We start from the raw sequence: 116230 nt of genomic DNA, 5'->3' as shown, positions 1-116230 counted from the left end.
ACCGGCTATCGATGTACGGAACTGAATGTTGGGCAGTGAAAAAGAAAGAGAAACAACGAATGCAGGTGGCGGAAATGAGAATGCCTAGATGGATGAGTGGAGTGACAAAAAAGGATAAAATTAAAAATGAGTATATTAGGGAAAGTCTAGGTGTGGCACCAATTGATGCCAAATAAGAGAGCATAAGTTAAGATGGTTTCGTCATGTTCAACGTCGAGACGTTAATCACCCAATACGAAGAATTGCTGAAGTGCAGATTCCTGGAAGGAGTAGGAGAGGAAGACCAAAGAAGACGTGGGGGGAGACGATTAGGCAGGACATGTTGGTAAAGGGGATTAATATTGATATGACCCAAGATAGAATTGTGTGGAGCAATGCAATGAGGGAAGCCGACCCCGCATAGGGATAAGGCAAAGAGAATGATGATGCTTATTGATCAAGTTCCATACGGTATGCGGTAGCGGATACCCCTTTTGATGCTGCTGCATCATAAAGAGTATTTTTTGTTGCGTTATTAAATGCGCCTTCGATATCTAAAAAGGTGGTTAATACATTAGGAAGGCCTGGTTTGCCTGACCAGATCGGCCCGAAATATTTCGACGACATAGCACGAAAAATATGTTACCGTTTCCATTAAAATCCAATATATGAGAAATAAATAAGAACGGTTTGTATAAAAGATCGGAACGAAATTTCGGAAAGGTATACGATTGTTCGTGAACAATAGTTCGTTGAAATCAAACACGTTTTGATTTCAACGATTTAAGAACGGCTCATATTTACAGAATATTTGTATTTCTTTAAAATATTTGCATTTTTTTGTTAGTACAGACTACCTTAAATATCTTAAAGATGTCTGTTGGTAAAAAATATCATAAATTAAAATTTTCTACACTAGTAAATCGATTTCACCAATTGCGAATTTCTAGTACCGGTCACATATGTCTGTTTTGGGTAGATCAACGGTTATTTTATTGAATATCATTTTGGTCTTTAATTTTTAAGCATTTTTGACACTATATTATTTAATTACGAGGTATTTCTAGTACTAAAAGTTACTCTTGCTTTAAGTCGGCAAAATACATCGTTTTTTTTAATTATTTTCAAATTCAATAGACGAAAAATTTTTAACTCGATTTTTCTAGAAAACGGTATATTCTACCGACTTATAGCAAGAGTACCTTTAAGTACCAGAATGCCTAACAATTTAATAATTCAGTGTCAAAAATGCTTAAAAATTAAAGATAAAAAAATTATGGAATAAAATTAACCGTTGCCCTATCCAAAACGTATGCCTGACGAGTAGGTAGTAGAAATTCGCAATTGATATGGAATCGATTTATCTATGGAAGATTAATAAGCCTGGCGTACCAGTTTTTGTTTTTCTAAATAAAGGCGTTCTGGATCCAGAATTGGTAGGTACCTCGATCGAGGTATTAAAAAAAAACCTAATTACAAGACGCCATCTTCAAAGAGCTCTACAGTCCTGTCGCCAGCGGGGGTACAACGGCCTCCTTAATTCAGATGGACTTACCCAAGTTTTCTTTATGTATTTTGACCCGTAGAACACGAATTTTTTGGGTAACAGTTGATCCGGATGTCGATAAGATTGTTATAAACAAAGAAGCTGAGGAATTACATAACAGCGATTTCTCGCAAAACAAAACATTTTTTTGTATTTTTTGGGTGATTCTCAGCAAGAAATGATCTTAAAAGTTTTTTCGCAGGATGCATAGTTTTCGAGATAAACGCGGTTGAACTTTCAAAAAATCGAAAAATTGCAATTTTTGAGCCCGAATAACTTTTGATTAAAAAATATAATAGCAATTCTGCTTACTGCATTTGAAAGTTCAAGTCAAATTCTATCGGTTTTGATTATTTGTATTACTAAAAATTAAATTTTTATTTGTTAAACAAAGCCATGAACACATAGTGTTTCCCGTGCCCAATGCATGCGTTTTAATGTACGTAATCTACGTAGAAATTCTGTATGCGAGCCTACTCGTTCGATTTCAAATGAGAAATGCATTGAAAACATCATTCAATCACTATGTGTTTATAGCTTTGTTAAACAATAAAAAAATTAATTTTTAGCAATGAAATTAATCAAAGCCGATATAATTTGACTTGAACTTTCAAATGCGGTAAGCAGAATTGATATTTTATTTTTCAATCAAAAGTTATTCGGGTTCAAAAATTGCAATTTTTCGATTTTTTGAAAGTTCAACCGCGTTTATGTCGAAAACTATGCATCTTACGAAAAAACTTGTAAAAACATTTTTTGCTTAGAATGACCCAAAAAATACAACAAAATGTTTTGTTTTGCGAAAAATCGCTGTTATGTGATTCCTCAAGTTCTTTGTTTATAACAATCTTATCGACATCCGGAATCCGGATCGACTGTTACCCAAAAAATTCGTGTTCTACGGGTCAAAATACATAAAAAACTTGGGTGTGTCCATCTGAATTAAGGAGGCCGTTGTACCCCCACTGGCGACAGGACTACTAGCTCCCTTAGAAAGCATTTTAGGACTAGGCAAATTGGGTTAAATTGTTTTAAAATTATCGAAGATATCTCCGGTCTTTGTTTATCAGGAGAGTTTCTGGACACCCTGTATATTCTGATTTTGACATTTATTACTTTTAACAACTTGCTTGCTAATTGGTAGGGACGAAATTTTTCACTGTAAATATATGGGACCAGATTTCTAAAAATGAGTAATGTGTCATTTGGTTTGAATTTTAAATAATATAAATTTGAAGAAACACAGCATTGCAAGGAAGGAATATAAGTTGCATACATTTGGCGCAACCAATTCAGTTTATAACAACCAGTTCCTTTAATTAAAAATATTTTTAAAGAATATGTTATTTCTTTTATCTCAATAATAGTTTACTCTAAAGTTGCAGAAAAACAACTTAAAACAATTCATAATAACAGACAAAATATCAGGATTTTCCGGTAACTTTCTTTAATCTTTAACTAATCTTTAACATATCCACGGACACTTTATGCAATTTACTCTTTCTGAATCTTGATAAGTGAATCTGATCAAAACTATAATTGACTGTAGATAGATCACCTGGAATGAAATGATAGACTTAAATATTTCAAATTTATTAATTGCTGGATAATTATTTATTTCTAAAATAAATTTCGACCACGAGTCAGGATTCTGTTAACCGAGATACTATAGTATCAAGCGGCGCCGCTAGGAGGAGCTTCTCCAACAATGCGTCTCAGAATACTTTAAGAACACTTGGTCATTTGTACTCTAAACCGAGTAAAGCATGAAAAAGAAAAAGAAAATAATCGTTTTCGTTTTGATTCAATTCGAGTCTCTTGCCATCCTCTGACACGGTGTTTCTGGATCTTTATCCTTTTTCAAAGAGGCTATTGCAAGTAGACTGAATTGAATCAACTCGAGACGAAGAAGAACTGCATCTATTAAAATATCTGCAGTATATTGTGGTTAGACTGTCCTCTAACGGGGAATGACAAAATAAATAAAATAAATTTCGACCACGAGTCAGGATTCTGTTAACCGAGATACTATAGTATCAAGCGGCGCCGCTAGGAGGAGCTTCTCCTCTTCTTCGTCTCGAGTTGATTCAATTCAGTCTACTTGCAATAGCCTCTTTGAAAAAGGATAAAGATCCAGAAACACCGTGTCAGAGGATGGCAAGAGACTCGAATTGAATCAAAACGAAAACGATTATTTTCTTTTTCTTTTTCATGCTTTACTCGGTTTAGAGTACAAATGACCAAGTGTTCTTAAAGTATTCTGAGACGCATTGTTGGAGAAGCTCCTCCTAGCGGCGCCGCTTGATACTATAGTATCTCGGTTAACAGAATCCTGACTCGTGGTCGAAATTTATTTTATTTATTTTGTCATTCCCCGTTAGAGGACAGTCTAACCACAATATACTGCAGATATTTTAATAGATGCAGTTCTTCTTCGTCTCGAGTTGATTCAATTCAGTCTACTTGCAATAGCCTCTTTGAAAAAGGATAAAGATCCAGAAACACCGTGTCAGAGGATGGCAAGAGACTCGAATTGAATCAAAACGAAAACGATTATTTTCTTTTTATTTATTTCTCTCAACTACTTTAAATTATATTTAATTTGTGCTAATTTTTCAAATATAACAACGAAAATCATCTTGTTCTTGCATAAAATAGTCAATTTGAGTTTCTTTAAAAAATATTTATTATCTTTTAAATTTTACAGCGTCTCTGCCATCTCTGTATAGGGCTTTTCATTCACAGTCATTTGTTTCGAGCTTCTGTCATGTGTCACATAATATTAATATATCTCATAGATATATCTACGTCGTACGTTATTGGTATTACCAATGATACAAACCGAAGACGTATGACATAGATATATTAATATTATGTGACACATGACAGAGGCTCGAAACAAATGACAATCGATGAAAAGCCCTAATGCGATAATTAACGGCATTAGACGCTAGTGTGGCCCCAGCATTAGAAATTGAAAATCAAAAACATAATGGGACTAGTACACGTTGGGCCAATCAGTTGGGCCAAGGAGTTGGGCCAATCAGTTGGGCCAAGGAGTTGGGCCAACGTGTACAGGACCACTTGGCATGAGTTTGCGATTGGCGGTCAGCGTTGGTCTACAAACCGAATCTTGTCGGTATTTGGTGCACAAATCAAAGGATTTTTGGGACTTGCGCGATCTGCCAAACAGCTGTTTGGTTATGAACACTGAACACGTTGTTGTCGTTGAGTTTAAAATATTTGTTTTCTCTTCTCACAATACTGATACTGTTTATAAGTATTAATTTTAAGGTTTTGTTTAAATATGAATACTTTTTTCGGTGTAAAAGCACCGTCGTTTGCGCCATTGTTTTTTAATCACTCTTGTTTGGTACACTTTTCTATAAGCATTGTACAAATTAATTGCGGCAGCTGCTACAGTCTCCACATCCATATCCATAATCAGAGTTTGTTTTTTGTTTATTCACTAAGAAAGGTTAATGCAGACTGATAACTCCCAACGTGTAATCACCATGTATTCACTGTTCTTACTTGGCCCAACTTATTGGCCCAACTAGTTGGCCCAACGTGTACTGGAGCCATAACACCGAAGATATTTCAAATGTCAAAATTGTCAAACGTCAATGCTTCTTTTCATAACCTCAGATTTTTGACATATATAAGCATAGATATATTATACTCTAGATTGCGCCTTACGATCTTAAAATGGGTGACGGTTGCGACAGAGATAAATGAGCCTATTTGGTCGGTAGTCTCTTTCTAATTCAAGGGGAGTATCGACGACGTCACTATCCTACTCTATCGACGAGTATTTTAGATGATTTGACAGTTCGAGCGGATGGCAACGAGAACTGGTCGTTTGTCTTCGGACGTGGATAATCCTGGTTCGAATCCCATACCAATCTTTACTTTTTTTATTTAATCAATATTGCGTTTATTAGATATTATTACATCTCTAAAATAAATCTATGCAAAGAAATATATAACAAATAAGAAAAACTGTGTAGGTACCTATAGATTTTTAAAAATATAAAAGCCAGTTATTTTTTTAATAAGTTATAATGGTACAATAGTATAAAGTAATTGTTAAAAATATTCGTACAAATTACCAATAATTAATATCAACATAATGTACCATGATCGATTTATTAATTGAATCGGTCATTTCAAAAACAACACGAGACACGAGTCACATATTCCTAATTTTACAGAAGAGCAAAGAAAACTACCTATATAGTCGAAAGATGGATGAAATGGATGACATCAAAATTCAGAGTTATATTGTAGTTTTGTTCCTAATGTTTTTACTGGACTGGTGTCGTTTTTGCACACAACGTTTATCTTAAAGGAGTCTGTTCCTCTCAAAAAGCTAGTTTCTGAAAATTGTGGACTTTGCTGTTTTTGAAATGACCGATTCAATTATAAGTAATTAGATATTATTTTTATTTATGAAACTATTATTACAATTTTTTAAAAAGGTAGAAGCAATACAAACCTTATTCACGTCATTCGAATAAGGCCGAATTTATATTAATAACGAATGACTTATTTTACAAATAATTATGTATTCCAATATTAACTTACTATACATACATTTATTATCTGCTAGATTTACTTAGGTCCATTTTTCAGATGTAAAAATATCTAATAAACGCAATATTGATTAAATTAAAAATAAAAAAGGTAAAGTTGGTATGGGATTCGAACCACGATTATCCATGTCCGAAGTCCAAAGACCATTTCTCGTCACCACCCGCTCGAACTGTCAATACATAATACTCGATAAAGTGGGATAGTCACGTCGTCGATATTCCCCTTAAATTAAAAAGAGACTACCGACCAAATAGGCTCATTTATCTCTGTCGCAACCGTCACCCATTTTAAGATCGTAAGGCGCAATCTAGAGTATTATAAATCTATGTATATAAGCGTCCGAAAAACAGTTTCTAGAATTTAGGAGTTTGTTATCTTCGAAAGTTAAAAACAATTTTTAAAAAGTAACTGTTCATTCAAAAATGTATTAATTCTACATTCGATTGGAATAGGAGCCGACAAGTTAGTTGATTAAGTTCAAACTGTAATCCCTTTCGGAAAAAATGTTGTGTAGGTTATGTTTGACTGACGATAATAATTATGAGAAGCTCCAAGGTGCTATTTGTGATATGTTAACTGCTGTCCTACGAAAAAGGGTGAGTATTAAAGTTTTTCATGATCTGACAGTAACATTAACACTACTTTCTAGTTTGTTTTATTGAGACACTATTGACCTATTATCCCTATTTCAGTGGGTTATAATTGAAAAGTTGTGATGTTCAGTTAGTTATACATATTATCTTATAGTACTTTATAAACGAATTCAAATTTACTTTTGATTATTGTCACAGTCACAACTAACTTTTCTTAAATTCAGGAGGTAATTTCCAAAGAACTTTTGCAGTCTTTTTTAACAATTTGAATGACCTTTTTGTGGTACTCAAAGTTATAAAAGTTATTTATTTGCTATATTGTAGTGTCATTATCAGTGGACTAGCTAGGCCCACAGGGACCCCTATTAAAGTTTGTCGCAGGGCCCTTTTACATGACTGATATGGCATAGTGCTAAAAAAATGTTCAACAAAGGAAGCAAAAACACTAGTATTGAACAAAATATTTATTAAATATAGTTATAAAGTATACAAATATAATTATAAATACAAATGCTCCTGCAGCAAATAATATATTACCCAAACAAACAAAAATGAACTTTTCTCGCCTTTTGTTCAGCAAATTTATTTATTAAAGCGTCCACACCTGAAGAACATTTAAATTTCTCTAGATTTTCGGTTTCTGTAGACAGTAACAATGTCTGATAGTTGTTCCTTTCTCATAGAAGTGCTAAGGTAGGTTTTAGTCAACTTAAAATTTTGAAAAACTTCTTTCAGCTATGGAAGTATGCTTAAGTTACGAATATGGGGAAAGTGACATCATCCTTTAAAGGTGGGGAAGCGCGGAAAGACGCATGAAGATCCAGTGGCGTACACTCACTTTTATTTCAACGTTAATTATATATTTTTAAATATTATTTGTTAAAATTGGTCACAATATATTTTTATTTACAGGATTTTACTGGCGTTTCGATCTCCATACCCAAAAACCGTTTTCAAAGATATAAATAATAGTTATATTTATATTATTTGTTTATTATATATTTATATAATCTTATGTTATTTATTTTCTATTTTTTTTTTCTAACTTTGAAAGCAATCTCTGAGGTCCGTGAACTTAGCCCGAAAAAGTCAGGAAAAAAAATGTGATCGACGCCATTCGATTGTCCATTGATTGTCCACCATTTTATTTCGTTAGTCCACCCATCAATTCTTTTTTATAAACAAAATTTTTTTTTCGGGCTAACTTCACAAATCCACAAATTTTCGAAAATTTAAAAAAACTCTTGCTATATTGTTTGTCCATGTTTGTCCACCACATAATTTTTTTTTGTCCACAATCTGATATTTTTAAAATCATTTTTTTTTATATATATAATCTATTGCTTACGGATAATAGGACAGTACCGCCAAAAAAGTACTTCAGACATTAGAATGAATGTTTATGCGGGAGCAGAATCTCAACTACCCATTTGTCTACACCCTCGCAGCGTTTGTCCAACCCCTTAATGTGCAAAACAACCCCTTGAAGACTTTAATTTATTTTTTTTAATTCGCAACCCGGGCCAAGTTCACGTCCGCTTAAAAACACATTTAAACGTTACTTCAGGTTCAGAATCACAACTACCCGTTTGTCCACTCCTTTTCAGCGTTTGTCCAACCCCTTAAAGTGCGAAACCAACCCCCTGTTGTTTGCAATTATTTTTAATTATTTTTTTAATTTTTTAATTCGGGCTAACTTCACGTCCGCTTAAATGCGTGTTTAAACGTTAATTCGGGAACAGAATCCCAACTACCCGTTTGTCCACCCCCTCGCAACGTTTGTCCAACCCCTTAAAGTGCGAAACCAACCCCCTGTTATTTGTAATTATTTTTTTTATTTTTTAATTCGGGCTAACTTCACGTCCGCTTAAATGAACCAGAAGCAGAATATGACTAAAAATTCACTTTAAAATAAGTACATAAACTTCTACCACACAAATTAAATCTAATCACAAAATACAACGATCCAATTCCTGCTAGAAACGCCAGTGTAAATGAACGCATATATGAAATGTATTGCAAGTTTGTTGCCGAGAACAAACTGGTTTTTTGTGGATTTCTTGTTTTATATCTTGTGGCCGGCTGTGAGGGAACCCTGCAATATTTTGTAAGTTGCCAAATCATGTTTTTTGGTATTTTTATGACAGTAATAATCGTTGCATGAGCTGCGTCTAGAATTCAGGTTCTGTATGGCATGACCATAAATGCTTCTTGTGAACAACAATCGGCTACACTGTATGACAGCCGGTGGGTAAGTTTTCTATTCGCGGTGTGCAAGTACTTGGAAAGGGAAACGAGAAACGACCGTGCGCGAGTCGCGGAGAAATATTGCAACTATCTTAAATAATTCATATTGTCAATTGAAATTGTCAAATTGACGTATATTTCATACCTTCTGTCATTGACTTAGAAAAATTATATATTGCTCCACAATATTGATATGATATGCAATTATTATATAAAGGTAAATTTAATTAATTGTATTTTGCTTGCAATACTGCATTTTAATAACGGATTTTATTTACTACATACAATTGTTTACGTTTGCTAAACATAACCTGCATCTTATTTTTTTCTTCTTATTATTTTTTTGGACTATGGTCTTGACAATTATCCAGCAACCAGGACTAATATAATTGGCCAATATAATTAAAAGTGCGAATAAAAGTACAGAGCGTAGAAATAGAGGTCGCTTTGCCGAACTTGCACGGTCCCAATAGAGAAGCACAAATAAATGTAGTAATTATACATTCTCTGCTTTCTTATGAGGAAACGCAAATTGAACAGGTAGTTTTCGTGGGCCGCTGTGTAAATTTAAATTTGAGGATATTCCACATTTAAACGATGAATCACTCTCCCGATATTCGTAACTTAAGCATAGTTACTGGAAGGGTTAAAACAGAAAAATGCTGTTTAGCCCAAAAAACCTGGATGCAGGATTATTATATATTATTATTAATAATTGATTAGGGGAAGTCTAGGTGTGGCACCAATTGATGCCAAAATGAAAGAGCATAGGTTAAGATGGTTTGGTCATGTTGAACGTCAAGACGTTAATCACCCAATACGAAGAATAGCTGAAGTGCAGATTCCTGGAAGGAGTAGGAGAGGAAGACCAAAGAAGACCTGGGGGGACACGATAAGGCAGGACATGTTGGTAAAGGGGATTAAAATTGATATGACCCAAGGTAGAATTGTGTGGAGAAATGCAATTAGGGAAGCCGACCCCGCATGATAAGGCAAAGAGAATGATGAATTGAAGAGTGACCAAGCTAAGTGATCTACATCAGCGTTTCCCAAATGGTGGGTCGCGACCCGGTACCGGTACCGGTATGAACTTACAGATCATATAAACAGAAATAAGTAAAATAATTTGTGGAGCCGTATCGATTAATTTCATTTAAGTTGCTAATTAGGGGGTGGTCTTCCCGATTTTTTTTTGCAAAAACAAAAGGAACCAACTTTATTTTGAGCGTAACTTGCTTAAATTTAATGCTAGAAACTTTTTGTAAAAACAAAAATACAGCTTTTTTTAAACACTTTTTTTTAATACTTACTTTTTGAGTTATTTGCGAAAAACCGTCTAAAAATGTGGTTATTTTGTTGAAAAATGAACATATTCACTCGCAAATAACTCGAAAAGTGTTGACTTGGCGACAAAGCTCTATAGAACAAAAGTTACTTAAAATTAGTCAGTTTACCCATTTCCGGAATTATTTTGGACATATATTTTTTCACCCCCACGAGGGGGTGAAAGTCGCCCCCAGGGCAAAAGCACACATCGGCACAATATCACTTTTTTTCTTTGACATGTAAGCTATACGTATGCCTAATTTCATGTCAATCCAAGCGGTTCTTTAAAATTTAGAGCAAAAACCGTGAAAGACTGGACTAATAGGAGTACTGTGTAAAAATTATAAATTATTATATTTTGAAAATATTTTATACAGTTATACAAGGTACTAAAATAAACAAACGCTTAAAATAATAATAATAATTCATATCGTTATGCAAAAATACACATTAATATCACTGCTAAAGTCCTTTTCATGAGCATTTTTCATTGTGTCACAGTTTTTCAATTTCTTTCTAACGCATTAAATTGTATGTGACAGAAAAAAGGCACGTCTGTGATTACAGACATTTATAACATTTATTCTAGTTGTCGATAGATGGCGCTATAATCGAAGAAAAAATTATTTACGAATTATATAATATCTATACGAAAATATAATCTGTACAATTTATAAGACTATGCAAATCAAAGAAAATACTATTTTATAAATGCAATAAACACAATTGATTTGTTTTTATGCCAAATTGCAAATAAAATGTGACAACTGTCAGATTTAACTAAAATGTCATGTTAGAATAAATGTCATAAATGTGTATTATCACGGACTTACCTTTTTTCTATCATTTGTGACTCACTGAAAAATGCTCATGAAAAGGACCCTACAACTAATTTTTTTCCTATTTCAGTTTATTGATACTATTGATCCAGTGATATGTGTAAATTGTTTGCAAAAAGTCCAAGAAGCAGTTAAGTTTAAAAACGAAATTCTTCGCACTGATAAGATACTCTCCCTTTATGGTGGTTCTGAAACAAAAGCTGTGTACGTTAGAGACAACAAACTGTGTGTCACCAACAAGACCATCAATGTCAAGTTGTGCAGGACTTGTTTGCAGCTGATTGAACATAACTTTTGTTTGAATCTGTATGGAAGATACGATATTATTAATACGCTGACACTTTATATTCCAGAAGTGGTGAGTATTGTTTATGTATTAAATATTTGAATTACAAAAAAAAATTATTGACGTTGTTTTTATTTTAATTAATTTCCACCTATTTTTAATTTATACTAACACTATTTTTTTTTACACTAAAATATAATTTATACAGTATGGTGTAAATGAAAGGAATAAATTCGTTATTTCGTTAACTAGCGACATTAAGGAAAAATCTCGAAACAAGGTCGTTTTATGATATTTTAGCATATATATCACATGCGTGACGTCATCTATTGGCCGTGATGACGTAATCGATAATTTTTTTTAAATGAGAATAGGGGTCGTGTGCTAGCTCATTTGAAAGGTTATTCAATTCTTTATTTAGTAATGTAAACATTAACATAATTATTTATACAGGGTGTCCAAAAACAATTTTTTTAATTAAATTAATTGACAAAAAAGAAGAATGTATGTAATTTATTTAATACAAAATACTTTTTACTGTTATCAGAAAACAGAAAAAAATGTTTATTTGAAAAATAAACACTGTTTTTCGCTTAAATTCAATGTTCAAGTCAGCTCCCGCTAGGCACCTGCTTTTTGAAAGTTTGAACAATTAATTTAAGCGAAAAGCAATGTTAATTTTTCGAATAAACATTTTTTCCTGTTTTCTGACAGTAGTAAGTATTTTGAATTAAATAAATTACATACATTCTTCTTTTTTTGTCAAATAATTTCATATAAGAAAATTGTTTTTGGGCACCCTGTATAAATAACGATGTTAATGTTTATATTACTGAATAGAGAATTGAATAACCTTTCAAATGAGCTAGCACACGACCCCTATTCTCGTTTTAAAAAATCATCGTTTAAAAAAAATCACGCCCAGATGGATGACGTCACTTGTGTGATATATACGCCAAAATATCACAATTTAAAAATAAAAATCGACGTGTTTCGGGATTTTTCCGTAAAGACGCTGGTTTACGAAATATCGAATTTATTCTTTCATTTGCACCATACTGTATAATACATAATATTTAAAATTTGTCTATTTAAATACACTGGTCCTGTTCCCTCGTCTTCACCAGAAAATTAGAAGATCTTGTTTGGAATAAATAGAGGTATTCCGGAGACATTGAGGCGGCTATAGAAACTCTGTTCCTAAATGTAGGTAGTCACACACCTCCACAAACAGTGGTTTACCTGGGAGTCCGATTAATATTTAGTGAGGCATTGACAGATAGCTAATGTAACAGCGTACATCTATGTAGGTCATGTTATAGGTCACATAATTTTCTTCTTGTCCTTCCATGGTCCATTTTTAGACATAAGTATGCTTCTCCTAACTCCTTCCATCGATGTCTAGCGATGTGGCCTGCTAAGCTCCATTTGAGTTTTTGTTGTGATATAATTGACCTTTTTATATGAAGATATATAACTACGAACATTGCCCTTTTCCTTACCTTTCTGTGGTGGCTAGTTTGTTCATATTTGCCTTAGTTAGAGTCGAAGTTTGACATCCAGATCTCATGATAGGAAGCATACATTGGTTGAAAACTTTGCTCCTTAAGTATTGAGGTATTTTGCGATTCTAAGTATTCAACTCCAAGTTTTCCAAATCCTGCCAATGCCAGCCTAGTCCAGAGATATAAGATTTTTCTCGTGACACATCCCCCTCCAGGCCGAAACCAAATTTTTTGAGTAGTATGAACATCTATATTAATAACCTTTATGTTTCCTGCAGCCGATTTTGATGAAATACATAGTTATAAATAAATGAAGATCAAAAACGGCAAATTTTCGCTTTTTTCGTCTATTACTAAAAAGTGAAGCATTCTAAACAAATTTGAGAAAAAGATACTCATAAATCATATAAAAAACTTCAATATGACGTTCGCTGAATATGTCTATCCTTATTTGTTGCTTAGAAAATTGCAAAATAAGTAATAAATTTTGAGATTTTATAAATGTTCATAACTTATGTAAAAATTAAGTTAGAACCTTCTTATTACACGGAATGCTGAGACTTCTTGTGCTTAAATTATATTTTAAATTTCAAAGCAATTGGTCAAATAGTTTAAAATTTATTTAATTTGTTTATCGCAAATTCATTTTTTTGCAACACTATAAGTCAGAAAATTATGAGGTTACAGTAATACTTCGGACAGTTTATGAAAGAAGATTATTTATACTATTAAGGCCCGGTTTTTCAGTGAGCGGTTAAAATTTTGGTTAGCTAACCTAGTTTAAATTTTAACCAATATTTTAACCCTTATATCGTTTTTCAGTGCTTTATACCAAGATGTGCAATTCTATAGATTTTTGACAGAAAAATAAACAAAATAGAATTTCATAACCTATTTTATAAATAACAAATAACATAACATTACAAAAATGATTAATGCATTCAAGTTCCGATTCTTCATCTGATGATGAAGATATAATCAAGAATATAATAATACATAATACAATATTTCCCCGCGATAACACAAAATGTCATAATTTAACTAACCTCTTCTGTCAGCAAATATAGATAAACGTCTGTCGGAAAATTCGGAGTTAAACCACCTGTGATAGCGAGTATCGGTTAAAATCTTGGTCAACTTAAACGGGTTTAAGCGATAACTTAGTACTGAAAAACTGATTAACCATAAAAATTTCGGTGACCGAAAAATCTGGGTTAACCCAGCACTGAAAAACCGGCCCTAACTTAATTAAAAAAAAAAAAATGACAAAAAGTAATACATGTCGATTTTTTGCTTACTTATAAACAATTAGAATAACTTTTTAACCGTTACCCGTAGAAAAATTATTTTTTCATATTTAGAAAGACTAAATTTTTATACATATTATTTGTAGAAAGAAAAACAATTGTTCTACGACAATTAGGGACGAAGTTAGCCCCCCCTCCCATTTTTTTAATTCACATGTTCTTGCAAAATAATTTTGCAATATTTAGAATTATTTGTTGTCAATTTTTTTTAATTAAATTAATAGTGTAAATCTTCTTTTTTCATAAACTATCCAAAGTATTACTGTGACTTCATCATTTTCTGACTTAGGTGTTGCAAAAAAATTAATTTGGGATAAACAAATTAAATAACTTTTAAACTATTTGACCAATTGCTTTGAAATTTGAAATATAATTTAAGCACAAGAAGTCTCAGTATTCCGTGTAATACGAAGGTTCTAACTTAATTTTTACATAAGTTATGAATATTTATAAAAACTCAAAATTTATGATTTATTTTGCAATTTTCTACGCAACCAATAAGGATAGACATATTCAGCGAACGCCATATTGAAGTTTTTTATACGATTTATGAGTTTCTTACTCTCAAATTTGTTTAAAATGCTTATAGGTTTGGATCCCGCGTATGAAAAAAAGTTGATTAATAGCAAGCTGAAAATTTGTTAATAGCTAAAGGGTGTCTAGTCGGATAACCTTTGATATATGGGAACACTGGAACAGGGGCAGTTTTAATTGTGTAACAGGTTAAAAATTTGGAACGGTCAGACCACGAAAACGACACATTTATTTTGTCCGACAGAACAGACTTAAACTCTCCGAACAGAGATTAAACTCTCATGCAAAAATCAGACTGCTATTTATCACCTGTCATAATTCGTGTCATTTGGCATATTCTACATGTTCCGCTCATTAAAACGCCCATTTTTTGATAAATAGCAGTCTGATTTTTCTATGAGAGTTTATTCTCTGTTCGGTGAGTTTAAGTCTGTTCTGTCGGACAAAATGCATGTGCCGTTTTCGTGGTCTGACCATTCCAAATTTTTAACCTGTTCCACAATTAAAACTTCCCCTGTTCCAGTGCTCTCATATATCAAAGTTTTTCCGTCTAGACACCCTTAAGCTATTAACAAATTTTCAGCTTGCTATTAATCAACTCTTTTTTTCATACGCGGGATCCAGACCTATTAACTTTTTGGTAATAGACGAAAAAAGCGAAAATTTACCGTTTTTTGATCTTTATTTGTTTATAACTATGTATATCATCAAAATCGGCTGCAGGAAACATAGGTTATTAATATAGATGTCCATACTACTCAAAAAATTTGGTTTCGGCCTGGAGGGGGTTGACGTCACCAACAGGATATTTTTTTCCTTATTTCTCTGAACTAGTCTTGCTATTTTAGTGATTCTCTGCACTTTGGTTCCCTTTGTTAAGTTTAAAAATTTTGCATAGGTAGATGTGTTCTTGTTCTCATTGACATTTACAGTTATGCATCTGGGGTCCTCTTTGTTTGTCATTGTTTTGTCATATTCATTAGTAGGCAGATAGATTAGGAGCTATTCGCGAGTCCTTCCACCATAGTTTGTAATCATGATGCTGTCGGCGAATCTGAGGTGGTTTAACTTCTTGCCTTAACGTTAATGCTATATTTTGACCAATTTGTAGTTTTGAAGACGTCTTCTAGGGCTAGATTAAACAGCTTTGATGATTATTATGTTGTCTTGTCCAACTCCTCTCTTAATGGTGATGGGATATGCATTTTCTTCTAGTTGTACTATCATAGTTGCGTTTTCATATATATTATACAGTGATGAGCGCGCTAATAACCGGTAAAATAGCTCAAAAGATGGAAAACATAACATATTGTGAAACAAAAAGAGATGAAACTAGTGGAGCTGGAAATTATCGTTATAAACATATTAGGTAACATTACATTACATAGTTTCCAATCTTTTGACGTCTGTGACAGGAGTATTTTATAAAATTCTACTGTCACAGTGGCAGTTGTCATACTCCTCTGATACGTCTAAAGGTGGGAAACTATGTAATGTAATGTTACTTAATACGTTTATAACGATAATTTCCACCTCCACTAGCTTCATCCCTTTTTGTTTCGCAATGTATTATGTTTTCCATCTTTTGAGCTATTTTGCCGGTTATTAGCGCGCAACCCTGTATATTAATTGCCTATACAGTCAAACCCGCTTATTGGAATAGCCTTCGTGCCAAGCAAAAATATTCCTAAAACCGGGATATTCTAATAACCGATCATTCGTGGCTACTAGAAACCTTTCGGGTCCTCAAATTTATATTCCTTAAACCGGGATATTCCTTTAACAGGTATTCTAATAAGCGGGTTCGACTGTATCTCAAATATATTCTAAAATTTTTCAAAGCTTGTTCCATGGTCCACACCATGGTACAATCAAATGCCTTTTCATAGTCTCAAAAGCAAAAAGTATGGGTAGTTGGTACTACTGAGCTACTCAATCCGTCCAGCACTTGCCAGAGGTGTAGTATATAATCCATTATAGTCTAAAATAAATTGAAAGACTTTTTACCTTTTTAAGAATTGACCTTTTAATTCATGAAAACATAGTATTGTTAATTATGTAAAAATCATCAAAATGACAAATATTGTGATTTGATTGCTTTCAGGTTATAAGCGAAAAAGAACCGTCTTTGATATGTTACAAATGTGCAGAAAGTTTCAAAATGTTCTCAGAAGTAATTAGTATGGTAAATAACACTGAGAAATTGATAAATTCCTGTTGTACTGATAAACATATCACCAATACAGAGGAAGCTTCCTTGGACTATATACTTTATGGACACAGTGGTGAGTATTCGATATTTTTGTCTATTGATTTTTAATTTTTACCTCAAGATTAATTTTAAAGTCATTCAGTTCATATCGAATTTGGCTACTTAAAGCTTTCGACTCATTCTCTGGAGTGTTCATTACTACATACTAAGTCTCCTAGAGACAGGTAACGTACATTGCATTACTTCTGTTTATGTAAGATTTTTTAAGTTATAGCTGGATTAACAAAAAAACTCAGGAGTTCTATATGGAGTATATGGTTTTAAAGAATCATTTTAATTTAGAGTTTATGTATATAATAAGGTAAATTGTCTTTAAAAGCCTCCATTTAAGAAACCTTTTTAAGTTTGCTATAAAACTTTTAATATATAGGTTTAGTATATATAGGCTATAGTCTTTTAATATGGTTTTAGATCACAATATTTAGAGCTAGCCATGCTCTGGGATACATTCCCAAAGCTTGGAGAAGGGCAAGGGTGGCGTTTATTCCCAAACCAGGAAAAACAGATTACACCTTAGCAAAATCCTACAGGCCTATAAGTCTGACCTCATTCATGTTAAAAACCATGGAAAAAATCTTGAATGAACACATCAAGAAAAACAATTTAAATGGAAATCCACTGCATCAACGGCAATGGGCGTATCAAGCAGGGAAATCAAGTGAAGCAGCCCTACACAATCTAGTTTCGGAACTCGAAAGGAGTCTGCATCAGAAAGAAGTCGCCCTTGTTGCATTTTTAAATATAGAAGGTGCATTTGATAATACCTCAATCGGGTCTATACAAAGCGCACTGGTGAGGAAGAAAATCAACAACACAACATGCAAGTGGATTATTCAGATGCTTCAGAGCAGAATAATATCCACAGATACGCATGAAGATACCATAAATCGGAGGGCAACTAAGGGATGCCCTCAAGGCGGTGTATTGTCACCGTCATTATGGAACATAGTTGTCGATGATCTGATTCATGGGCTAAGCGCCCAAGGAATCTGGGTCCAAGGTTTCGCAGATGATATCGTAATAGTAACTAGGGTAAAATTTCCCAGCACTGTTGCGTATCAGATGCGATATGCCCTTCACTACACAGAGAACTGGTGTCTGAAAGAGAACCTCTCCGTGAACCCTTCTAAAACTAAACTGGTAGCCTTTACAAATAAGAGGAAGCTTACTGGATTGAGTGAGCTGAAATTATTTGGAGAGGTACAGTATTTCTCATGATCATCTTTCAGTGCGTCACAGTTTTTCGATTTCTTTCTAACGCATTAAATTGTTGTGACAGAAAAAAAGGCACGTCGGTGATCACATTTCGTCGGTGACATTTTTATAACATTTATTCTAGTTATTCTAGTTGTCGATAGATGGCGCCATAATAAAAAAATAATTTTTTTTAATTAGGTAATAATATTACAAATATAATCTGTATAATTTATAAGACTATACAAATCAACGAAAATACCATTTTATAAATGCAAGAAACACATTTGATTTGTTTTTATTCCAAATTGAAAATAAAATGTGACAACTGTCAGATTGAACTAAAATGTCATGTTAGAATAAATGTCATAAATGTGTATTATCACGGACTTACCCTTTTTCCTATCATTTGTTACGCACTGAAAAATGATCATGAAAAGGACAATACTGGAAAGAACCAATGAGGTTAAGTATCTAGGGGTAACCCTGGATTCGAAACTCAATTGGAATACTCATAATATTACCAATATAACCAATAGGACTAAGCGACTCTTCTGGAACTGCAGACGAGTTGTAGGTAAAACCTGGGGATTGAAACCAAAGGTGAGATGTTGGTTGTACACATCAGTGATACGACCGACAGTCACTTATGGGTCAGTACTCTGGTGGAGAAAGACGGCTTTGCAATCTTGTGTGACCACTCTCACCACCCTACAAAGACAAGCGCTTCTAAATATAACAGGAGCCTTGAATAGTACAGGAACGGCTTCATTAGAGGCTATCACAGGTCTCCCTCCGCTGGAATTATATATTTCGGCGGTAGCCTTTATGACCATCCTGAGACTCAAAGCAAACAATACTTGGAGGCCAAATTATGTATTGAATAGCCACACAAACATTTCTGGGACTATACTTGAGGAATCCATCTTTATGATGAACTCAGATATGATGACACCAGAACTAATTTTCACTGAGAAGATTAACACAAATATACCATCTAGAGAACAAAAAGTCCCAAATATTAATGGGGACTTAATATGGTTCACTGATGGATCTAAAACTGCCCATGGTACTGGATCAGGAGTCTTTGGGCAAACATGTAACTATAATAAATCTTACAGTCTAGGTCAACATACAACGGTGTTCCAGGCTGAAGTTTTTGCTTTGGTGGCCTACATTGATGAAATCATTGATGAAGACCCTAAAGCTAACAGAATCAACATTTACACAGATAGGCAATCGGCTATTCTGGCTGTAAAGAACCCTCTCACCAAATCAAAACTGGTGAGAAACTGCAAAGATCTCCTCAATAACCTGGCAAAAGACAATAAAGTGTCTTTAATATGGGTGCCGGGTCATGAAGGGGTGCATGGGAACGAACGAGCAGATATGTTAGCGAAACAAGGCTCGAGAGAAACTTTTGAAGGCCCTGAACCTTTCTGTGGCATCACTAAAGATGCTATGAAAAACGAGGTTCAGAAATGGCTGATAAAGAATCATCAAAATAAATGGAGAACCACTCAAGGGCAAATCCAGACTAAAAAAATAATCAAGAATATTGATAAAAAACTCTCGAACAGTTTGTTGAACCTCAATAAACGAGAGATCAAAACGGTCACTGAAATGGTGACTGGACATTGCCATTTAAGAAATCACCTATACAAACTAGGTAAGGTGAATGAACCATGGTGCAGAAAGTGCGAAATGGAAGAAGAAACTGCCATACACATACTATGCCATTGCAGTGTGCTAGGTGATGTAAGGCAGGACTTCACTGGTCAAATGAGGTTTGAACCAGAAGATATCCTAAAACTACCAATAAGAAAACTGTTGGCCTTCGTTGAGGCCACAGGACTTATTAAAGTTTAAGGAGAAGAACAGGGTTTGGTACAAAGGTCTTATGACCAAGTGCCAGAGACTAACGAGTTTCGCCTGAGTTAAGAAGAAGAAGAGAAGAAGAACATGGTTTTAAAAGTACCTCCACGGCAGCTTTAAAATCAGTTGCTTAAGAAAACAAAAGTTTTAAGAAGGTTTTTATTTTTGGTTTTATTGACCTCTTTCAGTGTGGACCATTTTATGCTGAAAGCGGTTTTATTGCAACATTAAAGTTTACAAAGACCAAATGGTTTTAATTTTAGTTTTATTCTACAGTTTTAAAGCATACTTAAAATACTTATAAACCCATTCGGTGCTACTTGGGCTGGTATAAAAATTTTAGCCATTCTTTTTTATTTCTTGCCATTCGTCTTGCTTCATTCCAAGTGGTTCCTCTTCTTACCAGCAGTTGCCCAACTGTTTTGTCCCAGGTCATTTTAGGTCTCCCTCTCCTTGCTTCCTTCCATGTTTTGGCTTCCCATACTCTTCTAACCTGTCGTTGGTCTTCCATACGTTGGAGATTAATACCGGTTTAATATTATATAAATATTTTAATTTTTTTTTATTTACGACATATTCGAGTGAGGGGAAAGTCAATTATTATTATGGAAGTTATCATTGTTGTCAAAACTTTTTCTGCAAAGTAGTAAGCCATATTTCTGGTCGATTTTATTTGACATTTATGTGCAGATGAATGGTAGTAATTCATAAATTTATCTTTTAAAAATAATTCTCAATCATTTTTAACAAAAGTTAAACCTATCAATGTAAATAAATATCACAACATGAATTATCATATTTATTACTGTGATAAACATTTTTAATATGAATGTAGGTCACGCATCTCTCAAAACATTTGTATTTTTCTGTTTATTGTCGCTGATATGCATTTTTAGTTTGTATAAGTTTGTAATGGAATATAACACAGTGCATTTTACTACCGAAAATCACATTTTACAGTCGTTTGGTAATGTTGAACGTCTGTTTAAAAAAGGTTTATAGCTGTACGAGGAGTGGCTATTAAATAACAAAAATGATGTTTTTTCAAGCGGTTCTTTAAAATTTATACATTTTGCAATATTTTACCGTCAGGGAACGGACTATAGCGAGAAATTGAAAATTTAATGTTTGTTGTTTAAACAATAGCATGGGAAAACGTGCAAAAAATGGAGTTCCTCCTTTAAATTTTTTCGACCCCTTCACATATCTTATTATCTGACAGTCTTCATGTCCCACCTAGAAAAACTTGACGTTAGACATTTCTGTCAGTGTTGAAAGTCTTCTTGTATCAGCTCCTTCAGGATGGGTGCTGTTTTCTCTTTAACAGCTTCAGCGGACTCATCTTATTGCTTTTAATGTAGATTTCACTTTAGGATACATATACAGGGTGTTTCATTAACAATTGTCCATATTGTAACTGGAGAAACCTTAGCACAAAATACGAAGATTTAACCCAAAACACTTAAATAAAATATTCTTCCTTACCGAGATACATAGTGTTTTATTACAAATGCTCTAAAATGATTTTAGCCCATTGTTAAGGGGTTACATAGGTCTCGCGGGTAAAAAAATGACTTTTAAAAAAAAATATATCTCGAAAACTAAAAATTATTTTTATTTATAATTGGAACATGTAAAAGTATAGTACTTAAGGTACTCTCAAAAAAATTTTCAGCCAAAAATATTCATTTTTGTAGAGTTGACTGCAATTTTTCGATAACAGCCCTTTTTTTGCGGTGGGCAGCATAACTAAGTCCAGTCTCATCTGAAATCAAAAAATCAAAAAGTTTCTTGTAGTTTATACCTCTGGCTAGTGAATGAACGAAGGAATTTTTATTGGGTGAAGTTGTTTTTGTTTTATAAAAAAAAACTACTTTAAAATTGGTCATTTTTGAAAAAATGACAAAAATTGGGGTCGAAAATGTGTTTAAACTTATGTAAAATCTTCAAATTTCGTTTTTTTTTTAATTCCTTCGTTCATTCACTAGCCAGAGGTATAAACTACAAGAAACTTTTTGATTTTTTGATTTCAGATGAGACTGAACTTATGTAGTTATGCTGCCCACCGCAAAAAAGGGCTGTTGTCGAAAAACTGCAGTCAACTCTACAAAAATGAATATTTTTGGCTGAAAATTTTTTCGAGAGTACCTTAAGTACTATACGTTTACATGTTCCAATTACAAATAAAAATCATTTTTAGTTTTCGAGATAGAATTTTTTTAAAAAGTCACTTTCTTTTACCCGCAAGACCTATGTAACCCCTTAAAGCACCTTTTAATATTTTTTGTTCAAACTTGACACACAGTTTACACATGCTAGGGTACTTTAACTAGTCTTAAAAGATAGTTTTCGCTGTTACCAGAGGCGTGCTGTAGGGATATATACTTCCTTTTCACCCCTTCCCCCTTACAATCTACGCCACTGTCGTAATAATCATTTCAGCATGTTTTTTTTATTCTTCGTTACTTTTTACGTAAATATAATCCTTTGTCTCAATGCGATAGAGTGAGTAGTTTTCAAGTTATTTGCGTTTTAATGTAATGGATTCAATAAAATTATGTATTTTAAACACCATAATCTTTTGAATGTAGTTTAAAGTACATAATCTTATGGAATCCATTATCTTTAAACGCAAATAACTTGAAAACTACTTACTTTATCGCAATGAGACAAAAGAATGATATTTATATAAAAAGTAACAAGGAATCAAAAAACATGCTGAAATGATTATTACGACAGTGGCGTAGATTGTGAGGGGGGAAAGGGGCGAAAATGAAGTATATATCCCTACAGCCCGCCTCTGGTAACAGCGGAAAACTATCTTTTAAGACTAGTTAAAGTACCCTAGCATGTGTAAACTGGTTTAATCGGTAACCATAGGCTAAAATAATTTTAGAACATTATTTGTAATAAAACACTCTGTATCTCGGTAAGAAAGAATATTTTATCTAAGTATTTTGGGTTAAATCTTCGTATTTTGTGCTAAGGTTTCTCCAGTTACGATATGGACAATTATTAATGAAACGCCCTGTATAAGTCACTCCCCAGATAACAATATAAACTTGTTTCAAACTTGCAACAAGTTTGATACATCAAACATGAAGCTTGCTGCAGGTTTGCCATGGCAACTTTGCAAACTTGCTAGTTACAGTGTGACAAACTTGCACGAAGTTTGTTTTTTCAAACTTGATACAAACTTGATATAACAAACTTGTTGAAGGTTTGTTTTTGTTTTGTTGCATGAAGTTTGTTTTTTCAAACTTGATACAAACTTGCTTAAGGCTTGTTTTGACATACTAGCCACAATTTGAATAAAACAAGGTGAATAAAAAATACAATACCATTTTATAAAACTATTTATTAATCACTCAACTAAAATACAATATATTGTCTAAAATTATTTATTGGAACTTACATTAAACCCGTTAGCTTCTTAGATTCCGATTGTGTTCCGATGCTCAATTTTGTCTATCAGCTCTGAAACAAATAAAAGAAATTGCTATAAGCTCTTGATGTGTGAACAGAATTAATATTTGCTATTAAAAGAGATAAAAAGATGTTAAAGTAACAATTTTACAATAAAACCTAAAACTTATTTATATATAATATATTATAAATATAATTTATTTTAGATAGTATGTAAATACAGCTAGAAGCTATGAAAAACATAAAAAAACGTTTCCTCGATTTCACCAAAGCAAAAAGAATACCAATCTGTAAACTTAGTAAACTTCAAAATGAAGCTTCAGCTTAGTAATAATAATTAAAGTAATAGTCTCGGAGAATTGTACGGTAAATTTATGTTAAAAACTCAAAGAAAAATATAACATACGATAGGACATAACCACAAATTATCACCGCTTTGCACTTGGCAGGTTACTTTCCCGTGTTGCCAGCTGTCGAGTAAGCTTTTTACCTCAAGTACCTCAACGTACCTTAAAAATTCCCACTTTTATGATAAAATTCCCTCCTATCATCATCATCTTGGTGCTACAGCCCTTAGAGGGCCTCGACCTTCTCAAGCTTTCTACGCCATTCTGTTCTGTCCCTTGCTTGCATTTTCCAGTTGCCGACTCCGATCTTCTCGGCATCCTGTGTTACCCCGTCCATCCACCTCAGCTTTGGTCTACCCCGTCTTCTCATTCCCACGGGTTGCGCTGTTAGAATCTTTTTTATCATGTTCGATTCAGGGGCCCGGGCTACATGTCCTGCCCACTGCAGGCGGTTTCGCTTAATTATAGTGATAATATCTTTTCCACCAAACGTATGCTTGTAGATATTCTGCAGTTCAAAGTTATATCTACGCCTCCATATTCCGTTCTCACAGACCGCTCCGAATATCTTACGTAGCACCTTTCTTTCAAAAATCGACAGAGCGGATTCATCTGTTTTAGTTAGCGTCCATGCCTGTGATCCATATGTGAGAACGGGGACTATCAATGTTCTATACAGCCTTATACGAGTTTTTTGAGACAGACGTTTGTTAGCTAAGTACTTTGATAGACTATGTGTTATTATTGGGACTGATGTGTTATTATTGGGGTTAACCGATGTCCCTAGATATATGAACTCTTTGACCGCTTCGAAGTTTTGGTCATTAATTATTTATATGGGAAATAAGCCACAATTAAAATGAAAAAAATAATTTTATTAACGTTTCGACGCCCAAATCGGGTGCCGTTGTCAAAATACAAAATACTACTACTTTTAATACTTGTCAAAATACAAAAATGCCACAAGGAAATAGCTTCAGAAGTTTTGGTCATTGATGATTAGATCTGCGTCAACATTTCCAGCTCTTGTGTTTGTATTAGTCGCCATGAATTTTGTTTTATTTCGATTTATATGTAACCCCAGTTGTTCTGCTGCTGCTACTAGCTCGGTTAGGATTTCTGCAGTTCTCGCTCTGGTTCTTGTTATAATGTCCACGTCGTCTGCATATGCTAGAATTTGGACAGATCTGTTGAATATTGTTCCCCTGCTATCTATATTAGCGTCTCGTACGACTTTTTCTAATGCTACATTAAAAAGTTGACACGCCACCGCGTCTCCCTGCCTTAACCACTATGTATTTCAAATGGGGTTGACGAGTCGTTTTGAATTTTTACTGCTGATATCATCTTCGCCATTGTCACTTTTATCATTCATATGAGTTTTTTGGAATTCCTAACTCATTCATAGCGTTGTAGAGATTTGGTCTTAATACACTGTCATAAGCAGCTTTAAAATCGACAAAAATATGGTACATATCTATGTTAAACTCTTGCGCTTTTTACAGGATCTGTCGTAGTGTAAAGATCTGGTTAATGGTTGAACGTCCACGCCTGAATCCTACCTGATATTCTCCTAGAAACGTTTCGGTATAAGGCTTCAATCTCTCGTGCAAAATGTTTGCAAAAAATGTGTGCAAAATTCTATCCTATGCTCCTATTTAAAAAATCTGTGAGAATATATTGAATTATTTTCAAATATTTTGATTTTTTAAAAATATTTTACAATTTGGACTAGAGCAAAGATTCCCTTATAAGTTAACTTTTTCCCTTTTATGTTGAAAATTCTCGCAAAAAGGGAAATTTTCCTCCGGTGGCAACACTTTCGTTAGCGTGGGCGTGACATCAGTCAGGGTACCGAACAAAACCGAACCGACCGTAACGTGTAAGTCAACCAAATAGATGGCACGCGTGACGTGGCTTTGCAACTGTAAGTTTGCAGCAAAGTTGCTACAAACATTCATCATTTTTGTCATAACAAGATTGCAGCAAACTTGACTCAAACTTGCCTCGTCATATTTGACGCAGCAATTTAAAATCAAAGAAGAATCAAACTTGCCACAAGTTTACATGCTATCTGGGTTGGCGTAAAATCCGATAGATAATGAGGAATGTGACAATTGGTTAGACGCCTCTAAAAAGACATCACCACTTTTGCTTGTTTAAATTGTTATGTAAAGCTTTCTCTAGGTATTTTTTGTTAATTTCTACTGATCCACCAATCACGTGAATACTTAAATGCCTAAAACGAGTCTCCGAGTTTTGATTATTGTCTGATTGTTATTATTTTTAGACGATTTAACCAAAGACTCGAATATAATGTTGTTATTGGGTGATGATATGCTGTTCCTGGACAGCGAAAGCGAGTCCAATAACCCAGCCAACACGTCGGAAGACCCTACAAAGAAGATAATGCAGAAGATTATCGAAGAGGACGTCGACCAGTTCTATAAGGAGAAACCCGATTTTGATCTTCAAGAGAATCTTCTAGCTGACAATGAAACGGACAGGTAATTTTCGATTTTTTATAAATATTTTACTAACGAGATCCACAATTACACTGACCGGCACAAAAAAACGGCCACTCCACAAAATGGGCCATTTTTGATGTCTCGAATTTCCTAAACCTGTTGTCCGATTTAAGTGATTTTTTTTATATGTTACACTTCCGGTTTCTCGATAAACGCTACAACGCGACGAATAGTTCTGCAAAAGACGTCATAATGAACCGCAACTTTACGAAATTCTTCAACAAAATCTTCAAAAGCATCTCGGTTGGAGTAAACCCATTCTCCTTTAATTCTTTGGCCATTTCTAAAATATATTTCGAGCATAGATCGCTTTTGTTTTTTCCTGAAAACGAAAACCATTTTCAATAATACTTTTGTTCTACTAAAACTTGAAAAGTCAAAGTTGACGTAAACTGACAAGTATATCTGAATTAATGATAGACATGCGCTGTATAGCTATGTCTGTCCTTGAGAGTTCACTATTCGCTGTGTGCAAGTACTTGGAGGGGATACGAGAAACGATCGTGCGCAAGTAGTGGAGAAATCTTGCACTTTCTTAACATATGTCTTAAATAATTCATTTTGTTAATTGAAATTGTCAAATTGACGTTTATTTCATACCTACTGTCATTGAAAAAAATGGGAGTTCGCAAATGATGTGTTATAAATTGTAAAAATTATATGTTGCTCCATAATATTGATATGATATGCAATTATTAAAGTGAATTTAATTAATGGTATTTTGCTTGTAATACAACGTTTACGTTTTAATAACATAACCTCAATCTTACTTTTTCTTCTTATTCTTTTTTGAGCTATGGCCTTGACAATTATCCAGTAACCAGGACTAATATAATTGGCCAATATAATTAAAAGTGCTAAAAATGTTACTGAGCTATGAAACCAGATGTCGCTCTTTCGAACTTGCACGGTCCCAATTATGACAATAATTTTGGATCAGTTGATATATTTGTTGATTTTGTTTAATCTTATGTGTTTTGTTGTTGAAAACTGGTCACAGTTTATGAAATTATTATTTTTGTTCAATGTTTTCAAAATTCCATTACGTATCATATCTATTTGATTCAATAGTAACGTATCTTAATACTTTAGCGAACAAGGGAACATATTCTTCGGCGTACCAACTCACCAACTGCTGATTGCGGACATGGAGGGTGCTTTCCAAAACAAAACGCGCTACAGGAACGTGGAACCACCTTCGTTGCGAAATTCATTTGAAACCGAAGAGTCTTCTCTGTCTCCTGGAGCGTTGAGCGATGCACAGTACTATGAAGAAGAAGAGGAGGATGCCCAAGAAGAAGACGAGGACGAAAAGAAGAGCGAGAGGTATGTTTTTGTTACATTATAGTTTAATATAATATTGTTGAGTTTGTTGTAGGAATAACTTTTAACTGTTCGCTTTTCGTTGGTAAATAATTTTTGATAAAGTAATGATACATTTCTTGCGGAGATTTTTTACTGGATAATAAGTATTTTAACAACTAGCCTTGTTTTTCATAAATACAGGGTATTTTTAATAAGAATGGCAAACTTTAAGGGGTAATTCTGCATGAAAAAATAATGGCAGGTTGTTATACAGGGTGTCCAGAAACTCTACCGACAAACGAAGACTGGAGATTCCTCAGATAATTTTAAGACAATTTAACAAAATTCACCTAGTCCGAAAATGCTTCCTAAGGGAGCTAGAGCTTTTTGAAGATGGCGTCTTGTAATTAGTTTTTCTTAAATACCTCCAGAACGCTTCTAGTTAGAAGAACGAAAATTGGTGCACATAATTCATCTTCCAGAGATAAATCGATTTCATCCATTGTGAATTTCTAGTACCAGTCATAGGCGTCCGTTTTGGGTGGGGCAACGGTTATTTTATCGCATAACTATTTTGTCTTTATCTTTTAAGCGTTTTTGATACTGGATTATCAAATTGTGAGGTATTCTAGTACTAAAAGGTACTCTTACTTTCAGTCGGTTGGACACACCGTTTTCTAGAAAAATCGATTTAAAAATTTTTCGTTTCTTGAATTTGAAATTTTTTTTTTTTAAATATCAAAGAAAAACAACTGTGTATTTTACCAACTGAAAGCAAGAGTAACTTTTAATACTAGAATACCTCATAATTTAATAATCTAGTGTCAGAAGTCTTAAAAATTCAAGACAAAAAAGGTATGCGATAAAATAACCGTTGATCTACCCAAAACGGACGCAAATGACCGGTAATAGAAATTCGTAATTAATGAAATCGATTCATTTCCGGAATATGAATGAAGGTACCAGTTTTCGTTTAAAAAAAAAAATTTTTTTTTGAATTTTTTTTTGATATTCAAAAAACGAAAATTTTTAAAATCGGTTTTTCTAGAAAACGGTGTATCCTATCGACTTAAAGTAAGAGTACCTTTTAGTATTATAATACCTTATATTTTAATAATCCAGACTCAAAAATGCTTAAAAACAAAAAACAGAAAAGTTATGCGATAATATAACTGTTTCCCCACCCAAAACGGGTGCCTATGACCGGTACTAGAAATTTGCAATAGATGGAATCGATTTATCTTTGGAAGATAAATATGGGTATTAATTTTCGTTTTTCTAAATAGAAGTGTTCTGGAGATATTTAAGAAAAACTAATTACCAGACGCCATCTTCAAATAGCTCTAGCTTCTTTAGGAAACATTTTCGGACTAGGTGAATTGGGTTAAATTGTCTTAAAATTATCTGAGGAATCTCCTGTATTCGTTTGTCGGTAGAGTTTCTGGACACCCTGTATAAACTTATGTCCGCAAATGCTTCGTTTCCTAGATAGGGGGTGTAAAATTTTTCTGACAAACTAACGATTTATTTATTGCTCTAAAGCCGGAAAATATATGCAAATGAAATATGGTGGGTTTTAAGAGGTAGTTATTGCGCATCTTTTGATGTACAATTAGGAATTTAGTATTCACCATCGGCGCGCATACGGGTAATATGACCCTTATGTGAGCCACTGATGAACATAAAATTGTTAATGTTATGTCAAAAAATGTACAATAACTACGTCTTAAAGTCCACCAAATTTCATTTGAATATCTCAATCGGTTTTAAAGCAATAAATAACTCGTCAGTTTGTAAGAAAAATTTCAACACCCTCTATCTCAGAAACGAAGCATTTGCGGACATAGGTTTATAAGCTAACTGCCATTATTTTTTCATGCAGAATACCACTTAAAGTTAGCCATACTTATTAAATAAGTTTAAATTAAAAAAAAACACCCTGTATTTATGAAAAACAAGGCCAGTTGTTACAGTATCTAACTTTTTTATTTTAGAAATTAAAAATAACCAGCTTTTAAGGTGGTGTGTTAATTTCTTGGAGAAGAGTATTTGTTAACCATGCGGAAATATTCAGCTCAGTAGTTATCTGCTGAAGCTGGATAAAAAACCAATCAAAAACTTACTGTGAATTTATTTTGTTTCACTATACTTGGTCCGACTGTATACTTTGTTTTTCAACAATTAAAATCACAAAAAAATTATTCACTCCCATCTCCCACAAGCGAACGAAGACAGAAATCTTTACTTGACTTATAATGGAATAAACTGAAAATTGATGATACTGGGAACAAAACCCAGTGCATGGCGAAACGCCAGACGCCCGATCTGTTTAAAATCTCCAGCGGGAATCCATGTTATGAGTGATGAAATTTCAGATCCAACCTTGTAGCGTTTTACATGTCTGCTCTGATGGGATCAGGGATAAGATTAACTACATAGATACTTTGGGTCGAAATGGGGCTAGTAGAAGGAACAGACACATAAAGCTTCTTTGCCAACGGCAGCTCATTTGTTGTGCGGTGGCAGGTCGTGGAATCGTTAAGGGGAGGTAAGAGGGTTTAAAGAAGATTAACTACCATAACCAAATAAGCAAAGGATACTTACACAGATTTGAGGACTTTCCTACTATTTAAAGAAATTTGGACGCCGTTTGAAAAATCCCCAAATTCACATATCGAGTACTTACTGGACATATTATGGGAACCAATTTAGGGACATTCATCTTAGATTCCTCGTTTGGGTCAAACTGGGCTATTATTTACCATCCTATGGCTTCTATGCCATTTCTTTTTCTCTACTCTAAAACTTATTTCGTTTGTATTAGACATCTGGTTAATAACTTTCCAAAAAAAGGTTACAGAAATAAAAATAGGTACATTTTATAATGTTTATTTAAACCTTTAGACTTTATTTTTACTCTGAGAATAAACATGTTCTCAAACAGGAAATGAATAATAAAAATAACTATAAATTTTTAATAAGACTTTACCATGGACAATAAAGATTTTACAATCTTTTCTATTTCCAAAAATACACAAAATTTATTATTACACATTATTTTTACATACATAATAACTTTTTAGAGCAGTGTATCAAAACAAAGTTTGACTTATGCTGTCAAGTCAAACGTCATTGCTATTTTATCTAATTTACATAAAACTTTCCGAGAGTCCATGTTGAAAACAAACTATTAAAATATTTAAAACCTTTACCAAATTAATATCCACTTGTGAATTTAATTAAAACAAATATTATTTCATACCTTTTTTAAAACAAAATCCATCGTCACACGTCAGACTTGGCACTTAACCAAAATTTTCCATCCAAGATTGGGGAAGCATTCAATTCTAACCAAACAGGAAACAGGACCAAAGTTGAGACCAAATCAGAAATCTCATCCGGGAATCAGGAATTGAATACAGGAATATTACCATAACATCATAAAAACAGCAACAGCTACACAAAAGACAGGAACCGCGCACTTCTTTACCGGCATACCAAACTGCATCACAATAATATTGTATACTCGATTTTAACATGAATATATCCAACGTAATGCTGTGAAATTTTGTACCAATATTCCTTAATATTTACTGGACAAATTGCAAGTGCTTCACTTCGTTTACCATAACGAAAAAAGCCAATTTAAGCCGGTAAGTGCGATTTTCTGCGAGTCTGTGAGTTCTACGGGAAAAAGATGTTTAACCTTCAAACATGCTTTTAGAACTACTTATTTTTCTTCGTCACATCTCTCGCGCCACTCACGCGTCCAGCCGATGGCTCTTTCGGCTGAAAACATTGACCAATCCTCCGAGACAACTCAACGATCTTTCAAAATTCTGGCCAATAATAACAAAAATGCTTCCCGCTCAAAAGAAAGGGAAAAATACCAGAACTTTTTAAGGATTCATTCTAGAATAATGAATGTTTCCACAAATAAACAGGAAATTTCCTAACGTTTTTCAATGTTGCGAAATATTGAAATATTTCCAACAGGAGCGGCTTAGGAAATTTTAATGATATATTAACTCACACAATAAATTAGAAAAATAGATATTTTTCTTGGGATAGGATATAAAATTAATGAATGCAATTAACAAAACATTGTAGCGGAAATTTGTAATGCTACAACCTCGCCAAAGGCTAGATCTCGACTGATCTTAATTTTACTAGCGACGCGTCGCTACGGCTCCCAATACAAATAAAAGATTGGTTCCTGTTTATTCTAATCGATTGAATCATTTATTTATTTATATCTTTCCCTTCCAGGCCAAACTCCGACAGTTACATCTTCTTCAGTAACCAAGAAAAATGCACCTGCCAAAACCAATCCGACGGTTTGCTGGAGCAGACGACGGCGCAGCGACAGATGTGCGGAAAGTGCAAATGGAAAAGGATTTTCGGAATCGGGAGTTCCAGCGAGAGTCGCGACATGGACGCCGATGACGAAGCGAACGTGAAGAAACCGAAGAAGGACGGAGGGAAGAAGAAGTGTAGGAAGGCCTACGGTATTGAGTTCAAGGATATGTGGTGTACGCAGTGCAGGTGAGAGTTTTTTTCATTTTAATCAGAGCCTCTAGAGCAGGGGTGTCCAACTTGCAATGCCTCAAGGGCCAAAACTAAAACCTTTGATGTTGTCGCGGGCCATATAATAATTTTGTTACAAGTAATAACAAAATAAAGTGAGGTATAAAAATAATTAAAACAAAAAAGGGTATTATTTCTTTTATTGCTCAACAACTACATTTTTTTATAAACGGAAAATTTATTGATAACACTTTTCAATAATCAAGACAAACATTGCAAAAGCAACGAAAAAGATGTATCCAATTAGTGTGAGGACTGTGGTCGATCGGCTTCATCCACCAATGAAGAAATGTCCACCTCCAGTTCAGTTGTAGACAGTCTCATAAGATGACGTAAGGAAGAATCGGTAAGGTTGCTTCTGTTTTTGTTTTTTAATGTATTTCATGGAGGAAAAGGCACTTTCACATGTATATGTGCTTCCGAACATTGACGTCATTTTCAGTCCAAAATCTCGCAGGTTTGGGAATTTCTCCTTTGACAGTAATTTGAAAAATTCAGGTCCCTTTTCTTGTCTGGTGATTAGGAACATGTCTGCTTGAAGATCACATAACTCAAGCTGTAAGTTGGGTGGTTGATCATCAATGGTTGCTCCAAGAGTGTTATTATAAAGTAGACTGCTTTTGAGACTTTCAATTTCTTCAAATCTTGTATTGAATTCATCAATAACTTGTTCAATTTGTGAAATGCAGGATGAAAACTCAATATTTTCCTCACCGTTGAATTCTTCTGTTATTTGCAGACAGCTAGGGAAGTGTGTCAGGTTGTTCTTTTCCAAAGCACGTTTAAACACGTTCAGCTTATTCCGGAATCCGTTTATCATTCCGATCAAATCTGAAACCGTCTGGTTTCTTCCTTGAAGACTCAAGTTTAACATGTTAAGATGATTAGTCAGACCTGTTATAAAAGCTAACTGTCTTAAGAATTCTGGATCCTTAAACTTCTCTTCCAGTTTAGTTGTGTCAGATGAAACGTATTTGTTGAGGAATGCAGGGATTTCCTTTCTTATGGCAAAAAATCGTTCCATACACTTTCCTGCACTCAGCCACCTTACATGGTTGTACATTAGCAAGTCTCCATACTCAGCCTCTGTTTCCACTAAAAACTGCTTAAGTTGCCTGTGTAAAAGAGATCGATTTCCACCTCTAATCATATTTATAATCTTAATCACGGTTTGGAAAACTTGATCTTCCTTGACTGATTTTCCACATAAAGCTCCCTTATGTATAATACAATGAATTATTGGGCAAGTGACACCATTCTCTCGAAGCAGACCCACTAATCCAATTTTTTTACCTGTCATTGATGGGGCCCCGTCTGTTGCTATGGCTGAACATTTATCAAAGCCTCCAATTCTGTCAACTGTTTTCTTCACAGCCTCATAGATGTCTTTTCCTTTTGTTGTTCCATAAAGAGGACAAATATCAAATAACTCCTCTTTACTGGTAAAATCATCAAAAGTAGTGCGCACAAATATTAACAGCTGACTAACATCGGTTTGATCAGTGCTTTCATCCAAACAAAATGAGAAATATGAACTTTTCTTAACCAGGCTAAGCATAGATTTTTCTACTTGCTCACCCATAGCAACAATCCTTCTTTGTATGGTTTGATGTGAAAGTGGCACTGATTCAAATTTCTCCGCCATTTTAGAATCACCGAAAGCTTTGACCATTTCAACAGCACATTTTTTTATCAAATTGCCATCAGTGAAAGGTTTTTTTGCCTTTGCCAGCTCAAGCGACACGGCATAAGATGCATGCAAAGAATGCGATTGAGAATGTAATATTTTACTGAACATACCAGTTTGCTGTTTAAGCTTTTTCTTCAAATCTGCAACTAGGGCACGCCGACTTTCATTTGTGTACGTAGCATACTTATTTTCATGCACTGTTGTGTAATGTCTTCTTACATTATATTCTTTAGGCACTGAAACGACATTCATGCACACTAAGCATTGCAACTTTCCATTATTGTTAGCAATCAAGTAATCACTCTCCCAAATTTCTTTGTAAATTCTGTTCTCACTGTCAATTTTCCGTTTTACTAGTTTTACACTCATTATTGTATAAGAGGAATCAAGACAAAGAATTAATCAAGTTCACTGTTCATTAGCAACGTAATAGATTAGCCGACTAGCCTACGTGTCAGTAGCACACTGGCACGATGGCGGCTGGTGACGGATGGTAAGCAGTGGGAGGTGTGGCCTGCGTGAACTGTGATGCGCAGTAATCATTGCAGTTCTCATTGTGGTGGAGGACGATTGTGTTCGTTACACGTCTGCGAAGCGGCACGCGGTACAGTACTTGTGATGTAAAAACACTGCTAAACCATAAAATATAAATTAAAAAATCTTTTTTCACAGTGGCAGCATTTAAAGAAAATATATGCTTTTCGAAAATCTTACGTGGGCCACAACAAATAGCCTCGCGGGCCGGATGCGGCCCGCGGGCCGCCAGTTGGACAACCCTGCTCTAGAGAATGTCTCATTACTCTGGGCTAATTAGCAAAATACAAGGAAAGTTATTTACCAGCAATTTTATTGCTGGAATCGAATCTTATGATTGTATATATTAATAATATAGGAATGCAAAGTCCGCAGATAGTATGCTACTTTTTTTATAAACAAAATGGCGCCCGAAAATCGTGTATTTTTTTTCAATTGTTGCTCTATAACTCCAAAGATTTTAACTTTACACCAAAAACACCCAAATAAAAATTCACCGTAATTAAATTCTGCATAAAGACGTGTTTTTCCCGATTTACTTCGACAAAAATTTTCCCCGGAAATTGCGGGTTTTTCCAACAAAATCTTTAATTTTCAACTAAAATTTTAGATAAGTAATTGTTTATCAATAATAAAATGACTTGGTAATACAAAAGCTCTTTTCGTATAGATAATAATTCCAGAAGCCGATGAAAATTGAATGAACAGTTTAGCAACAATTGAATTGTTAATTAAAAATTTACGGTCGCTATAATACCCACAATAATTATGATACATAAGAATAACTATGATTTTTGTATAAAAAGACACTGTACCTATCTAATGTACTTTACAGAATTGAAATTGAACTATTTTAGCGGCCTCAGGAATATTCTAAAATTATAAACAATTTTTTTGCTTATAAACAATTAGAATATCTCGGGAAATATTCAATTGAATTAAATCATGAAAACGGTATCGGAAAAAAAGCGGCAGGACGCTTCTTTTAAAAGAAAAAACGTTTAGTTGTGATGAGTGGTTCCTGAGCTACAACCGGTCAAAGTTGACCGGCATTTACGGCAAAGATATAAACAATAGGATCATAATTTTCGTACCATCACCATTTTAGGTTTGTCCTCTTTGTCCTTTAGTTTTGTCTTATAATGTAATCTCAACGTTCAAAATCGGTATACGTTAAAAAAATGCATTTTCTCGACTTCCCATGGAGCAATTTTCTTCATTATTTTTTTGTTCCCAAGTAACTCGAGTAGAGCCATCTAACTAACGCATTATTAAATGTGAAATTTGCTTTTGTTTTGTTATAATGGATTAATTTATTTATAAGAAAAGAAAACTACATATTTTTTCCAGTTGTAAACTTTTTTTAGGTAAACGTACTACAAGTGTACGTTTTACCGTTAAAAACACAAATATTCTCATTTGAAAGCTGTATAATTACCTATTTAAACAATCTTTATTTAAACAAATTAAAAATTTTTGTTATAATCAATAAATTAATTTATTATAACAAAACAAAAGCAAGTTTGTCATTTAATAATGCGTTGGTTAGATGGCTCTACTTGAGTTACTTGGGAACAAAAAAAGAATGAAGAAAATTGCTCCATGGGAAGCCCAGAAAATGCATTTTTTTAACGTATACGGATTTTGAACTTTGAGATTACATTTTCTCCAACCTAATTTTTGATTGGAATTTTGCTATTTTTGGCAATTTTTACTAGTAATATCGATAGTTTTTATTATATCAATATATGTTATGAGTATTTTAAAGATTTGAAAATTGGTGCGGAGAAAGAGGACAAAAATAAAAAGGTGATGGTTTGAAAATTATGATCCTATTGTTTATATCTTTGCCGTAAATGCCGGTCAACTTTGACCGGTTGTATCTCAGGAACCACTCATCACAATTAAACGTTTTTTCTTTTCAAAGAAGCGTCCTGTCGCTTTTTTTCCAATACCGTTTTCACGATTTAATTTAATTTAATATTTTCCGAGATATTCTGTTTGTTTATAAGCCAAACAATTAGTTATAATTTTAAAATATTCCTGAGGTCACTTAAATAGTTCAATTTCAATTCTGTAAAGTACATTAGATAGGTACAGTGTCTTTTTATACAAAAATCATAGTTATTCTTATGTATCATTATTGTGGGTATTATAGCGACCGTAAATTTTTAATTAACAATTCAATTGTTGTCAAACTGTTCATTCAGTTTCCATCTGCTTCTGGAATTATAATCTATACGAAAAGAGCTTTTATACTGCCAAGATATTTAATTTTATTGATAAACAATCACTTATCTAGAATTTTAGTTGAAAATTAAAGATTTTGTTGGAAAAACCCGAATTTTCCGTCGAAAATTTTCGTCAAAGTAAATCGGGAAAAACACGTCTCTATGCAGAATTTAATTACGGTGAATTTTTATTTGGGTGTTTTTGGTGTAAAGTGAAAATCTTTGGAGTTATATAGCAAAAATTGAAAAAAACACGATTTTCGGGGGCCATTTTGTTTATAAAAAAAGGAGTACACTATCTGCGGACTCTGCATACCTATATTATTAATATATACAATCATAAGATTCGATTTCAGCAATAAAATTGCTGGCAAATAACGTTTCCTAAAAATAGCCTATTCTCCGATAATCTGCCCAGACTATATTTTTATTAATACTTAATTACTTAATCAATAATTAGCTTAGTAAATGAATGTGAAATAGGTCGATACCCTGTAATTTTCCGTGTCACCGCAGAATTGCGTGAAAATTTGGATTTCGGTTCCTCTTACCTTCCACTTCACCCTTTAGACACGGCGAAAACGGCGGATTCGTTGGAAAAATATTCCTATTAGTTTTTTTTTTGCATAATCACATTCGTGACACATCCCAAAATAATGTTCAAGAAGTCGCCCACGCGAAAAGTGATCCAAATTTTTTGAAACAATTTTTTTAATCAAATTGCAAAAGTCCGGACAATTTTTTTAGGTTTTTTGGGACCATTCTGGACAAAAAAGGTCTCTTTTAATTTTTCTCTAAAGTTGATCGTTTTCGAGTTACAAGCAATTTAAAATTGAAAAAAAAAACGAAAGATGGCGATTTTCAAGGCTTAATAACTTGGTTAAAAGTTATTATTATTAAAGTCAGAAAGTGACTAAATCAATGTTTAAAGTCCTCCCCTACAAGATCCTGAAAATTTTTTTGTCATTCTTTGATTACTAAGCTGTTATTTTTAAGTAATAATAATGAGCGCCATGCACGCATTTGGCGGCCGTCAATGGTGAGTGCGCAGAGATGCCATTCCGGCAGTCCAATGCTGCATCTTACTCACACTCACATTTTACAGCCGCATCAATACGATCTTACCGCTCATTGGTAATTGTTCCATGGTGGTGGTTGCGTGTGTGATCTTATTGTCCACAGAAACGATTAAATGAAATTAAAATAAATGTAAAAACTATATTTATTTTAATCGGTAAAAAGAACGTGAAAATGTCTCGAAAGAGGGTTTGTTATTCTAGCGAGGGTGCGACCGCACAGGGTGTCTGCTGTGACTCTACTGAACTACAAGCGTTAGTTTGTCATTATGTGGTTTTAAGAACCGTCTTCGAATGCATTTAAAAAGTGATTTTTTGATAAGGTCTGTTTATTAAATGTGGAATTTTTGTTTTCCATACGTAAACTGAACAGGCGATTAACATATGGTTTCGTATAGATATTATGAGCCGGAAGAATGTGAATTTTAAATGGGACATATTATTTCATTTTGAAAAAGTTATTAAAAATTAAAAATTAAAATTAGCAAAATAGTAATTGAAGCGTGTCGCCACAACACCCCCTTTCGAGAATATAAGACGATAGATAATACATATACCTATACATATAATGAAAATTGAAAATAACAGAAAAATCAACGCAATGTTTATACGAGGAAAGGAAAAATCACTGAATTCACTGAAAAATGTTTTAACCGACACTTGCTTGACAACTTCCAGTAAATCTTGTTTTTCTCTTCGGTCTGCCGTTCTCATTGTCTGTGTTAGTTTTGCTGGACACTGTCATTTTCTCTGGCTCGTGATGTATACTTTCGTAAAGCTCGTACGCAGGTTTTAATCTGTCTATGGGAATTGTTACTTCTTTTCCATTTACACGGACGACAAAAGTCTTGTCACCTCGCTTAATAACTGGAAAAGGACCGTGATATGGGTTTTCTAAGCTGCTTTTGATTGTATCACGGCGGGCGAAAACGTGAGAGATGGTCTTCATGTCTTTGAATATAAAGGTGCTTTTGGGACGGTTGCTTAGGACGTAGATTTTCGAAATGGTTTCGAAGTGTTTTTAAATAAATATGAGCACTGTCGTCGGTGTTTCTTTGCGACGAAAACAATAGTTCACCTGGCAAACACAATGGTTCTCCATAAACGAGTTCGGCGGCTGAAGTACCTAAATCTTCTCTCCACGTTGCTCGTATGCCCAGTAACACTGAAGGTCGAACACTGTCGATGAAACCTTTCTACCATACCATTTGCTTGAGGATGATAAGCGGTTGTCCTTAAATGGGTAGCCCACCCACCCCCCTCCTGGTTAGGCTATGATATTATATAAAACAGGTTTTTTATACCCAAAAATATAAAATTGTGTAAACTCATTAAGACAATCTGTTAATCTTTAGCATATGTTACCAAATGATGTATAAAATTCACTCGATATATTATATATTCTTTATTTAAAGCTATACTTTGTTTAACGTTAATAACGGAACATTGCGCTCATGGAGATCAGTGTTGCCAAACCTCTCGGGCATGGGTGGCTACTTGACTGCCGATATACGATTAATTCTATCTAATCAGTACGGCGTGGCATCAGCGCGCTTCTATCGTCCATAAGAAATACATTGGCCTATCTAACCAATGTTGCGTTCTTAACGTGAAACGCAACATAGTGCTCTTATATAGACACAATGTTGAGTATAATATAATATGTTCTTCTATTTTAGGTGGAAAAAGGCGTGCACACGATTCGGTAATAACAAGGCTGTGAATAGACGATAGGACCGATATGTGAATCCTTGTCAAGAGATTTAATACCTGTGATTTTTGTGAGGAAGTTTCGTGACAGTTCGAAATACAAAAAAATATTTTATAGGTTTCTATTTTCTTTGGAATGCAGGGTTTGGAGGGAGTGAGGTATAGGTAGTATTGATGTAAGAGAATAAGACACGATGTTTTCATCAAAAGTTCACATAGGTACTTGTCACATAGTAAAGATGTGTCATTCAAAACGACAGTACAAAAATATATTCTAGAAAGGGCTTATGTATTGTTTGATAAACTCTACCAACCTGTGCAGAAAAAACATAAAAAATTTCCAAATCTTTGGTTATACTATCAGCTCTTCAATCATTTAGAATAAAACAGATTCATGTTTTTGAATTTCGTATGAATTTAAAGTTCTATGATGACATAGTGTTAACATGAACCGAATGTTAGGGAATAGGCGATTAATTGCTGTTCTTTTTGTTTCGAACGCTTGACGCATGACGTATAATATATCTATGTCATATCATTGGTATATCCCAATTATATTTACCAATGCGTATGACGTATATATACTATATGTATATGTCATACGTCAAGTGTTCGAAATAAGAAAAAAGCGATATTAAAATAGCCCTATTAAAATATAATAAATATCATTATAGTCCATGTGGTGAGACCGCTTCTGTCTGAAAAATTTCTGATTCGGTTTCTTTGTGGATTCCTATTCAAAAATATCTCCTTTAAACAAATATGAAGGGTGCCGGGCGAAATTTTTGGGCAGAAATTGTTTAAACAATTTTTTTAAACAAATACAAAAGATCACCTTTTTTGGCCCCTAAGAATATTTTTTATGTTTTTTGGGTCATTCTAAACAAGAAAGGTATCTTGTGATTTTTCTCAAAAATTGATAGTTTTCGAGTTATAGGAGATTTAAAATCTGAAAAATGCGAAAATACCCATTTTCAAGGCTTAAAAACTCATATTTAAATTAGTATTTTTGAGGTTGCCAAGTACTTGAATTTTAGTTTAAACATTCATTTTCAAGATTCTTTAGACTGATCGGGTCTAACTTCAATTTACACCGTTGTTATTTAATTGTTAATTATGCGTGTCCATCCGATTTTTTTGCCGGTGCGGCGCGCACTTTTTCCAAAAATCTCCTATTTTCCCCCGAAAAATATATTTTTTAGATTTTTCGGGACATTCTAAATAAAATAGGTTTCTTGTCATTTTTCTCAAAAGTTAATAGTTTTAAAGTTATAAGCGATTTAAAGCGCATTTTCGGATTTTAAATCGCTTATAACTTTAAAACCATTAACTTTTGAGAAAAATGACAAGAAACCTATTTTATTTAGAATGTTCCGAAAAATCTAAAAATATATTTTTCGGAGGAAAATAGGAGATTTTTGGAAAAAGTGCGCACCGCACCGGCAAAAAATCGGATGGACACGCATAATTAACAATTAAATAACAACGGTGTAAAATGAAGTTAAACCCGATCAGTCTAAAGAATCTTGAAAATGAATGTTTAAACTACAATTCAAGTACTTGGCAACCTCAAAAATACTAATTTAAATATGAGTTTTTAAGCCTTGAAAATGCGTATTTTCGCATTTTTCAGATTTTAAATCTCCTATAACTCGAAAACTATCAATTTTTGCGAAAAATCACAAGATACCTTTCTTGTTTAGAATAACCCAAAAAACCTAAAAAAATTTCTTCGGGACAAAAAGGGTGATCTTTTGTATTGGTTTAAAACAATTGTTTAAACAATTTCTGTTCAAAAATTTCGCCCGGCACCCTTCATATTTGTTTAAAGGAGATATTTTTGAATAGGAATCCACAAAGAAACCGAATCAGAAATTTTTTCAGACGGGAGCGGTCTTAACACATGGACTATTATTATTTCAAAAAAATTGTTGTTTAAAAAAATCGTTGGTGAACGAAATGAAAATATGTTTTTATTCTCTACAGGTTTGTGTTACTAATTACAAACGAATTTGAGGAGGGCATTAGGGCTTATTCTTTTAAAAAATCAACCATACCAAGTCGGATATAAGTACAGTAAAACCTCCGTTAACCGAAACCTTTTTAACCGAAATATCTTTTAACCGAAACGGCAGACACTTTCTGTAATTTCGTCAATAAAAGTAAATTTTTATCAAAAAGCGGAAACAGTTCGATGTTAATTTTTCAACATTGTCAACTTTGCTTTCATACAACTAAAGAACGCAATTAAATATACAACACATTACGAAATCCCCTCATAGTATTGTTTAATACTATCTTTGACCAAGAATACTATGCAATTTGATACAAGAAAGATACAAAAACCCATGTTATTGTTAACCGAAATTCTTGTTATCCGAAACGGCTTCCCCCCAATCATTTCGGTTAAAGGAGGTTTTACTGTATTTACTACATTGTAGTCAACAGACTATGTTGTCTCTGGTGAACTGCATAGACTTTTGACTGTTTTATAGTATACAGTCAGGTGTGAAGTTGTAAATTATGTATATGGGGCTGTTCTGTAAATTCTGTGGAAAAAAACTGCAACACAATGATGTTTAAGTAAACCGACAAGTTTTTTAGGTATGTTTCCAAAATAAGACAACATTTTCCAACAATTGAGAAAAACAAAATCCATTGCAATAGTTTGCAATGAGTCTGTCGATATCCAACTACAGGTACGGACATTGACATATTTTAATAAAGCAAAAATCATTATTTTGTTTTTCTCTTTGACTGCGCCAGTTTTGTTCGTTTACTTTGAGTATATTAGGCTTGTCACGCACAGGGAGCTATACTATAATAGTTATTTGTGTATCAAGGGCATGAAATAGATGCTTATAAACTCGGGTGGTATATAAACTCTGGATCAGAGGCCCTCGAGTAATCGAGGCCCAAATAAGTGCCCCGATTTAAGGGTAATTTGAGCTTCTCCTCTTCGTCTGATTTCACTGAGGCCGATGATGTCCCATTTAATTGTTTTCAGTTCTTCCTCCAGTTCCATCATCTTCTGGTCCGATATAAGAGTTCTAACATTATATGAGGTGATATGCATTTGTCGTTCTTTGTGGTAGCCTGATATTTTCCGGGGATTCTTAGCACCCTCTGCTCCAACCCTTTTCCACCCGCTACCTTGGCTGGGGGTGTTGGAGCCGCCGGAGACTGAGATTCTTCAATACTCTCTATGTAAATAACATACTCTTCACTCTTAACGATAAAGTCATTAGTTTTCGAGATATTTGAAGCTAAACATGTAACGGCACAGCTATTTTGATTAATGTATTGTGCCGCTTAATTTTTAATTTCAAATATCTCGAAAACTAATGGTTTTATCGTTAAGAATGAATAATATACTCTTCAGTCTTAGAGTCGTGTACGTGCGTGACAAGCTTTCTAATCTCTATCAAAGATCCAAATTTATTTTATATCTGAGAATTATCCATGTGAGTGTTAGAAAAGGAAGGAATCGATTGACAGTTCAATTTTTTTTGTTTTTATAGAAACGTCTCGCTAGAAGCATAGATATTTACTATATATTGTTAGAAGGTTGGCAACTAAGTTCGCATCAAAAACGTTCACAAACTGTCAGACGACTGACAATTAATTTTGATTGAACATTTGTCGCATTCAGACGACGAAAAAGTGACGAAGCGGTTCCGCAACTGTTGGGAATTCGTTCTTTGAATGTGGCTCTACTTGCGGAACGTGTTACGGAACGGTCGCCATGACAGTGAGCTCATTTTAATTCCGCTACCTCCGTCCAACGTATGCTACTTTTGTGAATTTGTCAATAGACTTGTTGAAAGATGGCGTCAAGTACTAATTATCAATTGGAAAATAACGCATACGGTAAACAATCCATGGTCTTCGACCATGATTATGAAGTAAAAACAATTTGTTGTGCAGAGGCAAGTATATAACCTCACATATAACAGAAAGTGATAGGCTGTCACGAGTTTATAGAGGGGAGCTTTCACAAGATGAAACACAATGTTACCGTTACATCCTACTATTAAAAATTGTGACTTTGACAGCTGATTTTGCTGTTTTTTCTGTGACAATACAGAGTTTCCATTAAAGATTTCGACGAACTGGCCAAATATTGGCAATTAATTTCGTCTTTTACTTGTCAATTGCTTTGTTGTTATTTCCATGGCACCTCATATAGTACTATTCAAAAATTTCCAGAACAGCCTTCGTATATAATACAAAAATTGGTTTTTTGTTTGTAAAATAGAAGCATCAATTGAGTTTGATTTAAATTTACGGATAGAAATATAAATAAGTGTATAGTCACTAATATATAAGTGTTACTACATGCGTATTCAGAAAACTAATGATTTTATAGTCCACAGTACATCGGGCTTTTTTTAAAAATGATTACAATAGTCTTAAAAATGGTATTAACTGCTTCGTTTGAGCGAGTCTGCCATCTTCTGAAAAATTTCATAGTGCAGGTTGGACGCGTTTCCGCACGCACAACGCCTAAACCTGTAGCTCTACCGCGGTTAGGTTTTGGATTGCAAAACTATAATTTTTAATTTTAATCAAAAGATTATGCGTTAGAATATAATACAATATTTTTGTCGGACAAAAAAGATGGCGTGATCGTCGAGTCACGACATCCACAAGATGTCACTCTAGCACGGTACATTTTTTTTATTACAAAACTCTTAATTTTTAGTTGAAAGTATTGATAATTAATTACTAAAGATTGTCGATTTCTTCTCCGACAAATTTACAGCCTCGTTTCTTTAGTCGGACAACGTAGATATCGTCCCTATCATTTCCAACTATCGAATGTGAAAAATCGGGTTTTTAGATTCGATACCTTGCCCTCGCATTATACGTGATACATCTTGTGGCAAATTCTCGTTATTGTAGCTTGATTAGAAGCGCGGGAAATATGCTGTTTAAACCATCGAATATGAACATTGTTTTATTTGGTTGACTGCAAACCGACGAAAACGGTTATATTCGATACTTTTGTTTTGTATAAATATAACTAAAGGTATATTTGTACAACGCTAAATGTCGAATGTGTCACATTCGTTAGTTTGTGTTGTAATTTATTCAACAGTTATTCAATTATAATCTGTAAACTGTCGAAAATGCTAAACTGCTGAGAAGAATAAAATGCAAGTGTTTACAATTTGTGCGAACTTTGTTTCAGTATCGCTTTCAAGAAATTCTTGTGAGGCAGTTTATGATTTCATTTTAACGGATTTTCATTATTTGATTATACAGTTATTCCCTATTATACATTCGCTACTTTGAATCATCGGACCGAAATAAATCTTTGATTAATACATAAGCAATGTAACGAATGTGATTTTTTGGAAAGAAAAAAATGATTTTTTTGGAAAGAAAAAAATGATAAGCAGTTGAAATTTGTTATCAATCTAACAAGGATTAAACATTACATACAAAAAATATAAACATTTTCCCATTTTTCAATGCGTTGATTTATGAGTCTCTAAAAAAGAGTTATTTTGCTCTCCTGAAAAGTACCACTTTTCACATTCGATAGTTGGAAAGTGCAGGGACGATATGTTAATTATGGCAGGTTATGTTTTGCGATTACAAAATTTCGGACACGAATAACAAGTGATATATTGGAGGGTTCTTTATCCAAGTATAGCACTGTCCGACAAAAATTAGGTATCAGATAGCCAGTCTGACAAATTAATTTTAAAACTTTTTATACCGTAACCGTATTAGCCACACGGGTACTTTGGAGACACGGTTATACTATCAGATTCTTTATCTGCTCTTGAGGCAATATCACAACCAATAACCAAAAAACACAACAATGAGTTGTTATGCCATATTAGAAAGACAATCGCTCGATTTAAAAATAAGAGTAGTGACTTGGTCTTTATCTGGGTAAAAGGACATGCTGGAATCAAAGAAAATGAGATAGTGGATGAAATGGCAAAGAATTCGGCAACTTTAAATGAAATAGTAGATTTAACAATCTCCAGCGATTACATTCCAGAATTGCATAAAAAATTAAGAAAGAAATGGGAAACTATTTGGCTTAAGTTTGTACAAACTTCGAGGAATCCATACACTTACATATACCCACAACTTCCGCAAAATATCCCACACATATTTGATTATCACGTTACTCGGTTTTATTCCACATCCCTAAGTCGCTTAAGATTAAACCATGGCAATTTTCCTGCACATTTAGCTAAAATAGGAATGCGTATCAACTCTCTCTGTTCATGTGATAACTACTCTACTGCAGATTTAAATCATATAATCTTTAATTGTGAACTTAATAAAAACCATACGAAAGCACTAATTGCTAGACTTCAGGAGCGGAATGTAAGTTTACCGCTGAATATTTCACATCTACTAAGCTTCAATACCAAAACTATTAATGATATTATCATACAATTTCTTAAAGATTCTAAAATAAAAATTTAATATGACATCTTCAATCTTCAACTTTCAAATATCTGTGGCAAAAAGTTTATCTAATGCCATCCCCTCTTTGTGAACACACACACACACACGGGTACATTGAGCTAATACAGTCCTGGACCCTTCACACTTGTTGCACTGTTTACTTTTATGGCTAGTGACGTCTAGAACGTCAGAAAATGTATAGAAACCAACGAACTGTCAACACTGACGGAATGGCCCCGTCCCATTCAACACTGAAGCGAGATTGGCGCCAACATACAAGAGAGAGGTCCTAGAGAGACAGAGAATTTGTCAGGTAAAATTTGCTACAACTACAACCAGAGTTGCCAGATGTGATTTTATAAATCCCCCATTTAAAAACTGAAATTCCCTCAAATCATCCAAATTTAAATTTTTGCCACATTTTAATAAATTAGTAGTCAAATGTAGAGAACAGTAAGCAAAAATTATACTACTTATCAACAGAGGGCCCTGGAAATAATTCATAGGTCCTATCGATTATATGAGAGTATAATATACATTTCTATGTGTACATTCACAAATTTTATTTCCCATGACCCCTTAAAATCATCCATAATTTTTACCCCAAAAAATCTCCTAACCATTTCTGCTTAGAGAAGTTCCCCTATACGCTTTCAAATTACCCCAAAATTGTGGGAAAATACCCCAATCTGGCAACCCTGACGTACCTGACTAGCACTGTCAATTTGTTTGTTTACGAAAGATAGCCATTATCTTCCCTCCTTTACTTGATTATCTTCAATCTCATCCTGGCGCCATTAAATTCACTTCATGGCGATTCAATCAGTGTTGACAGTTCGTTGATAGAATTCGAATGTAAACATAACCTATTTACTAAATAGACGTTTCATATCCAAACAAAGCGTTGTCATAAAGCATCTAGACTAGAGGTAGGTGATTTGTACGATACCGACAAAGTCCAAGTAGACTACACTGTTTAAAAAGAATTTCGTTTTTTATAAGTTTGCATCATTGTTTTGTCGGACAATTACGTTTTTAACCCGCGAGTAGTCGCGCCATTAGATAGAATCTCACATTTTATCATTTTTCGCGATAATTTGATGAAAAATTTTGCAATCTTGAAAACATTTCGTTAGTGCCTCGTGAAAGGGTGTAGTAATGCGTAGATATTTTTCTTCTTCTTTTTGTGGAATTTATGGCTTTGGGGAGAGCCAATTAGCTTTAATAATTTATAAAATAAAAATAGCTTTAATAAAAATACTATAAAATAAAAATTTGTTGTAAATTCGTATTGTGAGATGAAATCTAACACGCGACTATTCACGTTACAGAAGTGAGCGCGACTACTCCCGGGTTAATAAAGATATATAGGGTTTTTCATTCCCAGTCATTTGTTTCGAGCTTGTGTCAAATGTCGTATAATCCGTGTATATTAATATTATACACAGATTATACAACATATGACAGAAGCTCGAAACAAATGACAATCGATGAAAAGCCCTATTATTTGACCGTTAAAAAAATTAAAATTATGACTTCTGAAATCTCAAAACATAACCTGACATAATTAACATATTTTATTTACGCTGTCCGACTAAAAAAACGAGGCGGTAATTGTCGGACAAGAGAACGACAATCTTTAGTACTTAATTATCAATACTTTTAATAAAAATTAAGAGTTTTGTAATAACAAAACTGTACCGCGCTAGAGTGACATTTTGCGGGTGTCGGACTCGACGATCGCGCCCTCTTTTTTGTCCGACAAAAATAATTTATTTTATTCTATCGCATAATCTTTTGATTAAAATTAAAAATTATAGTTTTGCAATAACAAAACCTAACCGCGCTAGAGCTGCAGGTTTAGGCGTGGGACGCGCGGAAACGCGTCCAACCTGCACTATGAAATTTTTCAGAAAGTGGTAGACTCGCTCAAACGAAGCAATAGGGCTTTTCATCGATTGTCATTTGTTTCGAGCTTCAGTCATATGTTGTATTATCTGTGTATAATATTAATATACACGGATTATACGACATTTGACACAAGCTCGAAACAAATGACTGGGAATGAAAACCCCTATTAAAACCATTTTTAAGACTTTTGTCATCACTTTTGAAAAAGGACGATGTACTGTGGACTATTAATGAACAAAGATCATATACCTTACGATTTTTAATTATAATGTCTCCAAATGAGTGGTGCGTACTCAAGAAGTAGGTATAATAAGGCATTTTTGATTTTAGTAATAGATATAAGTTTGGGGTAGTTTTTGGAAATTATATTATAAAATTTTATACATTTTTCTTTTTAGCGTTTAATTAAGTGCTTAGAATATCCAGTATTAGATGTATCAATGTTTTTAGAAGGGAAATGTGGATCATTTGACATTAGTTATTGAAATAATTTAATTTTTTACTTAGACATCATCATGGTTACTATTCTGTCACAGCTTGATAGGTTTTTAAATAGTAGTTTTTTTTGTAAATTTGCTTATTTTTTAAGTCTGTTTTATCAAATCGTCTTTTGGTAAGCTGACGTTGTGAGCTTAACAACAGAAAAACAAATTTTCATGAGAACTACGCAAGTTTTTCAGTTTGTTTGTCCACTCTGACTGACAATTGATTTTGAATTTGTTTTAGAAGCTGTATCTTATTCTTTTGGGCATCACAACCCTGGATGGGTCTTTACCTGTCTGGCTATTCCACTATCCATTCACACCTCTCTTGTTTTCTTCTTCTCCATCATCGCTATTTTAATTTTATTGGCCGCACTTCTGAATAATTCGAATGAGCTGCAACCGAACCACTCTCTCAAATTTCTTAGCCAGGATATTTTGCGTCGTCCTGGGTTTTCTTCCCTTGTATCTTTCCTTGCATAATTAACCTAAGTAATACGTACTTCTCGCCCCTCATTATATGACCCAGATATTGAATCTTTCTAATTTTAATAGTTTTTATGACTTCACATTCTTTCTTCATTCTTTGTAACACCTCTATATTAGTTACTTTTTCAGTCCACGATATTCTGTGGATTCTCCTGTAGCACCACATCTTAAAGGATTTTAATTTTTTGATTTCAGACTGTTTTATTGTCCACGCTTCCATGCCGTATAGTAAAGTAGAAAAAACGTAACAACGTAGCATTCTTCTTCTCTATTGTCTTACATTCATAGTTTTCAGGTCTTCCTTTTTTCGTCTTCCTATGAGCTTCCATAATAATATTTTCTTTGTTGGTTTTTTATCTTGTCTTTTATCTTGTCTTTGGTACTTATCCCGTTTCCATGTCCCTCTTCATTTTAATTCATTAATCTCGTCGTTTCTCCTCATTCTGCATGTGTCATCTTCTTCTTGCACCGGGCCGTATACTTTTCTCAGTATCTTTTTCTCGAATATCTTGAGTTGAGCTTCATCTTTTTTTGTCATTACCAAGGTCTCACAACCGTTAGCCAGATCAAAGAACAATCTGACCCCAAAAAAAAATAAAGGAAGGATGAAAATTTGGGAAAATGTAGTTGAAATTGTCTATTATTATATAAGAAGAAGTTTACAATTCTACATCCCCCCATTTAAAAAAATGGAGAAGAATACCCCCCTCTCGGAGATGAAAAAAATACATTCAAAATAAGACCTGAATTGGATAAAATGACTAATTCTAAACAACTTTTCTTCTATAGAGTTTTTCACTAAGTCAATACTTTTCGAGTTATTTGCGAGTGAATATGTTCATGATTAACAAAATAAAACATGTTTTTGGACGGTTTTTCGGAGATAACTCCAAAAGTAAGTATTTTAGCGAAAAAAATATTCCTAGCAAAAATATAGCCCATAAAAAATTAAAAAAAAATGGTGTATACATGAGGTCTGTAGACCCAGTAGAAGCAGAGTTGCAGCTAATGAAAAGTAGGTTTCTTCATCAAATTCCAAATCGAATAATTCAATGTGTGAAATAACCCAAAAACGGAGCACTTTTAGGGAAAAATTCATTTTAACTTTTTTAAAGTTAATTATTTATATGGGAAATAAGCCACAATTAAAACGAAAAAAATTTTTATTAACGTTTCGACGCCCAAATCGGGTGCCGTTGTCAAAATACAAAATATTACTAAAATAAATAAAAGTGTTGTTGCTAAGCAAAAAAATTCTTCTAATAATTTATTTAATCTCACTCATTTATATTGGCAATTCAGACATATATTATACATTTTAAAGTAGAAGACTTTAAAATGATATTGCCAATGTTGTTCTGAAGCTATTTCCTTGTGGCATTTTTATGATTAATTATTTATATGGGAAATAAGCCACAATTAAAATGAAAAAATAATTTTATTAACGTTTCGACGCCCAAATCGGGTGCCGTTGTCAAAATACAAAATATTACTAAAATAAACTAAAGTGTTGTTGCTAATATTGCCAATATTTATGAGTTGCGTTCCTGGGACGACTTACTGAAAGATAGTTCATTCGATTACATGAAATCAACCCCAACTCAAGAATATCTGTCATAAAAAATTATAGCCTGTGATCTGTCTTTAAAAAGACAACCAAATGCAACGACAGTAAAATTCTCGCGTTAGAGACTTCATAGTAAATCACAAGGGAAAACCAGGAAAAACCTTGTGATACTATCCCGACATCGTAAGTATTTGGTCTTACATTAATTTACTCTCAAAAAATAATACCAAATTCTGACTTGTAACATGTTTAAATTATAAATAATATTAATAATACTAGATATATAAGTAATACTAAAATATAAAATATGTACTAGCTCGATATTATTGACTTACTAATCTTGGTATTTTCTTTTTATTGACTTCCTCTTTCAGTATGGGTAACCACATCCTACTGCATTCTACCGAGGAATTTGCGACACAATTGGTTTCATTTAGCATAATTAGAGCCGCTTCTTTGATTTTTCTCTTTTTACTATCTGATTCTTTCAGGACTATACTTGAATCTCTCCACTGAACTCTATGTTCATTATCCCATGCGTGTTGACATATTTGAGATTTCTCAAATTCTCTATTTTTAATATAAGATTGATGTTCACTTATTCTAACGTCTAATGGTCTTGATGTCTCACCTAAATAAAATTGTTCGCATTCACAAGGTATTTTATAAATGCAATTCTTTGTTCTTTCTTGATCATTGTTAGGTTTAGTTTTAGATAGAATAGATCTCAATGTGTTTGTTGTTTTGAATGTTGTTGAAATGTTGAATTTATTTCCTATTGTTTTAAGTTTCTCGGATAGTCCTTTTATATATGGTATTGATATTTTCCTCGTATTATTTCTGGTGAATGTTGTAGGATCCCGTTCTAAGTTGTTCTGTTCCATTCGATCCAATCTTGACAATTCCTTATTTATAAACGATAAAGGATAATCATTTTTTAATAAAACAGATGTTAACAATTGTTTTTCTGCTAAAAAGGAATTTTCGTTAGAACAAGTAATTTTGGCTCTATCATATAAGGATTTAATGATTCCCTTTTTAACGTTGATGTTGTGATTTGACTTGTAATTGAGATATCTGTTGGTGTGTGTTGGTTTTCTATACACTTGAGTCTCATATCCAATATCCTTCTTTGAGATCAAAACATCGAGGAAAGGTAGGCTGTTATTGTATTCCTTTTCCATTGTAAATTTTATTGTCTCTTCTTGATCGTTTATAATATTCAGGAACGTATCCAACAATTCTGATCTATGAGGCCATATTGAAAACACATCATCTACATATCTCCACCATACTGTGGGTTTTAAATTTTGTTTAGAAATAATATTAGTTTCGAAATCCTCCATAAATATATTAGCCAATAATGGAGATAAAGAAGAGCCCATTGCTAGACCAAAATTTTGTTTATAGAATTCATTGTTTAGTTGAAAATAGAATTTTACTGTCGTTGCATTTGGTTGTCTTTTTAAAGACAGATCACATGCTATAATTTTTTATGACAGATATTCTTGAGTTGGGGTTGATTTCATGTAATCGAATGAACTATCTTTCAGTAAGTCGTCCCAGGAACGCAACTCATAAATATTGGCAATATCATTTTAAAGTCTTCTACTTTAAAATGTAGAATATATGTCTGAATTGCCAATATAAATGAGTGAGATTAAATAAATTATTAGAAGAATTTTTTTGCTTAGCAACAACACTTTTATTTATTTTAGTAATATTTTGTATTTTGACAACGGCACCCGATTTGGGCGTCGAAACGTTAATAAAATTATTTTTTCGTTTTAATTGTGGCTTATTTCCCATATAAATAATTAATCATAAAAATGCCACAAGGAAATAGCTTCAGAACAACATTTTTTAAAGTGTTTAAAAAAAGGTCTACTTTTGTTTAAAATAAAAAACTTGTAAAATTGTAAAAAAAAAATAATAAAAGTAAGCGAATTACGCTCAAAATATTGTTGGTCCCTTTTATTTTTTTGGTAAAAAAATCGCGAAAATCACCGCCTAATTAGCATCACATATAAATTTTAACATTACCACTTCACAAGTTACTTTGTCTATGTATTATTTATATGATCTGTAAATTTCATCGGTTCAAAGTGCTTCGTTTTGAAGAACTGTAGTTAAAATGGCTTGAACGAGTAACTAATCACGAGTTTAGGCAAATTTTGAACTGCCATAGCATAACCAATTTTTGTCTAACAAGAAAACAAAAAATCAAAAATGTTAGAAAAGCAAAACGTACATTTTATTACTCTTTGAGATTTTTGATTTTCCTAATTGTTTTTAAGTTAATTCCATAAACAATTACGATTTTTTTCAAAATTAAAAAAAAAATGTTTTATTTTAAACCCAATTTTTTTCAAAACTGAGCACTTTGAACCAATGAAACTTATAGATAATATAAACAATATATAAGTAAAGTAACTTGTAAAGCGGTAACGATTAATTTTATTTGAGAAGCTAATTAAGGGGTAATATTCGCCACGTTTTTACCAAAAAATAAAAGGGACCAACAATATTTTGAGCGTACCTCACTTACTTTTAATGTTAGAAGTTTTTAAAAAAAACAAAAATAAACCTTGTTTTACGCACTTTAAAAAAGTTGTAATTAATTTTTCCCGAAAAGTGCTCCGTTTTTTGGTTATTTCACATTGAAATATTCGATTTGGAATTTGACGAAGAAGAGCCTACTTTTCATTAGCTGCAACTCTGCTTCTACTGGGTCGACAGACCTTATGTTTACACCATTTTTGCAATTTTTTATGGGTTATATTTTTGCTAAGAATATTTTTTTCGCTAAAATACTTATTTTTTGAGTTATCTCCGAAAAACCGTCCAAAAACATTTTTTTTTTGGTTAAAAATGAACACATTCACTCGCAAATAACTCGAAAAGTATTGACTTCGTAAAAAAACTCTATAGAACAAAAGTTACTTAGAATTAGTCATTTTATCCAATTCCGGACTTATTTTGAACGTGTATTTTTTCACTTTTTCACCCCGTATTTTCCAATTTTTGTAAAATGGAGGGGATGTAGAATTGTAAACTTTTTCTTATACAGGGTGTTTCATTGGGAAAGTAACATACGTTAACTGCAGAAAGAGGACACTTAGGCGGTCTCAAAAATACCATACTTAATGGGTCTAACTCCATTAATAACAAAAATACTGAATGTTTTATCTATTTTGCCATTTTCTTAATTGGTCCTTAACTTTTTAACCACACTGTATATTTATTTTATATTTGGCACGCAAATATCGTTTAAGGTGTACAATAAATTAAATTATTTACAATTGTAAAAAATCCAGGTCCGGATTAAAAAAAATTGGAAAAATATTCCAACCCAAAAACAATACCCTGTACATTAAATTTTTTTAAAATGGATTTTTCAGTTGAAAAGAGGATGAAAAATTAAATTTAGTGATACACTTTGAATTTTTGGCAAAATGATTTTTCTGGTCAAATTTTGAATTTAAATTCTGAAATTATGTGAATTTCGAGAGCTCTAAGTAGAAAAAAATTGAAATACAGCTTACAACTTGTCAACCGCACTGTATATTCATTTTATATTTAACACGCGAATATTCTTTTAGGTGTCCAATCAATTAATTTATTTACAAATAAAAAAAAATCCAGGCCCGGATTAAAAAATATTGTATAAATGTTCCGACCCAAAAAACACCCTGTATATTAATTTTTTTAAAATGGATTTTGCATTTGAAAAGAGGCTGAAAAACTAAATTTAATGGTACACTTTGAATTTTCGACAAAATAATTTTTCTGGTAAAATTTTGAATTTGAATTCTGAAATTATGTGAATTGCGAAGCTCAAAGTAAAAAAAATAAAATATGATTTAATTTTAATTAATACCATTATTTAATCTAAATTGGTAAAATATTAACATTTTGACACATAACAATAATTTTTGATGGTGGTAATTTTGAATAAGTACTTTAGTTTTGAATAGTTATTCTACACATTTTCTCTGTTTTGTTATAATTTTTAGATACTTTGTTGATTAAAGTGATGTATTATTTATTGACTCTTTATGATTTATTCATTAAAATAAGATGAATATTTGCCATAAACTATTTGTCACTGATAATAAAAAAACATTGCAATGTTTTAACATTTTACCAATTTAGATTAAATAATGGTAGTAATTAAAATTAAGTCGCATTTTAATTTTTTCTACTTAGAGCTCTCGCAATTGACATAATTTCAGAATTCAAATTCAAAATTTTATCAGAAAAATCATTTTGCCGAAAATTCAAAGTATACCACTAAATTTAGTTTTTCATCCTCTTTTTAAATACAAAATCCATTTTAAATAAAATTAATATACAGGGTGTTTTTTTGGGTCGGAACATTTTTACAATATTTTTTAATCCGGACCTGGATTTTTGATAATTGTAAATAAAATAATTGATTGGACACCTAAAAGAATATTCGCGTGTTAAATATAAAATCAATATACAGTGCGGTTAACAAGTTGTAAGTTGTATTTAATTTTTTTTCTACTTAGAGCTCTCGCAATTCACATACATAATTTCATAATTAAAATTCAAAATTTGACCAGAAAAATCATTTTGCCGAAAATTCAACGTATACCACTAAATTTAGTTTTTCATCCTCTTTTCAACTAAAAAATTCATTTTAAAAAAATTTAATATACAGGGTGTTTTTTGGGGTCGGAACATTCTTACAATATTTTTTAATCCAGACCTGGATTTTTTATAATTGTAAATAAAGTAATTGATTGGACACCTAAAAGAATATTCGCGTGTTAAATAAAAAATAATATACAGTGCGGTTAACACGTTGTAAGTTGTATTTTATTTTTTTTTCTACTTAAAGCTCTCGCAATTCACATAATTTCAGAATTCAAATTCAAAATTTGACCAGAAAAATCATTTTGCCGAAAATTCAAAGTACACCACTAAATTTCGTTTTTCATCCTCTTTTCAACTAAAAAATCCAGTTTAAAAAAATTTAATGTACAGGGTGTTGTTTTTGGGTCAGAATATTTTTCTAATATTTTTTAATCCGGGCCTGGATTTTTTACATTTGTAAATAAATTAATTTATTGTACACCTTAAAGGATATTTGCGAGCCAAATATAAAATAAATATACGGTGTGGTTAAAAAGTTATGAACCAAATAAGAAAATGGCAAAATAGGTAAAACACCCAGTATTTTTGTTATTAATGGAGTAAGACCCATTAAGTATGGTATTTTTGAGACCGCCTAAGTGTCCTCTTAATACAGTTAACGTATGTTACTTTCCCAATGAAACACCCTGTATAATAATAGACAATATTGAAAGATAGTGAATTCTTTCTCAGGTTTATTTTTCTCCGAATTATTTGTTGTTACTCCTCTGCCGTATATTGCACCCCGATATACATGTTCAGTAGTCTTCACTCTCAAAGCTGTACCCATGATAGAAGTACAAGAGATATCCATAGGGATCTAATACTTAGTGATCTATATTAAAGCTAGTAATAGTTTACAAAATTTATTTTAACATAATATAACCCTTATTGTACCTATTTCTTTGCAACAAAAAGTATTAAAGTTATAAAATAAAATACACCTAATGTAAAATTAGCAATTGGCTATTTAATGAGTATTTTTAATGAATTATGGAATATTAGCCAAAGACTTGTGTACTATTCATTAACCAAGTCTGCAGAGCCAGTTAGAGGTGATTCGATAGACTTAAAGATGTTACTTAAATTTGAAAATGGTCGACAAAAATTGTATCAGAGTTAAAATGAGTGTTAAAATTTTTTGGTACGGAAGCAGATAGGGAATTTTTGTTGGATTTTTGGTAATCTACAGATAAACTATAACTGTTTGTCATCTCCGGTTGCCCAGAAAGTGAGGGAATCTTACAATCGACGTGTAAAAGTTTATCTTTTTACGCTTTTCTTTGTTTATAATTAATTATTTTCTTTATTGACGGGTACATTTGACCAGGATTCCTGTTCAAGGTTCTTGTCTTCTTGCATTAGTATCATGCTTGTGATTGCTTCAGACGATGTGATTACCTTGTAAAGATAAAATAAAAGTCAATTTGTCTTCACTGTATTTCGTGAGGGTATGGTTAACATCAACTATAGGAGAAGGTTGAAGAAAGATAAGGACCAGAACGTAGACAATGCTTCTGGCGTAAGAACATACAAGATTGGAAAGGCTTTCAAATGATGTGTTGGATTTGCTGAGAAGGACTCAAGACAGAGAAAAAAGCCAAAATGATTACCGATCTTTTTCCGAACAGGCTCTCAAAGAAGAAGAACGGTTTCTATTATAATTTTCTCGAAATGCTGTGTAAATAGCTTGGTTTCTTACTCTTTGTCTCCAGTTTCATGTTTATAATTGCGATGTACACTATCGGAACCGCAAACAGTGAACATTCCATTTCAAATCACTCAATTTTGAAGCAAAAAAAAATTTGGACCTCCGATTTGTCTGAAAATTGGTATATAGCTTCTGCGGGACGTAAACATAAGATATTTAAGGTCAAAAAATCTTCTTCTTTTTTTCTCAAAATGTTATTTTATGCGATTTTACAGTGATTTGGTGTTTATTTATACAAATTTGCATTTTCTATCGTAAAGTATCAATGGAAAACATAATATTTTAATAGAAGGGACTCAAAAATGTCATTATATGACATTATAACAAGTTACTTTGATTCAAAACAATTCTTTTGATCAAATTTTATAGTGTAGAAAACGTTAAAATACCGTTTTTTACATTTTTCTCCATTCCCAAAATACATCATAATCGATTTGGCTGAAAATTTGCCCACAGATAGACAAAACATAGGACTTTAAGTGGTGAGAAGGATTTGAATTATATTACAATACCAAAAAAGTTACATGCAATATTATAGTCAAAAATATACGCGTCTACTGTAAGTACAATTAACTCGAAAATATCGACCTTACGACAAAAATTGTTAAAAAGAAATTGTAATAATTGTAAATACGATTTATTTGGAACAATTTCAGTTCCTACCATTTTTGTCGAAAAGTTAAAAATGGCGGAGATATTGAGCAAAACAGGTTCTCCTTTAAAATCAAGATGGCGGCTAACGTAACGGAGGAATTCATTCGTGATTTTAAATTTAGGCTACTATTGACTCCCCTAAAGATCAGAAAAATAAAATTTTGGGCATCTCGGCCTTCAAGGTCAAATGCTCTCCCGACTTTACTAATATATACTTTTGAGTCTGATATTACTGCATGTAACTTTTTTGGTATTGTAATATAATTCAAATACTTCTAACCTCCTAAAGTCCTATCTTTTGGCTATCTGTGGGCAAATTTTCAGCCAAATCGATGATGATGTATTTTGGGAATGGAGGAAAATGTAAAAAATGTATTTTAACGTTTTTTACACTATAAAATTTGATCAAAAACTTGTTTTAGTTCAAAATAACTTGTTATAATGCCATATAATGACATTTTTGAGTCCTTTCTATTAAAATATTATGTTTTTCATTGATACTTTACGACAGAAAATGCAAATTTGTTTAAATAAACACCAAATCACTGTAAAATCGCAAAAAATAACATTTTGAGAAAAAAAGAAGAAGATTTTTTGACCTTAAATATCTTATTTTTACGTCCCGCAGAAGCTATATACCAATTTTAAGACAAATCGGAGATCCAAAATTTTTTGCCCGAGTGATTTGACATGGAATGTACCGAACATATTGCTTATCTTTCAAATAGAAACTGAGAACTGATTTCAACCGAGAACCTAGTTTATATCGGCAACACCGCTAGGGAAGTTGGTACCTTATCGAAATGAGGTTCTCTTAAGACGCATTTATTTATTAACACATTCGCTGCCTATCGAAGATGATGAACTCGGCTAGGAGCCATTTTGTTGAACGGCACCTGACTGAAGTCAAACCATATCACTCGCTAGCGCGTAAACCGCACCTAACTGAAGTAACCATGACGTCACAATGACGACCTCTCCTGGATTTCTGCGGAACTTAAATTGAGTCTTTTTTCTTTTTATTTCCCTGCTATAATGGGGATTTTTAATGTCAAATCGTTGTTAAAATCGTCAGTATTTTCGAAAATCAATAAAGTGAAAAATTTATTAGTCCCATCGATTAATCTATCAGCATCAGTAGAATTAAATAGAACGTGTTCTTCCTAAATTTACTCCAAATATTCTGCAACACAACATACAAATAAGAACACTTTTGATAAAAAGTTTGTAATAGTACATTCTTTAACGGTAAAATATTGCAAAACCTCTAAAGTTTAAAGAACCGTTTGGATTGACATGAAATTTGGCATACACATAGCTAACAAGTCAAAGAAAAAAAGTGATATTGTGCCGATGTGTGCTTTTGCCCCGGGGGTGCTTTTCACCCCCTCGTGGGGGTGAAAAAAATATTCGTCCAAAGTAAGTCCTGAAATGGATAAACTAACAAATTTTAAGTAACTTTTGCTCTATAGAGTTTTTTCACTAAGTCGATACTTTTCGAGTTATTTGCGAGTGAATATGTTCATTTTTTCAACAAAATATCCAGGCTTTTAGACGGTTTTTCGCAAATAACTCAAATAGTAGGTATTTTGTCGAAAAAACATTCGTAGCAAAAATATAGCCTGTAAAAATTAAAAAAAAAATGGTGTATATATCACGTCTCTGTACTTAGTAGAAGCAGAGTTATAGCTAATTAAAAATAGGTTCATATTCGTCAAATTCCAATTGGAATACTTTAACGTGAAATAACCAAAAATGAAGCACATTTCAGGGAAAACTCATTACAACTTATTTAAAGTGTTTAAAAAAAGCTTTATTTTTGTTTTATAAAAAAAATTTCTACCATCAAAAGTAAACAAGTTACGCTCAAAATAAAGTTAGTCCCTTTTTTTTTTGGTTAAAAAATCGGGAAAATCACCCCCTAATTAGTATCTCAAATGAACTTAATCGCTACGACTTCACAAGTTTCTTGACTCGTGTATGTATTGTATATATGATCTGTAAGTTTCATCGGTTCAAAGTTTTTATTTTTGAAAGGGCTGTACTTAAAAGGGGTTGAACGAGTCACTGATCACGAAGGTATGCAAATTTAGAAACCCCAAATCTTAATCAATGTTTGTCTTACAGAAAAACAAACAAATACATTATATTCAGAAAATCAATGCTGACTTTTTTTGTTTTTCGAGATTTTTGGTATCTCTAACAATTTTTAAGTTATTTTGCAAAAAAGCATATTTTTCAAAATAAATTTTTTTAAAAATTTTACTTTAAAATCAAATGTTTTCAAAAATAAGCACTTTGAATCGATGAAACTTACAGATCATATAAACACAACATAATAAAAATAATTTGTGGAGCGGTAACGATTAATATCATTTAAGTTGCTAATTAGGGGCGGTCTTCCCGATTTTTTTTGCCAAAACAAAAGAGACCAACTTTATTTTGAGCGTAACTTGCTTAAATTTATTGCTAGAAACTTTTTATAAAAACAGAAATACAGCTTTTTTAAACACTTTAAAAAAGTTTAAATGGGTTTTCTCCAAAAAGTGCTTAATTTTTTGGATATTTCACTTTGAAATATTCTATTTGAAATTTGGTGAATATGAATCTTTTTTTCATTGGCTATAACTCTGGTTCTACCAGGTCCAGAGACCTAACGCGTACATCATTTTTTTTTACTTTTTTACAGGCTATATTTTTGCAAAGAACGTTTTTTCCGACAAAATACTTACTATGTGAGATATTTGCGAAAAACCGTCTAGAAATGTAGTTATTTTGTTGAAAAATGAACATATTCACTCGCAAATAACCCGAAGTGTTGACTTGGCGAAAAAGCTCTATAGAACAAAAGTTACTTACAATTAGTCAGTTTATCCATTTCCGGACTTATTTTGGACATATATTTCTTCACCCCCAAGGGGGGTGAAACTCATCCCCAGGGCAAAAGCACACATCGGCACACTATAATCTTTTTTCTTTGGCATGTAAGCTATGCGTATGCCAAATTTCATGTCAATCCAAGCTATTCTTTAAAATTTAGAGCAAAAACTGTGAAAGAATGTACTATATAATAAGCTTTTAATTAAATCTTTTGTGATAAAATTTATTAATTATATTGATTTTCGAAAATACTGACAACGATTTGACATTAAAAACTCCCATTATAGCAGGGCAATAAAAAGAAAAATGGCTTCAATTTTAGTTCCGCCGAAATCCACAAGAGGTCGTCATTGTGACTAACATCGCCAATAATTATTATAATAATATAGTTTTATAGTTAAATTATGTTTCTCTTTCTGTGACAATGTTTGTTGATCATTTTCTAAAAAAAATATGTATATATGTTTCAAAGAGTTTGTAAAGTAGATGGAAACTAAACAATTTGATGAAATAATTTTGTTCAAAAGTTGGTAGCTACGTGTATCTTCTTTTCAAGAGGGTCAGCATCAAAATCTAAATGAGAATGTGAAATTATACTGTATGGTCGTTATTTAAATGTATAAATGTGATCAGTGTTTATTGGTACGTTTAGAAACAGCGGCAAATGCGCTAATGGCGTGGTTTTGTATTTAGTTTGAAGTTACAAAAACGGCTATGACTGGATATCGAATAGTCTACGTTTTAAGGCAAAGATAAAGAAGCTTGGCTTGAAACGATGTGAAGAAAATTATATATGGGCTAGTATTGTTTTAAAGTCAAGACAAGTCTACTATTTATATTCCAGCAATAACAGGGACTAGAGATGGGCTAATACTCGTTTTCAGTTACAAAAATGTCAACTAGGGCAACTCTGTAGATTGGTTAGATCATTATGAAAGAAAGAAGAATTGGATATGGAGTAATCTGCCGTATAAGATAAAGCGATGTGGGGATTATTAATTAAGGGCTTCTTTGCGATTTATGCTACATTAATATCAGGTACTGCTGTTGTTTTACGATAAGAGTGAAATGACGTCACAAAGTGGTCAGGTGCGTCGTTGTCAAACTATTTTCCATTGGAGTTACCAGGGACAAGAGATCGGCTGGTTTACAGTTCTAGTCAAAATCATAGACGGGATAGTTGTAAATGATATCAAGGAAGTAAGATGGGTTAATTAGTCTGCTGTTCAAGTTACAACTTTGCGGATGACTAGGGAAGTTTTAAGTTACGATATCAGTATCTATCAATTTAAGTGCTCTAGGTGACTAAGTTTGGGTTTTAAGTTACCTTAATACTCGGAACTAGAAATGGGCTAGCTTGTCGTTCAAGTTAAAACTACTTATATGCTTATGGATGGACTAGTACTTGTTCGGACTTAAAAAAAGTCATCAACAAAATTTGTAACTTTAAACTAAAATATAAGACAACACACAAACCAAAAATGAATGAAATACGTGTATTGCTGTTTCTTGTCCATTAAAACTTGTACTATTACCAGTTTACATTATCCAGTGATAACCTAACCTAACATAACCTCTAATAACCGACCATATGTTTTATACCCGTTTAAAAATCCAACAAAAAACCATAAATTTATATTTATATCATTATTTTTTTTTTCGGGGGTTACTAATGAAACAACGTATTAGCTTGGGACAATAGTATGACCTTTCTGATTATTAATATGTAAGTTCTAACTATCTACGATTGAAAATGACACTGAAACTGATTTTTTTTCGAAAATCCTTGATTTGTAGTATAATTACGAACAAATTACCAGCAAAGAAAGAACTTACGTACTAAATTAAAGATACTTTCTTTCTTGTTTAGTTTTTTATAGTGTGCATATGTAGATTACTCAAACAAAGAGAGAAATTTGTTACTTTATTTGCTTTTAATTTGTGTAAATCGCAAAACTTATTTTTAATTTTTTTACGGAAGATACTTAGGGACATATTAGATTTGAATTTGTAGACATGTTCCCCATTTTTGTACTTTTCAATAAAATATTTTTGAAAGCTAAGTTTTTTATTACCTTGTCCTTATCCATACCTTATCCAAAGATGCAACACGTAAGGTAGGTCTGAATATTAATTCATCATCGTTGGCTCTACAACCTGGTTCTTGGCCTGTTTTTTAATCAGCTACCATTCCTTCCTATCCTTTGCCTTGGTTTTCCAATTTCGTACTCTTAATACTAGTAAGTCGTCTTCTACCTGATCCTTAAATTGTGCTCTGGGCCTGCCTCTTCTCCTTACTCTATCCGGCCTTTGGTTATAAATGTGTTTTGAGGGCTCCATCTCATTTATTCTCTCTAAGTGGCCTAGCCACCGTAGCTTGTTTATTTTGATAGACTGTAACCGTTCGATACGTTACGAAAATATTTTTGAACTCTTTAATTATTTTTATAATTATTTTCTTTGATCTCTTCATTAAATTTCTCTAATTTGCTCGTAATTCCCATTTATAATTATTATATTCTCTTAAATTTTAAAATATTTATTTTCAAAACGTCCCCACTAAACCAACTTGAAACTATAGTTTGGATTTGTTGGATTGGTAGCGGCCCTCTGGTGGTGAATATTCTTTCGTGTTCTGTGAGTTCGTCGTCGTACTCTTGGAAGGAAGGAGAAGACACTTATTTAATGCTGGCTGTCGAATCGGTTAGACAAATGGCGGGTTGATTTCCATCTAAATTATTTTATTCAACATCAAGTTTAATATTAAAGTGAAAAGTTACCACCACTTATTTCCTGGAGTACCTAAGGGTTGAAGTACCATCAATGGAACCTGAATAAAAATCACCCGCCATTTGGAAGAAATATGGAACCATTTTGTGAAGTCGTAGTCCCTTTGACCATCTGGGGAAGCCCTATTACAGCCACAGTTAAGTCATCTGGGAACGAGCTATTGAGCTTTCCAGCTCCTGATTTTCTATTCTACACCTGTACCTACAGGAAACATGGTTCAGCACCCCCTCTGGTGCTAATTTTCTGGGAAGCAGCAGCGAACCATTTGGGAGTAATTCAAGGAATGTGTTTGTTTGGGAACAGTTAGTTGTGACATTGAGTAACTATGGCTTGTCATATCACAGACATTTGGTTGATGTACTATGATTTTTAATTACCTTTTTTTAAATTTAGCTTACCTTTTTATATAACATATTGATATATTAGCGCATTAAGTTCCCAAACTATTGTATCTACGGTAAGTTACTTGTGCACAAGGAATAAGCCCAGAAAATTAGGTTTTTATACTTTATTATTGATTTAATGGGTTTGTAAATTTAGGTTGTAATATTAATTGCTTGTTTCCCAGATATTTTGTCGTTAATTTGCTTCATTTCATTTGTTCGGTTAATTCAAGACGTTTGTGTAGGTATTTATCTTAGCTTCAATTTATTTAACGTTTATTCCTTAACTTTGCTCAATTCATTCTATTATATTCCGTTAGTCAGGCTTGTGCCTGCTTATTTATATTATTATTTATATTTGTCAGTATTTAATTTAGTTGTACGTAGCAAGCGTACTATAACCATTTGGTACAGGTAGTCTCATGGGAGTTGTACCCTATATATGTAAGTAAGAGGTATTAAGTTTTGTAATATATAACATGACTGTTGTTATATGGTAAACTGTTGTAAACTGTCATCTTGTGTCATTTTAGAGTTACTTACTATTCAATTTTTAACTCAGAGATTGTACAAATCTAGGTAGTTATTTAATAAATATTTACTTATTTTGTATATCATTTATTCTTATTATTCCTTTATGTCCACATTTACTGATTTAATATATTTAATATTTGACAGCAGTGTGGGAGAGTGATCGAAGATCATTTCCTGGCGCCCATGATTTGTTTGTGTTTATTTAATTTGTTCTTCTTTAGCAATTATTCATATTTACTCATGTTCAGTGCCTTATTCTTATCTTAATATTTCCATTCTTAGTCATCATCACTATCTACTTTGAGCTACCGTCTTTGACAGGCATGCAAATTGGCCGTATCCATCCTTGAGTGTCAAGTAGTCGTTCTCTTGCATATTTCGCTAGCCTAACTCCTTTCAGTTTGCCTCTGTCTATTCATACTTTTGTTATTAGTTCATCCATCCCACTTTCTTCTTCTTTGCATCTTCCTCTACTAATACTACTGCAAAAAGTAGTTTTTTGTTACATTGGCTAGAATCTTTTTCTTTGTCTACTTCTGTTGGAGTTTATCTTTCTCTTTACTTTCACTCCAACAGAAGCTCTCTTTTTTGTTACAAGACCTACCAATACTAGGCTCACTATAAAGGCCGTAAAGCTAAAATTATTTTACTCCTTCGAAACTATATGTTCCAACCGTTAGATCTTCGGGTTTTTCTACTTGAATATTATTTATGATCATATATAATTAAACAATTTGAGAGCTTGGTTTAACTGCACTTCGGCTGATCCCTTTAGAGCAGCCGTACCGAAAGTGCATGCCATGATGGTTGCCAACCTTTGTAGAGGCGACAGCACATGAAGAAGAAAACATGGAATATAATCTAGGAAAGAAAAGGAAACAATTTTAAATTTTATTGAAAAAATATTTACAAAAATCAAAATTGATTTACAAATAGATTTAACAGCACCAGCAAAAACACTAATAGATAACAACGATAGTATTCACAGTACTTTACATTGAACTTTTTAAAACCAACTCTTTTTATATATTTTATATAAATATCGATTTTTAAAAATACACATTTTAGAAAACTGTAAAAGAAAAGATGAGATACACTGCCTCTATTTAACTTTTTTGGTAAATGGGGTTTAGTTATTTTTGTTTTAATATCGTTGAAATTTTTTTATGATTGAAGCAGTCACCTTCATCTCCCAAGCTACCAATGAGCGTCACAGATACGCAGTCGGCATATTTCTTGACGTCCAAAAAGCCTTCGATAAGGTCTGGCACTCAGGACTGATCGAAAAACCGCTTTGGACTGCCTATAACGTTCATCAAAATCATACATTCCTATCTCTCAAATCGGACAATATACCCGTCGAAGACGTCAAACAATTATCCACACTCCACCAGCTGGATTCTCACAAGGTTCAATATTATTATTTTTCTCATGAGCATCTTTCAGTGCGTCACAGTTTTTCGATTTCTTTCTAACGCAATTAATTGTATGTGACAGAAAAAAAGGCACGTCGGTGATTACAGACATTTATAACATTTATTCTACTTGTCGATAGATGGCGCTATAATCGAAAAAAATTATTTAGGAATTATATAATATATCTACGAATATAACCTGTACAATTTATAAGATTATACAAATCAAAGAAAATACCATTTTATAAATGCAATAAACACAACTGATTTGTTTTTATGCCAAATTGCAAATAAAATGTGACAACTGTCAGATTTAACTAAATTGTCATGTTAGAATAAATGTTATAAATGTGTATGTATTATCACATCACGGACTTACCTCTTTTTCTATCATTTGTGACACACTGAAAAATGCTCATGAAAAGGACCATAGCGCCAATACTATACACAGTTTACAACAGTGACCTCCCCCACCAAATTAATCGGACTGAGTCTATCATACTCTATGCCGATGATACTGCCCTTACTGCGGGCACCGCATATGGTACGCTGAGACATCATTTTGTCTTCGATAGGGCTCAAACCCAATTAAATAAAATTTTCAGGTGGTGTAACAAAAGGAGAGTTATTCTTAATACAGCAAAAACGCAAGTGATCATGATTCAGACATCTTAATAGCACCAGAAACGAAACGGCTAGGATAACCTTTCAGGGAGAAGCATTCGAATTCCGTTCATCGGTGGTGTATTTGGGAATTCATTTTAGCACAATTCTCAACTAGAACATTGATATCGAAAACGCCTTAAACAAGGTAAGGAGAAGAGCTAGACTCCTGGGAGCGTTATCTGGAAAGTTTGGAGGCACATCAAACCGGACTCTCTTACTTCTTCTTCTTTGGCTTTTTCTTTACAACTCTTCGTTAGTCTTTGCCACGTTCACTATCGTCTTCCATTGATTCCGATCCTTTACTACTATTTCCCGTGGTCTCACTTCCATCTTTTACAGATCTTCTCTGACTGCATCTTTCCATCTTTTTCTAGGCCGCTGCCGGACTTCTACCGTCTGGACTCTAAGAGAGTCTCTATATTTATTGTTGTGGAAGACGACTCTCTTACACACCTACAAAATCTACATAAGTCCAATAATCGACTAAAGAACATGTCTTTATTCACTTAATACCAAACACAACAACACTATCGTTGTCATAGAACGTAGAATACTCAGAAAGTGCCTGAGAAAGCCGCGGTGGTATCCATCCACTCACAAAAATCCCTCCCCTCCCATACAGGGGAGAATTCGTTCTCTCAGTAGCAAGTATGTACAACGTACGATAGATAGCTCGAATAACAGGGCTACAGATGTCCATAAAACATCTTGCAATCGATACGGCAACATACCAGGAGACCCAGAAATAAAGTTCAATTCCCTCCAGCCAATCTTCTACAATTGGCCAGAAACGAATTTTCTGATGCTATTATGGAACAATCCCCCCTAATATATGACAAATAACTTAAGCTGCGTCCCCAATTGCTGACCCAAGAGCCGTTTCCAAGTATACTGGTGACCAAGTATCTTGATGCCTTTCGCTGTTAAAATGTTGTTTTACAACGATTCTCCTTTACTTCTTCAGGTTCTGTGCTACAATACAACCACCTTTCAAGGCTCCGCTCTACTAGCAGTTTTGCTTCTCCACCTGCATTACCCTATGCTTCCGAAAGGGAGATTCCGTACCCTGAAGAGGCCTATATTGGGGATTAAATAACATGTCTTCATTCATTCAGTCCAGACAGTTCAGTCTGCTCATGGTCCTCTCTAGAATCGTAGTACTCTAGAAGCCCTCGTAGTTCAGAGAAATAAGGAAAAAAATATCCTGTTGGTGACACAACCCCCCCTCCAGGCCGAAACGAAATTTTTTGAGTAGTATGGACGTCTATAATAATAACCTAAATGTTTCCTGCAGCCGATTTTGATGATATACATAGTTATAAAAAAATGAAAATCAAAAAACGGTAAATAAGGAAATAGCTTCAGAACAACATTAAAAAACGGTAAATTTTCGCTTTTTTCGTCTATTACCAAGAAGTTAAGCATTTTAAACAAATTTGAGAGTAAAAAACTCATAAATCGTATAAAAAACTTCAATATGGCGTTCGCTGAATATGTTTATCCTTATTGGTTGCTTAGAAAATTGCAAAATAAATCATAAATTTTGAGTTTTTATAAATAGTCATAAAACTTTTGTAAAAATTAATAAAATAAAAAATTCATTTAAAAATTAACAAAGAACCTTCTCATTACACGAAATGCTGAGACTTCTGGTGCTTAAATCATACCCTACATTTCAAAGAAATTATAGTCAAATAGTTTAAAAGTTATTTAATTTGTTCATCCCAAATTAATTTTTTTGCAACACTATAAGTCAAAAAATGATGGTTACAGTAATACTTTTGATAGTTTATGAAAGAAGAATATCTACACTATTAATTTAATTAAAAAAAAATGGCAAAAAATAATTCAAACAAAATTATTTTGCAAGAACATGTGAATGAAAAAAACGGGGGGCTAACTTCGTCCCTAATATTGTTCTAGGACAATTGTTTTTCTTTCTGAATGTGTATAAAAATTCAGTCTTTCTAAATATGAAAAAATAATTTTTCTAAGGATAACGGTTAAAAAGTTATTCTATTTTATAAGTAAGCAAAAATTCGACATGTTTTGCAAAATAATTTTACACTGTTTAAAATTACTTTTTGTCATTTTTTTAAATAAAGTTAATAGTATGAATGATCTATCATAAAATGTCCGAAGTATTATAGTGTTGCAAAAAAATAAATTTGGGATAAACAAATTAAATAACTTTTAGACTATTTGACCAATAATTGCTTTAAAACTTGAAATATAATTTAAGCACAAGAAGTCTCAGCATTCCGTGTAATAAGAAGATTCTAACTTAATTTTTACATAAGATGAACATTTGTAAAGTCTCAAAGGTTATAACTTATTTTGCAATTTTCTAAGCAACAAATAAGGATATACATATTCAGCGAAGCCATATTGAAGCTTTTTATATGATTTATGTGTTTATTATTCTGAAATTTGTTTAGAATACGTCACTTTTTAGTGATAGACGAAAAAAATCGAAAATTTACCGTTTTTTGATCTTTATTTGTTTATAACTATGTATTATCATCAAAATCGGCTGCAGGAAACATATAGGTTATTATTATAGATGTCCATACTACTCAAAAAAATTGGTTTCGGCCTGGAGAGGGATGTGTCACGAGAAAAATCTTATTTCTCTGGACTACTCGAGCTAAGGCTCTGCTTCAGTTCTGTGAACGTTTCTCTAGACTCTAAGCCTATGCTTTCGCTTGAAATATGTCTTATAATTCATTCACCTGCAAACTCTTCCCTAAACGGCCATCTGTATTTTTTACCGCAGATCTGGGCCTCATTGGAGCTAATGGTGGCTGTTTCCATCGGTGATGGTGATAGTGTAAAATAAAATGGCTTCTAAACAAAAATTATGAGTAAAATTTTTCTTCTTTAAGTGCCGTCTTCTAATCGGAGGTTGGATATCATCATCACTATCTTTATTCTATCTACCGGTGCTCTGCCGCCTAAGCGTTCTATAGAACTGTATTTGAACCAGTCCCTTAAATTCTTCAACCATGACACTCTCCTTCTTCCTATACTTCTTCCGCCTCTTATCTTAAGTGAAATACATCGATTTAATAAAGACATATGACATCGTTCCCAGGACAAAACTTTAGAATGCTCTTGTGACAAATAACAAATAACAACTTTGTATATAATATTTTTTCTTAAATATTATTATAGATAATGAACTATTTTAAATGGGAAATAAGCCACAATTTTATCAAAAAAATGTTTACCAAAAAAAATTCTCCTTGTAGTGAACTTTCAAAATTTTTATTAAATATTATAAAACCATTTGCAAATAATAATGACCCATTTATAAAAAATACACAACATTTTTTAAACAAATTATCAAATATTGAATTTAATCCAAATAATGTTTTAGTAAGTTTTGACATAAACAGTTTATTTACAAATGTGCCATTAAATAAAACTTTAAACATAATCAAAACGAAATTAGAAAATGATAATACATTGACAACTAGGACAAGACTAAATGTATCAGCTATAATGGAGTTATTGACATTATGTACCAATAATACCTATTTTCAACTAAATAATGAATTATATAAACAAAATTTTGGTCTAGCAATGGGCTTTTCTTTATCTCCATTATTGGCTAATATATTTATGGAGGATTTCGAAACTAATATCATTTCTAAACAAAATTTAAAATCCACAGTATGGTGGAGATATGTAGATGATGTGTTTTCAATATGGCCTCATAGATCAGAATTGTTGGATACATTCCTAAATATTATAAACGATCAAGAAGAGACAATAAAATTTACAATGGAAAAGGGATGTAGTAACACTCTATCTTTCCTCGATGTTTTAGTCTCAAAGAACGATACTGGATATGAGACTCAAGTGTATAGGAAACCAACACACACTAACAAATATCTCAATTACAAATCAAATCACATCAACGTTAAAAAGGGAATCATTAAATCCTTATATATGATAGAGCCAAAATTACTTGTTCTAACGAAAATTCATTTTTAGAAGAAAAACATTTGTTAATATCTGTTTTATTAAAAAATGATTATCCTTTATCGTTTATTAATAAGGAATTGTCAAGATTGGATCGAATGGAACAGAACAACGTAGAACGGGATCCTATAACATCCACAAGAAATAATACGAGGAAAATATCAATACCATATATAAAAGGACTATCCGAGAAACTTAAAACAATAGGAAATAAATTCAACATTTCAACAACATACAAAACAACAAACACATTGAGATCTATTCTATCTAAAACTAAACCTAACAATGAACAAGAAAGAAGAAAGAATTGTGTTTATAAAATACCTTGTGAATGCCAACAATTTTATTTAGGTGAAACATCAAGACCATTAGACGTTAGAATAAGTGAACATCAGTCTTATATTAAAAATAGAGATTTTGATAGATCTCAAATATGTCAACAAGCATGAGATAATGAACATAGAGTTCAGTGGAAAAATTCAAGTATAGTCCTGAAAGAAACAGATAGTAAAAAGAGAAAAATCAAAGAAGCGGCTCTAATTATGCCAAATGAAAACAATTGTGTCGCAAATTCCTCGGTAGAATGCAGTAGGATGTGGTTACCCATACTAAAAGAGGAAGTCAATAGAAAGAAAATACCACGATTAGTACGTCATTAACATATCGAGTTAGTACATATTTTATATTTTAGTTTTATTTATATAATATCTATGTATTATTAATATTATTTATAATTTAAAATAGCTTACATACATTAAAGTCAGAATTTGGTATTAGTTTTGAGAGTAAACTAAATATAAGCCCAAATACTTACGATGTCGGGATAGTATCACGAGGTTTTTTCCTGGTTTTCCCTCGTGATTTACTATTGAATCTCTAGCGCGAGAATTTCACTGCCATCGTTGCATTTGTTGTCTTTTTAAAGACAGATTACATGCTATGATTTTTTGTGGCGGATATTCTTGAGTTGGGGTTGATTTCATGTAATCGAATGAACTATCTTTTAGTAAAGTCGTCCCACGAACGCAACTCATCAATATTGGCAATATCATTTTAAAGTCTTCTACTTTAAAATGTATAATATTTATATGTCTGAATTGCGGATATAAATGAGTCAGATTAAATAAATTATTAGAAGAATTTTTTACTAAGCAACAACATTTTTGTTTATTTAGTATTATTTTGTATTTTGACAACGACACCCGACTTGGGCGTCGAAACGTTAATAAATTCATTTTTTTGGTAAAATTGTGGCTTATTTCCCATTTAAAATAGTTCATTATAAAAATGCCACAAGGAAATAGCTTCAGAACAACATTATTATAGATGTAACAAAATATAGCACAGTGTACCTCCTACTTAATTTTTATCAGTGTTGGACCCAGCAGGTTCCAGCATCGTCAAGAGGGTGGGGCGATTGGCTAAATTTCTATGAAAAATAAATGAATAATTGAATGTTTTTATAATATTTATATATACCTTGGTTTGAGTGGGGGCCGATCGCCCCCATCACCCTCCCCTGGATCCGCCACTGATTTTTATAATACTTTCTTAGATTGTTTCCAGCATTTCACTAATTACTGGATATTGAAAAGCTTATATACAATATCGAGGCCAAATCTTTTGAAAATTACAAACGTGTTTTTAAAAATGTTATTATAACAGTCTTTAGAAAAATATATTGTACATGGACTTATTTATATATGATTTCTAAAAGCCGTTTCAGCTAGGAAGGTACAGTAGACAGGGGTTATTATATTTTAGTATTATTCGTAAAAGTTGTTTATGAAAAAATATTCTTTAAAATAAAAACGCTAATAAAATGATTTTTTAAACGCTTTTCTTTACTTCAATAGTTTGCATCAAATCTTTAGACGTTAATTTGACTGACTTTTCTTCAATGCAAATGAATGAAAACTTGCAGATATATGCATTCGCAGGAACAATACACGAATAGTCAATAAAAAAATTTATGTTTATTAATTGTTTAAATAAAAAAAATGATTTTAATGGAAATTGCTTAAATTCTCATGTTTTTTACAATGTAGAAACTTGAAACTTTTACGGATTGTTGCTAATGATATGAGCTATACATAATTTCACTTTTTACGTTAATTGTTTACGTTATGCTTCATAAATAAATAATAAAGTTTCAAATTTTGAACGCTCATATATTTGTTTATATATAAATCGGCGTTTATTCGTGTCAAATTTCAATACGATACGAAACAAAACTTTAACCAAAACTCGAATTAAAAAAATTCGTGTTTTTATCGTAGTCTTAGACAAACCACCGGTAGAGACGTTTTGTGCTACAATTAACATTAGAATTCGTTTTGTCGTATTAATTAATTAAACGCTTTTCTTTGGTTCAATAGTTTGGGTCAAATCTTTGGACGTTAATTTGACTGCCTTTTCTTCAATGCAAATGACTAAAAATTTGCAGACATATGCATTCGCGGGAACAATACACGAATAGTCAACAGAAAAAAAATTTTTGCTTATTAATTGTTTAATTAAAAAAACGATTTTAACGGAAAATGCTTATAAATTCTCTTGTTTTTTACAATGAAGAAACTTCAAACTTTTACAGGTTGTAGCTAATTATATGAACTACACATAATTTCACTTTTTACGTTAATTGTTTACGTTATGCTTCATAAATAAACAATAAGGTTTCAAATTTTTTGCCGATTCCGACTACTTTTCATGTTTGTACATCATTTTCATGTTTTATACATATTTTAATAAACATGAGGATATATTTTAATGTTTGAAAAATGTAAGACTAAAAAGTAAAAAATAAAAAAATATGAAAAAAATATTTGTAAGAAACGCTTTACTTTAGTTACGAGTGATTAAAATTAAACATATTATAAAAAAATCAACTGAAAATTAAAAAATAAAAAAATTGAAAAAATCTAACACATTAGTTAAAGAAAAGCGTGATGTGAAAACCGTTTATTCGATGAAGACGCGCCACGCCTTTCTTTGACGAAATTTTTATGTTTATTAATTGTTTAAATAAAAAAAATGATTTTAATGGAAAATGCTTAAATTCTCTTGTTTTTTACAATGTAGAATCTTGAAACTTTTACAGATTGTTGCTAATGATATGAGCTATACATAATTTCACTTTTTACGTTAATTGTTTACGTTATGCTTCATAAATAAACAATAAAGTTTCAAATTTTGAACGCTCATATATTTGTTTATATACAGCGTGTCTACTTAAGTTGGAAACATATGGGAAACTTTTTTATTATTAATTTTACGAAAAAAAGTTATTCTTCATAAAAAGTTCTGCATGCTCTAAAACCTAAGATTCAATCATTAGATATCAAATTTTATCAATATTATACGAGGTATGTCAAAAAATATGAGGATTCGATTGTAGTACCTCAACGAGTAAACATCGACGATCGCAGCTGTGTTTATTAATAGCAGTGAAATACGAGTTTACCAGTGAGAGTGATAACAATAATTATAACGTACGTATTTGAACATTTTAAATTAGATTTGTTTAGTTTATTCGGAACTATAATTAGATCCAGTTTTTTGCTTTTTACATTAATTAGAAACATCAATAATATTAATGGACTAGCATAAACATCGAAAAGTGATCTAGCCGGCTACCAGTGGTGCCGGCAAAATGCGTAAATATCAACAAAATTCTAAACTAAACAAATAATTATTATATTTCATAATATTGTTTCTGCTTCTGACTACATGGGCAGTAACGTGCAAAACAGTTCAGCTTCAAATATGTCTAAAACTACAGATAATGCAACTTCTAGACAAACAACTTCGTATGCATCCATAGTTACATCCATAGTAAAACCTTCGTTTCCAAAGCACACCCAAGCGGTAGTATTACATGCTGATCAAAACCTTAAATTACATGACTATGTTAGAGCTATAGGCGACATTATCGGTCCCAAACAAATTTCTTTTGCTTCTAGGATATCCCATAATAGGATATGTATTTATCTTACCAATTCCAATCTAGTCGAACAGTTATTAACATCCCATCCTAATATTCAGATAGGGAACATTACCCTAAATATTCGCAGACTGGTTTCCCCCACGAAAAGAATTGTCATATCAAATATTTCCCCAACCGTTCCGCACGATTTAGTAGAAAGTGCCATTAAAAATCTTGGGCTTGAGTTAGCCTCCCCGATTTCCTTTTTAAGAGCTGGTATCCCAGGTGATGAGTACTCTCACATCCTTAGCTTTAGACGCCAAGTATATGTTTTTTCCAATACAGATAATTTTGAGTTACAAACGTCAATTGTAATACCTTTTGAAGGTATTGACAACAGAATCTTTTTATCTACAGATAAGATGGAGTGTTTTATCTGTAAACAACCAGGACACATTGCTTCTAAATGCTCTAATCCTCCAACTGTTAATGTAACCCAAACTTCTAATTCAAATCCCGAATTATCCACGAACACAACCCTTATACTAGATAACACACAGCCGACAGACACTTCCAGCGTGACCCCTATTACAGATACTGCACAACAGGACACAACTACTGCAGTAAAACCAGGCCTTAAACGAGGTCGCTCAGAAGTATCAACGGCCACGAATGAAAACAGTTCCCTAGATGACACTGTTAGCATGCCTCCACCCGTTTCACCTGCCAGCCACATACAGCAGGATAAAACCATTAAGCGAAAAAGAAAGAAACAAAGGACAAACCCACCAATAGAAACCGGATTGACTGAACAAACTAAAGAGGATATAAAAGAGGCCTACAATAAAACACCAGAAGCATTCATACTTCCACAAGATAATCTGATAGCTTTCCTTGAAAACACCTTTGGAAATAACGATCCTTACACTGAAGCATTGAAATTTACGAGCGATATTAAATCTTTGATCTTAAATTTATAATTTCTGTACCCATCTCTCCAAGAACGGGCAATTAGATATCGTATAATACGTATAAATAAAAAAATTAAACTCAACTGGAACCTGATGATGCCGCAAGTGTATCTAGCATGTCCCATGACGTAAGCGATGAAGACAGCAACTCAGACGTATCTCAATTATCTCAACAGTCTCAAAATTCCTTAAAATAATCTGTAATTATATTCACATTAAATCAGTGGAATTGTGATGGGTTTTTTCCCCGTCTTGAACGCTTACAACAATTAATCTCAGATCACGTCCCAGACTTTCTCTGCTTACAAGAGACTAACTTTAACACAACACACAATCCGTATCTTAAAAACTATTCTAGCTATCATTTTATTAGGACAAAGCATTTAAGAGCCAGCGGTGGATCCTCCATTTTTATCTCGAATGATGTTTTTCACCAAGAATTTTTGTTAAACACAACGCTAGAAGCTGTAGCAGTAACTGCATGGTGCCCTAACAAAATTGTCATATGCAATGTTTACATTCCCCCTAACTATAATCTTGCCAGTGCTGAACTTTTAAATCTCATTAACCAACTTCCAGCTCCATTTATTCTTGTTGGAGATTTTAACGCTCATGGTATTATATGGGGATCTAAAAATACGTTTGGTAGGGGTAAGATCATTGAAGATATTATCATTAATCATGATGTTAGTCTTTTAAACACAGGAAGTAGCACGTATTTTCATATACAGTCTGGCTCCTTCTCTTCAATTGACCTGAGCATTAGTGATCCTAAAACAGCTCCTCTTCTTACCTGGTACACGCTTGATAGTCTCTATGACAGCAATCACTTCCCTATCTTCATCACTAATAATGAAGCTAAACCGTCTTATGTTAAGAGCAAATGGAATATCTCAAAAGCTAATTGGGAGCTTTTCAGCGCATCTGTTAAGGATCGAGTTAACGAAATTGTTTATCAAAACAATGCTGATACGGATGTTGATGAATTTAATAGATGCATACTGCAAGCAGCAGAGGAACACGTTGGAAGGTACACTATTAATCCATCCCATAAATCTGTACCATGGTGGAACCTATCTTGCAAGCTAGCAGTTAAAGCTAGCAAAAAAGCCTTAAACAAATTTCGCAGAACACGAGCAGAAGTGGACTTAATTAATTTCAAGAGACTAAAGGCCAAATCAAAACGAGTAATAAAAGAAAGTAAACGAGAATCTTGGACTAAATTCTCCAGTACTATAACCGCTGACACATCTCCAACTCAAGTATGGAACAAAATTAAACAAATTAATGGACGCAACACAACGTATAAAATACCCGCTCTTATCCACGAAAATAATATTATCACAGACGACCAGAAAATCTCTGATACTTTTGCACAATATTTTTTAGAAAAATCCAAAGACAGAATTAACCATTTATTGACACGAGACAAACAGCACCCTCCTCAGTCCTCTTCATCTAACCCTGATCCACTTAACCTACCGTTTACTCTGGACGAACTCTATGATGTTGTTAGCTCTCTAAAAAAATCTGCTGCCGGGCCAGATGACATTCCCTCAATATTTATTAAAAAACTACATTCAGATACATTAAGAAAATTATTAGATCTGTACAATATTTTATGGACAGATCAACTGTTTCCCAGGCTATGGAGAAAATCCATTTTGATTCCAATTAAAAAGAATGACTGCATGTCAGCATTACCCAATTCATTTCGACCCATTTCTTTAACTTGCTCATTATGTAAAGTCTTAGAAAAAATGATAAATAATCGTCTTAACTGGTACTTAGAACGACATAAGTTACTAAATCCATTTCAGTCAGGATTTAGATCAAATAGATGCACTATGGACAATTTGGTTTCACTTCAGTCTGAAATTGCGTACGCCATGCAAAACAAGAATGAGGTAATTGCCGTTGCTCTAGATATAGAGAGTGCTTTCGATACCACCTCAAAATCAATAATTCTTGCAAAACTTAGTGACCTCAAATTAGAAGGTAATATAACAACATTTATTAATCACTTTTTAACGGATAGAACGTTTCAAGTGTCCATAAATGGTAAAATGTCTGCAACACAAGCTGTAGAGAATGGACTACCTCAAGGTTGTATACTTAGCACCACACTATTCTTAATCTGTATTAATGACATAAGCACTATGATAAAAGCACCAGTTCAACACGCTATTTACGCTGATGATATCATTCTATTTTGTCAAGGTAGGACCACATCCAGTACATGTGCGTTACTCCAAAACACCCTAGAGTCTATTACCAATTGGTCAGAAAGTACAGGATTCAAATTTTCACCACCTAAATCTGTAGTAATCCAATTTAGTAAAAAATACAGGTCTCCCTAACCTAATTTACAACTACATGGAATTTCGCTTCGTGTAGTAGATAACCATAAAATCTTAGGGGTATGCAATTTGATAAAAGGCTGTCTTGGAGAAATCATATACAAACCACTAAAGCTAATTGTTTAAAAAGAATAAACATAATTAAATCCCTTGCTCACTATCACTGGGGATCTGAAGAGGAAGTATTACTCAGAATTTACCAAGCTCTAATTAGGTCCAAACTTGATTACGGTAGCATACTCTATATGTCTGCATGCAAGTCTCTCTTAAATTCTCTTAACGTCGTTCAGAACACATCTCTTCGTATTTGTCTTGGTGCTTTCAGGTCTAGCCCATCTGAAGGCATCCATGTCGAAGCCTATGAACCTCCACGGACTGATAGGAGACAAAGACTCCTTCTGAATTATTTTGCAAAGGTCTCTACCAACCCCTCAAATCCAGCTGCCAATCTTGTTGCCAGACACACAGTAATAGATCCAACAGAAAAACCTAGGTCTGTATACCCAATTGACCGCAAATTACACCAGTTAATTAACAACATAGATTTTTCAAATATGACCCCGATCTGTATCCCTCATACCCCGCCTTGGACCAGAAAGCAGCCTAGTTTTAACATTAGTCTATGTAGATACGACAAAAAGGAAACACCCAGCCTTATGATTAAACAAGAGTTCAATAAAATGATCGACATGGAAAAGTTTGATACAATCTTATACACAGACGCCAGTAAAGATGAACATGGTACAAGTTGCGCAGTTACTACTACAAATGAAACAATAGCGTCATTCCGCCTACCTACAATCTGCAGTATACATACAGCGGAATTATATGGAATAAATAAAGCTCTAGAAGTCACACCAAAAAGCAGCAAACGTATAGCCATATGCACCGACTCACTGTCATCGATTCATTCACTAAAAACCTTAAGATCACAACACCCAATAGTCAATAAGGTACACACTCACTGCCATCAGCTGTTAACTTCGGGTACCTCAGTCTCCATAATCTGGGTTAAGATATATAAGGGTAATAAGAATAGGTCACACTCGTCTCACGCACGGTTACCTCATGAGTTCTGGAAATCCACCAGTCTGTGAAAGCTGCAGCAACACGCGGCTTTCCATACAACATATCCTACTTGAATGCAGTCATTTCAGCTCCACCCGACGACGACATAACATTATTGGTACCCTTAGTGATATACTTAGTTCACCTGGTTCAATGAACTCTCTGATTGCTTTTCTGAGAGACTCTAAATTGTATAATTTAATATAAAATGTTTATAAATTTTGCAAAAGTACCTAAAACTTGTAGCTTAAGCAAATATTGTAACCAATTATTGTAACCAACTATTGTAACCAATTATTGTAACTGTTTTGTTCCCGTGTCAATGACCATAGTTGTCGAGACACGTAAATTTAAATAAAAAAAAAAAAAAATATGAATTTCGTTCAAGGGTAAAGTAATTTATTTCTCTGAATATCGAAAATTCTTATTATGGAAAGTTGTTTGGAATTAAAAACTAAGATCAAATATACAATTACATGCTTCTAATTGAAAAAAAAATAGTTTACAAATTTTTCTCAAATTTATGAATACCCACATCGTTTTAATTTATTACAAATAATATGATACTTAACTCTTTTATTATTCATTTTACGAAAAAAAAGTTATTCTTCATAAAAAGCTTTGCATGGTCTAAAAACTAAGATACAACCATGATATATCAAACATTTTTTAATTTTATACGAGGTGTGTCAAAATATATGAATTTCGCTCATGAGTATAGTATGTATGTATGTATGTATGTACCTTTATATTTCACAATATTTCAAATAGAAGGATGTAATTTTATATTAAAACATTGTTTTTAATTCTAAACAACTTTTTGTAATAACAATTTTCAATATTGTGACAAATGAAGGTACTTTACTCCTGAGTGAAATTCATATTTTTGACATATCTCGTATAAAATTAATAAAATTTGATACCTGATGATTGCATCTTAGGGCTTAGTACATACAGAGATTTTTATAAAGAATACCTTTTTTTTGTAAAGTAATAATAAAAGAGTTATCTTATGTGTAATAAATAAAAGCGAAGTTAAGTATCCATAAATTTGAGAAAAGTTTGGAAAATATTTTTTTTAATTAGAAGCATATAAATGCATATTTGATCTTAGTTTTTAATTCCAAACAACTTTTCATAATAAGAATTTTCGATATTTAGAGGAACAAATGTACTTTACCCTTGAACGAAATTCATATTTTTTTACATACCTCGTATAATATTGATAAAATTTGATATTTACTGATTGAATCTTAGGTTTTAGAGCATGCAGAACTTTTTATGAAGAATAACTTTTTTTCGTAAAATTAATAATAAAAAAGTTTCCCATATGTTTCCAACTTAAATAGACACGCTATATAAATCGGCGTTTATTCGTGTCAAATTTCAACACGATACGAAACAAAACTTCAACCAAAACTCGAATTAAAAAAAAATCGTGTTTTTATCGTAGTCTTAGAAAAACCACCGGCAGAGACATTTTACAAATACAAATACAAATACAAATACAAAAAGTTTATTTTGTCAAAAACAGAATACAGTAAGGTCTCTTTTTATGCGGATTTTTTTATTCGATTTTGAAGTTATGCGGTTTGTATTTCATCCAAAAATTTCTATTATTAATAACTAGTATGGTGTATTCCAAGAATATACGACTGTTTTGGATTATCGCGACAACGAACATTTTAGTGTGCAACATAAGAAGTACCTACGAAAGTATTTTGCTATAATAATTATTCCAATAAACAACAATATAATTTGCAATTTACTTTCGTTCTTAATATTTTGCACAGTAAAACAGGAATGGGGTATATAATTAATATTAACTATTCCCATCCAGATGTCATTAATCTGAGGGTTTACAATTCGGGAATTCCCCTTGTTCCATGATGTAGCATGTAGCTATTACACGTTTTGTGCTACAATTAACATTAGAATTCGTTTTGTCGTATCAATTAATTAGGTAAACGCTTTTCTTTAGTTCAATTATTTGGGTCAAATTTTTGGACGTTAATTTGACTGCCTTTTCTTCAATACAAATGACTAAAAATTTGCAGACACATGCATTCTCGGGAACAATACACGAATAGTCAATAACATTTTTTTTTGCTTATTAATTGTTTAAATAAAAAAAAAACGATTTTAAAGGAAAATGCTTAAATTCTCTTTTTTTTACAATGAAGAAACTTGAAACTTTTACAGATTGTAGCTAATTATATGAACTACACATAATTTCACATTTTACGTTAATTTTTTACGTTATGCTTCATAAATAAACAATAAAGTTTCAAATTTTTTGCCGATTCCGACCACTTTTCATGTTTGTACATCATTTATGTTTTATACATGTTTTAATAAACATGAAGATATATTTTAATGTTTGAAAAGTGTAAGACTAAAAAGTAAAAAATAAAAAAATATAAAAAAAAATATTTTTAAGAAACGCTTTACTTTAGTTACGAGTGATTTACGTGATTACGAGAAAATTAAACATATTATAAAAAAATCAACTAAAAGGCAAAAAATAAAAAAAATTTAAAAAATCTAACACATTCGTCAAAGAAAAGCGCGTCTCCATCGAATAAACGGTTTTCGCACCAAGCTTTTCTTTAACGAATGTGTTAGATTTTTTAACTTTTTTATTTTTTGCTGTTTAGTTGATTTTTTAATAATATGTTTAATTTTAATCACTCGTAACTAAAAATAAAGCGTTTCTTAAAAATATTTTTTTTATATTTTTTTATTTATCTTTCAGTTGTTCTTTTTCGTACAGTTAGTAATACTTATGGTTTGACCTAAATCTATATATACCATTTTAGTTGACCGATTCAAAGTTCAGCCTTAGTTCCTTAAAAACTTTTTTTGAAATGAAAAAGGCAGTTTATGTTCGATTCAGAGGCGGTGCATAATCTCTAGAAAGCTGTTTCTATCTTACGGCATCCTCAGTAGAGCTGCGTGCATACCTCTGAATCAAAACGAAACCAAACTGTCTATTTATGCGGAATTTTAAAAATAGTTTAATACTTTTGGGACCCTACAGCGACATCTCTTAAAGCAAAGTGAAAATTTCCAGATACAAAATTTATTATTAAAATTATAATAAATAATTATTTTAATCTGAAAACTTTTCTTGTTGGAACATCTTTATGGTACCTTCTTAATCTCTATCTTTTACAATTTATAATAGTCCAGGGCGCATCTGTTTTGAGATAGACGTTGAGAGGTGACTTAAATTTTTTTGCAGAAATTGCTTGAAAATAACTCAAATAATAATATTTGAGTTATCCTCCCACTCAAAATGGTCCGGATCATTGTTTAAATAATCAAAATGTCAAAATATGAAGGAAAAATTCGATTTTTTTATTGGTTTTTTGACTATAACTTTAAAACTATTCATGTATGAGAAAAACTGTGCTAACATAAAAGTTGCGTAACTAAATTTCCTACAATACAGAATTGGCTAAAAATTTAAAAAATAGTCACCCTTGTTGGAAAATAGCAATAATTGCGAAAAAAACCATACAAAAACAAGTATTCGCATTTTACGTTTTTCAACCTTCATATTTTACCCAGAAAAACTTTTTGATATAGTAAAACAACACTGTAAATTTCATTAAGATCGGTTTAATAGATTTTGCAAAATAAATTTTGCAATCCAGCTTTCGCAAAAAAAATCATTTTTTTTAATGTTGCAGGACTGAAAATAAAGCAGATAGCAAGTTGAATTTTTTTTGCTTATAGAATTGTACTGTTCCTTTCATTTGCAACTTGCAAAATTTAAATCGATTAATTACCACGGCGTCAGGAAATTTTTTAAATAAACATTAATTTTTGGTGCTACGCGCAGGACAGCGGTGTTCGATCCACACAAGTTAATTTCCACCAAAATTTCTTCCAATCTTCATCTAATATAATATTTTCATACTCTATATTTTGTTGTATTTTACTATTTTAATTCCACAAAAATCAAACTAATTTTATTATTGTTTGTGAAATATTGTTTAAACAATTGCATATGTTTAAAAATAATAAACTTTTTGTCTCTAAGTTAAAATATATGAACAAAGAAAGTTTTTGCTAAAAAAAGTGTTATTTCAAAAGATAGAGTATGTGTTTTTATTTTGCAATAAACAAATTTATTTATTTATATCGAAATATAATAAAAATTAACAATCATTATCAAAGGTCATTGCAATGCCCAATCAGAGCAAACTATCCGCTGTCCTGCGCGTAGCACCAATAATTAATGTTTATTTAAAAAATTCTGACGCCGTGGTAGTTAATCGATTTTAATTTTGCAAATTGCAAATGAAAGGTACAGTACACTTCTATACGCAAAAAAATTCAACTTGCTGTCTGCTTTATTTTCAGTACTGCAACATTAAAAAAAATGATTTTTTTTTGCGAAAGCTGGATTACAAAATTTATTTTGAAAAATCTATAAATGGTTGAAAAACATAAAATGCGAATACTTGTTTTTGTATGGTTTTTTCGCAATTATTGCTATTTTGTGACAAGGGTGACTATTTTTTAAATTTTTTACCAACTCTATATTATAGGAAATTTAATTATGCAACTTTTATGTCAACAGCTTTTCTCGGAAATGAATACTTTTAAAGTTATAATTAAAAAACGAAGAACAAAATCGAATTTTTCCTTCATTTTTTGATATTTTGATTATTTAAACAATGTTCCGGACCTTTTTGAGAGGGACGATAAATCAAATATTATTATTTGAGTTATTTTCAAGCAATTTCTGCAAAAAAATTGAGTCACCTCTCAACGTCCAAATGTACTAATATTTTTACAGATGCGCCCTGGTCTCTAAGACAAGAAACTTACTTTATTCGTCGTCTATAAAATTCGAATTGGTTAAAATGACTAATTCTAAGCAACTTTTGTTGCTATAGAGTTTTTTCACTAGCCCTAGTGCAACTGACTTTTACTAGTTTCACTAGTAAAATAAGCACTTTAAACCTTTACAGACCATTAATAAAGAATAGATAAGCGAAGTAACTTGTGAACCGGTAATGATTAATTTTATTTGGGATGCTAATTAGGGGGTGATTTTCGCGATTCTTTTGACCAAAAAATAAAAGAGACCAACGATATTTTCAGCGTAACTTACTTAGCGTAACTTCAGCGTAACTTACTGGGATTTTTCCATTTATTTTGTAACTTACTTATTTTTAATGTTAGAAGCTTTTTAAAAAAACAAAAAAAAACCTTTTTTAAACACTTAAAAAAAGAAAAACAAGACTAAGTTCTCAATCTAATGGCATATAAAACAGCATAATGCTACTCTACATCCCACCAGACTGAAAACAATGGGAACCTTCTCTGGTTACACCTCTGAGGCTTCTACAATTTGCAAGCCATAACGGATGCTGAGTTTAAAGAAGATGAGGGAATTTTAGAATTTATAATTCACGTCCCATCTGCTCAGCGCGGTAAAGTTCCAACGAGAATGGTTTCCTTCGTACTCCAAACAGAGTAAATATGTAAATCAAAAATTAATAACCAGTTTCAATTTCGTTGCAAAACGAAAATACAGTCGCATCATATTCTAGTCCAATAAGAGAGTGCAGCAAGCACCTCTACCGGTTTCGAAACTTATTAGTCTCTCATCAGGAGGCACATATGCTGCTCTCTCTGATCCAACCAAAACAAACCCCGGATTGCAACGAACGAAATGGCATAGATGCCCTAGCGGCAACTGCTAGCAAAAGACTAAGTTTTCAATCTAATGGCATATAAAACAGCATAATGCTACTCTACATCCCACCAGACTGAAAACAATGGGAACCTTCTCTGGTTACACCTCCGAGGCTTTTACAATTTGCAAGCCATATCAATGAGAATATAAATTGTAAAATTCCCTCATCTTCCTTAGACTCAGCATCCGTTATGGCTTGTAAATTGTAAAAGCCTTGGAAAATGGTTATTCATTTTTGACTTAAAAAAAAGATGTAATGAGTTTTCCCCGAAAAATGCACCGCTCTTGGTTATTTCACGTTGAAATATTCGATTTGGAATTTGACGGATAAGAACCTACTTTTATTAGCTACAACTCTGCTTCTACTGGGTCTACAGACTTCATACATACACCATTTTTTTACTATTTTATAAGCTACATTTTTTCTAAGAATACTTTTTTCGATAAAATACTTTCTGAGTTATGAATTTGCGAAAAACCGTCCAAAAACATGTTTTTTTTTAAAGATGAAGATATTCACTCGCAAATAACCCGAAAAGTATTGACTTAGTGAAAAAACTTTATAGAACAAAAGTTGCTTAGAAATACATAGTCATCCAATTCCGGACTTATTTTGAATGTATATTTTTTACCCCAGATAAAGCGGCATTTCCCAATTTTTGATAAATGGAGGGGATGTATAATTGTGAACTTTTTCTTATGTAATAACAGACAATTTTCAACTAGGTACCTGTTCCCAAATTTTCATCCTTCCTTTATTTTTTTTTGGGTCAAATTGTTCTTTGATCGGTCTGTTTCAAAACCATAATCCATCAATTGTATCCCATTATCCCTTCTACTGTACCTCCAAAGCTTTATTTTTCGAACTGAGTGGGCAAATATGCGTAGGCCTTAAAGTGTGAACTTCAACAAAACTACAATTACTCCTTTTCGGAACCTCCCTTCTGTATCTATCGTCGAATCCAAATTGATTTACTTCAGGGTGATTGTTCGTTTCGCTCCGATACCGTAACTCACTCCCGAGAACGCCATCCAAGTCGTTTCCAGGTGTTTGCTTATCTTTGGCGAATGATCTGGATCTCTCTATTATTAGCCGTTCCATAATTAATGGGCTCGAGAAGGAAAAGGAGTTCTTGAGCTTCGCGGAGGGTGAGTAGGAAAAACCTAAAAAAATAAAAAAGATGGTTACTTTATGGAAATTTATATTTATGTATTAGGTATAGTCAGGGATCCCAGGAATATTTTCACCATTTACTACAGTGGAATCCCGATAAGTCGGCCCCCGATAACCCGGAAGTCCGGCTAACCCGGACCGATTTTCATCAGACAAACATTTCAACAATAAAAATGTACTATCCGTTGCAAGATAATTCGGATGGAATTCCCCAGATTATTTTGTGCTTGATATCGGCCCAGTCTCTTAATCTGGGGAATTCCATCCGAATTATCTTGCAACGGATAGTATGTAATATAATTTAGAGATAATGTGTATTTGTGTAATTTTAACTATGTATACGATAGTAAAAATGACTCATGGCACACGACGGTGGCGGCAGAGCGACGGTCATTGTCTCGGATTTATCGGAAACAACAGGCACCTGTTATTCCTTTATTTATTTCAAACTGTCTTAGAATTGTTTAAAAAAGACTAAAAGACTATTTAAAAACTTCTTTGTTAAACAATGGTCTTAGTTTTCACTGTTCATAACATCGTTCCGATTGTGACTGTATTGCGTGTGGTACAGTCTTGTATTGTTTGCTTCCGTTTGCTTAGGTTTCTGTTTGCGTGTTTTTAATAATTTAGATGTGTAGTTCATGTTATTTCAATTATAACGGAGTTGATCTGTAAGTATACCGTATTTTATTAATTTTTCCCGATGTAGGCGAATAACAGGCCTAACCTTGCATGCCGAGCTGTCCCAAATTTTATTTTTCTAATATTTAGAGAGGGTTAATAGTAGTGTAAATTTACAATCTAGACTGAATTCCGCCGTTGCGTTAGCCGTCATTTTGATTTTAAACGCGAACCGATTTTGCTCAATATCTCCACCATTTTCAACTTCTCGACAAAAAGCACAAAAACTGAAAGTGATTTTCTATAATTTCTTTCATTATAATTTTTTTCGTGTGGTCGATATTTTCAGAATTATGGGAGAAAATAATAACTGTCATTATTTTCCCCCATAACTCTGAAAATATTGAACGCACGATAAAAATTGCAATGACGTACATTATAGAAAATCACATTTTCTACAATTTTAGTTCTCATACTTTTTGTTGAGAAGTTGAAAATGGCGGAGATATTGAGAAAAAACGGTTCCCGTTTAAAATCAAAATGACGGCTAACGCAACGGCGGAATTCAGTCGAGATTTTAAATTTACACTAGGTACTACCCTACCTAAAGAATAGAAAAATAAAATTTGGAGCAGCTCAGCATGCAAGGTTAGGCCTGTTATTCGTCTAACCCGACTGGACTATCACTGCTATTTTTGTTATCTACCACATATAGTTCAGGCAGCGCCGGCAAGGTTTTTTCCATGACACTTGAACAGCCAGGGTACTGAAGCATTTTTTCGACAGGTAATACCTATAAGAGCAAATTGTAACTATTTCCTGCGTAGGATCTGGCGGCCGTTTTTATTTATAAACAATTAAGTGTCAAAAAATGGCATTTTTCACTTTTTTTTTAAATCAATGGAAAACAGGGAAACTTATGGTTTTTTTACTACAAATATCTTCGAGATTATGGAAAAAGCTTATAACAGACGTATAACAAAGTTTGATATACTCATTTATTGTTAATATAATTGCGAAAAAAGGTCGGAATTGCAAAAAAAAAATTCGCAATAACTGTTGTAAAAATTAGTGTACAACTTTGAAATTTTTGTCAAATAAGGGTTCTTGGTGCTTAATATGTGATAAAAATTTCAAAGCGATTCATTCAATTGTTTAAATTTTATTCAAATTGTTTATCCCAGAGAGCATTTTTTTGCAATAACATGAGTGAGAAAAAATGACGTTAGAACCATTCCACAGGTGTCAAATGAAAGACCATGAGATATATTGTCAACTTGGTTTAAAAAAAGTGAATAAAAATGCATTAATTAGTAATAAATAATTATGCAAAAGTATCGTAAAACTTTCCTTATAAACTTTTTATTTTTTTATATAAGAAATTATATATATTTATTACAATTTTTTATCAATTATGATATAAATAACTACTTGATAGTTGTACACTTAAAACAGGGTAAAAAAGTTAATTTTTTTGGAAAAAGTTATTCAAAAAGTTTATAAAGAAAAAATTATGTTTAATTTAAATTTAATTTAATTTATATTAAAAAAAAATTCACATAATTATTTATTACTAATAAATGCAATTTTTATTCACTTTTTTAAACCATGTTGAAAATGTAGTTCATGCTCTTTCATTTGACACCTGTGGAATGGTTCTTACGTCATCTTTTTCTGATTTATGTTATTGCAAAAAAAAATGCTCTGGGATAAACAATTTGAATAAAATTTAAACAATTGAATGAATCCCTCTGAAATTGTTATCACATATTAAGCACCAAAGAACCCTCATTTGACAAACATTTCAAAGCTGTACACTAATTTTTAATACAGTTATTGCGACAATAATTTTTTTGCAATTCCAACCTTTTTTCGCAATTATATTAACAATATCAAACTTTGTAATACGTTATTTTAATGATTTTTCCATAATCTCAAAGATATTTGTACTAAAAAAATCATAAGTTTCACTGTTTTTGGTTGATTTGAAAAAAAAAGGGGGAAATGCCATTTTTTGACAGTTAATTGTTTATAAATAAAAATGGCCTCCAGATCCTACGCAGGAAATAGTTACAATTTGTTTCTATAGGCATTACCTGTCGAAAAAATGCTTCAGTACCCTGGCTGCTGAAGTGTCACGAACAACGAACAGGGTATATTTTTGTTTTATTACCCTGCCCTATTAATACAATTCATTTTACAAAACTTTTTAATAACCGTCAAGCTATGCTAAATTTTATGAAATAATACAATAATAATACAATATATTATAGTGTTGTATTTCAAAAACCAAAATGACTAATAATATCAGAAAAATGGTAAATCTGGCAACATTGCAAGCATACAATTTGAAATCTTCATATTGAAAAATAGGCGTGTCACAGCTTTTGTATAATTTGGACCATCTATTTAATATATATTTATGTTTTTTTCGGCATTTTGGTCCACTTTGTACAATACAGAGCATAAAAGAAGCTAGAGTACATACCTTTCATGTCACTTCTTCTAATAACGTTAGGCGATCCGCTCGACCGCGCCATACAAATCTCCGACAACCCTCTCGACGATCTAGACGCCGCCAGGTCAGCGTCTACCTCGATGACATCCTGCATCGGCGCCCTCTTCTGCCTTCTGAAGGAAACAACCAGCGGCCGTCGATGGTCATGTAGACGAGCCGCCACTGAGTCCTCGAGGTAACGCAGCGAACCGCTGCCAGTTCCGCCCCAACCGCCGCCACTGTAAGAATCGCTGTTTGACTGATGTGGAGCTGATAATGAGGAATAACACCTACCTCCCGGCACCTTGCGGCTTTTCCGGCACAACTGCTTGTAGGTTTTCTGAAACATTGAGGTTAATATACAAAAGAATATCATTACTTGGTTTAATTATTACAGTTCATCTGATATGGAGGGTGCTCTCGTCACTTAAAGTACCTACACGAAATAAGTTAAAGTACAAGCTCAAATTAAATAATACTAAAATAATATACAATGCTAGTCAAAAGTCCGCCCCCCCTCGTATCTTTTGAAAGGTTATTCTTATAATCGTGGAATCTGGAGGGAGGAAATAAACGGACGTAGGCTTCCAAACTAGTTATAACAGGTGACATAATAGTGACAGACTGACAGATGACGTTAAATCGCCACGGTGACAGCTAATTTTAAATGGGACCTTATGGCAACTAATATCTCGTTTGAACGATATTTAAATTACCTATTCAGTCATACTAATTTTGTTTGAGTTGTAAGTTGATTTTGATAAATAAATTAAATGACGTAATGACATTTAGATTAAACCTATACGTCAAAGATAAATATATCTCAATGGTCTAGTGTCTAATTCATCATATACCGGGCTTTCATCCAGGAGGTCCGGGTTCGATTCCCGGTGTCGGAAATCCTTTTTTTATTTTTATAGTTGATATATTGATTTGAAAAATGATTGTTTTTATTAGACTTTTATATTTTGTCCTATAAATAATTAAAATGTGGTATTATAAAAAGTTCTTTTTTCTATTTATGCTATACAATGTACTCACTACTTACATACATACATTCAAAACGAACAATTTCTCAGGCTGTGAGAAAAGTCGGCCATTGCAGTGAGAAATATTTTTTCTCACGGGTTCCATATGTAGAATCGCGGTTTCCATGGTAACATGCACAATACAAACACAAATATGTTTGTCAAATAAAAAGTCAAATCAAAACTTACCAGGAATTACCTTTCAAAACTGTTCAAATATAACTGGTAACTATAATTTTAAATAAATAAAAGTATATAAATATTAAGAATATTAAATACCTACATATATGTGTAGAATATGTATTTTATTTCAATTTTGGCATATAATCTACATAAAAGCACCTAAATTATTTAATTTTGAAGTTTGAACTCTTGACAAAAACGCATCCATAGAAAAAGTACAGTGTACAACACGTGAGAAAACGACATATTTCTCCCTCGCTTGATTTGCGGCACTCGCTTCGTACCTCGGCTCGTGCCAACAAACTTCTGCGCTCGTGAGAAATATGTCTTTTTTCTCTCTTGTTGTACAATATACTATTTTTTTATAAAAGTGTAATTATTTAATTTTTTCATCAAAATCAGCTTAAACCAAAAAAAAAATAATAGTATCATTGAATAGGTACAGTCGAACCCGCTTATTAGAGTACCGGTTATAGGAATATCACGGTTTATGGAATATAAATTCGAGGTCCCGAAACGTTTATAGAATAGAATAGAATAGAAATATGCTTTATTGTCACTGAAAATACAAATTTTATGGACAAAGCTTAATTAAAGTCAGAAAAAATAAATAAATAATATCTAACAATAACAAATACAATTTTCTGAAATTTGATAAATCGTCAATATAAAAAAAATATACATAAATACAAAATATAACTTAATAAAGTAAAGAAAAAAAAAACAAAATCGATATATTTGCAACAATTTATAGAAATTGCAAAGTGAATATACAACAAAGTAAACTATTTATAGACATAGGAACTAATAAGTTTAAGCTGCTGCATGTGACACCCAAATATAGATAAGTTTGGTTACTTGTACATTACTGTAATTTCTTAGTTAGTCATTAAGAAACTCTTCTACTGAATAATATGGTCTTTTAGATAGATGAGCTTTTGTCATTTTACGGAACTTGGGGAAAGATGTTGCAGATTTGAGTTGTAAAGGAAGATGGTTGTATAGTTTTTTTGCGGAATATAATATAGATTTCTTTACTAACTCAGAGGACAAGATCGGTAAATAGACATCAAAATTTGAATTTCTGGTGGAGTAGTCATGACGAGGCCTTGCTGGAAAGACATGCATGTGTTTACGAATTAAGCAAACAGTTTCTAAAATAAATAAAGATGTAAGGGTTAAAATGCCGTGATCTTTGAAGTAACTTCTGCAATGTGTTGTTCTTCTGAGGCCAAACAGATACCTTATTGCTCTTTTTTGTAATTTAAAAATAACATCTAACTGGGCAGCTGTACTAGAACCCCAAAAAGGAAGACCATATCGAAGATGAGACTCGAACAAAGAAAAATATGTTAGTTTAGAAGATGCTAAATTGAGTTCTTTCGAAACAGATCTTATAGCATAGCAGGCTGAGGTGAGTTTCTTACTTAACACATCGATATGAAGGGACCATTTGAGGTTGCTGTCTAAAAAAATACCAAGAAATTTTACAGAATCAACGGTAGAGATCTGGCTGTTATTAACAAGCAGGGGTTGAAGAGCACTTTTATAGGATAATGCTACTGTCTTATCCACGTTAAAAGAGTAAATTAGAGTCAGACCAGGCTTTTATCGTAAGCAAATCAGAAGTTATAGTTGCATGAAGAGATGCAATAGTTGAGTTGCTCCAAGTGATACTGGTATCATCAGCAAAAAGAAAAATTTTTCCATCGATTTTTAAGTTAGTGATGTCATTTATAAAGATAAGGAACAGTAGAGGACCCAATACTGAACCTTGTGGTACTCCACATACAATGTTTTTGAGACTAGAGTCAGTATCATTTGCTCTAACTATTTGTTTCCTATTATTTAAGTAAGATTGGAACCAATTCAAAGAAATACCTCGAATCCCATAGAAATTTAGTTTTTTAATCAAAATGTCGTGATTTACACAATCAAAAGCTTTGGCATAGTCACAGAAAACAGTGGCAGTGTAAAGATTATTGTTTAGTGCTTGGTAAACCTCATGAAACACAGAAAACAAGGCATCAGTGGTACATTTATTAGTTAAAAAGCCGAACTGATTTTGGGATAAGATGTTGTTATCAATGAGAAAGGACATGAGACGGGTTTTTATGAGTCTCTCAATAATTTTTGAAAGTACCGGTAGTAAGGCAATAGGTCTATAGTTGCAAGCATTAGATTTTTCACCACCCTTATGAAGGGGAATAATAATGGCTATCTTTAGGCACTCTGGGAATTTGCCTCTTTCAAAGGAATCATTAATTAGTGAGACGAGGTTTTCCAACACATTTTCTGTGAGATTTGAGAAGATTTTTATGGATAGTCCATCAGTACTACAGGATGATTTGCTTTTGATACTATTGATAGTTTGGATCAGTTCAGTTATATCGATTGGTCTTAAAAAGAATGAATTCGAGAACACTCCTGAATTGGGGAGATAGGAAATGGGATCTTTTTGTGGCAAAATAGTAGAAGTTATATTTTTACTCACATTAACGAAATATTCGTTTAGATTTTCCGGGTCTGGAAGGGCAAATGTTTGAATTGCGTGAGTTCTATTTCGAAGATCGTTTATTATGGACCAAGTTTCTTTTGCAACACTTTTAGAGCTTTCCATACGATTTTGATAGTAGGCTTTTTTAGCCTTTCCTTTTCCGTTTCCTTTTCCGTTTCCATTTCTTCCTTAATAAATTTATCCGTATATTGGAATACGTATTAATAAAACAATACCGCTCAATTCGCGGTCGGACGGACAGACGGATAGACGGCCTAGGTCAAATTTTTCACCTTTAGTACCATCCTTGCATCATAAGCTTTCACTTGACACCTCATTTGTCATTCTATCTGGTATAATGACGAATGAGTTATTTTCGCGGTCGGACGGACAGACAGGCTAGGTCAAATTTTTCACCTTTAGTACGATCCTTGGATTATTAGCTTTTATTTGACACCTCACTTGTCATTCTACCTGGTATAATGACGGAGGAGTTATCTTCACTGACGGACAGACAGACGGACGCACAGACGGACGTGCATAATTCAAAGATTTCACATTTTTTCAAAATTGATATTAAAAAAGATATTAAATTGAAAACTTATTGGACTATTTTTCTGGTAACACCTCCATGGCTTCTAAAAATTGCAAGCCAGATGGATTCTGAAGCGAAGAAGACAAGAGGGAATTCAAAAACTTACAATTCATGACACCGTCTGTTCAGCTGGTAAATTCCAACGGAAAATGGACCTAGTTACTCAAAGGAGTAAAACTAATATAAAATAAAATAAAATTATATACCATTTTTATTCAGTTGAAATGCGAAGGCAAAAGTGTCTTATTTTTTACTTAGAACAGAGAGCGCAAACCAGCACTATAAATCGACGATTTTCGACTCTATTTGGAGTCATCATTAGAGAGGCGTGTGTTTGCCGGTCTCTGCCCCAAGTGACGAAACTCCGAGAGCTTATCCCCGCATTGCAACTGACGTTTATGGACTAGGTGTCTAGCGACATCTGGCAACTGAAAGTCTAAGTTTTCAGAAGCCATGGAGGTGTCACCAGGAAAATGGTCCAATAAGTTTTCAATTAAATATTTTTTAGGAACATTTAAAATATTTTTCAATATTTTTAATATTTCTATTAGGTTGAAAACTTAGACTTTAAGTTGCCAGATGTCGCTAGACACCTACTGCATAAACGTCAGTTGCAATGTGGGGATAAGCTCTCGGAGCTTCGTCACATGGGGCAGAGACCAGCAAACCTACGCCTCTCTGATGATTACTCCAAATAGAGTCGAAAATCGTCGATTTAGAGTGCTGGTTTGCGCTCTCTGTTCTAAGTGAAAAATAAGACAGTTTTGCCTTCGCATTGCAACTGAATAAAAATTGTACACATTTTTATTTTATTTTATTGAATACATTTAAAACATATTGAAAATTTTGACAGGCGACATTTTGCGCCTTTGCCCTTAATATTTCGAAAGTCATTCCTAGATTTGACGAGTAATAGCCTTGTTCGTTCAGCGTTGCCTGATCGATAAAATAACAGACGTGTAGGAAGTTTTAATAATGTCTGTAATATACTTATTCTGTATTCTTCCTACCCATCTCCTTCCTTTTCATAAAATTGTTTGATCGTTGTATTGAATAGTCCATAACAAAACAATAAATGCTTCATATTTCTGTCTATTGTAGTTTCTAAAATGCCGATATGCATTGAATTGGCAATGTAAAGTCAACGTAACTTGCTGCGGTATTGAAAGCTCTAACAATGGGTTGTATTCTGCCAAAACTTAAAAACATTCACTCAACTGTAATATACTTCATTTAAATAATTTCCAGAAGGTTATAAACTTCAGTATATAAAGAGTACTTTCAGTCATGTTACAAAAGCTCATTAAAACGTATTAAATGGAGGGTTGAATACTGTTTTGTATATTTGAGATGTGTTCTTGAAAGTGAGTTAGAAGTTTGCGTTATAAATTGTGGAAAGAAAAATTGACTTTTGTATTTTAAGACCTTACAAATCTTGGTGTTTGATGAAGTTCTTGAATAAAATTAATTGTTTTTTATAAATACTTAATGAAAACAAGCGAATTTTTTGCTTTTAATAAAATTAAAATAATATTCAAGTCAAAACCACTTTTCTGGTAATAACTTCGTGGTTTCTAAAATTTGCAAATCAACGAATTGCCAGAGCAAAGAAGTCTAAAGGAGATCAAAAGTTGGGACATCTTGGATGTTAAAGCACCCTAATATGTCTGTGTAGATATTAGCATTGAATCCGACCCGGCCCGACCGTCACATATAACACCGTTGCCGTATCCTATACTTTTTCATACTGTTCTATCTCACTTCTCGCCTGTCCAGCGCGTTAAAATTCCAACAAAAAATGGTCACGCATAGGTACTCAGATAGGAGTAAAACTAATATAAATAAATAATTATTTCGTTGTAGAACCAAAAAAGAGCCGTCTTATATTTTAGTTTGTTCAGAGAGTATCATAAGCACCTTAACGAGTTTCAAACCTTATTAGGTTATCATCAGAGGCGCTTATGATGTTCTCTGAACAAACTGAAATATAAGACGGCTAACGTTTTGTAATCAAATGATTATTTATTTATATTAGTTCTACTCCTATCTGAGTATACGGGACCATTTATATACATCATCATCATTCTCTTTGCCTTATCCCTATGCGGGGTTGGCTTCCCTAATTGCATTTCTCCACACAATTCTGTCTTGGGTCATATCAATGTCAATCCCCTTTACCAACATGTCCTGCCTTATCGTCTCCCCCCAGATCTTCTTTGGTCTTCCTATCCTACTCCTTCCAGGAATCTACACTTCAGCTATTCTTCGTATTTGGTGATTAACGTCTTGACGTTGAACATGACCAAACCATCTTAACCTATGCTCTCTCATTTTGGCATCAATTGGTGCCACACCTAGACTTCCTTAATATACTAATTTCTAATCTTATCCTTATATACTTTGTCACTCCACTCATCCATCTAGGCATTCTCATTTCCGCCACATGCATTCGTTGTTCCTCTTTCTTCTTCACTGTCCAACATTCAGTTCCGTACATCATAGCCGGTCTTATGGCTGTTTTATAGAATTTTCCCTTCAGCTACATTGGAATTTTTCTGTCACACAACACACCACTCGCTTCTTTCCACTTCATCCATCCAGCCCTAATTCTACTGCATGCATCTCCATCTATTTCTCTATTACTCTGTGATACCGATCCCAGGTACTTAAAACTATTGCTTTTTACAGTCAGTTCACCATCCAAAGATACCATTTTATTTGTAGTAACTCCACCTTTAAATGAACATTCCAAATACTCTGTTTTTGTTTTACTAAGTTTTAAACATTTTTCCTCCAGAGCTTGCCTCCACTGTTCCAGTTTTTGTTCTAAGTCTCTTTCACTATTTCCTACTAACACGACATCATCAACATACATTAAGCACCATGGAATGTTACCCTGTAGTTTCGCTGCTATCTGGTCCGAAACTAATGAGAATAAATACGGACTAAGCACAAAGCCTTGGTGCAATCCTACTTTCACATGAAATTTATCAGTCTCTCCCACACTTGTCCTAACACTAGTCATTACTCCCTCATACATATATCCCTCACAATCTTTACATATTCACCAGGGACTCCTTTCTTATTGAGTGCCCACCACAGAATCTTTCGAGGAACTCTATAATATGCTTTCTCAAGATCAATGAATAGCATATGAGGGTTTGTTTCTATACTCCTGTATTTTTCCATCAACTGCCTTATAATGAAAATTGCATCTGTTGTTGATCTGCCCTGCATAAAGCCAAATTGATTCTCGGATATTTCGGTCTCTTCACGTATCCGTCTATCAATTACTTTTTTCCACATTTTCATGGTGTGGCTAAGCAGTTTTATAGCCCTGTAGTTTGTACATTGTTGTATATCTCCCTTGTTTTTGTAAACAGGTACCAGTATGCTGCTTCTCCATTTGTCTGGAATTTGTCCAACTTCCATAATTCTATTAAATAGACATGCTAGCCACCTTGTTCCTGTCTCTTCCAATGCTCTCCATATTTTCCCAGGAATATCATCTGGTCCTACCGCTTTTCCTTTCTTTATTTTTTGAAGCACTTGAGCCACTTCCCACTTCCTCGTTTTTTATTTTGGTGACCATTGCTGCTACTGTCTCCGTTGACTCTACAGTACAGGCTGTCTGTCAAATTCTTCATTTAATAAGCTGTCAAAGTACTTTCTCCATCTCTTTTTGACATCTCTTTATATACCAATACCATTTATATAGGTACCAATTATAATATAGTTTGCTACAGTCTGTAAAAGTTTCAAGTTTCTACATTGTATAAAACAAGAGAATTTAAGAATTTTTTATTAAAATCGTTTTTTTTTATTTAAACAATCAATAAACATAATTTTTTTTTATTGACTATTCGTGTATTGTTCACGCGAATGCATGTGAAAGTTCATATTATGAACTATACATAATTTCACTTTTTACGTTAATTGTTCACGTTATGCTTCACAAATAAACAATAAAGTTTCAAATTTTTTGCCGATTCCGACTACTTTTCATGTTTGCACATCATGTTTATAAACATCCTAAGTGGCGAAGATTTTGTACGCTCATATCTTTATTTATATAAACATCGGCGCTTATTCGTGTCAAATTTCAATACGATACAAATCAAAACTTCAACCAAAATTCGAATTCAAAAAAGTCGTGTTTTTAACGTAGTTTTAGAATTTAGAAAAACCACCGGTAGAGACGTTTCGTGCTACAGTAACAGGGTCTACACCTACAGAGTGCATTAGTCAAGCATTAAAAGAGATGGAAAGACTGCGAAAACTGTAATAGGTGTAAATAATGATTTTGATTTAAGAAATGTATTAAGAAATTACAGAAAATATACAATGTATGCATCAAATGTTGAAATAAATGCAAAAAATGTGTCTATCATATAATACATCCTTTTTTTACATGACGACATATTTTAATGTTTAAAAAGTGTAAGACTAAAAAGTAAAAAATAAAAAAATATGAAAAAAAAAATAAGAAACGCTTTTTTTTTAGTTACGAGTGACTAAAATTAAATGATTATAAAAAAATCAACTAAAAAGCAAAAAATAAAAAAATTCAATCTCGAAAATTTATTTGCAAAAAAAATGTTAAGACAGGTTAAATATACAAATATCTCAAACATTCGTTAAAAAATTGAAATAGTTATTTTCCTAACTAGTGCGGAAAGTGATACTTTCACGTACGAGACTGCCGTTGATCCGAACGACGCGATAGCGAAGTTCGGGCAAGCAGTCGAGTGCGGGGAAGACACTTTCCGCATGAGTTAGGCACAATATTTTTTCTAGGGCCGTACGTTTGCAAAAAAACCACAAAAAATAGTTATATCAATTTTTATTTAGAAGTGAAAATGCACAAATTAATTCGTCAAAACCAAACTTTCAATATAATGGGTTACCACGACGACGACATTAGTTTCCATGACGACGATTCAAAACCATTGTAATTGTCTACTGATCTGACTTTTAAATATTAGGTATGTCAAAATAATTTTATTTCATCGAATAAGGAACTTGCATATTTTTTTTTATTAGATAATAATGTTTAGTTTTGTTTAAAAATGAAATTTCCAAAATTTCACGCTTCAAAAACTCGTAATAACTTAGAAATACATATTTAAAGTATTCAGCGGTATAAAATAGTTCAAACGGCACGTGACGTCACATAGTATTGCATTAGTTTTTATTATGGTTATATTTCGCTGTGTCTAGGTACACGCTAACGTGCACGCAAATAAAAAAGTTAGGTAGACGCGAATTAAACTTCATCAAGCCAGTGACGTCATTATTTAGTGACTATATATTTTGGTACATGCTATTTTGATATGTTTAGTGTTTATTTGATGGAAACATATTTGTTAAGGGAAGGGAAACAGAACTATTCAGATGTTTCAAACTTAATTGTAATAAATCAATGTGTATATATAAAAGTATATATTTAGGTTAGCAAAATAATTATATTTAGTTGACATGACATGTAGGTACAAAATATTGTTAAAATAATTTTTATACGTAAGTGAATTATTATAATCAACTATTCTAAATGCAAAATAAGCCACAATTTAACTAAAAAAATTATTTTATTAACGTTTAGACGTCCAAATCAGATGTCATTCTCAAAAGACAAAAATTAGTTAGATTAAATAAATTATTAGAAAACATTTTTTACTAAGCAACAACATTTTTGTTTAATTTAATAATATTTTGTATTTTGACAACGACATCCGGTTTAGAAGTCGAAACGTTAATAAAATCAATTTTTTAGTTAAATTGTGGCTTAGTTCCCATTTAGAATAGTTGATTACAAAAATGCCACAAGGATAATAGCTTCAAAACAAGTTAATTATTATTGTGAAAGCTTTAGGTCTTCCTTTTATTTTAATCTTTTACAGTAATACTATTTCATTTATAACTAAAAAAAAATATATATTAATTTATAGTCTCTTATCTTTTGCGTACTGTTTTAAAATGTTCTTAAACTCATTAAAAGAACTAAATAATTGTCCGCACTCCGTAGTTAATTTAAAAACAAACACTAAACAAATAAAAAATAAGAAATCACTGACACTTTAACTTTTTTATTTGCGTACACGTTAGCGTATACCTAGACACAACCTTATATTTAGGTATATTCTTCTTCTCCTTCTTTAGTTTATTGGCCTCCACCTACATGGGTATTTGGCAAGCTCATCGTCGTGGAATAAGTCAAAAATATTTATATTCTAATGACATTTACCGTATGTCATTGTAATCATATATACCAGTTTGTTAAAATTGTAGTTTTATACTGTTTTTGAAGGAAAGGAACGAAGGTTTACTAATGACAATAAAACCATTTTGTAAAAGTACAAATTTTCTATGAATAGGTCAAACGATCAAAAACACTTGTAACGACACATAAATGTATTTTCTACTGACGTTTATAACATCTAATTTAAAATTCTGTTTACTTTATTGGAAAAATGTAAATGTAAAACCAAGTGACGTCACGATGCGTTTTGGACCACCTGTTTTAATTTGAATTTTTAATCGTCTTTAGGGGCCAAACGAAAGACAAACAAAACTTTTTTATCTTTGATAAATGTTTTAAATTATGTTCTGTTGTGATTTGTAACATTTTTTTCGAATTTAAAAATGTATGCAAGTTCCCTATTATCAGTAGTAAATGCACAACAGCTCTAAAATTCTATATTAATTTTAGAGATCGAGTGCAATTTGTTGCGATTATTTCATGAATAAAACTGTTCAAAACCAAAATTTTATTGTAATTTATTTATGTAAGTACAAATTAGTACAATTAAACACACAGTTGTTATAAATATGTATTTGAAGGTTGAAAGTCATCACTTTTATAATTTTTAAAACATTTGTCATTAATGTCACTGAATGTATTTTTTCGTAGCAACGAAGGGCATCTGACGTAATATGCTTGACGACGGGCAATTATCAAAAAAGTTATCAGTTTAATTTAGATTTCTGTAGCTTTCTATTGGTCAGAATCTCCTATGAATGAAATAATCGCGCTAATTTCATTAAAACATGAACACAATAAGATAAATTTGAAACAAATTAGTAAATAATATCTAAATATTAGTTTCTTGCATGTATTATATGTATTATAATATATTATAATGCCATATTACAAGGTATTTTACTTTTCCGCACGCCGTGCGGGAAAATTTACTTTCACGCACGCCGTGCGGGAAAGTACAACGAACGTTCTCTAACGAACGTGTTAGATTTTTCAATTTTTTAACGAATGTGTGAGATTTTTGTTGTATATTAAATCTGATTTTTTTGCTTTTTAGTTGATTTTTTTTATAATTATTTAATTTTAGTAACTAAGGAAAAGCGTTTCTTAAAATTTGTTTCTTCAGAATTTTTTTTGTAAAATATAATTAAAAACGTGAAAAAGTTACAAAACATCTTATTTTGTCTTAAATAATTCCAACTATATACTTCAAATGATACGGAATGTATGTAAATTAAGTTTTACTCATCTAGCAAATAGTTTATTTACAGAAAAACATTAACGCTTTGTAGAATTTAAATCCAAATAACAAATATTATATTTCGACAAACATTTCTATCATTTCGTACAAACAGAGTCAGTAAATGTTCCTCAATAGAATCTCATTTATTCAAATCGCTGTCTTCCAAGGAGAAAAGGATTACCTTATCCGAAGATTGTCCCAAATCGACGGCAAACAGAAAATTCAAAGACACAAAGTCGAAGATCAATGTGTATCGCTGAACTTAATACAGGAACGTTACCGTTACCGTTGCAACTGGGACATTTGGGGTAATGTGTTTGTTGTCGGTGATCCCAATCGAGACACTTTTATCTTGAAACATGTAGGTACATTTCTACAGTATGTCCCTGTAAGTTGTATCCGTATGGGAAACTTTTTTATTATTAATTTTACGAAAAAAAGTTATTCTTAATAAAAAGTTCTGGATGGTCCAAAAACCTAAAATACAACCATCTTATATCAAATTTTATCAATTTTATACGAGGTATGTCAAAAAAGATAAAATATCAAAAGTAAAGTACCTTTATAGTTCAGAATATTTCAATTAGAAGGATGTAATTGCATACTGAAACATAGTTTTTAATTCTAAATAACTTTTCATAATAACAATTTTCGGTATTGTGAAAAATAAACGTATTTTACTCTTGAGCGAAATTCATATTTTTTGACATACTTCGTATAAAATTGATAAAATTTGAAATCGTTGTATTTTAGGTTTTAAACCATGCAGAGCTTTTTATTAAGAATCACTTTTTTTCGTAAAATTAATAATAAAAGAGTTATCTGAATTCAAATAACTGAAAATACATAATTAGTCCAGAAAGCCACTGCGCATCCGCTAGGAAAAATATTCTAATTCGGATTTTTCGCACAATCTTACTCAAAAAGGACTCCTTTTAACAAATTTGCATGTTGCCAGGACCAAAAGGTGGTCAAAAATTTTTTAAACGTTTTTTTTTTGTTTTTTCCTAAAATTATTATTTTTGCATGGAAAAAAGTTTTTTTAGGTTTTTTGGATCATTCCAAACAGAAAAGGTCTTTAGTGACTTTTCTCTAAAAATGATAGTTTTTGACATATAAGCGATTAAAAATTGAAAAATTGCGAAATCGGCCATTTTTAACCGTCAAAAACTATGTGAAAAACTGAAAATTTGAATGTTGCCAAGGTAGGTAGATATTCTTTAAACATCGATAGATGAAATCCCGATAGATGAAATCCCATATATGGTATACTAGTGACGTCATCCGTCTGGGCGTGATGACGTAATCGATGATTTTTTTAAATGAGAATAGGTGTCGTGTGGTAGCTCATTTGAAAGGTTCTTCAATTCTCTATTCAGTAATGTAAACAGTTACATAATTATTTATACAGGGTGTCCTTCTACTTCTTTTTTTGTCAAATAATTTAATTTAATAAAATTTTTTTGGACACCCTGTATAAATAATTATGTAAATGTTTATATTACTTAATAGAGAATTGAAGAACCTTTCAAATGAACTAGCACATGACCCCTATTCTCATTTAAAAAAACCATCGATTACGTCATCACGCCCAGACGGATGACGTCACTAGTATACCATATATGCCACAATATCATAACTTAAAAATAAAAATCGACCTGTTTCGGGATTTTTCCTTAAAGTCGCCAGTTTACGAAATAACGAATTTATTCCTTTCATTTGCACCATACTGTCGGTGGAAAATAGTGTCGCGCACGCTTGATTAGCAATTAAAAAACAAAGGAGTTTTGAATATTGTATTGCAAAAAACTCTTCGGGATTTCATCAACCGATGTTTAAAGAATATCTACCTACCTTGGCAACATTTAAATTTTCAGTTTTTCACATAGTTTTTGACGGTTAAAAATGGCCGATTTCGCAATTTTTCAATTTTTAATCGCTTATATATCAAAAACTATCATTTTTAGAGAAAAGTCACTAAAGACCTTTTCTGTTTGGAATCATCCAAAAAACCTAAAAAAACTTTTTTCCATGCAAAAATAATAATTTTAGGAAAAAAACTTTTAGGAAAAAATTTTAGTTTAAAAAATTTTTGACCACCTTTTGGTCCTGGCAACATGCAAATTTGTTAAAAGGAGTCCTTTTTGAGTAAGATTGTGCATAAAATCCGAATTAGAATATTTTTCCTAGCGGATGCGCAGTGGCTTTCTGGACTAAATGTTAGTTGTCCATAATTTTTCAAAAAATTTTTTTTAATTAGAAGGATGTAATTCCATACTAGAATATAGTTTTTAATTCCAAACAACTTTTCATAATAGTAATTTTCAATATTGTGAAAAATAAACTTACTTTACTCTTGAGTGAAATTTAAACTTTTTGACATACCTCGTATAATATTTAAAAAAATTGATATTTGATGGTTAAATCTTAGGTTTTGGACCATGCAGAGCTTTTTATAAAGAATAACTTTTTTCGTAAAATTAATAATAAAAAAGTTTTCCATATGGATACAACTTACAGGGACATACTGTATATCAAGTCTAATGTAAATAAATTTGTTTTGAATCAAAAATATTTTATAATTTATTCAATAGGTGTGGAAGTTCCTATTGGCTCCGTGCGTCTCCCCTCTATTTACAGAAATTTAGTCACGTGACACGCTGTCAGTTTTGTAAGGACGTTTTAGTATTGACTCTTATGGGATTATTTTGTTAACCCATTAACCGCCAAGCAAAGAAATACTGCAATAATATGTAATATATTTGATTAACTAGAGTAAAATAAACTTAAACATTCGTAAAAAAATTGTTTCACACTTTGATAATGGCAGGTGTCACAACAACAAAATGGTTCGTTTTCGAACCTTTGGCGGAAATGAGATATAAAAATTGAAATACACAATTTTATTTTTTGTGAAAAGTCTCAAAACATTTAGAGTGTAAATGGACCTGGAAGTTTTGATAAACAAAAATAGTATGGTTAGAACATTGCCTACACCTTCTTTCGAACGGCCCTCTATCTTTTTTAGAAATTATTTTAGATATTTCCAGTTTACACTTTCCAATCCTGTATCTTGCACTGTGTCAGTTGCATAAATTCGACAAATCGACATATTGTCTACAACACTACACAACCTCCCTTATGTAGCTCCCTCCCCCCTCCCCCACCCTAGATTATAACAAAACTGAATACCAGAATACCCGTATTTCTAAAGGTACGTATCCACTACGTTCGTAATATTCGACCACCGAGGCACTGCCGCACGATCGTTGGCGCACTGTTACACGGTCCGTGAGTGCCTACCATTCACTATGTTCACAAACCTCTTGCGCTCCACGCTCCATGCAACTGCTACCATCTACATGCATGCGCTCCTCTACATATAAACCACCACCTATTGGACCGTTGAGGCGGAGCGCACACTGTTGCATGGTCCGAGAGCGCCAACCATCCACTATGCTCACGGACTTCTTGCGCTCCGCGCTCTCTGCAACTGCTCCAATCGATACGGTATGCGCTCCCTTACATAAAAACCGCCACAGATTGGAGCGTCGAGGCAGAGTGCGCACCATTGCACAGTCCGGGAGCGCCAAACGTGTCCACTATGTGGAGCAGTTGCAGGAGCTCGGAGCGCAAGCATAGTGGATACGTGTTTTTACACATAATAAAGAAATATCCCAACAAATTACTGCCTGTGCATCACCTTGAACTTATTCCTGATCAGACAGGATTATATGTCGACTTCCGCCAATGGTTCGTTATCGAACCATTATTTTCAAACACGAGATTTGATGACTCAGAAATTTTTTTTTTTGTATTTCTATAACAATTGGTGTACAAATAGGTTAAAACAATAATGTTTTATTTTATTTGACCACAAAAGTGTTATGCCAATAAAATTACTACAGTAAAAATAAAGTTGTGTCGAAGGATTGAAAATGTCGGACATTTAGAAAATATTTTTGTGATGAAAGCATGAGTTTGGAAATTAAACAAAATTAAATTTAGTTACACTTATATATCTTCTAGTTGCTCAAAAAATACAAATATTTAAAAAAAATTAACGAATTGTCAAAAAAAATTCTACAAAATAATGGTGCGTTTTCGCACCTTTGGCGCTAAATGGGTTAAACTTGAATATTTTATTTTCTAGTGATAGTAAACGAATACAAATTGTTAGAAGTCATTAGTTATTCTTTTATAATGTCGTTTATAGTTCAACAAAAATATTGTTTGTCGTTAATAAAGATTTATTGACATAATTTACGATAGTGAGGTTATATAGGACATACCGTATCCGTACTTTTTGGAGTCAATTCGGATTTATCAGAGCTAAAAAGTGTATGTAATATGTACAAAACTTATAAAAACGTAAATAATATTATTATATCATATGTGTATAGTGTATATTGCCACGTCCTTTGTATATATATAGAAAAAGTTTTCCTAGTTTTCCATGTATTTTTTCAGTGAACAACACAACAAATAACGTGATATGGCATTTTTTTACAAATGTCCCATTCATATCAAATTTACACATACGCATCAAAAAACAAGGAGGGAACAGCCTGTGCAATATATGATCCACAAATTAAGTATAAAAAAATGGTAAAATTAAATATAAACACAAACATATATTCGGCGGAGTTAATAGGTATACTAGAAGCCTTGAAGTATTGTCAACATATCACAAATTCAGAAATTGGTATAACAAGTGACAGTAAAAGCGCTTTGTCAAAAATAAAGCACCTGAAGATAACTTCCAAAGCAAATTATATTATTTTGGAAATAATCAAAAATATTAACAAATTAAATACAGATTTAAAAAAATACGGTTATTGTGGGTCAAAGGACACAGCGGAATTATGGGTAATGAACTCGTAGATTCCTTAGCTAAGCAGGCTCTAAAAGAAGGGACATATATTGACTACAAATGTACACCTGAAGAAATTAAAAATATTAGCACTAATATATATATAAAATAATCTGGAGCAAAGAATTTGAGGAAATTAAAAAAGGTATGTACTATAAAGAAATTCAATGTACTATACCATCAAGACCATGATTTGCAATGACAACTCTTCCAAAATACGCAGTGAGACAAATATGCCGTTTAAGATTTAACCATGCATTGATTCCAACATATCTACATAAAATTCATTTAAGAGACAATCCATATTGTCAATGTGGAGAAATAGGTGATGCTGAACATATGATTTTAAATTGCCCTCTAATACAAATAAATATAAATACGTTTATAAGTAAATTATACACTTGTAAAAATATAACACACCCAATAAATTTAACATATTATACAGGGTGTCCCGAAAAGATTGGTCAAAAATTATACCACACATTCTGGGGTTAAAAATAGTTCGATTGAACCTAATTTATCTTAGTACAAATGTGCTCATAAAAAAAGTTACAGCCCTTTGAAGTTACAAAATGAAAATCGATTTTTTTCAATATATCGAAAACTATTGGAGATTTTTTATTAAAAATGGACATGTATCATTCCTATGGCAGGAACATCATAAAGCAAAATTATAGTGAAGTTTGTCCACCCCATAAAAATTTTATGGGGGTTTTGTTCCCTTAAACCCCCCCAAACTTTTGTGTACGTTCCAATTAATTCATTATTGTGGTACCGTTAGTTAAACACAACGTTTTTAAAACTTTTTTGCCTCTTAGTATTTTTTCGATAAGCAAGTTTTTATCGAGATGCGGCTTCTTTTTTAGTATATTTACATAAAAATTTTATGGGGGTTTTGTTCCTTTAAACCCCCTAAATGTTTGTGTACGTTCCAATTAAATTATTATTGTGGTACCATTAGTTAAACACAGTGTTTTTAAAACTTTTTTGCCTCTTAGTCTTTTTTGACAACTCACCTTTTATCGAGATGTGGCTTCTTTTTCAAAATATGCCTAAAAATGTAAATTATAAATAAATTTTCAGATTATTAACAGGTCTCTATAATCGTACTTAACCTTATACAAATATGTGGTGGATTCCACAAATATTCAAAATATGTCGATAAACACTGGCTTATCGAAAAAGTACTAAGAGGCAAAAAAGTTTTAAAAATATTGTGTTTAACTAATGGTGCCACAATAATAATTTAATTGGAACGTACACAAAAGTTTGGGGGGGTTTAAAAGAACAAAACCCCCATAAATTTTTTATGGGGTGCACAAATTTCACTTTAATTTTTTTTTAAGATGTTGCTGCCATAAGAATGCCACATGTCCATTTTCAATAAAAAATCTCTAACGAGTTTTCGATATATGAAAAAAAATCGATTTTCATTTTGTAACTTCAAAGGGCTGTAACTTTTTTTGTGTGCACTATTGTATATAGGTAAGTGAGGTTCAATCAATCTATTTTTGACCCCAGAATCTGTGGTATAATTTATGACCAATCTTTTCGGGACACCCTGTATATTATCACAAATTAATAATACAGAATTAATGCAATTATTTATAGAACATATTAAAAATATAAAAATCAAATTATAAACTAACCAATGTAAAGACTGAAATTAAAATATATTATAATATATAAATAAACCTGTGTTTTTGCCTGATGTGGTATTTCCACTGACCAGTGGTCATTCCTTATAAAGTATGTAGAATAAGTAGGATAAAAAATGTTAAGTAGATAGGTATAGGAAAATATATTGTAAAATAAATGAGCAAAATTGGTGAATCGGCGAATGAGCCTTGAAGGGCCCGTAGTCATACAACTCCAAAGAAAAAAAAAAACATACAATAAAGCGCCCTTACAAAGATTCAAGCAACCGCCACCATGAGCAGGTCGGTCGATTTTGCTCTGATGCTTTGTTAACGCTTGGAGCGAATACTAACAGAGCTATTTAATAGATGTCTCCATAATAGCAAGATCCCTAAAGACTGGAACGAGAGTCTAGTAATATTCTTACACAAAAAGGGGACAAATGTGATCTACAGAATTATAGACCTAACATATCTTTTCTCAGGCTAGTATACAAACTATTTATGAGAATTATTAACAACCGGTTGACGGTTGACCTACAAAATGGAAAATTACCCACCGGTGGAACAGACTGCCTTCCGCACACTGGATATAGTACATCAGACCATCTGCTGACAATGAGAACATTGATAGAGAAGGCAACTGAATACCAACTACCCGTATTTCTTGCCTTCGTAGACTATGAAAAGGCGTTTGATAGTATCAAGATGTGGGCTAGAGAACAATCTATTAATAATAAAAGTAGAATAGATTCGAGACATAGGCAACTAATACATAAAGATGGCTTAGTGTGAAAACCTAGTATCTCATTTTTTTTCGAAAATGACATTTTGGCGGTTTTAGTTTGAAAACCTTGTATCTCACGATTTACAACTGTTAGAAAAATTAAAAATACACTAGACTATTTTCTACAGCCGAAAAAAGAAACCACGTATATCTATAACCAAGAATTTGGTACATAATTTGGAGTGTTTGTTTGAGAGATTCCACTTGCAGAAATGTTTTTTGTGAATAACAAAAGGTAGTCCGGCATATAGGAAGATTTTATGAACCTTAAATCAAAAGATTTGTATTGTATCTACCTAGTATTTGGAGGTGTGCAATAAGCTATGAAAAATGAAAACCTCGTAAATAATAATAAACACAACCTCATTTGAGATGAAAAACACGTATATCAAGATATACGAGGTTATCATAGTTGCTTGGGCAAAGGCTCTATATACTGCAAGGGTATTTACGTGTTTTTCATAGTTAATATTTGTATTTCCAATTTAATACCAACATTTAACACTTTTAGCTCTGTGCCAATATCAGATATTTGTCTCAATGTGCTCGAATTAAAAATACATAACGGACCTTTTGTTTTTAGGTTATATTATGCAGAAAATCAGTTTTTTGCCTTTCCTGTAAAATTGTAGTTTAATGAGATAAGAGGTTTTCAAATTAAGCCATCGATAATATACAATGTGTTTCAAAAAGGTATATCATAAATTCAATCACGCATTCCGGGGACAAAAATAAATTGATTGAATCCAACTTACCTTAGTACAAAAGTGTACACAAAAAAAGTTAAAGCCCTTTGAAGTTACAAAATGAAAATCGATTTTTTTTTCATATATATCGAAATATCTTAGAGATTTTCCATTGAAAATGGACATGTGGCATTCTAATGGCAACAGAATCTTAAAAAAAAATTAAAGTGAAATTTGTGCACCCCATAAAAATTTTATGGGGGTTTTGCTTCCTTAAACCCCTACCAAACTTTTGTGTACGTTCCAATTAAATTATTTTTGTGGCACCATTAGTTAAACACAATATTTTTAAAACTTTTTGCCTCTTAGTACTTTTTCGATAAACCAGTGTTTATCGAGATATTTTGAATATTTGTCGAATCCACCACATATTTGTGGTAAAGTACTTATGATATACCTGTTAATAATCTGAAAATTTATTTATAATTTACATTTTTAGGTATATTTTGAAGAAGAAGCCACATCTCGATAAAAGGTGACTTATCAAAAAAAGACTAAGAGGCAAAAAAGTTTTAAAAACACTGTGTTTACCTAATGGTACCACAATAATAGTTTAATTGGAACGTACACGAACATTTGGGGGGTTTAAAGGAACAAAACCCCAATAGAATTTTTATGTAAACATATTAAAAAAGAAGCCGCATCTCGATAAAAATTGGCTTACCGAAAAACTACTAAGAGGCAAAAAAGTTTTAAAAATGTTGTGTTTAACTAATGGTACCACAATAATGAATTAATTGGAACGTACACAAAAGTTTGGGGGGGTTTAAGGGAGCAAAACCCCCATAAAATTTTTATGGGGTGCACAAATTTCACTTTAATTTTCTTTAAGATGTTGCTGCCATAATAATGCCACATGTTCATTTTCAATGAAAGATCTCTAAGAGATTTCGATATATGAAAAAAAAAATCGATTTTCATTGTGTAACTTCAAAGGGCTGTAACTTTTTTTGTGTACACTTTTATACTAAGGTCAGTTGGATTCAATCAATTTATTTATGCACCCGGAATGTGTGATTTAATTTATGACAAACCTTTTTGAAACACCCTGTATATGAAAATGCAACTATGATAGTACAACTATACGAAAATACAAATCCCATCCCCATTAAGAGAGGCGTGAGACAAGGAGACGTAATATCGCCAAAGCTTTTCAACCTAGCCCTAGAAGAGGAAAAAAAAAGCTCTTTGGGATAAACAAATTTAATAAAATTTAAACTAATTGACGAATCGTCTTAAAATTTTGTGTGCATTGTATGGACTGTTTGACTCAACTTTTCATACAACATGAAAGTCTTGAATTCATTTTCGCAAAAGTTATAGTAAATTTTTTATTTTCGAAATTTTAGTTTTATTTTGCAATATCCGAAGCAACAAATGATCGGACCAAAATTTAAAAAGCGATATTTTCAACCTTGGCTCATCTACTAAAAGAAAAATATTATAAATAAGATATTTAATTACTCTATTTTTCCCTGCAGCGATTTAAACGAAAAAACTCCCATTTTTGACACTTATTTGTTAATAACTAAATTTCTCGTCCAAACTGTGACGGGCATTTTTGTATTTATAATGTATTAGGTATTTACCCAAAAAACCCATTTGCAACCTGGCTGCTCAAGTGCCCCGAACATGCTATATTTTTGCCTTATTTCCCTGGTGTAAAAGTTGATTTTTAAAAAGCATTCAATTGTATAAAACATGTTGAAAAAACACTTTATTACCCAATATCAATTCTACCACTTTAGAAAATTGTGTTTTTTTATATTTGCAATCTTCCTAACTTGATGTTTTTTGTTCACAAAATGTCAAATAAGTAATAGACATTCATTTTTCAAACAAAAAAATAAAGGATAAAGCCGACGTTGAATTTCACCTTCCAATGATCTCTTAACTGATGAAATATGAGGACATCAACGCAAGCAGGCGTGAAGAGGACAAAAAGCACCTCCACTTTTTTTTAAAGGGTGTATCGAGACTACCTCACCGGAAACTTCTGACAGCAGGATGAGCGTTTACGCTTTTTCATTCATTTATTTATTTGAATTTTCCGCTGACTTCATTTTTATTGCCTATTTCCAAAAATAAACAACGGAATGTCAAAAACATGCTTCTAAAACATGTCGGTAAAGTCATCAGCACCATTTTATAAGACATTTCTAAAACACTTTCATTGTGACATTTCAGGTGTTTTCAACAAATACGATATGTTGTCAGATTTATTATTTTTGTTATAAATTCTTGCAAGTCAATAATATGTACTCTTTGACGATATTACTATTTATTTTTGAATTGTTTTTATGGTTTGTAGAAGATTTATACCAGACAATGACATAATATTAGAATTAATGAGAAAGGCGCAAAATATCGCGTGTCAAAATTTTCAATGTGTTTTAAATGTATTAATTTTTTTCGAATCCTGAAAAAACAAATAAGTATTTCTGAAAAATTGAAACGCAGAATGCAAGATTATGTTATTACCGTGGACTTAAAGCCCCGTAGAATCAATAAAAAGTTTCTAAAAATCACACTAAATTTTCTTTTTTATTTTCACCCCTGTAATTTATTAACATAAACATTATAGGCTATTGATTATTAAATGACTGTCTTTTTTTCAATGTGCCTCCAGTAAGTTGTCGTTCAATCGTTTTCGTGCTTTTCCTACTGATCATTTTCCTATTGGGGTACCGTCTTTCGCTGTTCTTATTACTCTATTTGTTTTCATTCGTCTTTTGTGGTAATTCCATTCTACTCTTCTGTTTCTTACCCAGTTATTAACGTTGTTCACCTTGCATCTCCGTCGTATATACTTCTAGCTCTGTCCCATAGTGTCTTACAATAGATTTTTCGAAGGTTTTTCATCTCTGCAGCTGTTTATAGCATTCTTTTTGTTCTCTCTGTATCAGGTCGTTTTTCTGCCGTTTATGACTGTTTTGTAAATCTAATGACTATTTTGTAAATTCTGCCTTTCATTTCCTTTCTGATATTGTCACTTCTCCATGTTGTTTCATTCGGGCAACCTGCAGCTCTGTTTGCTCTATTCATTTGGTCTTCCAGTTCTGTTTAGAGCTTTCCGAAACTAGATAGTCTGATGCCTAGTATATTTAAACTCCATCACTTTTTCTAGTATATGATCCTCTAGCTCTCATTTAGATCATAGTAGATTTGCTGTAATAACCATGTATTTTGTCTTTTGTGGAGAAATTAACATATTACATTTTCTGTCGGTTATATTAAATTGGTGCAGCATACCTACGTTGTGATGATGATAATGATGATGATGATGATGATGATGATGATGATGATGATGATGAAGACCTACGTTGTAAATCATCTTCACTTTGAGCGATTAGTATTGCATCGTCTGCATAGAAGATTATTTTAAGTGATTCTCTCCCATGTTGTTCTAGTTCCATGACTGTTACCGATCGTTGAATATTACATATGTTGGCTACCATATTCGCTATCGTGCCTTTACTAACACCAGCTCTGGATATTGATGTAGCCAATTTTCCGACCACTGTCTTCGATTTTTTAGCAATGATGTTCTTCTTCTACCAGGGCCACGGTTACCTTGGATTGTAAAGTACGTTTCTCATTTTTACAAAAGCAGCTTCTCTAATTCCGTTTTCTCCCAAAAAAATTAGTATTTCAGCACTTATTTCATCGGGGCCATGTGACATTTCTTGTACAGGTGAAATGGAATCATGTTTCTTTTTTTAGACTTTAATTTATGTATAAACATTTTCAATTTCATTACAACATGAAAATGCAGCAGCTGCATAATACTCTGGTTAAATAGGAGAGTGGAGGAAGAGTCTATACCGGTTTCGGAGGTCTTTTCCTCCTCATCAGTAGTCCCATATCCTCTTCTCTCCGATTTTCTCAGGCATCATGCTTTGAGCCTTTCCGAATTGCAAAGAACGAAATGTCACGGATGTACTAGAGACATCTACCGAAAAAGAAAGTAAGTCATCAATCGAAGTAGCACAGAAAACGACAATAAATTTCGTTCCCATACCACCAGATTGACAACAGGTGGAATACTTTCTTTGGTTACAACCTCCCGAGATTTTCAAAAATTATAAATTATACAGGATGCCGAGGAAATTAAGATGAGAGAATTTTAAATAATTCACAACCCATCTGATCAGCGTGGTAAAAGTTACAACAAGAAAGATTTCTTAGTACTCAACAAAAGAGCCTTCTTCTTCTTTAGGTGCCGTGTCTGTATTCAGACGTTGGCCGTCAACATGTTTACAATTTCCTGAAATCTCTGTCTATCGGCAGCTGCGCGAAATAATTCTTCTACTGTGCAGCCACACCATTGTCTAATATTACGCAGCCATGAAAGTTTCTTTCGACCAATCCATCTCTTTCCCTCCACTTTTCCTTGTATTATAAGGCGAAGCAGATGGTATTTAGGTCCTCTAATTATATGGCCGAAGTATTCTGTTTTTCTTCTCTTTATGATGCTTATGAGCAGACGTTCCGAATTCATTATTTGAAGAACAACTTCATTGGAAGTGTGCGAAACCCACGATATCTTTAGGAATCGTCGATAGCACCACAATTCGAATGCTTCTATTTTGTTTAGCATTGTCGTTTTTAACGTCCATGTCTCACAACCATACAATTGGATAGACCACACATAACATTTCAGCACCTTGTTTCGAATATTCATCGACAGGTTTCTATTACATAAAACTGGTTTCCAGGTCATAAAAGCCTTCCGTGATATTTCGATCCTAGTTATTATCTCTTCATCAGAGTCACAATTTACATTTAACCAGCTGCCAAGGTACTTGAAATGACAAAAGAGTAAATGAATCAAAATGTATAAACATTTTCAATTTTTTTGCAACACGAAATTATGCAGCTGCTGCATTTTCCTCCTGCTGGAGGAGTTGTATTCGCGGACGGAAAGACAGATGAACAGACAGTCATGAAACCGGAAGTATATACTTGTTCTCATCTTGCGAAGTAGCGTCGAATAATATATCACGTGTACTATTCCGGTGACTTTAAAATAGTACTTCTGGTCGCATTTATAAAGCCGGAAGTCCTATGTCAAATTTCGAACATTTAGTACCATCCTTGGATTATAAGCTTTCATTCGACACCTCAATTGTTATTCTACCTGGTATAGTGACGGAGGAGTTATATTCTCAGTCGGACGGACAGACGCACAGACAGCCTAGGTCAAATTTCTCACATTTAGTACCATCCTTGGATTGTAAGCTTTCATTTGACACCTCATTTTTCATTCTACCTGGTATAATGACGTAGGAGTTATATTCGCGGTGGGACGGACCGACGGACAGACAGCCTAGGTAAAATATCACACCTTTGGTACCATTCTTGGATTATAAGCTTTCATTTGACACCTAATTTGTCATTTTACCTGGTATAATGAAGGAGGAGTTATATTCGCGGTCGGACGGACCGCGTCAAATATTTCACATTTACGACCATCCTTGGATTATAAGCTTTCATTTGACACCTAATTTGTCATTCTAGCTGTTATAATGACGGAAGAATTATATTCGCGGTCGGACGGACCGACGGACAAACAACCTAGGTCAAATATCTCACCTTTAGTACCATCCTTGGATTACAAGCTTTCATTTGACACCTCATTTGTCACCTGGTATAATGACGGAGGAGTTATATTCGCGGTCGGACGAACCGACGGACAGACAGCCTAGGTCAAATATCTTACCTTTAGCTTGCATTCAAAGCTTTGATTTGACACCTCACTTGTCATTCTAGCTGGTATATTGACGGATGAGTTGTGATCACAGACAGACAGACAAACACACGGACGTGGACAATTCAAAGTTTTTACATTTTTTAAAAATCGGGTGAAAACAAAACTACCCATCAAACGTGGAGTGCGATAGGGTTGTGTTTTGTCACCCAGTCTCTTTAATCTGTACTCTGAAGAAATCTTTAGGGAGGATTTGGACGACAGCCAAGAGGGAGTACGACTGGGCGGAGAAGTAATTAACAATATCAGATATGCTGACGATACAGCCATTCTTGCAGAAAATTTAGAAGATCTCCGGACATTAGTAAATCTAGTCAGTGAAGTAAGTTATCAGAGAGGCCTAAAAATCAATATTTCAAAGACAAAGTGGATGGCAGTTGGAAAGATAAATGCAGCTTAAGGCGTGCTTTCTCTTGATGGAGAAGAGATAGAACGGGTAAACCATTTTAAATACCTTGGCAGTTGGTGAAATGTAAATTGCGATTGTGATGAAGAGATAATAACCAGGATTGATATATCACGTAAGGCTTTTATGACCTGGAAACCAGTTTTATGTAACTGACGCCTGTCGATGAGGATTCGCAAGAAGGTCCTAAAATGTTACGTGTGGTCTATATTATTGTATGGTTGTGAGACATGGACGTTAAAAACTACAATGCTAAATAAATTAGAAGATATCGTGGGTTTTCTCACACTTCCAATAAACATGTTCTCCAAATGATGAATTCAGAACGTCTGCTCATAAACATCATAAAGAGCGAAAAAACAGAATACTTCGGCCATATAATGAGAGGGCCTAAATACCATCTACTTCGCCTTATAATACAAGGAAAAGTGGAGTGAAAGAGATGGATTGGTCGAAAGAAACTTTCATGTCTGCGTAATATTAGACAATGGTGTGGCTGCACAGTAGAAGAATTGTTTCGCGCAGCAGCCGATAGAGAGAGGTTTCAGGAACTTGTAAACATGACGACGGCCAACGTCTGAATACGGACACGGCACCTGAAGAAGAAGAACAAGTTACTTGTAAATATTATCATCTGTTAAAAATGTGTCAAATATTTTAATTATGAAGACACGTTAATCTAAATAAATTCTTTTTATTGATTTTTCGTAGACCTTGGTATAATCAACGTGTATTGCTGATCAATACACGACAAAACAAAAATAGGATTCCATCACGGAATCGGCCTTTTCGCAAACACACTCATTAAAGGGTCCTTTGTGTCTGGGAAATAATTGTATAATTCAAGGTCCCCAACTCCTATAATCGCATCAATCCCAAGGGTCCCTTAATACTTAATACTTGTATTAACTTACCTTGAATGCCTCCCTGAATTTGTTGGACATAATGTGATAGAGTAGAGGATTGACCGTCGTCGACAGATAATAGAAGATACCACTGACGTAGGTCAGAATCTGGAAAGCCCGGATCATGTCGGCGGATGTACGCTCGCTGGCTCCGTAAATTGCGAGTAAACGTTGGGCGTGAAAGGGCGCCCAGCAGATGAAAAACGCCACTACGACGGCCACTACAAATTAACAAAAGTTCATGTTAGTTGTCTTCAAAGCTAAACAATTTTTTAAGTGCACAAAGTCGCATTAACCATGAATAGACCAGGGCGCATCTGTAAAAATATTAGTACATTTGGACGTTACATTTGGAGGTGACTCATATTTTTTTGCACAAACTGCTTGAAAATAACTCATGTTATAATAACTGAGTTATCCTCCCAGTCAAAAAGCTCCGCAACATTGTTTAAATAATCAAAATGTCAAAAAATGAAGGAAAAATTCGATTACTTTTTATTGGTTTTTTGATTATAACTTTAAAAGTAATCATTTCCGAGAAAAATTGCAATGACATAAAAGTTGGGTAATTAAATTTCCTAAAATATAGCATTAGTTAAAATTTTTTAAAATTTTCACCCTTGTTGCAAAATAGCAATAATTGCGAAAAAAAACCACAAAAAACAAGTATTCGCATGTAACGATTTTCAACCATTTATGTTACAACTATGACCTTCATATTTCACCCACAAAAACTTCATTATATAATAAAACAAGCTGAAAATGCGAGCATTATCATAACGAAAACTTTGTTTATTTACGTATTTTAATTAATAATATGGAAAATTGCTATTATGAAAAGTAGTTTAGAATTAATAATTATGCTTT

General features: G+C 32.7%; 2 protein-coding genes across 2 annotated transcripts; one reads left to right on the top strand and one right to left on the bottom strand.

Annotated features, from left to right (window-relative positions):
* The first annotated feature begins 6446 nt into the window (after window positions 1–6446).
* LOC114324546 (uncharacterized) lies at window positions 6447–39648 on the top strand. Its single transcript, XM_028272401.2, has 7 exons — window positions 6447–6717; window positions 11197–11484; window positions 16863–17043; window positions 26163–26379; window positions 27493–27726; window positions 31975–32250; window positions 39503–39648. The coding sequence occupies exons 1-7, from the start codon at window positions 6625–6627 to the stop codon at window positions 39555–39557; spliced, it is 1344 nt and encodes a 447-aa protein (XP_028128202.1). The 5' UTR covers window positions 6447–6624; the 3' UTR covers window positions 39558–39648.
* A 45329-nt stretch (window positions 39649–84977) lies between these two features.
* On the bottom strand, window positions 84978–115577 carry LOC114324561 (uncharacterized). Its single transcript, XM_050659206.1, has 3 exons — window positions 115373–115577; window positions 88426–88774; window positions 84978–85306 (listed from the first exon to the last, which is right to left on the bottom strand). The coding sequence occupies exons 1-3, from the start codon at window positions 115487–115489 to the stop codon at window positions 84978–84980; spliced, it is 795 nt and encodes a 264-aa protein (XP_050515163.1). The 5' UTR covers window positions 115490–115577.
* Window positions 115578–116230: the final 653 nt, after the last annotated feature.

Source organism: Diabrotica virgifera, chromosome 8 (assembly GCF_917563875.1).
Source record: "Diabrotica virgifera virgifera chromosome 8, PGI_DIABVI_V3a".
Taxonomy (NCBI): domain Eukaryota; kingdom Metazoa; phylum Arthropoda; class Insecta; order Coleoptera; family Chrysomelidae; genus Diabrotica; species Diabrotica virgifera.
The sequence above is the reverse complement of the archived record's forward strand: the minus strand, read 5'-3'. Positions and strand labels throughout refer to the sequence as shown.

Coding starts and splice junctions, on each gene's coding strand:
- LOC114324546 (XM_028272401.2), top strand. CDS start 6,625: ATGTTGTGTAGGTTATGTTTGACTGACGATAATAATTATGAGAAGCTC. Junction 11,485..16,862: donor CACTTTATATTCCAGAAGTG/GTGAGTATTGTT, acceptor GATTGCTTTCAG/GTTATAAGCGAAAAAGAACC. Junction 27,727..31,974: donor GACGAAAAGAAGAGCGAGAG/GTATGTTTTTGT, acceptor TTTCCCTTCCAG/GCCAAACTCCGACAGTTACA.
- LOC114324561 (XM_050659206.1), bottom strand. CDS start 115,489: ATGATCCGGGCTTTCCAGATTCTGACCTACGTCAGTGGTATCTTCTAT. Junction 88,775..115,372: donor AATTCAGGGAGGCATTCAAG/GTAAGTTAATAC, acceptor TCAATGTTTCAG/AAAACCTACAAGCAGTTGTG. Junction 85,307..88,425: donor TAGAAGAAGTGACATGAAAG/GTATGTACTCTA, acceptor TTATTTTTTTAG/GTTTTTCCTACTCACCCTCC.